The sequence below is a fragment of the Sceloporus occidentalis genome, unplaced genomic scaffold (assembly GCF_023333645.1).
Source record: "Sceloporus occidentalis isolate IW3139 unplaced genomic scaffold, rSceOcc1.0.p SCAF_2, whole genome shotgun sequence".
In the NCBI taxonomy this organism is placed as follows: Eukaryota; Metazoa; Chordata; class Lepidosauria; order Squamata; family Phrynosomatidae; genus Sceloporus; species Sceloporus occidentalis.
This window is the reverse complement of record NW_028316982.1, coordinates 89,898,553-90,042,731: the sequence shown is the minus strand read 5'-3', so window position 1 is coordinate 90,042,731 and position 144,179 is coordinate 89,898,553. Positions and strand designations below refer to the sequence as shown.

Sequence of the window (144,179 nt, the reverse complement as noted above, 5' to 3'; positions counted from 1 at the left end):
AAAATTTCAAGTTGTGGATGCTTGAATCCATGGATAAAAAAATCTGTGGACATGGGTGGCTGACTGTACAAGCCAAATTGTGTAGCATGTCCTAGTGACTGGAGGAAATGCCATCCTAAGAGAGTAAAGCCCCATCTTTAGATGACAGATATTCACAATTAGATTTAGCACTATTACTAAAAGGGAATTTTAAGAATTTTAAAGAATTTTAATATTTTAAGTATTTATTGTATTCCATTTTATGCCACTCTGTTTTATATGACTCATACATCCTATGTATTTTATGGGAAAATCTGTTACCTTTGGCTATGCTGGTCTATGGCCATAATAAATGATTGACTGATTGATTTGTTCAGATGGTTCTACAAAGCATGGAGGATCATCTCACATGTGCAGCGTAATACCTCATGTCCTTCAACATTTTACAGGTAAAAACCTGGACATGTGACCTAGCAACTTCAGAGTGTGGTCTAGTTGACAAAAACTATTAATGGGGAAGACAGATAAGTTAGTAGAGGCTGAAGACATTTGCTTTTTCCTGAGCAAACTGGGAATGGCATGATTCTTCCTCTTCCTCTCCCCATTTCAGTTCATTGAGTCCAACTACTTGAATACAAAAAGAAAGACTGAGGAAAGAGAAACAAGCATTTTGAAAGCATCTAAAAAAGTAGGATGAGACAGATCTAATCAGGACTGTCTCTGCCAAATTGGAGCAGTTGGACGATATGGTGCATTACTTACTGGTCTGCTGAAAAGACCACCTGCCATCTTAGCCAAACCTAAGAAATGATAGTTAGATTAAACTATGGTTTTCTAGCAAACTTGTTTCAAATCTTAGGACAAGCACAGAATTTACTCTCCATCTTACAAATTATAGATTGGACAATTATCTGAATGCAGCCATTCTCATCAACTTCAGGTCTCAAACACTGCTTTGGTTTTTCTATCTTCTTTCCTTGTAAAATACTGGCATGTCCTCCAGTGTTGGCAAATATGCATGCTTTTAAAAAGAAACAATCTTAAAAGGGTTTGGGGACTGGGGAGGCAAAAGAGTGAACACTGAAGACCAATCAAAGAAATTTAAGTCATCAATTGCTTTATTACATACAAAGAGAGCTCTTCAGAACAGGTGTGTCTGTGTGTCTGTGTGAGTATAAGAGAGAGACACACACAAAGAGAATTAATATATTTGAGATGGAAAGCAACAGTAGAATATTGCAGCTGTTGCTGAGGTTTCCTCTTGCTAACAAACAACAATTCTCCCCTTTTCAAGAATTCACAAAGCAGGACTTTTGGGTTGGAATCCACTCTTAGGGAGGCAGAAATAAAATATTCTTGTTACCAGGGACCAAGGAGCACTTCCATGACAGGAGGAAAGGCTAATTTAAAACAAGCAGATTAAAACCAGCCACTCCCAACCTGTTGTGAGTTGATGAATCGAAAGCTAAAAGTATATTTAAACTATAAAATGTTAAATTAAAAAAAAAAAAAAGATCTGGGAAGCCTGAAGCCTGAAATCATGCAAAAAAGAAAAAAAAAGGTGGCATTACAATTAATTTTAAAAACAGTTTTTTTTAAAAAAGTAAACAGCATGTTTATTTTTCACACCTTCCCATCCGCAACAGGAGGGTGCAAAATGCTTTAACCATTAGTTCTGGGTGTGGAGGATTATTTTCCTCACTGATACTCCATTTTTAGAAGGATTCTTCACAAAACAATTATTGATAGGCTCTAAGGAGTCAGAATGAACCCCATTGGCAACTTTGGTACTGTCTGCTTTGGGGATATTTTTGAGCTTTGTGTCCAGGAGCTTCTTCATTCCAGCTCTGAGGACTTTATCACATGGAGAAAATTGAGTAAAAGCAGGGGTTTAAACGGACATTCTCCTGTGAAAATCGCATCATCGCAGTGAAGATTTTCAAACGATGTCGCGATTAAAGAGGACTTATCCTGGCAATAACCAGGTAATCACCAGCAACAAATCATTCATGAGGAAATTGGTGAAGCAATAAAAAGAACAGTGTTTTAAATTATCCTGCCACAAACCCACAAACACAGTACTTTGTTGATGTTTTGGGTGATGTATCCAATGTCTTGGCTTGCAGTTGGATGACTTTAGAGGAGCCCACAAAGAGTGAGCAATCCTTTATGAAAATCTATGTTCAGTAAAATCAGACCCTTAGGAGAGACTGTTCCCCCTTCCAGTTATGCCCTACTTTTTCATTTCTGATTTCAGTGGTCTAGCCAGCAAATCAGATGATTATTTAGAAGTGTTCTTTATGATTCCCAAGTACTTACTAAAAGAGATGACTAGTTGAAACTTATAAAGGTTACTCTTTTAAAAAAAGACCTTAAGAGTTGGGTATGTGTTTAAAAAGAGATACTCATTGAGGCTGCCCAGCATGGTGCCAACATCCCTGGGCTTTGGAGCAGTGATACTCAAAGTGATAGCTAGTGGACAAGTGCGGATCTGCAAGTCACTGCATGCTTCACCATGGCAAGTTTCCAAGAAAGAAAGAGAAAGAAAGAAAGAAAGAAAGAAAGAAAGAAAGAAAGAAAGAAATAGTTGTAGTCAATTGGCACAAAGATGGTGCTGATTCCTGGCACATTGGGAGGAAAATCCTCCTGGTCCACCACAGAATCTATTGATTTGTCACAGTGCCATGTATGAACTTGGTTTTAGGGCCAAAAGCAATGGAATTTGTATGTCACACAATGAATGTTTTTAAAATGGCAAATGAGAGGTCCAGGGGCACCTGACCTGGATCATACGTGTGGCATGGGATAGGGGTGGGTTCTTTCCATTTGCCTCCTCCATATTTCCAGTATGCATTGATTTTCTTGCATTGGAAGGAGAGCTTCCATTGGTGACAGTGTAGTTAGTTGTGCAGAGTCCCCGAACCTATTTAGAGTTAAAAGTCTTTGCATACCTGTACTCACTAATTGTTATTTTGCGTGTTGCTTTGTAGAAGTTTAGACGCAGCATATATTTATGGTAACTTCCTGATTGTTTACACACCCTCTTTGTTCCCGAACTACTCTAACCTGCAGCCATTTTCTCTTCAGTGTCTTATTAGACTATGTATTTCATTATGCACTATTTGCAAGTACATTACTTTGTATGTTTTACAAAGAAGACGAAACTTGCCTCTTTACTCTGCCACAATGTGTGTGTCAGCAAGAGGGAGTGGGGTTAGATATTGTTCAGCTTCTTCCTTGCTGGTTGATTACTCTGCTTGGTAGAGCCAGTACTATCTCTTACATTTCCATACAGATTCAATAGGGACCATGGTGGGTGTGAAACATCAAAACATCCTGTCCTCACACCATAGATCAATGTAATCTGTTTTTTTTTAAATCTGTTACTTTACTTTTTACATTGTCTGCTAGTTTCCTCTAATATATATATTGTACTTTTTATGGCTGAAAAACAATGACTAATTACACAAATACATAAAAACAATTACTAATTATATAAATAACATTATATCTGGTCCTTAGCCACATGCAGAGGAAGCTTCTACTGTGGAGTTATTCGGCTTTGTTGACAGACTATTAAGGTGGATCAAGATGGACATTTTTCTAATCACTGTTGAATCCATGTTTTTCCCAATCACAAAACAAACCCCTTCTTGGAAAGGAAGGAGCAGACAAGAGGCTCAGTTTTTCTGCAGGTGTTGACACAAAAATGCACAACCAGGGCACTGTGGCAGGAATAGATGACTTGTTGGGGTTACCCCTCCATTCTTTATCATTTGTTGTGCTTTTCAGGCTCCAAAGCCATTCCATGTCATGCTGGTACTTCTCCCTCTTCCAAATTGTCTTGTGGTCTCTAAGCCAGAAAGGGATTGTACTGGATACAGCTGTGTTGCTTCTGAATAAATGTGTAGGATCTGGATATATTTTACTAATGCTTTTTAAAAATGTTCTCAAGTGGGCATCATTAGGGCCTTAAATGAAGTGGGCATTCAGGTTGATATGACCTTCATTGGTTTCCTCATGGGTGCACTATACGCCAAGCAGTGGGCAATGGTAAGAGTTTTCCAGTAGAGCATGAGTAAGGCAGTGGAATAGGCTGCCTTGGAGGCTGGGGGTCTCTCTGTCTTTGGAAGCCTTTAAACAGAGGCTGGATGGGCATCTTTCAGGAGTGTTTTAGTTATGTGTTCCTGCATGGCAGAGGGTTGGACTACATGTCTGTTATGATCCCATCCAACTCTAACATTCTATGATTCTAAGAACGAAATCAAAGTTTACCTATTGTGGAATAGGTCCACTCTGCAGCTGTGAAAGATTTAAGGGAAAAAGCAAAATAAAACCAACATACAGCTTGATGTACAGACATACCGCTACAGACATATTGCTGCTTTCCATTTTTCCTTTAAAGACACAACCTTTGGAAAGAATGAACAAAAAGCTGCAAACAGAGATGGAAAGAATGGAAAGTTTATGTTGAAGATGTAACAACACTCTATATTTTTGTACCCTGATTGTGAAACTAACCAGAAAATGAAAGAATAAACAGGGCCGCCATGGGATGAGATTGACTCGAGGGTGGTTAACAACAAAGAAAAAGCAAGCACCAAGTATCCTAGTTGGAGCTCCATCACAAACATGTTTACTCAGAAGTTAAGCTTCAGGCATTTATGAGATAATTTGGAGCTCTCTTGCACAAAACATGGTGCAGAGACATAGCCAGGATTTTAGGAAGGGGGGGGGGGTCCAGACTAAGTGCCACCATTATAATGGGGCTTGGGTGCGGCGGTGCAGCAGCACACACCATTCATTTTTCTAATGGAAGGGGGGGTCCGGACCCCAAGAACCCCCCCCCTTGGCTACGTTCCTGCATGGTGCTGGGAAGTACCCATTTTAGGATATCAGGAAAAGGGTTGTTTGATGAGCAAAGAAGGAAGGTATAACAATGACCATTCAGCCATGTCACATCACTTAAGGACAGCATAACAGGAAGGAGATACACACACAAAAATTCCAAGGCCTTCTGAACTGTAGAAGAACAAGGACTTACAAAGGTGAGGAATGATACACTCTGAAACATCCTGCTAGACCAATACCATGAAGTTTATTTGGGATAATTTAGGACTCTTCCAGATGGGGCAAATGTATAATAAAGTTGTGGTATTTGTTGCTGTTGTTCACAAGTTTTTTTCAAAAATTAAAAAACCCCAAAACATCCAAACCACATTTCTGTTGTCCCAGGCTACTGTCTGATAATTCTTTGCACCAGGTACAACATTGTATTCCAATCTTCAAATGGGTTTCTTCATCATTCCTGCATATGTTGGAACGATATGTTCCTTTCCCTTCTTCTCAGACATGCCTCCTCCTTCTCCTCTTCTTTTTTGTAGCATTATAGTGATGCAGTGCATCAGTGAAATAGTCCTTTTAGACTATAACTTTATGACAAATGTTTTCTAAAGTAGAAGAGAAAGCAAAAATCTCCCTTCATACTATTGACTCCCTATGTTAGGAGAAAGGAGGAATATAAGAAAATAGAATAATACTGACATAATATAATAATAGGAACATTTCAGCAAATAATGCCTATTTAAAAAAAATATTTGGAAGAACCATACTGCAGATGCCAAAAAAATTGCTAGGAACTGGCCTCCAAAAGAATGAGATGATTGGAGGGGAGGTGAAAACTAGTGGCAAAACGCTTTGGTTTTTTAATTATATGTATTGTGAGAACTCACACTTTAAACCAGTCAGGATGAGCCCTTAGAATATTTATATTCTAAAAACCTGGATTCTTTGCCCTGAAATCAATGTGTTTAGGCACAACAAACTCTGTTTAGGATAGAGTTGAAGGGATACCATCTTAAGTACTTATTTGGGAGTAAGCCCCAATTAATAGATTGGAATGTGCTTGCAAATGGACATGTAGAGGATCGGGCTGTCCATAGAGCATGCTGACTATTGACATTTCACATCTATGTAGAAGTCATTCATGATTCCACATGGCTGCCTTTGAACATTAGGACCTAACTAAATGAGACAATGGTTGTCTGTGATGGAATTGCCCATTTCTTTCCAGGTTTGTAAAAGTTCTGGCAAAGGGAGGTTAGCTCTCTTTCTTTGAGGCAATTTTCCTGATTTAAAAATTTGGATGACTTGAAGTCACGCACATGCATATGCACACAATTTTCTTAGGTTTCGCTTTTTCTCTCTGATTCAAAAGCAACTTCAGGTTGTAGCCCTGTGCACATTTATCTTATTGAACTTGATGGGGCTTATTTCTAAGTAGACATGATAAAACATAAACATATCACTACAAATATTAGGTACAAAATGAAGCATATATCCAGCAGGATAGCCATATTGGAGTGTCACAGGAAAAACAACAAAAGAGACATGTATTCTTTTAAAGAATGGAATTTTTTTACCATTTTTATCATGGCTGCAGTTGTATGGAATATAGCCTCAGCGACAGTTATTTGCTGCTAAGCTGGTGCTGTTGCAAAATGTGGGGAGAAATATAAAAGGTACTAGCAAGTGATGTGCAGTACATTGTTATATAACTAGACAAGGTCATCATGTTCGAATGTGGCACTTCTCAGTCAATTGCTATTTCCTCAAATATGGTTCAAAACATTCACATCTAGGATCTTTTGGTGTGAAAAAATATAGATTTTGTGCTGCTTGTTTATGGTTCCAAAAAGAACTGCAAAATAAACCTAATGTTCACTTCAGGATGTATTTTGAATCAGTAAAAATTGGTATTTATCAGCAGTGTGTAGTTCTTTATAAGTAAGAACCTTCTCTCAAGCAGCAGCACTTTCAGACATAAATACGTTTTGAAGACCTCACTTTCAAGTGGAGGATTATATCACAAGCATTTTCAAGTCAATTTCTGTGGATGATCTAATGCAGGGGTAGGCAACCCTTTTGAGCCGGGGGCCGGGTTGCTGTCCCTCAGACAACTGGGGGGCCGAAGCCAAAAAATAAATAATTAAATATTTTTTTTAAAAAATTAAATAAATAAATAAACTGGGACAAATGTAGGACAAAATTTTCAAATGGAGGACACTTTTTTAAAATAAAAAATGGAGGACACGCGAAAAAATTTCCTGATTTTTAAAAAAATGTTAAGATAAATGCATGTTTCTGAGGCTTCTATATACAATTGCCCCACCATGCCCCTCGCGAGAGACGCCAAAGGCCCCAGAGGCAATCGGCGGCAGGACCGGGCTGGGGCCGGTCCCAAGGCCTCGCTGGGCCGCATCCGGCCCGCGGGCCGCAGGTTGCCTACCCCTGATCTAATGGAAGGAAATTTCTGTTCAACAGAAAACAAAATAGCAAATGTCCCTTTAGGTGTCATCTAGAGAAAATAAGATATTTTCAACTGAAATCAATAGGCCTTACACACTTAAATATGGGCTTTATTTTATAGATTTAATATGTAGAGTTATGCAGATTATTGCTTTCTGTGATATAGAAGTTAAACCAGCAGACCTGTAATTCTTGTTATTGTCAATAAGATGTTAATTATACTATCTTCAGTTTGTGTAACTGAGGTATCTTGGTCTTTGTAAAAATAGTTAGATACTGTGACTTTGTCACAAAAAACCTTAAAATATACTTTCACTTGGTTTCCTCCACTGTATTGAATTTAGAGGGGGCAATCCTGTACCTGTCTACTGAAAGTAAATCTAGCTGAGTACAATGGGACTTATCCCAAGGTAAGTATACACACATGTTGCTATATGGACTTACCCTGAGGTAAGCCCCATTGAACCTAATGGGATACATCTGTGTTGAGTGGATTGGATGGATTTTGGCTTGCAAGATGCATTATGTTTTTCTGCAGAATTCTGAAGTCTGAGACAAGTGAAAACTTATGGCTCAAGAAGGCAGACAGAGAATTAGAGAACAAGGTATCTGTAAGCACTAACTCAGTTTAGGAATTTGTTTTCAGTATAAGACCAGAACACAGATACTCATCCTTTTTACAAAGAAACTTCCAGATGTAGCTGCATTGGTCTGTTTTATGACTTCCCAATGACTAACAGATTTAACATGCCATATGTTTTTGTGGATTGGAGCCCACTTCATCAGGTACATGAGATGTTATGCTTCACTACAGATACATGTGCATAGATACACAAATGTTTGTGGGCGGGATGGGTGTGGTGGGAATGAACATCAAGGTCAGAGGGAAATGAAATACAGGAAGCACAGACAGTGCTAATTATCTTACCGTAGTCATTCACAAAATCTGTTCCTGTTTCTGCCCAAGTTTCCTTGATGTTAGCAGCCTAATTTAAGAGGGAGAGGGGGAAAGGCCTTTTGGCTTTGCTAATCATTTGGAATCTGAATCCTTGCTGATCTACTGCAAATCAACCAAACATCTACCAGAGATCTACCCCCCATCTACTTTCTCCCTCTGTCTCTGCTCTAATCCATGTCAGCTTTTCATGCTCCCCTTTACTTTCTGATGCAATGCATGCTTGTGTGTCAGCTGCTTTGCTATCTTACACTGGTTTACCCACACATAGAGCATAATGTTTTCAGTCTACTGTTTGGTTCCATTGATGGATTGCATAGCAAAGATTATTTCTGCCATTGCAGTGCTAGAAATCAGTCAGGTAGTTTGATGCTTTTGTGTGAGATGAGCATCCTTCCGTGAAAAGTGAATAAAGCTTTTCAGCTTTGCAGGGAATTTGTCTGAAAGGTTACCCAGCTCCCCACCCATAAGCAATGAGAAGTCAATGTAATTTAAAATGGTGCTCCATCTGCACCGTCTCTTCTCAGTGCTTTGTTTTAGACTCCACTTTGTTCACTGGCATCTTTGCCAAATATGGGTGTTTATGAAGTAATCATTTATCCTATAGAGTATAAGTCAATAAGAATATTCGATTACATAGATATTTGGTAAAACAATTTATGTTTAAGCAGCACAAAAGAGTTATTTTTTAAAACAAATTAATGTATTAATTTTCAAATGAAAGACAAAACCACCAATATTTGAAAACATAGTAAATCAAATGGAGGATACTGAAGCACTGGACAAAACGGATTCATATGAATGCCAAGATTTCATGAGATCACTTATATGTTCAGTCTAAAAGAATATGGATAAAAGCTTTCTTATTCATTAACATATTCATAACTTATGCTCATAACTTATTCATTAACAGCCAGATGATCACTTAATGTAAATTAGTTTTATACCTTTGCTCCCTGTGTTGGATTCAATGAGAATAAATAAAACATGTGGTAGAAGCCCATCCTCTCACCTACTGAACACCAATTATCAATATAGCAGATATTTTACCTTTAGCACTGATACTTTAAGTGTAGATCTAAAAGAAGAATATGTTTAAATTAATATAGAATACATGGATTCTATGTATGCTTTAAAAAAAACAAATGTGAAAAATGTTACCCAAGTAGATGATGAGAAGTTTGTGAAGGAAGCTTTGATTGTTTTAAAATGTTGAATGAATTTTTCTACTGCTATATTGCTTGTTTTTTTAAGGAAATGATGGACTGCAGATCAGTTTGTGATAAGCTGCATGGGTGTTTGATATACAAAGGAAAATAGGCAGACCTCCATATCCATGGAGTCTCTATCCATGGGTTCAGCCATCTATGGCAGTGGTCCCCAAACTGTGCCCTTTTAGAGATTTTGGACTTCAGCTGCCAGAAGCCTCAGCCATGTTGGTCAACCGTCTGGGATTCTGGAAGTTGAAGTCCAAAATCCCTTGAAAAGCACAGTTTGGGGACCACTGATGTATGGCTTGAAAATATTTTTTAAAATTATAAATTCCAAAAAGCAAACCTTTATTTTGCCATTTTTATGTAAGGAGCACATTTTACTATGCCATTGTTTTTAATGGGACTTAAACACCCATGGATTTTGGTATCCACAGGGGGTGGGTGGATAGGAAAATATCTTTCACTAGAGATGGTTCCCTTTTTTAGTAAGTGTTATAGTACAGTGGGCCCTTCCCTTACACAGGGGATCTGTTCCAGATACCCCCATGTAAGGGAAATTCCGTGTATGCTCGTGCCCCATTGTCTCTCTCTGTGCGTGTGCGCACACATGTGGGGACTAGTTGTTGTTCAGCATCTGCTTTGCCAGTTTGATTAGTCTGCTTGAGAAAACCATTATTATCTCTTGCATTGCTCAACAATGTATTCGGAAAACTTACCACATTTGAAGGCATCCTGGGCACCATGTCAACTATGGTGATAGGGCAATGTTTGCTGTCCACAAACTGTGTAAACTGGATAATGTAATATAGAAATGTCGCCAATATTTAATTTCATTAAATGGTTTCTCAGTGGTTTCAAGATAAATGTTAAAATATTTTATATCCGTTGTATGTATTGTATTTATTGACTATTATCTTTAATATTTCTAAAGCCAAATAAAAAGATACAATATAAATTCTTTAAAATAACAAAAACATTAAATAAAATTACATGTTAATAGTGAAGTAGCTACCAGGAGTTGCTTCTGTTTTGCAAGTTTATCCTGAAGAAACTAAACTAAATAATGGGCAAAGTTAATCTTGCTTGTCCCTCTTCTGTTTCTATAGAGTCTTTCCAGTACAGTCTTTGGTCATTTACTTGTGACCAAGCTAAATAAAATGCATTTTGTTGCTGACAACAAGACATTCCTGTCTCTGTGATACAATATCTGATTGATGGTCTCCCTATGCAAAGACTAGCTAAGAAAAAACCATTAGCCACATACCATATAATGTAGTTGAAGGGGTATTTCATAGACTCATATAATTAAAGAGCAGGAAGGGAGCCCAAGATTAGTCTAATCTAATAACTTGCCAGTGCATGAATTGATAGCTACTTGGGACTTTATCACACGGAAGGAAATAGGGGGTTTAAACAGTGATTATCCCATGAAAATCATGCGGTCGTGATTAAGATTTTCACACACATCGCAATTAAAGTATTATTATCCAGAAAATAACCAGGAATACCCAGCAACAAATCATTCACGGGATTTCCCCATGATTTGTTGCTGGTTATTCCCTGGTTATTACCAGGATGATGATGCTTTAATTGCGATGTGTGTGAAAATCTTAATTGCAATCGCATGGTTTTTATGGGATAATCAGTTTAACCCCCCGATTTTCTCATGTGATTAAAGTCCTTGGCCACACAACCTCTGTTTAAATACCTTCAACCTTTGGAGGCAGTCTCTTCTACTGCTGAACATCTTATTGTGTCAGAAAGGTCCTCCTAATGTTTACCCAGCATCTAATTTGTTATAATTTGAATACATTGTTTTGGATTCTGTTTTCTGGAGCAGAAGGAAATACGCTCACTCCATCTTCCACATGATAGCTTGTACTAAGAGATCCCTAGATACTTTTCACGTATTCTGACAAGCTAGGTGTCAACCACCATATATTTCTGCATCTGATTTTTTTTTTACACGTTGAATTTATCCCTACTGAAATTAGTTTTCTTAGTTTTGGCCCAGTTCTGCAGTCTGTTAAGATAATTTTCAGTAAACTTAATGTACTGTGAAGTATTAGCTACCATTCTCAGTTTGATGTCATCTACAGATATTATGAACACACCCTTTATTCTTTCATCCAAGTCATTTTAAGGACATTGACAGTGGTCCTAAGACAGAACCCAAGGAAACACTACTTGTCATTACTCCTAAGGATGATGAAGAACCACTAGCCAGTATTCTTAAAGTTTAGTTTGTCAACCACCTACAAATCCCTGTAACAAAAGCATCACCTAACTCACATTTTAACAACTTGTGTCCCAAAAACCCATGGAAGACCTTGTCATAATCAAGATGTACTGCATTTACATCAATAGATTTCAAAGATGTAGTCTCTAGCAGCATAAAAAGTAGGAAGAGAGAGGGAGGAGAAAAAGGAATGCAGCAGCCAGTTTAAGACTGTGTTGTTATTTTAGCATGAGCTTTCGTGGATATAAACTCATGAGGACAATGACTGCATCTGATGAAGTCGGTTTACATCCATGAAAGCCCATGCTAAAGTAAAAACTAATTTAAAAAGTTGCTACTGTATTTCTACCCCCTTTTCATACATCTACAGCATGTCTCTGATCTGCCAAGCTTGTAATAAGATTAGTCTGGCATTACTTGTTTTTGAGAAACCCATGCTGGCTCTTAGTAAACACAGCATTATTTTCTGAGCATTCACAGGCTGTTTAATTATCTGATATAGAGCCTTTCTTGATATTAATGACAACCTGATGGGTGGATAATTGCTCAGGTCCTGTTTCTCCTCCTTTTTGAAGATGGGGATAACATTTGCTTGTCTCAGATCTGTAGGGACTTCACTATTCTCCAAGAAGTCCCAAAGCTGATATGACCCCTGAGATTTCATTTTTAATATAACCCTGGAGACCTGAATTAATTTAAAGTAGTTAGGTGTCACTTTATCACCTCTTTAACTATTTTGGGCTTCCGCCCCTTTATTGTATCATTAATTCTGTTTTCAACAGACAGAGCACTATTTTCATTTTGGGAGAAGGCAGAAGCAAAATAGGTGCTAAGTAATTCTGCTTTCTCTCTGTCACCTATTAACATTTTACCATCTAATCCAAGCAGTAGACCTACCACTGTCTTGTTCTTCTTGCTCTGAACATAATTAGAAATTACTATTTTTTATCATTTTAACCTGTGCAAACTTCTCTCTACAAACATGTGCAAGTCATTTGTACTCTTTCTTGATAATATGCTCCTCCTTTTTAAGTTTCAGCTCATTTGAAATCTGCTTCTGAACCATTCTTGGTTTCTTTAGACACCTCACATTTTTCTCTCTCAATTGATTTGCAATTGTGCTTTCATTTCCCTTCCATCATGAACCCCCTTCTTTTTGAGAATGTATGACATGGGATCTCAACAGTATTTATTTATGCTTATTGAAATCAGTCTTCTGGAAATCCAGATTGTGCCTTCAATTACACTTCGTTTTCTCTCTTCCCTTTGGAAGACACATACACTTCCACCTGAGGTTCCCACTATTTCCAGTCAGTAGACTTGTTCTTCCCAAAAGGTGAGAATCAGGTCCAAAATGGTCAGGTTTGTGAGACTCCAAGCAAATACACTCTTAGTTTTTTGTGGGTGTTTCGGGCTATGTGGCCATGTTCTAGAAGAGTTTATTCCTGACGTTTCGCCGTTCTTCTTAACTACTATACAAGTCATCTGTTGACAGATGACCATCAACACACAATGGTAGAACATGGTCCAAGAAACCAGTCTTTCCTGATGACACTGTCTTTACAGCCAATTGTTCATTTCTAAAAGCAGCCGTGTAACTTGATAGGATGTCTCAAGAAATGTTCTGTCTTCATGGTACAAGGATCCAAGATATGACCGTCTGAAAAGACTCATCAAGCCCATCAAACTGTAGGAAGCCCATGTAGGAACAAAGGATACTACTGCCTTTGACATACTGTGTTTTTTCCTATTATCTTCCTTAATTTTTTGTAGTCTCGCTCTAGTTGTAAACATGATACATTACTAGGTTATATTTTTGGATGCAGAACCAATTAAGATCCTAAAACATTTAAGTCCAGGGACCATCTTTTGGCTTGCAAAGATTACCTAAACCTCCTCATTTATATAATGTTTCTGGAATAGTTAAGAAACCAGTGGTACATTCTCTACTGATCCCTCTCGTCAGTATCGCCAAATTCACAATATTGCCATTGACTGCCTCATTATTTTGACAACACTGACTACGTTTTTAAATAATTGATAATTTGGGTAACACTTCCAGGTTGTAACCTAAGGTAATCCCAACCTGTGGTGTTTTATTGCGTTACTAAATAAATAATAATAAAAGAAGAAGCCAGGCTTTAGCTCTCTTTCTCCTCCTGTCCATCCTGGCAAAGAGAGCTGCTTTGTTCCTATGCTAGGTGTTGCCATTTTACTTCCTGTGAGGAGAACGCCATTCTGTGAAGAGACTGAATTTGAGTGCAAATAATAAGAGAGAGAGTTGTGTTTTGGAGAGGAAAACAGGACTCATTTTTCATTTATTTTTGCACACGATAGGACTATTTACTTGCTCTGAAACATGAGCCCTGGTAGAAAGGAAGAGAAAGAGGAGGAATATATTGCAAATGTCAGGGCAGGGCTGCTTTTCAGACAATGGCTGAGGGGAGAAAAAGCAAAGGAAGATGCCATCTTCCTTGACTCAGGGAAGACATGATGGTGGTTCTTTCCTCCTCATGGCTTCTGCTTGTGCCTTTCAATGGCTGAGGGGAGAGAGAGCAAAGGGGGAAGAGAGGGCGATGCCATCTTCTTTGAGTGCAAATCTACAGCGCTATATAAATAATAATAATAATGATAATAATAATAGAGTCAGGGAGGACATGATGGTGGCTCTTTCCTCATGGTTTCTGGTTGTGCCTTTCAGACAATGGCTGAGAGGAGAGAGAGAGAGAGAGAGAGAGAGAGAGAGCAAAGAGGGAAGAGAGGGCGATGCCATCTTCCAGGACTCAGGGAGGACATGATGGTGGCTCTTCACTTTGCCTAGTCCTCATGGCTCTTGCTTGTGCCTTTCAGACAATGGCTGAAGGGAAAAGCAAGGGGGGAGAGAAAGGGATGCCATCTTTCTTGACTCAGGGAGGACATGATGGCGGTGGCTCTTTTTCTATGCCTCCTGACGACTTCTTGTGCCTTTCAGGCAACGGCGGAGGGGAAAGAGAGCAAAGGGGAAGAGAAAGGAGGACATGATGGTGTCTCTTTCCTATGCCTCCCGCTTGTTTAAAGCGTTTTGTGTGTGTGTGTGATTCCTGACACAGAGAGAGCGCACAAGGCCGTTGTCACCAAGGGGCTGGAGGCGGCGGCGGCGTGTTGTTATTGTGTCCCTCCGCCGCCGTTGTGGTGCTTTGTTATTACTATTATTGTGTGTGTTTTTAACTGGAGCCACCCCCCACATAGCCTCTCTCCTTCTCCCTCTTGGAGGCAGCCACACAAGGGGAGGAGGAGAAGGAGAAGGAGAAGGAGGAGGGACTCGGTGCTGGTGGGGAAGAGGGAGAGAAGAAGAAGAAGGAGGCAAACATCGCCACAGCCTTCGTTGCTTCTCCCGCGGAGGGGAAGGAAGGAAGGAGGGCGGGCGGCTCTAGAGAGCGGTGGGTTTGGAGGAGGCGACGGCGGCGGCGGCGGAGGGAATAAAGAGAAAGAGGAGAAGGAAGGGGTGTCCATTAAGGGCGCCCCTAAACTTCGCTAGGCCTCAGTATCCCTCCGCGGCCACTCTGAGCGTATCCCTCCGCCGCCCCGCCCGCCTCCGCCGTCGTCCATTGCTGCTGGCGCCTCCATTCCCTCTGAGTCCCCGGATGCAAAGCCTAATGGCCGCCAAGAGTGACTCGTCGGACTCTGGAGCCTTAAGGCGGCCAGGTAATGGAGGCTGAGGGGCGGCTGGAGGCCGAGGGGGCAGAGAGAGAGAGAGAGAGAGGGGTCTGGGGCGCCTTCCTGGCTGCCTTTGCCAAAGTTAATGCCGCCCCCGACATTTAAGGGGGAAGGAAGGGTGTGTGTGTGTGTGTGTGAAGGGGGGAGTTCGTCCCCAGACCCCCCAAAGCATGTGGCACACACCCCTCCCTCTCCCGAAGTGCAAGGGCGCCTCGTGACAGGCTTTGTAGCCCCCCCCCCCAATACCTACACACCCAGACAGCTCTGCTGCCCCCTCCACACAAGTTTTGTCTTTGGGGTGTTTGGGTTCATTTATTGATTCAGCCCAAGCCCCCCCCCCCCCTTGAGCAGTGGGGACTCAGGCAAGGCTAACAGAGTTGGGGTCTCAGGTTGTATTAGATGCAGTGGCCCCCATCTTTGGTCTTCCACAATGGTCTGTGTCCAGGCTCAGTTTGTAATGCTACAGACTAGGTTGAGGGGGCCTGTGGCATTAGACACAGTGGTTCCCCAAACTCTCTTCCTAGTGCAGTAGAACAGGTTGGGGGCTGTTGTATTAGATGCAACGGTCCACAAACCTTGGCCTACCACAATGGTTCCCAAACTCTCTTTCTAATGCAACAAATCAGATTGAGGCTTGTTGCATTAGACATAGTGGTTCCCCGACTTTGGTCTTCCACAGTGGTTCCCAAACTCTTGCATCTAATGAAACAAACCAGGTTGAGGGTCAGTGGCATTAGGCATAGTGGTTCCACAAAGTTTGGTCTATCACAATGGATACCAAGCTCTGTTTCTAATGAAACAAGCCAGGTTGATGTCTGTTGAATTAAAGACAGTGGTTCCCAAACTCTGTTCCTAATGCGGTAGACCATGTTGGGGTCTGTTGTATTAGATGCAGTGGTTCCCAGACTCAGTTTGTAATGCAACAGACTGGGTTGGGGTCTGTGGCATTAGACACAGTGGTTCCCAAAGTTTGGTCTACCACAATAGATACCAAGCTCTGTTTCTAATGCAACAGTCCAGGTCTAATGAGACACAGTGGTTCCCAAACTCTTCCTAATGCAGTAGACCAGGTTGAGGTCACTTGTATTAGATGCAGTGGTTCCCAAACTCTGTTTCTAATGCAACAGACAAGGTTGGGACCTGTTGCATTAGACACAGTTGTTCCCATACTCTGTTTTTAATGCAATAGGCCAGGTTGGGATCTGTTGTATTACACACAGTGGCTCCCAAACTTTGTTCTACCACAGCAGTCCTCAAATTCTGTTTCTAATGCAATAGATCAGGTTGGGGCCTGTTGCATTAGACACAGTGGTTCCCAAAATTTGATCCTCCAGGTGTTTTGGACTTTCACTCTCAGAAGCCCCAGCCACCTTTGTCAACAGTTAGGAATGCTGGGAGCTGAAGTCCAAAAGAACTGGAAGTCAAAGATTTGGGTCTATTAGGTCTTGTGGACTTCAGCTTCCAGTATTCCTAACAATTGGCCAAACTGGCCGGGGCTTCTGGGAGTTAAAGTCCAGAACACCTGCAGGACCAGAATTTGGGAACCATGGTTAAAGGCCCACTTTCCTCTCTGTGTGTTGTGTGTGGGTTGGTATTGTGGGCAGGGGTAGGAAAACTATTTGGAAAAGGCCTCCCATCTTCACATAGTAGCATTCGATTAGTACAATATAGTCACATGTGATCAAATGTTCCTACAGTCCCATACCTTCTCCAGCAGTTTTGAGTATGCAGAAAGATCTTGTGGCACCTTTGAGATGAACTGAGCAAAAGAGGTTAGTCGCACAAACTTTCATAGACTTGGGCCCACTTCCTCAGATGCATGGAATGGTCTGAGGAAGTAGGCTTGAGTCTACCAAAGCTCATGCTACCAACTTCTTTGGTTCAGTTAGTCTCAAAGGTGCCACATGATCCCTTTACATGCTCAAGATAGGATTCACCTTCCTTCCCTCCATCAGTCTTCCGCATGCACTTGCAACCAGACAGTATGGTGTTGAAGGCATCTGTGTTCCACCTGCTGTATTGATTCAAGCACACTGATTTAACATCTAAGAAGGTTTCTGGTACTAAGTTTTCAGATCATTTTCAGAGGCAGCTCCATGTGCTATGCTGGCTGAAGAAGCAGATACATACTTGTAGTTGAAAAACACAGTTGGTTTAGAGTATAGCATCAGCAGTTCTTTGATAATCCTCCCTAGTTTTTATGGTTATGTACTTTATAGTACCTTAGCGCATGTGCTTACACACCGACTTAAACGTGTACACTACAAGCACGAAGCATCCACTGTTGCTCTTTTGTGTCATGTTTACAAACGCTGGAGAAGAGGCTGAATGCTGAAGAGTACCCTTCCAATTTCTCCCAGGCTTCCACAACTTTTAAAAGTGATCCTTTTTGATGATGTTTTACCCAGATACCTTCTTGTTTTACATCAAGTAAAATAAAATTATCTGTTACAACTTTCCACCATTATTATTATTATTATTATTATTAACCTTTATTTATAAAGCGCTGTAAATTTACGCAGTGCTGTACATACAATCTTTTAGTTAGATGGTTCCCTGCCCTATTCTTTCTCCATCTTTATGGTCAAAGGATCAGGTTGACTCAGTGGATAAGAAAGGGTTTTTGTTTTTTTGCATTTTTACTCAAAAGCGAACTTCAGTTGTATTTAATGTATGCTATTCCCAAGAAATATTATATAGCATGCCATCCTTAAATGTACAGCACAGATTAACATTTAACACTGTTGTGTGTGCAGTAATCAAACACTCTGTTATTAAAAGATACAATTGTAGCAGTGTTCTTTTGTAACGGTATGTTTTGGCATCTAGGATGTTCTAGCAGATGTCATAGACCTAAATGAAGTTGCTAAGTCAAACTAGAAAAGACCTATTGAATCGATGGGGATTCTGTAAATCAACACTTAAGTAAACCTCAGTGATTCAGTTGGTCTTCTGCAGTTGGAAACCAGCAATTGGATTTATGACGTAGTCTTCACTGCTGTATACTGTATTCTGCATACCATCAAAACATGTTCTAGAGGAAAGATTTTAAAATGTTTTTGATATAAAAATGACTTTCCCAAGAGAAGGAGAAAGTTATAGTAGTAGACTACAGTTAAGGAAGAGAAATGACTATATACAGTTAGGAAGAGAAGTGGCTGTATACCTTAGGTCCTGTTTTATTTTTCTGAAAACAGCTGCTTATTATTATACACATGGACAGTAAGACATAAATATACACTCTCTCCACATTCGCTGTTTTGACTCTTGTGGATTTGATTATTCACAGTGTTTATTAGTATGTTCTCTTTAGGAATATCTAAGTCTTCTATGGTCAACTTTAACCAAAGGTCGCACTGAAGGTCCTAGAGAGAACACTCCACTAGGCATTTGTAGCTCCTCCAGCGCAATTTTGTGGTCAATTTCTGGCAGAAGTTGACCTCAGAGTTGCACTGGAGGACCTAGAGGTTCCTAGAGAGGTGTTCTCTCAGGTAAAAACAGTGCTTTTGTTATTTGTGGTTTTTCTACATTTACAGGGGTCCTGTGAATGTGGAGGGACGAATGTATTGTGTTGTCATAAAACAGTTCTGTATTGCTAAACAAGTTAATTTAGTTGTGTTAGTGCTCCACTCCTTTGAACCCTGACAATATTTGCCTCTGGGAGAGAAGGTATAACCAGCCAGTGGCATGGGAAACAGAAGTGTATATTCATGCAGCAAAATATACCTTGCTCCTTTCCCTACACTGTCTCAGTTACTGAAGAGAGGTTTTGTTGACTAAGTCAGGCAGACGCTGGCTGGCTAAGGTGGTAGGAGATGCCTTTGAATGAACTGAGGAATTAGGAAGTAATCCACACAGGAGAGCCCAGGGGAGATGTGTGCAGCAGTTCATCCAATGCTGCTTTTATTGTTATTTGCCCTGTAGAAAACAGCAAGAAAGCAACAGGGGAAGAGAAAGAATAGTCAGCTTAGGGTAAATGTAGTAGAGCTTTGTTCTTGCCTTAATGACTGGAGCAGTGAGGTAGAAAAATGGGGGACAGGCCGTTATTCTCACACAACTACTTCCATCAGTAATTTAATAAGCTCTACAGATAGTGTAATTGGTTACCTTCCCCCCAAAAGCACAGAATGCCATTTTTCCATTTTACAACTTGACCAATATTACTGAAATTAAATTGAAACTAAATGGTGTTGTCCATGTAGTCACTCAGGGTAATCTTGGCTAGGTTGAAGAACCCTTGCATCCCTAAGTCTTACAATGAAGAGGTTAGGTTTTGTTGCCGCTTCCCCTGTTTCCCACTGAAGACAAACCTTTTTATCCAGGGTGTGGTGTGGTAAAGGTGTTAGTTCTGGACTACCCAGCATAAATTGGGTCACTTGTACTCTTGGGTCTCTTGATGAGAATTGAGAGCAAAAGTGTCACTTGATGAGAGTTGAGCACCTGGCAGTATTTTTTACTACAGCAACCAAGTTTTGAAATTACCTAAGAAACAACTCAAAATGCTTTGCTTGAGCTAACTGACAAGGGCCTGTTACAGACTGCCAAAATAAAGCTGCTTCGGGTCTCTTTGGAGGTATGCTGTTTAAATGATGCATGCATCCTAAGAATCCGGAAGCTGCACCAAAGCTGTACTCCGGTGCTTAGGAATGGAGTGTGGCTTTGGCGCGACCTCTGGACTCTTAGGACCCACGCATCATTTAAATAGCATACTTCCAAAGAGACCCGAAGCAGCTTTATTTTGGCAGTCTGTAACAGGCCATGATGTGGTATTTTTTTCATTTGATAGACCCTGTAGTACATTCAGCATCTGGAGCTAAGAAGGCAGGCCAACATATTTGGCTTCAGGCATCAGCTGGACTATTAACTTGACTTTAGGAAATACCTCACACTTTTCAACCAGCTCTCCCTTTTGTGAAGAGAAGACTGAGCGTTTTTATTATTGGATTGTTATGAGGATTAATTTGGAAAGGGCTAGAAATCATGTTGTGGAATGACGGAGGAAGAGCAATTAATATTTTCTGTTGACTACCATTTTGTTCTACTTGAGTTTCACTTTTCACCATGATTATTGACTTTACACAAAGTGGAGCGATGAAGTGTTATCATCATGGCCATAGGATGGAATCTAAGTAGTATTTGGGATGCAGCTTTAAGGACACATTTAAAAAAATGTGAGCAAAGCCACTATTCCTGAAAATCCATTAATGAAAAGCTTTTATAAGAGATGTGTTGATTATTTTTGTACACACTGGACAGCTTATCAAATCATTGTAAGTGATGCATTGAGTTTCCTATGTGAATTATTTGCTAGTTTGAGACTTAATAGTTTGCCTGTGTTACAGCTTAACTCCAAAGAAGTTCTAAATATGCTATTTTGGGGTTGCCTAACATATGCTAGACTCGCATGAAATTATAGTTCATGTGTTGTACTTTAAAATAAGTTTACCACCAGGAAATGGGAACACTGAAGGTAGATACATTGTGTAGCAAATGGCCGTGTTTCAAAGTTGGAAGAATTTTTATTCTTAAATACTTGCAAGATACGTGACATGTAATGGGAGTTGATCAGTAGACTAGAAACCTTTCTTTTTAAAAAGTTTAACAGTAACATGAGATGTAGAATATAAAGCTAAATGAAGGTCTTTACTGTTTGCAACATTAATGGGCTGGGTCTGTTATTCCCCCTGTTAAAATCATTTATTTTGCCTAAATATTCTAATGACACTAGGTCCTGTCTGATCTTGGAAACTAAGCAGGGTCAGCTCTGGTTAGGACTTGGATGGGAGACTGCCAATGAATACCAGATTCTATAGACTATATTTCAGGGGGAGGGATTGGCAAAACCACCTCTGAACATTCCTTGCCTAATAAAACATTACGAAATCCATGGGGTCACTGTTAGTCAATAGTTGAGTTGAAGGTGCATAACAGGGTTGTAGATCTCCTCTATGAGGATATGCCAGGAGTGTTCTAATTTTGAGATGTAGTGTTTTGAAAGATTCTGTGCTTTTGATCCTTGGACAGAATGATCTAACCTGTGCAGGTTCCTATGTCAGGCATTTGATCAAACAAACCTGTCTGTGTGACTGTTCCCCTGCTTCTAGTTAATAATAATAATTTATAATGCCCTTTCCACCAAAGGGTAGAACATGAAACATATATAATCAAAAATGGATGATAAAACACAACAGTATAAAATGCTAAAATACTAAAATAATATACAAATATGCTAAAAACAGACTCTTTATCAGTTACTACTCATCTCGGCCACCTTAGGCACAACTCAACTCGGCGAGTCAAAGATAAAGATTTTCAACCATTTATGAAAGCAGGTAAGATCCTCCCCTAGCTGGAGGTGCAAAGGAAGTTGGTCCCACAAATGCGGAACCAGATCCTGTAAGGCTCACAGCCTTGATAGAGCCATACACATTGCTGTAATAACCACCAATAATCCTTTGCTTGTAGATCTTAAATTCCTAGATGGTACATACCATGTTAGCTGGGCTACCAGCCTTAAATACCAGGACGAAAGAAAAGCTTGTGCTAGGGTTTGGTTCCAGTAACCCCCCCAACTCCCCCCCCCCCGGTGGGTATCAAAATCCCATCAAATACAGTGACATATTAAATGCCCTTACATAAGGTTTGCTTTTCAGAATTTATATTTAAAAAATCTATATCTAAGCCATGGATACTTGAATCTGTGGATAAAAAAAAATAGAGGTATGGAGGGCTGACTGTAACAAGCCCTGGCTCACACTGGTAGCCAGTGGAGGGATCTACGAGGGGATAAGGCATAGGTGTATTGGGAGATTTAAGACAACCCAAACAGCACCATTCTGGATTAAAATGAAAGGAGTAAGAGAATAGGAAGGCAAACCTACCAGTAGGCTATTACGATATCTAGGCATGAATTAACCAAGCCCTGGATGAGCAAGCCACTTCAGGGGTGGGAGTTGGGTAGCCCCCAACTTGTTGAGCTCCTAGCTCTCAACATTCCTAACTATTGGGCATGCTGGGTAGGACAGATGGTAGTAGCAATCCTGCAACATTTTGAGGCCTGCTCCTGTTCTAAAAAAGGTAAAGGTAGTCCCTTGACATGAATGTCTAGTCATAATTGACTGTCAGGTGTGGTGCTCATCTCTGTTACTAAGCCAAAGAGCCAACATTGTCCATAGAAGACTCCATTGGTCATGTGGCCAGTATGAGGGCACTGAATGCTGTTACTTTCCCACTGAGGTGATCCCTATTTATCTACCTGCATTTGCATACTTTTGAACTGCTAGGATGACAGAAACTGGGACTAGTGACAGGAGCTCCCACCATCATGCAGCATTCAGGCCTTGAACTGCCAATTTTCAGATCTTCCAATAATCAGAATTGACATCTTAACCACTAAGCCCCTGCATCCTTCCAACCATTCTGATTATAGTTTAAGTAAAAAGCAAATTTTACTGATAAATAAACTGATATGCAGAAATGGGCAATTAGATGAATTGGTAGTGCTTGCACCAATCTAAAGCTTGCAATATCAAGTTCAGCAGGATACACATGTACTATGCAGTCCTGCACATGTTTACCCAGTAACCGGGCCCACAAATTTCATAGGGACTTTGTATTTTCATATCATGTGAACAAATCAAATAGTTTTCAGAATTAAAGATGACACCATTTCTATGCTGTTTGAGAAGAATTGGCCCACCTATTTCCAGAGTTAAACATGTTATTTTTGGATGCGGAAATAAACTGAGCAAGTGCTGGTCCACTTACCCCAGTTGTTTAGAATTTCTATTTCAGTTCTTGTACTTATTTTGATTGGCACTAACTACTGTAAACCAAGACTGGATAAATAGTGCAAATTCTGAGGTGCCAGACCATTTTTAAAAATGAGGCAGTATTAAAATGTTTCATTTCCATCCATGTGCAAAAACTAGCAGTGTTTCCTGATACTAGCATAACATCATTAGGTTTGTAAACCTGCACGTTCTTTTTCATGGCAGCTTTAAGTTGAATTTAATTTTTTTCTTTTTTATTTCAGGATTTATAATATATTGAATGCAAATGGCCTCAGACCTTGATTTTATGCCACTCATTTTTTGGGAAAGAAAAAATTGTTGAAGAGATACTTAAGAATGGAACTGTAATCTTTCTTTAAAAGGTAAGTTTTATGACTTCTGGGCAAAACTTTAAAATTGTAAAATTTGCTGTGTAAGAGTTTTATTTAAAATGTCATGTATTTTTTGAAGTATTTGTATATGACTTGAAACTTACAAATAATTACTTTTCTGACTATGTGTAATGACTAAAAATCTCCTTTTGGTGATCGAGAAATAAAGCTATAGCATAACACTTTCCTTTTTCTAGGCCACAAATGATTAATGTGGTCATGTAGGAGAGCATTTTTCTTATCTGCTTAGTAAATTTATGGACCTATTTCCAGTTCTAACTATTATTTCTCTGGTGCCATCTCCACATATTGATGTTTACAAACATCAGATTTGGCTAGTTCATATAATAAAGGGGTTGGCTAACAGGAAAGGAAATTATTGCATGCAGGTGTTTAAAGAAAAGTTTGAGGCATAAGTAGTAGCAGTAGAGAAGAAATAATGACAGGAAGCAGTAGTTGTTTGGGTGGCAGAGCGTGGTGAAGCTGAATGAGTAAATTTTGCTGGAAAGGATATGTATATTTTGAATATTTTGAAATAGAAATGCGTAGGAATGGGGTGGCCATGGAGTCTTTTGAAGATAAGCCCATGAAACCTGTGCGGAATCTGGGAGAGGACAGGAAGTCATTGTGATTTATGGAGCATGTTCAGAGAAAAGAGAAAAGTGAATAAATTGGTGGTAGTAAAGGGTGGGATGGATATGAGTGAATGAAGGTGAAATTGTGACGGGATAAAGATGAGATTAGATTGAGGCAGTAAAGTCAAGAGAGAGGGCAGAAGTTCTTTATTACTTTGAGAGGACAGGAAGAAAAGGCTGTCATATGTAAAAGGATAAGTGACATGTTTTGGATGCAAAGGGGAAAAGAGCCACCCCCCAAAAACAAACAAACAAACACAAAACCCCACAAAGACTTGCATCTTGTCATCTTATTTTATTTATTTATTTATTTATATACCGCTATTCCAAAGATCATAGCGGTGAACAGCAAGTAAGCTAATTAGCAAGTAAGCTAATTTGCCCCCAACAATCTGGGTACTCATTTTAGCGACCTCGGAAGGATGCAAGCCTGAGTCAAGCTTGGGCCCTTTTGCTGGTCTTGAACTCGCAACCTTGTGGTTTCGAGTGAATGGCTGCAGTACAGGCATTTAACCACTGCGCCACCAGGGCTCCATTTAGTAGCACAACTTAGTTTGGCAGTATAAATTGGACGATGCACTGTGGCAAGTCTCACTGTGTTTTCAAGTATAGCACAAATTGTCCTACTGAACCCTAAAGAAACCTTATTGGAACCTTTTATGTTGACATTTTAATTATTATTATTATTATTATTATTATTATTATTATTAAGTAATTTATTTATTTATATAGCGCTGTAGATTTGCACAGCGCTGTACATACAAACAATAAATAGATAAGAGTAAACCTGCCTATGGTGTACAATCTAAGAATGAACGTTATTACCGGTACCATAGTGGAGTCTAGGAAATTTAAAAGCCTGCTGCCATGCCTGTCAGGTGATGATTTCTCTATTTAAGAAAATATTTTTACCTTTAATATCACCGAGCCCTTTGTTTTCAAAATTCCCACATCCCATTCCCCATCTGTGCTTACTTTATTATTCTGCCAGATTTCTATTATTTCGGACATTTAAGAGTATTTTTGGTTTGTTTGTTTCATTGTAAAACGCATTGTAAGACAACTTCCATAATCTTTCTAGTTAAGATTTTCTCATGACATATTTGTTAAAAATGTTGAGTTTTGTGTAAGGCTGTTTTCATCTATGTTCTTATAGTAGGCTTCACTTTGGTTATTCAGTTTCCTAACGTACGTTTCAAAGAACTTTCACTTTTATTGAAGCTAATTGTTTTGCTTTTATAAAATGCAGCAATATTGAGCAATCCGTCAAGCCATGAGGGGATATAGAGAAATGGGAAACTAGGTGGAAGATGGACTTACCAATCAGATTATAGATGAGTAGATGTGGTAGTGGCTGGGTAGACATTCTTAAGGAAAGCAACCATTGAGAAGAGCTAATCTGTGCAAGGAACAGTCATATGAAGAAGGACTCTGGGTATCTAGGAGGAGATGCCAGTGGCTAAAAAAGATAATCCGAGTCCCACCAAGGAGCTTTCAGTTATAAAAACTAAACCTGTTGCAAAACCTAAGCTTAAGGGTTTACCTAACATATTATAATAAAAATAAAATAATGAATAAATAATACAAATGATGACAAAAAGTTGATACAGTTTTTAAATAACTATTTTTACTAACTTTTATTACATATTGATTAATGAAACATTCTCTCAGTGTTTGTTTTTAAATGTGAATATGGTTTTTTGCAAAATCACATTGTTTTTTCCCCTCTCCCCAGATCTATTAAGTTGAGGAAATCTCACCTGACAGCGCTTCAACACAAGGATCTTTTAAAGAATACAGTAACAGAAGCTTTAAAAATGCCATCCAAACAAGAACCATCTTTTTGTATTCAAGAAACAAGCTTGCTACGAGAGAATGTGTTGGATAGAATGTGTGTTCCTGCATCAGCTGTTGAAAAGTCTACATCTACATCTCAAACTACAACATCAGATATTGTCTCCTATGGACTAAAAAATGTGAAAATAGAGTTGCCCAGAGTAAATATCCCAAATGAAGTGATACTTAAGCATGAAATTGAAAGGTATATGAATTTATTTCAATGTAAAGAGAAGCCTGTAAGAACATCTTTCACACAAGTGGATGGGAATGGCAGCAGTTTACATTGTTCTGAAATTACTCCACATAGTAAACTAGGACTGCATTATGAGGAAGGACAGAAAACCTCAGCAAAAATACTAAACTTCAGCTGTACGAAATGCCAAAACAACATTAAGTACAGCCCAAATGATCTACAGAAACACTTTCAGCTGTTACACCATGGAGAGTTGCCATCTTACCCATGTGAAATGTGTAATTTTTCAGCAGATAATTTTCAGTCATTTAACCAACACCGCCGAACACATCGTAGCACTTTAGTGAAATGTGAAATCTGTAATGATGACCACAGATATACTTTGTTGGATCTGACAAAACATTTCACATCTAAGCATTGTGTAAATGGCCATTTTCAATGTGAAAGATGTATTTTTTCTACCCGAGATGTGGGCACATTTGTTCAACACATTCATAGACACAATGAAATACAGTATAAATGTGACAAATGTGATCATGTATGTTTTTCAAAAGAGGAATTTCAAAAGCATATTGTTTCACACACTGGCACATTTCCCTTCAGTTGTCAGTATTGTAACTACATGGCATCACGGAAAAATTATCTTTTAAAACATATAATTACCTTACACAGAGACCACCTTTATGCAAAAGATAAAATAGATGCAGATAATGAAAAGAGGATGAAAACATCAACAGGACTAAAACTTATCTTGAAACGGTACAAAACAGGAGCATCAAGGAAGGCATTATGGAGACGCAAAAGAATCACAAGTGGCAGTTGTAGAATTGGAGATGAGGATAGACAGCTTCTCAAAAACACAAAGGAAATTCAGCCTAAATCTGAAGAGCAAGACCAGTCTGCAAAAGAATTTGCCTTAAATGAAGATAACACTCTCGTAAATGAAAAGCATATCTATAAAAGAGCAAAATCATCCCCAGCATTACAGTACAACAGAGCAGGAGATGGAGTGAGTTCTGGAATGGGATTGTTAAAAAAAGCTGTTCATGGCCCTACAGTATTGATGGTTAAAAATAATAAAATAGCTGTTCCTGCAAACTACAGTGCTAAATTTATGGGATTCAAAGTGGTGGATGGAAAGCAACATATTGTAATAAAACTGCTACCTACTGATAAAAAGAATTTGCCTGCAGGAAATAAAGTTGAAGAGGTTAAAGATGGTTCAACGGGATGTCTACCACAATCAGTTGACAACCTAAGTTTTGCCTCAGGTGCTGGACCTCATGACAGTAATCAACAAATGTCTAGGAATAATTCTGTTTGTTCATTGAGATCACCTCCATCGGCATTTTGTAGTCAGTATTCAGGAAAAATAAAGCAAGAAAGTATGAGTTCTTTGAACTGGAATGCATCTCAAAGTGTTGCCCCTCCTGATGCAGTTGTAGGAAAGTGTACAACTTATCTGCCAGTGAAACCAGATTCTTCAGTTCCTTGTGATTTGGTGGCAAAGGCTGATACTAGACATCCTGTTTCATGGAGAAATTGTATACCTCAGGACCATCCTCAGGTTTCAACCTCTGCTGGTACACACATGCTTCATTATGATCCCATGAAAAAATCCTTTCCTCCAGAGTTCAAGGTCATGAATGGTGAGGTGAAGAACAGAAGTAAACATAATAATCTTTATCGTCGATCAACTGATGTGTCTAATCATGCACCATTGCCTTTCCATAATTACTCTAAAATGGGCATTTTGGATAAATCTATGGATCTTGCGTCTAACAGAAGCTTTCCTCTGCAAAGCAGGTCTGCCAGTGAAACCACGGCTTGTGTTTCACGATCAGCAATGAGATTAAATTTAGAAAAAAGATCTTTGCAACCTCTTTATGGCTTTGTAAATACTAATAATGCTACAGTATTCTCAACTAATGAGCCCAGTTATACCACTGATAGACAGCATTGTGTAGAAAATCATGAACACCAACAACATTTAAATGCTAAGGTAAATGAAGTATTGGATCATGTAGGTGAAAAATATAAACAAGAGAATGCTTCAAATTGTGTAAATTCATCAGTTATGCCTAAAATTACATCAGTTTTCTCACTACAAAGTAATCAGGCATCCAGCTATTTGTCGCCTGAAGTAAACTGGTCATTACAAGATGTATTGAAAGAACAGCCTGCTGTACAGCCACACACCTACACAAAACCTGGCTGTAATCAGTCACTTCCAAACAATCAAACTGATGGTCAAACACTTGCACACTTCAAAGATTCAGCAATTATGTGCAGTTTAACCCATTCCCCTCCTAAATTGAAAAGAGAGTTGAATTTGAACTGCAGTACAACAAATGAAGATAAGAACTTGAGGAACGAAGGACGAATCCCAATAACGTCTCTTAGAACAGAAGAAATAAACCCAGCATCAAAGACAGCAGCAGGCATTGGTACACTGCTTAAGACTCAGACAGATTCAATCATAATGCACCAGTTGGCAAAAGAGAGGATACACTACAGTATCCGTGGTAATATCCGTTCATCTCATCCAGAAAAGAAAAAAACAGTGCTATTTCAGAAATCCCCGCCACGATTTTTTGTACCTTTGCGCCTAGCCCACCAACAAGGGCTGCAAGTTATTTCAGGAATGCCTTCTCCAAAAATACGTTCAGATCCACAGGCAACACAAGGTGCAACTACATCTTTGCTTTTAAACAAAGGACCTGGAATGATTTTGACATTTGGTAGTGGGTCACTTGGAACAATTACAAATGCCACTGAAAATAATGCTCAGGTTTTAGAGAATTTTGCATCTAAAGAGTGCAGCAAAGAGGAAATATCTTCAGCAGACATGGGACTGAAAACGGACAGTTGTAAAAGTGTAAGAAATTCTGCTAGTGTTAGTGTGTGCAGCGAGGCAGCTGGTGCTTCATCCATTAGCCAATCCCAAAATGAGCAACTTAACATAAATTCGGACAATAGAATTTCCTCTCTGAAAATCCTTGCTGGATACCAAGGCAGTACGATTGCTTCTTTGGAATCAGTAAAACAACCAGATACTGGACCAGAACAACCTGTTTATGCACTTTTGCCTGATGGCAGACAAGCAGTTTTTCTTAAATGCATGTCATCAAACAAGTCCCTCATACAGAACCACAGTGTTCCTCATGGTATTGCTGATAGTCAAAATACTGAACCAAAGAAAACTGGAGCAATGCAACAAAAGCTTTTTTTGAAAATTAAAACCTTTCCTACTGTTGACAACTGTCCAGCAGTTAGCAACTTTGTGTCCTCTTTACAGTTCAATAATATGCATCCCCCTAATAGTACTGCACTAGATCAGAAACAGACAGCTTTTTCTTCTAGCAATGCCTTACTCTTACAACATAGATTGATGCCAGCAAATGCTAGTTTGGCAAGAGATGAATCAAAAGATCCTTGCACTTCTGTAGAGTCTGCACATTCCTCTAGGCATGCAAAGATATGGTGCAAAAAGACCCCATCTAGTTCAGTGCAAACAATACCTGCTAACGAAGGGAGCAGTTTTGGAAGCCAAATGTCGGGCACTATGGCAAATAAATTTTCAAAAGCTAAACATCTTTCAAAACAAATTGGTGCTAAAGCTTCTGATGCTACAGCATCACAGAGGAACCGGAATCTGAAACGGAGAGCTAGAGAAGACCTCCAAGAACCCCCCAGGAAGAAAACATTGCATCGGAAGTGTAAGGAGAAAAATCAAATGGATGTGAATGAGTTCGAGTCATTGCTTCATGCCCCCTGTAGACCAAGAATGTCAAAAGACACTGAAAGGATTCTAAAGTTGCTTCCTTTTAATTCCAAACAGCTTGTCAAATGCCCCAGAAGAAATCAGCCAGTTGTAGTACTAAACCATCCAGATGCAGATGTTCCAGAAGTTGTAAATGTTATGAAAACTATTGCAAAGTTTAAAGGACATGTGCTAAAAGTCTCTTTGTCAAAGAGAACTATTGATGCTCTTTTGGAGCCAGCATATTATAGTAACAGTTTGTACATAATTACTGATGATCTTTCTAGAAGAAAACGTAAAATGCTGAAACCTGTAAGTCCTGTAAAAGAAAGGTTTGTTTTAAAATTAACACTGAAGAAAACTAGCAAAAACAATTATCAGATTGTGAAAACTACCTCTGATAATACGCTGAAAATGAAATTTAGCTGCTGGTTTTGTGGGAGAATATTTGACAATCAGGACAACTGGGTAGGGCATGGACAGCGTCATCTAATGGAAGCCACTCGTGACTGGAATTCATTAGAGTAATTTATTATGATTAATGAAGAAAGCAAAGCATCTTAATGGCAGATTATTTTGGACAACAGCATCAAAATCATGTTTTTTTTTTTAAAAAAACGAACTTTTGTAGTAGCACCTAAAATTGTACGAATTTAAATAGCTGCAATTGAAGTTTAAATTGAGTTTTGCTACTACTATCATGTCGTATATTTGTATTTAGATAATGAATTTCAGGGCTTTTTTGTTCTGTACATATTTTTAAAAAATCAAAGTATGTAAATATTTTTGTACTTCAGTTATTTGCTATAAAATCTTGCACAGGAATTGTATTTTTCCAGCCCTGTGCATGCACTACTAAAAATGTTTTTCAGCTACACACAGCTACTGCTGTATTTTTTCTTGATCTTTAGAAAAATAAAGACAAAAAACTTTTCTTTTCCAGGGATAAACACTGTTGTTAGCAAGTGCCTAAAAGATGTGAAGCAGTTTACTTTGTGTCAACTGTATAACCATAGGTCTACATGGGGCCAGGTTTCCTAACAGTTTCTTTTAAACAAAGCCATATGTGAATGCTTTAAGCTATATTGCTATGCACATGACACTTGTACTTTTTCTGTGCATTTTGTCTACTTTCTTAGTGAAGTATTTTTTTCATATAAATCAATAAACATGTTACTGTATTTAAGCCTGATAATGAAATCAGTTGGAAGTATAATGTATTTCCTAATGTAGAGTACATTGAAGAAGGTTACAAATGGATGTTCATTATCCCTACTAAAATCAGTATGATATGTGTTAAAAATCTGAGGAATTTTGCTACCTGTGGTTGTGACGCCATGGTCTTGCTAGAAAGCAGATTCTCACTATCCCTGTTCAGTGTTGGGTGTTTGCAGGTATTTTTTTTGCTGAGCAGTATACCTTCTTTGTTAATGGAGTTCTTCAGTTGGATTTTCAAAGTACAAAAAATGATGTTTCGTAATGTCTGGTGAAGAATTTGACATTCCACACACACAGTCTCCCATGTTTTGACATCTAAACAAAAATATTTGCCCCATGTTGAGCATTCTGCTTTTACGTTGTGACATTTAATTTTCTCAAAAAGCATTTGTCCCATGTGGACCATATGTTCTGTCAGAGATTATCAAAGTTTAGTTCTGTCTCTAATGACAGTACTGAATATATTGGCTGTTAGGTTATAGAAATGATGTTGGATATTTGCTCAGACTCCTCAGGCGTTTACTTCTATTGATCCACAATCTAGAAACTGTTGTTCTCTTTAATCCAACAGTTGGACAGATGACTAAACTTTTCTCTGATGGACTAAGGAACTACATCTTTCATTTTGTTGGCCAGTTCAGAAAACTGTGTATTGGGCAGTTATACTCACAGTTTTAATTATTTTTTTGCCTTCCCCTGTCACAGTAGGAAAAAAAAAGTCTTTGAACCCAATAAAAAAGGATTTGCAGGTTTTGGAGTCAGACACATCCAGTGTGTTCATATATATTTCATATATTTAGCAGGTGTTCCTCCGTCTGCAAAGGAAAGAGAGGGGGAGGCATGTGAATATCCCAAGACTGCTACCAGGTTGAGTTTTATCCCTGATAGGAACAGTCTAAACAGTATATGTATATGCCGTGTGTTGATGGGGCAAATGCATTGGAGAAATAATATACAAACAAAAATAATTGGGGGGGCTTAAAGAGAGGGTGAGATTTCATTAGTACTAGTTTAATAGTGTTAAATTACAGATTTTCCTCTGTAGAAAAGTAGGGGTATCTAATGACAAGGATCAATGTTAATGAAGTGAGCAGAAAAAAAAATCAAGAATCAGTTGCAGCAGTCTCAAGTGTGGATCTAACTTCTTCAATGTTTAAACAGTTCTTAGAAAATAAAAAATCTCAGGAAAATGATGTGCTATTATACAAGAAATGCAATTCAGGATTACCTCTTCAGAATTTCTCCTGCACATGTTGTTTTGTTAACAAATTTGTTATATAGATATATTGCTCTATAATTGTATTGAATAATTTAAAACCATGAGTAAAGCACAGATTTTGTATTGTAAGTATACGTAATTAGCTTGCTGATACAGAACCTTGGTTGAGCTGACTTCTTCAGATACATAACAGGTTACATATTCTTTTAAATTGTGACAGAATATGTTTCCTGCGAAGTGTGGAATGATGCATCATTTCCATGTGAAGGGCATTCCAATTTTTATATTCATAATTATATTTTGTATTTATAGAAAGAAAATATTTCATAGTTACACAGGGTTCATCTCGTATTTGAGTAAAAGCTGAGGGGTGCATGGAAGAGCAGAAAGGAAATACTGTAAGACTTGCCAGACTTTGAAAAATTAGTATGCCTTCCACAAATGTTTCAACTACATGAATTGAGCTGTAGAGCAGCCAGGCAGTGTGTTTGTAATGTGGCTTGACTTCTGTTCTCTCTTATACTACAGCTACTCTTAATGCTGCATGAGTGGGCGTATGTAAGGTGACTGTAATTATTTTTGCCACTAATTTTTGTAATATTGCTATTAAATTTTAATCCTTTGTCACAGTTAATGAACAGCTTCATATTTGTTACATGGTATTTTCTTAAGATTCTGGGTAAAATGATAGAATTGGCACAATTCACAAATGTATAAATGCAACTAAATGACATTGTCTTGTGGAATTTAGTTGCACTGTGCTGCAAAAAAAAAGGCCTGAGAACTAGCTGTTGCATCTAGGAAAAGAAGATGCTTTACCTAGTGCTGCATCACTATTAAATCAGTGATGCTGATATTTTATAAATTCTGTAGACATTTACAAATTCTCTGAGATCCTGCATGGACCTAGTGGTGTCTAAAGCTCCACCAGGCATGGTTGTATTCCCTCTTCCTTCTCAGGTACGCCACCTACCTTTGTGGTGCCTGCCCCCTGCCCTTCATCTGGCTGTGTTCCTGTTACTGGATGCGTTACCTCTGGTGGACCCCCAAAAGATCAAGGGAGATGCCTGCTTCTTCATGTGTCTTGACTGTAAGGGCACAGATAAATGGTGCATGGCCAATCCTGCCATCCCCTGGCCTGAATAGGGCTTCTGTATCTATAGAATTTATAACCCATCAACATCACTAATTTAATTCCCTGGCCACAAAATGGTAACAGGAGGGGAAGTTGTGGGTGGAAGTGCTGAATAGCTCCATCAAGAAAGACCAGTAAGGGCCATGATTTGGCATTGTACCTGAATATATTACTAACAGGTTTTTGGCCACAAATTAAAATGTGTGTAGGAGAATGAGCTAGTCTCCACTGATTCTGGTTCTGTTTGGCTTCCCAGTGACATGGAGAATGTCCACATGACAGGAAAGCTCTCCTTTTTGTATTGTTCCATGCGAGGAGGGCGACAGATAGGGAGATGGATGGAAAGGACAAGGCAAATATGCCCCCCCCCCCCCATATGTCGATGCAACATACTTTCTAAGAAACTGGAGAGGATAGATACTGAATTAATAATGCCTTCTTATTATATATTTCCATCACTCATAAATATTAGATTTGTGACTTTGGCTGCAATTCTAGTACTTAATGTCAGTCCTTTCAAAATCACTGGGCCTTTCCTCTGCATAAACACGTATATTACTGTTTGGAGTGGCAGACTAGTTGGAGAGAGTGAAATACCATTCCTTTTGGTACTGTTAAAAGACATAAATTACTTGGGTCTGCTGTTCATCATCTTAGTATGTACAGTATTAATTAAATCTGGATGGAGAACAACATGTACTTCAGTTGATTGAAAATAAAAGCAAGGCCCATTCACACTGCAGAATTATGGTGCTATTATTCCACTTTGCATGGTTCCATCCTATGGAATCCTGGTGTTTGTAGTTTGGTGGAGCACTAGAGATCTCTGGCTCAGAATTCTAGATACCTCTCAGATTTTTTCGGCTTCATTGCAAAGCACATTAAAAATGCATTGTGATAGTCCCAGATCTGCTGCTTGCAGAAAGGACTTGGATCTACTGGAAGCTCTTTGTTGATGTTGGAGAAAGGGGGAGAGGAGAAAATTTTCATGGATCCTCCACTGGGAGACATATATCTCCAGCCCTGTTGGCACAGTGGTCAAATGCCTGTACTGCAGCCACTCACAAACCATAAGGGCTGAAGCTTGACTCAGGCTTGCATCCTTCCGAGGTCACTAAAATGAATACCCAGATTGTTGGGGGCAATTAGCTTACACTTTGTAAACCACTTAGGGTGTGCTTAAGTGCACTGATAAGTAGTATAGAAATGTACTTGCTATTGCTATACAGTGCTACCTTGGGTTACGAAATTAATTCGTTCCGCGGCGCCGTTCGTAACCCGATACATTTCGCAACCCGAAAAGGCGCTGGAAAGCCGCTAGCCGCGGCTTCCGATTTGAATTTCGCGCCGAAATTAATTTCGTAACCCGAAAAATCTTTCATTACCCGGAACAGTTTTTTTAAATCTAACTTTTTCGTACCCCGGAAATTTCGTAACGTGGTCAATTCGTATCCCGGGGTACCACTGTATATCTGTCACAAAGTTCCATAGCTACATCTCCCAATGTTACACCCTCAAAACTCGCCTTGTAATCAGTGCAGCTTGTCCACTGTGACTATTTTTGTTGCCAGAGTGTGTGGGGATGCATCCAGGTATTTCCCTATAGTTAGACATGCTGTGACAGGCACCTGCAGAGATCTTGGGGCTCCTTGGGTCATCCCTGTTGGTGCTGTCCTTGCAGCTTGTTTTGCTACAGGAAGATAGCTGAACAGGTTCCCACTTAACTGCCTCTGTAGCAACAGAATGGCATGTTGGGTAGGCTGTGCTGCTTACAAGAAAGGGATTTTGGTTGGGTTGCTGTGTGTTCACAGTTTTAAGTCTAAAAAGTGACTTGCGATAATGTAATTCCAGCTTAAACATTGTAATGCACACTGAGGGGTACCATTTTTTCTCAGCACTTCACACCTTTCTTGAGCCCAATTGCTGTGCTGCTTCTGGAGAAATTCTGTTCATGGTTTGAATTCAGTTCATTGGATCTGCTATGTGGCAAAATAAATAATAGGAACATTCAGAAATTTAGGCAGCATCTGTGTTTTGATTGATTTGGGAAGTAGCATTAAATAGCTATCTTAATTATTATACCTTGTGGACCCAGAAGACTGCTTTGAAATGAAATGAACGGTACATAAGATTCCTGGCAATTGTTCACTTCTTCCATCTTGCATTTGAGCTTAATTTGGAAAAATGTCATCCAATGGTCTTTATCCAACTTGAGATAAGATAGTTGAAAAATCATTGGCATATACCAATGTATATTATATGTGACTCTGTTTTGACAAAAACCTCCTTGTGACTCTTAAGACAGCTTTAAATACTATTTGAACTCATTAAAAACTCAGGGTTACAGAATTAAGAGTGTAAGTAATATCTCCAATGCTTAAAAATAATGGCTAGTCAACCTGTGTGTTTTACATCCAAAAAAACAACAACTATGGTCACCGTAAAACAAACCACTGAATGAAAAACTTTATTTGAAATAAAAGAAAGGACTGATCAAATACAAGCAATGAGAAGCTACCTGGAAGAATGGGGTTGTAGGGAACAGAACCATGTAAGGAGTGCTAGATTAAAGATAAGAGTTGTCTTTTGGAAGATTAAAACCAGCTGTTATTTCCATGTATATCTTCCCCTTTGAACATCAACTCTACAGCTAAAAACAGAAGACAAGGAATTCATGGAGCTCCCACTGCTAGTTACAGTAAAAGCACCAGAAAAACCTATGACCAATTTACTGGATCTAGATTACAATGCTTAACTTTGGGATGTGTCTTTCACTACTTGATACTTCTGCTTTTTCTGTGGTGGTGGATGAAAACAAAGTACGTACTTCCAATAAATAGTTAACGAAGATCTGTCTATCTGCCAAACAGGATACCAGCTAAAATACCAAAATCCAAACATATTGAGTTCTGATCTTAAAAAATTCTGGTGTTTGTCACACATATTTAAATAGCAGAGGTGCAATATAAATTCTGTTCTTAACAAAATTTGAGAGGTAGACAAAATGTATTAGAAACGTGAAAGCGTTCGAACATGGCATTGTGCATCATAAGTGCACATTCATACAATCTGTGTAATTCTTTTTATATTCTTAGATATATATTTTAATGTAATATTTCCAACAAAAGCAGTTGAATCCGGTAGAAACACATTACATAACCTGAATGGAAGAGTTCTGTCCCAGAAAATAACTTCTTTTAGCTTGATAAAATAATGGCTTATTTGGCAGATGCAGCCTAAGTCTTGCAACTGAATTTTACCAAGACCAAAGCTCTGGCAGGTACAATCTTCTGAATATATTGTATATCATTGGGTCCTTTGGCTTCTTTCCTTAGTCTGGAATATCTTTCATAAAATGTATAGTTCATGTACACAACAATTTAGCAGGAATGGTGAGTTCATGAGTCAGTGCTGCAGTACCTCATTGTAAAATGTGTTAACTATTCAGTATCTCTTTGGTCCCTTACAAATTCCGTGATACATCAGATCATGTACTTTGGTTATAAAAGTACTGGGAAAAACCTGTTTAAAGATTTAGTTGTTTATTGTGCAATACTTGTTTTCAAACTCTTGGAAGTTGAAGTTGGGAAGGTGCTCCATGATAAATCTTCAGTGCGTAATTATGAAACCCTGGTTATATATTTTAGTTTGGTAGAGTCTTTAGTGTTGTTTTGACTGTCAATGAGAACAAGAGAAGTCCGTTGATGATTCTCTATGATTTCTGCCACACTTTCAAAGCGCTACATAGAGAAAAAAGAAGTTCAAGATGATTTACAGTTGCAAACACAAATCTTGCTTATTCAGCCAACAAATATAATTGAAACTGCATTATACATTTCTGAGACAAATTACTTCAGTATTCTGCAGACAGAAAAATACCTATCAATGAACTTCTGAACAATGACATGTGGCATGTTACTGTTCAGTAGTCACTGATACAGATGTTTCAACAAACTTTTTATACAAAAGCAATATGTACATGTGAAATGAAAAACCCAGGTCAGATAAGCATTGCATAAGTAAAAATTTGAAGCTTCAAAAGACCACTTGAAGATAAAGAAAATTTCCCCAACATCCACTTATGATTTGGTGGATAAACATACAAATTCATGCCTCCCCCCCTTTTTTTTAACCATGGTGGGCAAAGCTGGTGAGGTAGTATTCACATAATTTATGAAAATTAGATAAGTAAAAAAATATGTGATAACTTTCTGGGCTTTTGATTTTTTGGGAAAACCATTTTGGTACCTTTTCTAGCCAATTTTACCAAGTTTGGGATTCAAACAGTGATTGAGTAGAATAAAAATAGTGTTCATATATAAACACCAAGACTTGCGTTGAGGGGACAGCAGAAGGGTTCATACTGTGTTACAAAAAGTAATTTCAAAAGTAGTTATTGTGTAAGCCTCTACTAGCGGAAGAATCTCTTTAGATTTCATTTCACTCTTGCACAAAGCTGTGAGTATTAGGTCCCTTTAGATCCAACTGTTTGGATAAAAATTTTGAAGTTGAGATGTGGGAAGCATATGCCTCTTAGTGGGAATTGGAGGTTTCTCTCTTGTATTCAATTAAGTTGTGATTTCCCTCTCAACAAATACTTTCCCCTTTAGATTTGCAGAAGGTCTGTGCACTTGAATAAATGATACAGCTTGGAGTGGATTAAATTTTGCTGTCTTCATATATAATGACAGTTAAGAACTCTCTGTGGGAGTTGTTTAATGAAGACTAGGTTGAGGGCTTGGTTGTTAAGGAGGATACTAAATTACATTCACATTTTAATTAGGTCTCACTTGGTCTGAAATACCTAATTTTGTATTTAGTTCCATGTGCAATGGTTTAAAATCACCTACTTTTTATCAGATGTCTTTATAAATCATCATGCCTGCAGGCAGTGTAACTAAAATTCTTATGTAATAAGGTGTAAAACAAAGAAGAAATCACCCACCTCTTCTCCACTTTTTTCTCTGCCCAGAGCATATTGTCTTGTTGATTCAATAAATCTGATCGGGATGTTATATACTCTCTTATTGTAAAACACAACTAGTGTATATGGTTGCTTTGAATCTTGTCCGGAACTCTTCCTTACTAGGAAAGATCCATCCTAAAAAAATGTATAAAAATGCAAATAGCCATTAGGGTTAAAGATATAGCAAGTTAATTTCTTTTCATTGCTCCCCCCACTGATTTTAATGGGAAAGATCTGAGTCCTGTATCACAATATCCAGTTACAGTACAACCCTCATATCAGTGGGACTGGTACCCATGGTTCCACTTACCCATGTCTGAAAAATATGTTCTCTCTAAGCATTTTCAAGGTGATTCAGCATGATTCTGTGACAACTTTCCAGTGGAATTTGACCATAGAGTCAAGCTGGAGGACCTAGCAATGCCTAGAGAGGTGCTCTTTCTATGAATCTCTATGATCTCTAATACAACTTCCACCAGAAGTAATTCATTTCAATAGTTTGGTATTATCTGCAGTTTTGCATTTCCATGGTAAATCTGCGAATATATCCCCCCAAGGATACATGGGTCATACTGTATAGCTCTCCTGCTTTTAATCCTCTGTTGGTGATTTTTGCCTTTGAAAAGAATAATGGTCTTCTACGACTAACAAATTTTGATCACAAAATTACTCCTCTGATGTAATTAATATATCTGGAGTGTGCACTACAGCCATGCTTTGAAAGACTGACGTTCTATATGGTAGAATATGGCAAGGTGCACCATGAGTCCATTAGCCCTATGATTTTCGTTGTTAGAAAGTTGATTTTTAAACTGGGAGGTGAACCAATATACCAAGATTTTAGACTGCTTGAGATTTTCATTTTCCTTGAACAATGTTATGACTGCTAAAGGGATAATGGATAACTTCAGACAAAGGACTATTTGTCTCTTAAAAGGATATGCAATTCCAAAGTGTTTTCTTGTGTGGGTTACCAAATAAATCATATTTGAGCATCATCTGTTTCTTCTTCGTGGTCTCTGCGAATCATACAAATGGGTTTTACTGCGCCTGCGCAGTGCTGTTCGGAAACTTCTGGAATCACTGGGCAAAGTTTACTTTGCAACATATAGAAACTTTTTGGCGGTAACTCCGCCCACCCGTTATAAGGCCCCTGCCTTCCCGCTCTTTCCCCAGTTCCTTTTTTCCGCCACGCTAGCTGCTTCAGGGAACTTCGCTCGCTTTAGCTTGCATTTGGAATCACTTTCGTTTTTGACCTCGGACCGTCTCTTGACCATTCTTTGTCTCCCTCCCCTGGTAACTTCGAACTCTCGGACTGCTGACCTCGTTTCTGGACTTTCCCTTTCAACTTGTTGACTTCGGAAAATGCCTGCTCCATTTAAGAAGTGTGATGTCTGCGGGGGCAAGGTGCCCATCCAGGACCCTCACTCCTCCTGCCTCCTCTGCTTGGGCAAGGAACATGACACGAAGGCTTGCCCGCTCTGCAAGTCCCTCTCATCCCAGGCTCGCAAGAACCGTGAGTCCAGGCTGACTTCGGCCATCGCTCTGGGCAAGGTTCACGAGGGAGACCCCGTCCATCATCGGCTTCTTCAGCTCCGCCGGCTGCCTCATCTTCCTGGGCGAGTGTCTCCAGCGTGGTGTCTACCCCACCGATGGCAGGTCCGTCCACCACCTCCGATGTGGCCCGTGGTTCACGAAAACCCAGTGCCACCGACAAGCCCTCCAAACACCCCCACAAACAGTCGGGGTCTGAGGGTACCGAGCCCAAGGAAAAGCCCGGGAGGAAGCTGTTCCCGGAGGGCTCGCGTGTGAAGGAGGGTGCGGAGGCCTAGTCGGTCCCGACTCCGTCCTCCAAGACCTCTTCGAAGCCATCTCGACACGCCTCCGAGCGGCCCGAGTCGGGTGCATCCTCGTCAGGAAAGGCTGCACCGGTGGAAAAGGCTAAGACATCTAAGCCTCAATCCACAAGAGCTGCCGTCCTGTTGGACCTGCCGGACAACCCGTTCTTCCCTCCTGAGGATCGGGTCGAGACACCACGGTCGTCCAAGAAGAGGCACCATAAAGACGCCGCCGAGGGCTCTGCACCAAAGAAGCCTAAGTCTTCGAAGGGCCACGCCGGATCGGAGGTCTCTTCCAAAGGGAAGGAGCACGCTTCCCACAAGCAACGCTCCCCGGCGAAGAAGGTTCCAACACCAACCTCTTCGTGCCCCGACGGCTCGTCCACCTCGCATGCAGCCACCGTCCTGGACACCCCGCTACCGTCGACGGTCGACTTTGCCCGCGCTGATGAGTTGCCAACTGAGCTCCCTCGGAGATTGTCACCTTCGCCTTCCATCCACTCGGAGGTCGACGAACCGACGGAGAGGGACACTGACATGTTTTTCGACCCCGATTCTGGGAGATACTACATGTCAGTGCCGAGGGAGACTGCCTTCAGGGAGTTCACCCGGCTCAACCTACGCCCGGTGGCCCCCCAGGATGACGAGCCTGCCCCTTCCCATGCGACGGCCTCAGCCTCTGCACCGCGTCGCTCTCCTACAGAGCTACCGCCCTTGCAGATCCCGGCGCGCTCGGCAACTCGAGTCAGGGTCCCGGACATCCCGCTTACCTCTGACACCGACTCTGAGGGAGAACCCTTGCTGCCGTCGGGAGAGCCTTCCGACGACGATGACACCTCCATCCAGGCGTCTCCACAACGGATGCACCACCCGGAGCCTTCCTCCCCCACGGATGATGTGCGCTCCTTTAACGAGCACATCATTAAGATGGCAAGGGCCCTGGACATTGAGCTCTCCTACCCCGAGGAGGAGGCTCGGGATCCTGTGGAACGTCGGGTGCATGGCCGGGTGCCCACACCCCCCTCCATCCCGTTGCTGCCCTCCATTGAGTCCATCGTCCGGAGGTCGTGGGATGCGCCAGCTTCACTCGTCGGATCCTCGAGGAAGATCGAGTCCCTCTACCGGATCTCCCCTTCGAGCTGTTCTTGGTTGGCCGATCACCCCAAGCAGAACTCGGCAATTGTAGAAGGGGCGCAGCAGGGCTTCGTCCCCAAGCAGGCAACTTCCCCAGTCGACCGGGAAGCAAAAAAGTTAGATGGTCTGGCCAAGAAGGCCTAGTCGGCGGCAGCCCTCGCAGTCAAGGCCATCAACTACAACGCCTGCATGGGGGCATACATCCAGACACTCATGGAAGGGATCTCGCCACTCGTCCCGGACGTTCCAGATGAGACCCAGCGACGCCTGGTAGAGATCCGTGATGAGGCCCACTCGATCGGCAGCTGGCTCATCACTGCCTCCAGGAATGTGGCTGACTGTGCAGGACGGGCGATGTCGGCTTCGTTGGCTCTGCGCCGGCATGCGTGGCTGAGGGGTTCGCACCTCAATGCCAACGTCAAGTCAGCCATAGAGGACATGCCCCTGGATGGTAGCGGCCTCTTCCACGCCGAGACCGACGAGCGTCTGAACCGCAAGTTCAGAATGAAGGCGGCGGCGAAGAAGCACGGGATGTTGTCGGCTCCCATCTCGCCCTTCAGAAAGAGGCAGCGCCCGTGGCAGCCGCAAGGTCAGTCACAGGGGTCCTTTCAACAAGACCGTCAACCCCAGCAGCAGGGCTCCCAGAGACGCCGGTACCCCTCTCAGTCCTCCTCCTCCTCTGGCCGTCGCAACTTTCCTTCCCGGTACTGAAAGTCTCGCCGGCAGGATACCGACCAGGGGAAGAAGAGAGCCTGAAGGATTGCAGCGCGCTTCGTCTCTCCTTCCCTTTTCTTTTTGGACATTTTGAGGCCCTTTGTTAACACCTGGGCCTCTATAACATCGGACTCGTGGGTCCTCAACATCGTCCGTAGGGGTTATGCCCTCGAGTTCCAAGAGCTCCCCCCAACTGGAGCCTTCATGTCCACTCCCCCCCCGGACACTCTTCTCGATGAAGTGCGCACTTTGCTGGACAAGGGAGCAATCTCCCCTTTATCACCTGACCAGTCCTCCAGGGCCTTTTTCTCCAGGTACTTCACGGTACCGAAGGCGGATGGGGGCATCAGACCAATCTTGGATCTGAGGGAACTCAACCTTTTTCTTGAATACCGTCGGTTCCGGATGGTCACCTTGGCTTCTATTCTGCCGCTCCTCCACCAGGGCCTGTGGTTCGCGACGGTCGACTTGAAGGATGCCTACTTCCACATCGGAATTCGGGAGTCCCACCGGAGATTCCTCGCCTTCGCCGTCGGCTCCACCGCGTTCCACTACAACGTGCTCCCCTTTGGCCTTGCCACGGCCCCGAGGGTCTTCACGAAGTGTATGGCCCCGATGGTGGCATACCTTCATCAGAGGGGCTACAGAGTCTTCCCGTACCTGGACGACTGGTTGTTTGCCGCCGATTCACAGCACGAGCTCCGAGAGGTGGTCTCATTTGCCTTGCACCTTTTGGACTCTCTCGGACTGGTCGTCAACAAAGAGAAGTCCCACTTCACTCCGACCAGACAGGCCAAGTTCATCGGAGCCATCCTCGACTCCGACAGATGCTCCGCCTTTCTCCCTCCGGACCGTTTCCAGGCGTTGGTAGCATCGTTGAGGCCTTGCACCTCTCACAGAAGAGTGAGGGCCAGAGACGTCCAGGTGGCACTGGGCCACATGGCGTCGACGACATTCGTGACACCGTGGGCAAGGCTTCGCCTCCGACCACTGCAGTCCAGGTTCCTCTCAGTTTTCTCTCCGATGGAGGATCCTCCTTCCAAGTGGCTCACGGTACCGAGACCGGTGGCCGCCTCGCTGAGATGGTGGCTCGACGGCCACAATGTCTGCATCGGGATGCCCTTCCATCAACCTCAGCCACAAGTGACTTTGACGACCGATGCTTCTCTGGAGGGTTGGGGCGCCCACCTGCTCGACCTGGTTGTCAAGGACAAGTGGTCGGCCCAGGACAAGCTTCTCCATATCAATGCTTTGGAGATGCTCGCAGTCGAGAAGGCCCTGAGGGCATTCGAGCTTACTGTCACAGGCAAGGTGGTCCTCCTCAGGACGGACAACACTACCGTGATGTATTACATCAACAAGCAAGGAGGCACCAAGTCCAAGACTCTGTTCGAGATCACTCTTCGCATCTGGAACTGGTACATCCAGAGACAGGTGCTCCTCCAGGCAATGCACCTCCCAGGAGAAGTCGAGTTGGCAGACCGCCTAAGCAGGTCCTCTTCGGTGTGCCACGAGTGGAGGCTCCATCCGGAGACGGTCAGCGACCTGTTCGAGCGGTGGGGAACCCCCCGGATCGACCTCTTCGCAACCGAGTGGAACAGCCACTGTCCCCAGTTCTGCTCCAGAAGGCAAATGGACGGATCCCTCGGAGACGCGTTTGCCTTCCTTTGGACGGGAGAACTGCTTTACGCCTTTCCTCCCTTTCCTCTCATCATCAGGGTGGTGTCCAAGATGACAACGGACCGTTCACATGCGATCCTGATCACCCCGTGGTGGCCGAGACAGCCTTGGTTCCCATCCCTCCTCCACCTCTCCAGGAGATGCTTCCTCCGCCTCGACTTCCGTCCCGACCTGTTGTCGGTCCAGGACGGCCAGATCCTGCACCCGGACATCGAGAGCCTGCCGCTGGTGGCCTGGAGGATACAGCCTTAGCTGACCTGCCGGAGGCGGTGAGGACGGTGATCCTGGCTGCAAGGAAACCTTCCACCCAGCGGTCCTATGCCCTGAAATGGAAGAGGTTTAGCCTTTTCCTTGACCGAAAGGGCTTGTCTCCTGCTCAAGTGTCCACTCCAGTGGTGCTGGAGTTTTTGATGGCGCTTTTGGACGAGGGGCTGTGCCTCACATCCATCAAGTGCTATCTATCTGCCATTTGTGCCAAGTACCAATTCGGGGGGAGGGCTTCCTTTTTCAGGGATCCCTTGGTGAAGGGGTTCCTTAAGGGATGTGCCAACTTGCATCCTCCTGTGTCGGTACCGACGCCGGCTTGGAGCTTGGAGGCGGTACTGTCCGCGCTCCAGTCCAAGCCCTTCGAGCCAATGGCCACAGCGGACTTGAGACTACTGACTTGGAAAACCGCCTTTCTTGTGGCCATCACCTCTGCCCGCCTTGCGGGCGAACTCTGTGCCTTGCGGAGGGACCAGCCCTTCCTGAGGTTTCACAAGGACAAGGTGGTCCTGCGGACAGACATTACTTTCTTGCCTAAGGTTGTGTCAGCTTTCCACATGTGCCAGGACATTGTGTTGCCTACTCTCGCATCCAACCAGACTTCGGATGCAGAGCGAAGCCTGCACTCTCTTGATGTCAGGAGAGCACTGGCTTTTTACTTGGACAAAACTGCTGCCTCCAGTCGCTCCGAAAGACTTTTCCAATGCTACTCGGAGCCGAAGAAAGGGTTGCCTGTGTCTGCTCAGAGGTTTTCCAAATGGGTGGCCGGTACCATCCACCTCTGTTATGAACTCTTGGGCAAACCTCTCCCTGGCAGGGTTCGGTCCCACTCCACAAGGGCAATGTCAGCATCCTCTGCATTCCTGTCGGGGATTCCCTTGGAGGATGTCTGCAAGGCTGCTGTCTGGTCCCAACCTCTGACTTTTATTAAGCATTATAGGTTGGACACCAGAGCCATCCGAGACGCAGCTTTCGGGAGGGCTGTGTTGATCTCAGGGTTGCATTGATTGCACTACTGATGGTTTGTGTTTCAGCACTTATGTACATATGCCACTGTTTACATTCTGTTGAATGTTGGTTTGCACAATTTCTATGGGACTGGTCTTGCACGACCCCTTGTTCCCTTCTCAGGTTTAGCAATGTTATTGCTATGTTTGGTCTGTGCATCAACAAAAAGGCTGACTCTTTTATGGTTCAAGGTGTTTATTGTTGCAATAAATATACCTTTGGTTTACCATAGCTTTGGTTTCAGGACACTCCCTCCGCCGCTTACCTAAGCTTGTCAGTCTAAACCCATTTGTATGATTCACAGAGACCACGAAGAAGAAGGACAGGTTGCTCACCTGTAACAGTATTTCTTCGAGTGGTCATCTGCGAATACATACAAATCCCACCCGTCCATCCCCTCAGTGTCCTGCTCTTATTGGCTCTTCCATCGCCTGCTTGGCGGAAAAATTGCGGAACTGGGGAAAGAGCGGGAAGGCAGGGGCCTTATAACGGGTGGGCGGAGTTACCGCCAAAAAGTTTCTATATGTTGCAAAGTAAACTTTGCCCAGTGATTCCAGAAGTTTCCGAACAGCACTGCGCAGGCGCAGTAAAACCCATTTGTATGTATTCGCAGATGACTACTCGAAGAAATAGCAACCTGTCCTTATCACATCCCCTATTCTGGACATTGCTTACTTTCATCTCTTCTATAGTGAAATATAAATGCTTGGCTCTGTTGTAAACCAAAGATCAGGAATCTCAGCAATCTTGCACTTCAGGATCACTAAATGTGGCAGTTCTGTTCTATTAGTACCAGCTACAGAAGCACTGTTGACACTATATCTCTGTCATGCTCAGCTTTGATAAGTGCCAAGGAACTATTAAAGTCTTCACACAACGATTGCTCTTTTGCATGTGGGAAAAAAAGAGGCTGAGACTGCTTGTTGTGAAATTATACTATATAAAGTGTCTTTAATCAGAACTATTTATTTGGTTGGTTTGTTTTAAAAAATATTGGGCTCTGATAACTTTGTGTATTTTTAAATGAAGGATTATTACAGGTGATGGGTAGTAAGGATATTTTTTTTTTACCTTGCTTGATTTGTATAATGCATCTTCAGCTATTTTTCGATCGCTGGAAGCCATATACCAAGGTTTCCCATTAACACTACCATCCTGTGAAAAAGAAGGACATTTCCAGCTTCACATTAAAAAAAACACCACATTTGCTATAATGTTTTTGCAAAACCTATTAGTCTAATTTATCAGAAAACACAACTAAAAACAATAATCTATGAAGTAATTTTGTAAAAATGTTAACTCACCACATGTGTGGACTTGATTGGAAAAATCTGTAATGTACACATATGTTTAGCTTTCATATTATGTGGATATTCTGTAGTCTTGGAATTGTTGAAGAACATCATGTATGTAGCAGGTCTTGTTCTACTTCGTATGTACTTTTTAGCGTTCCTGACACATAGCTAATATTCCTTGTTCAATGTGTAATAACCAAATGGGTTTCCTACAAAGTTTCCAGATTTCAAAATGCGCAAGATTTAACTTGACATGCAAGAAAGTATAATTAAAGTTTTTTTCTTCATTTCCTCCCATTCAGTGTTGTTGATTTAGAGTTACCATTGTTATGTGAATAGTTCAAGCATTTTGCCAGTGACTGACATTTTATAATAGCAGGAACAGATTAGATTTTTGATGAAAATTTGTTGTTGTGGTTGTGTGCCTTCAAGTAATTTCTGACTTATTGCAACCCTAAGATTTGTTTTGAAGCGGTTTGCATTCATTAGCCTTCTTCAAAGTGGCATTGGATTATGATTCTAGAGACCAGGGTTCGAATCTCTACTTGGCCATCAAAACCCACTCGGTGACCTTAGGCAAGTCACATTCTCTCAGTTTCAGAGGATGGCAACGGCAAACTCCCACTGATTCAATGTGCCATGAAAACCTCATGATAGCTTCACCTTAGGGTCACCATCAGCCAGGAACAATCTGAAGGCACTCAACAAGAAGAGGTTGAAAGAGTGTGACTTGCCCAAGTTCACCCATAGCAAAGCAGCAATTTGAACCCTGTTCTACAGAGTTGTAGTCTAACAGTTGAACAACTTTACTATGCTGGCTCTCAATCAAAAGTTAATAGGACCTATTTCTTTTATTTAAAAAGACACTGAAATAGTATGATACTGGGTGTAAAGGGAAAGAAGAAATATTGGGGAATAGTTCTATACACTGTAACAGCCGCCAAACTATTAATAGTGAAAAATTGGAAAACAGAAAAAAATACCTACTACTGATGAATGGTTACAGAAAATGTGGGAACTGGGTGAAATGGACAGTTAACAGTATTGCTGCACAACAAAGCCAGGGAAAAAAGAAGAAAGGGAATAGGGCCCAATAAAGGAATATGTGTATAAGATCTGGAATATTAATATTGATCTAAGATAAAAGGAAAATAGAAATAGTAACAATAACACTATAGAATACAAGATTATAATAAAATAACAAAATATGACTAATATATAGTTGGAAGAAACTTAGAAATACGAAGAGTAAATGATATAGGATGAATAGATGTAATAAAAATGAGATACTGTAACAATGATAAAGATATAAAGAGATATATGGGTGTGGCAAATATGTAGATGTAGGTAGATATATATATATATATATATATATATATATATATATATATATTATATTTGTGTTGAAGAAATTGAAGATGATGATGTAAACCAAGAGAAAAGAATGAACATAAGAGTTATGATGTATAAGAGTAATGTACAGTACAGTTCAAGAAAAGGAGTGTACAGTATTGTGTTTTTAAGAAAAATTATGATAAGGATAAAAAAAAAAGAAATAGCATGATACCTGTTCTGTTGTAAAGCCACATTGAATACTGTTTCGTGGTGTATCAAAGGTGTGACTTGCAGGTTCTGGTGATCCTGAAGAAGATATAACATAAATTTCCATTCTGGAGAGGGCTTTTGTTATGTAAAAATCATAGCCATACCTCTTTAATTTATTACCTTTGCAAAAGACTAGCCATTTCCTACCACTTTAGTGGTAAAAGCATGGTGAGGGGAATCTTTGTTTTCAATACAGAGGATACATCAAGGATTATATCCTCAACAGTGTTGCTAATTAGGGTTCTACCCAGATGAAGCCACAGATTTCAAACCAATCCTAGCTCAAGTTAAATGGGAGAGTACTTACTTGGCAAAGCTGGTGGCTTCTGGGGCAGTGGCCTGAAATAAAAGAATTGGAATTTAATTAAAACCTTAATTATATTGTTTGAAATGTATGATATTCATTTTGCCCCATCATAGTGCTGCCAGGTTTTGTTTGTTTAAATCCTGTCTTCCCAAGAATTGCCAGTAACCAGGATAAACAGTGGGGAAAGGATAAAAATTCAAGCATGCAAAAAAGTATGGTAATATTTATTGTAAAGAGCTTGCTCCTGGTTCTCAGAAAACCAATGTGTTTTTATTAGGGAAAAATGCATCTAGTTTATCCTTGGTTTTCTCTGACAATCATTAACCTGAGTCCTTGTTTAGTCTGCTGATTCTCAGGAAGACACATGGTTGGACCCAACACAACCCTAACAAGTTACAGGGATTTCTGCTCCTGCAGCTTTCCCTTCCAGGTGCAGTACCTTTAAGGCATCACATTCCTGAAAGTTTTCTTATTCTCAGCAACTTTGGGGCAAGGGAGGGGAGCTCAGAAAGCTAAAGGAAGGAGGAGAAGAAAGGGAAGTCCATTCCACTAACCTTTGTAGTATCCAGCCAGGAGCTCTGTCACACTGCACAGTTATAGCACAATGATTCAATTTTAAATAGCATAGTTCCATGTGATGGAATCCTAGGATTTGCAGTTTAAAGGGGACATCTAGTGCCTCATCAAACGATAGACCCCAGGATTGCACAGGAAGCAGCCAAGGCACTAACGTGGAATCAATGTGGTATGAAAGGGCCCTGTTACATTTCTTTCTGTCTTGTTATTTATTTAATAAATAAAAGAAATGATCTATCTTTCTATCTGTCTGTCACTTTTAGGAATAATTGCATATTTAAGTACTGTAATATGAAACTTTAGCCCTTAATTACTCTTGGGTGGCAAAATGCAAGCTTTATTGATTCTACTATCACCTTGCAATAAACACTTCTATCCTTTGGGGGGTTTCTTTCCTTTAGAACACACCAGAAAAACAATGGTGAGCAATAAAGATATTTGAAAAGCAAATGAGAAATGTTTACTTTTGGATGCTAGGTGGGATGGGCGGGAGAGGAAGCTCATGGCTGGAACCTCTTCGGCGTTCAGCTGGAACAGGTTTATCTGTGTTTGGAAAAAAGAGGTCAGTTTATGCAGTGGATAATAATGTGAATATGACTCATTGGAGCTGGCTCAGCCCCTATGAAAGCAAGGACTCTATTTTGAGATGTGACCTGCCATTTCCTGCTGTACCAGAACTGAAGCTGTCAAAGGTCTAGCTTCAATTACAGCTGTTGGCCTAAAAATTTCCTCTCTAGAAATAATACAGTTGGTCCTCCATACCTACAGATCCTTTATCCATGGATTCAACTAGCCAAGGCTTGAAAATACTTTTAAAATATGTACATTCCATTTTAAAATATATACATTCCAAAAAGCAAACCTTGATTTTACCATTTTATTTAAGGGACATCATTTTATTATGGCATTGTATATAATGAGACTTGAGCATCCATGGATTTTGGTATCCATGGGGGAATCCTGCAACCAAACCGAATAGATTCCAAGGGCCCACTGTACTTCATAATGTTATTCTATAAATTATACTTCATACACAGAAAATGAATGAAAATATTGACTGGGTCAGTATTGTGATTCAGTCTTCAGTTCTGCAGCCTAAGTGGTGGCTGCTAGGTCTCACATCAGAGGAGTGATGAATCTGCTCTGAGAACCCCAAGATAGCTTCAGCCTCTTGTTTAGACTAAAACCCCGAGCTCCACTGATATGGGACCCACCAGGCATCATTCAATTAACCTCCTTCCCTCTTTTGGTATTGCTTTTCACACTTATAGCCTGGCTGACAAAAGGCATTAAAATATACACCAAGTGTTAAACTAATCTGACACTAATGTTTCCCATCTCTGATTCTACCTGCAAGGCATGTACTCTGTGCCCATGTTAATGATCTCTCTCCATTTGGATATTCATAGCAAACCAACCCTACCTAATAAAGCATATTGAGTTTTGATGTGCTACTTCAGTTCTTCAGAGTATTGTTCATCATGAGTAAACCAATGTAAGATTATGAGTAAATGTTTGAACACAAGAGGCAGTTTACCTTCAATAATACTCAGGTGGTCTCTCTCAGGGAGGCTTGGCTTCTAAAATGACACCAAAAAGAGAGAGAAGTAAATAAGTCCTGGAGAAGCCAACAGTGATATTCCCTTGTTTTTCTATGCTTCTGGTCAGAAGGAACGTGTGGTAAACTCTTCAGCTATTGACTGGACATTCCTGAAGACCAGCTTCTTATAATCCATCTTTGCATGAGCTAATAATACTCCCCATTATGAACTGTTTTATAGAAACAAAAGAACCAAATATTGTACCTAATAATTGTTTCCAACCTTTGGCTACACTAAGGTGAACCTATCATGGGATTTTCTTAGCACAATTTGTTCAGAGGTTTGCCATTGCCTTCCCCTGAGGCTGAGAGTATGTGACCCAATGGCTTTCATAGCTGAGCGGGGAATGGAAGCCTGGTCTCCAGAGTCATAGTCCAACACTCAAACCACTACACTGTGCCCAGAAATTAATTAGCATTAATAGCAATGCTTTGGAGCAGAAAGAGGTAATTTTAACCCTCTTCTACATTCTTCAGAATGAAATTAGAACTATAATAATGTCTACCATGCTATCATTACACTGCCATCTGCCCCTCAAATGTATTGAAGTATGTCTGCCACCATCAACCTTTTAGGAAGGATGGTGGTTGCAACCCGACACATCTGGAGGGCAACAGATGGCTGAAGGCTAGTTTAGGTTACTGGTTGTTTTACGAACTGCTTAATATAATTATGGAATAATAACAGTATTGAAAGTTTCTTTTCATATTTGTTGTGATCTATAGTCTTGACAATAAACACTGAGCTCTAAGTCTATGCTCACCGTAGCAATTTACAATTCGGAAAATGGTTATTTGTTGTTACATGCCTTAAGTCAATTTTGAGATAGGGTCTTTGTGGCACGATTTATTCAGAGGAGGTTTGCCACTGCTTTCCTCTATGGCTGAGAGACTGTGGGTACATCTACACTGTAGAAATAATGCTGTTTGACACCACTTTAACTGCCATGGCTTCATCCTATAGAATTCTGGGATTAATAGTTTTGTGAGGTACCAACACTCTTTGGTAGAGAAGGCTAAAGACCTTTTAAAACTACAAATCCCAAGATTCCATATGATGGAGCTACAGCATTTATAGTGGTGTCAAACTGCATTATTTCTACAGTGTAGATGTACCCACAGTCTCTCAGCCATAGAGGAAAGCACCCTGTGACTTGCCCAAGGCCTCTCAGTGGGTTTTCATGGCTGACCAGGGATTTGCACGCTGGTCTTAGTTGAACTACACTGCTACATTGGCTCTCAATCCACCAAGGCAGCATCATATGAGTTTGCATATATAAAATGACTATTACTCAGCTTTAAAGATTATACTTGGCACGCTTCACATGATCATTCAATTGTACTAGGTTTTCATATTTTTTCTTAAGCTGTTTTGAGAGCTATGCTGAAAATCAAGGGGAAACTCTGGAACAAAAAAACACAAATGTATTATAAATGTGGAAGGAGATGGCATATGTGCTTTAATCACACCATGTCTTACCTAATCTTTCGTTTGGTAAGCAGGAGGAAAAATGCATAACTAGCTTTTTAGCAGCTAATTGGTGAAAAGTGATCAATAAGTTTCTATAAGGCAGTCCAAGAAATCTTTTCTTAGTGGAATCACAGGCTGTTTTAAAGGGAATAGCTAATTTTATTGTGTGAATTCCTTCTGTGAGGGAAATTCAGAGAATATGGAGAAATGGACTTTATATATTTTCGTTGCTTGCCATCCTTGTTCCACAGTTGCTAATCCTTGTAGTGCTGATGCACAAGGAGATAAAGATGTTTTGTTTTATTGTTCTTGACCTTTATGAGAACATGTAGGAGTAGGAAAGGAAACTGTCTGCTTACTAAAAAGGAGTTCTTCATAAAGTAGTTAAAAGTGTTTTCTCTCACTCTTCCGCTGGATAAACATAGGTCAAACTATACTGCATTGTACTAGCTTTTCATACTCTTTCTTAAGCTGTTTTGAGAGTTATGCTGAAAATGAAGGGGAAACTCTGGAACAAAAAAAACACAAATGTATTATAAATGTGGAAGGAGATGGCCTATGTGCTTTAATCACACCAAGGCTTATTCAGTCTTTGGTTTGGTAAGCAGGAGGAAAAATGCATAACTAGCCTTTTAAAAGCTAGTTGGTCACACACTGCAGAAATAATCCAGTTTGAGACCACCTTAAGTGCCCTGGCTCAGTGCTAGGGGATCCTGGGAATTGTAGTTTGTTGTGTCACCAGAGCTTTCTGATAGAGAAGGCTAAACATCTCCCAAAAATACAGTTTCCAGAATTCCTTAGTTAAGACAGTTAAAGTGGTCTCAAACTGGATTATTTCTGCAGTGCATTTTGCAATATAGTCACCCTTGCCATGTGTATTTACTTGAGTATGTGTGTACTTTAAACTTTTAGAGATTCAGACTATCCTGAAGTCCCTCAATGAATCTTCGGCACGTTACAGACGGGCCCTTCCGGAGCCCCTGTCACGTGCTAGGGGTTGGCTGAGGACCTAGCGTCCACACCGGCCTCACCCCTAGCACGTGACGGGGGCGTAATAATGGCGGTGCCCTATATACACGGGTGCCGCCATTATTACGTGCCGGACGCATAGCATCCGCATGTCGCGCCCCAGATATGACGCTGCCATTTCGGCACTTCTTTTTAGCTGCGTCGGGGAAGCCTTGCGGTCTGGCCGCTGGGGCTTCTTGGCGCAGCTAATGACGGCGCAGGGAGAGCGCCGCTTTTCGGCGCTCTGTAATGCGCCATCCTGAGTCTTAAGATCATTGGGGGATGGTTATCTTGGTTTCACCATTGGCACAGGCCCATCCAGTAGAACATGTTGGGGTGGTCTTTTCAGTGACTGCACCCAGGCTAGGGAATTCTCTTCCAAAGGAGGCTACTGGCAGCTAAAGAAAGACCTTACTTGCATTTGGCAAATAGCTGGTTGTGCAGAAGGGTCTTTTAACCAAGTGTGTATGCTGTACTTTCACTCATATTGTTAATTTTTTTCAATATTTTCATACTATGTTAAATAGGAGTTCCTTAATAGGGTAGCTTATTTAATTATTTTTAAAAACCATCTTTTATTCTAAGATTTTTACCTGTACTTTATTTTAATCTATATTTTAAGATGTCTGGGGTCCCGTGCCAGGAGAAAGGTAGGATATAAATTAAATAAATAAATTTAATTAGTCAATATTTCAGGAAAGAAGCTTGGTAAATTCACCAATGGCTGACAGTTATTTTTTTTCCATGTCTCAGTAATAATTTAATGAGTTTACTTTAGTTGGAACTAGCAAGTGAACGGAGGCTAGAATGTTAAACATCTTCATAAGCAGGTGTAAGTGAACGGACCAATTGACTGTATAATACATGAGAAATGTCAGACTTGAATTCAGAATTAATGTTTAACATACGTTAATTTTATAAATACAAAATCAACTTACTGATGGTGTTGTTGGATTTTGAATTTTTTTCCTGTAATGAAATACAAAGAAGAAAATAAAAAAGAAGCAGCTTTCTTAAATAAGTTTGTATGCAAAGATGAATGCACAGAAGGCACAAGTCCTTCCTTTCCCCCCTTTATGCTGTTCCAGAAACTCCTCCAAAACATCTTTTAGGGAACTGCAAGGAGAATGGAGAAGCCAGGAAAGCAACTGAAGTCAGATAATAATAATAATAATAATAATAATAATAATAATAATTATTTATTTATTTATACCCGCCTCTCCAATTAGATCGAGGCGGCTGACAACATTAAAAGAATATTAAAATACAATAAAACACAATATCCCACAAACCCACCCACCTACAATAAAAACAATATAATTAAATTATTAAAATAAATCATTAAAACACAGGCAGTCGATGGGAGGCGACCAAGATGCTAAGATGTCCAAGCTATAGACAGAACAATCACTTGTGAAAGGGGATGGAAAATGTTGACCCTCCAGATGTCTTAGTCATGCTAGTGGGAGTGATGGGAATTGCAGGCTCAAACATCCAGAGTATCAAAGAATTCCCACCTCTATTTCAAATGAATGCATAAGTGTGCATACAGTGGACCCTTTCATACTAGCTGTTAATAGTTTTATGGCAACATCCCATGGAATCCTACAAAATCTAGTTTTGTGATGTACTTGAGCTCCCTGGCTAAGAATTATAAATGCCCACCCCTAAACTGCAAATCCCAGGATTCCATGCGATGTTACCATGGCAGTTAGAGTGGAATCACAGTGCTGTAAATGTCTAGTGTGAAAGAGACCTGTGTCTAAACTGAGGAGACAGGAAATTTCAATTCAAGTTGCCCTGGTCAGGGTTGGTACAGGGTACTGCATAAGGAATTATGACTGTTTCAGAATAAAGATATGGAAATCATTTGTGGCTTATAAAACAAAGTGATGCATAATATTATTATTGCAGGCATAGTTTGTAAGGAAAATTTTAGGGCCAATATCCAAAGATGTATTGAGAAAGAACTTGAGTCTGCGTTTGTTGAACAGGAGTCTACTGTAGCACTTAGCAATTGGCTTTAGTGAGAAAGAATATACAGTGGACCCTTGCTATACGCTGGGGTTTGGTTCCAAGATCCCCCGCGTATAACAAAATCTGTGTATGCTCAAGTCTCATTAAATATAAAGACATAGCAAAATGGTGTCCCATATAAAAAATGGAAAATCAAGGTTTGATGTTTGAAATGTATACTTTTTTTGAACATTTTCAAACCATGTATGCTTGAATCCATGTATGAAAAATCCGTGTATAAGAAGGGCCAACTGTATAGTAAGTTCTGCTATAGCGCAACAGCTGCACTCATGAAAAAGTATGTTTTTATAGAAAACTGTGCTCTAAAAATAACAGGACTTATGGAAAAAACAGGATTAGGAGCAGATCTCAAGCACTCTGACAGACGTTTGGCTGAAGAGCAGGGTATAAATAAATATTATTATTATTATTATTATTATTATTATTATTATTATATTAAATTTAAGTGATTAAAGTTTCATTATAAGCATAAATGGTGACTCTTACCATTAAAAAACAGGAGAATAAGTATTCATGGCAGGAATGGACAAAGCCCCCCCTGAAAAGTTCTGGAACCCCCCTACCAAAAAAATTGAGAGACCCCCCAATACTTTAAACAGCTAATAATGCTTATCCCGCCTTGGCACAGACAAGCTTCAGTCAAGCAAACAAATGCTGTGCAAATGCTCTCTCCTCTTTCCCCCTCACTCCCAATTTAAAATCTCATTCCTCACAAATGCCTCCCCTCCTTCTATTCACCTCACTCCCTCCTGCCCCAGCTCAAAATCTTATCCTTGCCAATGCTCTATCCCCTCTTTCCATCCACCTCACTCACTCCTGGCTTAAAATCTCATCCATGGCTTGCAAATGTCCCCTTCTTCCCTTTCCATCCACCTCACTTCAGTCCTTCATTTCTCAAACCCACATTCCTGCAAACTGAACAGCTAAGAGGAGGGGAATCATCATTGTCGCTTAACAGCTGAGATGCGGAGAGGCACCAATTTTGAATGCTCAAGATGGAATCGTGCTAAAGCCAATTCAGAGTTAGTGTTCTGCAAATAGTATTCATCCATTAATGAAATGTGTTCTTGCCAATTCCCACTGTAAAAACACGTTATAGCAGAACTTACTGTAACTATAATATTCAAGTAAGAGTAGAGGAAGAAGGCAAATACTGCTGGGCACCTCTAAACCCCTGGGCTAGAGCTAAGGAGTCTACTAGATGCAAGCTTTACCACTAACAGAGGATGCTTGAAAATGTGTTTAACATTTTAACCTTAAAGTGTTCATGGATGTTTCACATGGTATTTCCTCTGGTCAAATGCAGTGAAACACAAAAAAGAGGGTCTGTTTAACCCCATCAAATGAGTTCTAGGGAGTTTGCTTAGCCTATCATAAACTTTGAAACAGAGGGAAGTTGCCTGGGAGTGGGCTGCAGGGAAATGGCTATAAATTTAAATAAAATTGACATGTGGTAGCTATCTCAGACGCAGAGGCCAGCAAGTTCAGGGGGGTGGCTGCAGCTGAGTTTCTCAATTACTGCATGATTGGGCAACCTATGACCAACCAGATGTTGGACTGAAACTTCTATCAGCTTTGCCAGCTCAGCTGGTGATGAGAGGTCATATGAGTTGTGATTAACACCTAACATCTGGATAACACGTTCCCCATCCCTGCCTCACTGATGTCTGTTTAATGAAATGGCTCAATGTGGGTGCAGTGTATTTAAAATGTCCCCACCATCTCTGTCACTACAAGGGACACACATACTGAGTGCATGGTATTTCCAAAGGGCTCCATAAAATATGAGCCTTCTATCTACAAAGGGTGGTTGGTGGTTCCATTGCTGGAAGGGTGGTGAATCTGCTCTCTCTTTTGCAGTTCCAGGTTCTACAGAAGTCACCCAAGTGCTATAGTCTATTCCTGGCAGAGGTTTGACAATGAGAGAATTCCATATAACCTGGAGCAATGTGGGAGGAGCAGTTGCAATGAGTGGATTTGCCTTTCCTGCTTCTATATATACATCCACAGGCCATCCCCACCTCAACATATACTCTTCTCATCACAGTGGAGAGACCTTTGTTTAAAAGTTGTGTATAGAATATAGGATTTTATAGTGTGTTTTACTTGTTTTAGAGTTATTTTGTGTTATTTTGAAATGGCCTAAGGGCTAATCAATAAACATTTCTTATGTATAGAATAAATTAATGTACAAGGTTATCTATAGTCAGTACTGGAGATGAAGACTGAAATACATTTCTTAAGTCGGAAAAAACAAAGGTCTGTTTGTCACATACGCAATCCTTGGCAATGGAGACGGGACTGTAATGGATGGAAACTTGAACTCTGGAGCACTTTTGCTGTTATGACCTGAAATTAAAATGAAATACTTAGCGCAATGCACTTTAATTTTCCCCCCAGAAAAGAACCTACACATTTGGCCCCTTGAATCTATGGTGTTCAGTTCCAAGATCCCCTGCACATGTGAAAAAATATAAAATAATTATGCCCCATATTATTAAATGACTGCACTGTGAATGTGCATGCCTCAGTATGTCAGTGTTCATGTTGTTGCATTTAATAACATGGGGCATGGCAATCTGCAAATGATCAAATTCATGGATCTGAGGTCTGCGGATCAGAAGGGCCAACTGTACAGTAGAAATCTTACAAAAGATTGGAGAGTATCATGTTGTTTTCTGCTGCAATTTAAATCTCTCAAAATTATAAGTATTTTGAGAATCCTTAACACTTGTTCAACTTACATGTAGGAACGCTTGTGTTAATTTTTATTATTACTACTACTCAACTGCAATAATGGAAAGTAATGTAGTAATATACATTACAGGGCCATGTAAAACCATTAAGTGACCTTAGGCAAGTCACACTTTCTCAGGATCAAAGGATGGCACTGACAAACTCCTCTAAAGAAACTTTCCAAGAAAACCCCATGATAGGTTCACCTTAGGGTTGCCATAAGTCAGAAACGACTTGAAGGGACACAACAATGACAACTTTCTGAGTGTCTCAAGTGTTTCATACTGTTTCACAATTTACAACAACCCTAAACAACAGATAGGAAAGTAGTATCATCATATTGTTGAATGGAACTGGCTGAGAGTGAATGGCTTGCTTAAGGCTACCTACTGCATGCATTAAAGTGGTCAGATTCAAAGCAGAGATATTCTGATTTGTATCCCAGTGCATTAGCTACTATGTTCAACCAGCACTCTAAGTAGTACAGAGTAAGAAATGCTAAAAATCAGCCATTAGGAAAAGTGAAATAAATATTAATTCACATTGCAATCCAAAGTATTTTTTTCTGAAATAGTGCCACCATTCAGAGGAGCGTTCTCCCTTCTAAGTATGCACGAGATTGCAACTAAAATGGAACTGGGACAGTATAACATTTTTTTCAGGGGTAGATGCAGGTGGTGGAGTGTTGTCACTCAAAAAGGTTTCTAGTGGCCTCCAGTCATCACCACTCTGATAGCCTTTAGGGCTGAAGGGCAGGATATAAATACTGTAAATAAATAAATACATACATAAGAAGTCCTTCAATTGGGACTTCCATGCAGAATGTACGTACCTTCATCGTTTTGCATTGCAAGGCCATCTGGTTCCTAAAATCAAAATACACTTGTTCAATTATAGTTACCGTACTCATTGGAACAGATGGACAAATAAATGTATTTTGGATAAAGTTAAATCCAATGCAACTACATTAGATGCATTGTTCAGCCCAGTACCATCATGTTGGATCAAGGCCAACATCACTATGAAGTCCCTTTGAATTCTAATGTAACAGAATAAGAAATGTGTGTAGTAAATGTGTTCTTAAAAATTGGCAACATCTGTATATGGCTTAACAAGTATTAACAATGTTCTCTGAGAAGTTTAGAAACCATAAAACCAACTAATAGGAATCCTAGAAATATATATAAAAAAGTAACTTGTTCATGTAATGTATACCCAGTAAGTAGCCATGCTGTGCATCAGGAAGAATCCACATAAAAACCACTCCACATGGGAATATAATGTATGGTCTGTGTGCTGTCCATTTCCACTATCTTATTGTGGAAATCGTGCTAATTGATTGTATAGCCACTCCAGCCAGAGACATTTTTGCCTTACTATAATTATTTCTTTCATTTAAAATAGTGTGATATCACTGGCAGTTTCTGTTGGCTCAGCACAGTACACACTAGCTCATGTCACAGAATCACAGACTCCTAGAATTAAAAAGGGACTCATGGGCCAACTCCCAGTTCATTGCAGGATGCTAAAGCATCCCCAACAGGTAGATGCCCTGCCTCTTTTTTGAAGACATCCAAGGGAGTGCTCACCACCTCTCTCGGGAATGGGTTCCATTGCTGAACTACCCTTGCTGTCAAGAAGATCCTTCTAATGTTCAATCAGAGTCTACTCTTCTGTAACTTCAAACCATTAGACAGGGTCTTATCCTCTGGGGCAGCAGAGAACAGGCCTGACAGCTCATCTTTTGACAGCCCTGGAATTATTTACAAAGTGCAATCATGTCACTCCACAGTCTTCTCTTCACCAAGCTCCTTCAACCTTTCCTCATATGTTTTGTTCTCCATACCGCTCATCATCCTTGCTGTCCTTCTCTGAGCCTGCTCCAACTTGTCGCTATCCTTAAAATGAGGCACCCAGAACTGAACACAGAACTCCAGATGAGGTCTGACCAGCACAGAATGTAGTGGGACCATTACTTCCCTTGAGTTAGAAACTATGCTTTTATTAATGCAGACTAAGGGGCTATGCAGGCCGCCCCTTTTACAGCCAGATCAGGGCCGCAGCAACTGCACACCACAGTCCCAATCTGGCCTTTGCAGGGTGCAAAAAGGAGCCACAAAAAGTGGCTCTTTTTTGCATCATGCAAAGGGCACAATAGTTGCTGCTTTACAGTGCTCCTTCGGTGCTGCATCATGCAGACTCAGCGGCAGAGGAGTACCATGACACTGTGTGGTGTGGCATGCTGTGTCATGCCACCTTGGGGGACAGAGCTGGGGCGTGCATCATATGGATGCTATGACCCAACGCCACCCCCAACCTGGCCTTTCCCGCTGGTGTGCACAGCCCCTAAAACAGCACTCATTGCCTTTGCTGTAGCATCACACTGCTGGCCCATGTTCAATTTATAATCAAAAATAATCCCAGATGTAGTACTGCTGAACCATGTATTCCCATCTTATATCCGTGCATTTGGTTTTTGTGCCTTACGTTCTTTAATATTTATTGAATTGTTACTAAGATGAGATGAAGTTCAACTATTAGAGGTGGAATAAAAAGATTAGATGACAAAGAGAAAAATAGATATAATGGAGTGACAAAAGGATAATATCTATAATCGTAGACTGAGATATCTATAATTAATGATAAACTAGGAGGAAGTAGAATTGATAATAGACATTCAATAGTGGAATTACTAGTGTTGTTGCTGTTCTTTTTAAAAAGGAAATTATGCTATAATGTGATCTTATGTAGACTTTTTAAAAATAAAGAATGAAAAAATTAACTTTAACTGCTTTTTATCCCTTTAAAAAGAATGTATATTTTAGTTGTGTTTATACTTTCATTCTTTTTTATCCTGCCTAGGACTGATGGGAGTCGCATTGGATATTCTAGATAGGGCTGAAAGGAACTGCAGTGTAATAACATATAAAAGGCTACAAATTGCCTATCCCCATTCTAAAGTTTGTTGCAGTTTGGTCAACAACAGTATTATAATGGGAATAATTTAAAATGGCTCTGAATCACTTTAGTCTGAATTAGAGGTGTATTTTCATGTGAACCACCTTAGATACCATTCTTTGGATCAGTATATAAATGAACAACTTGTGAATGGCTTTGAGTGCCATTGTTTAGAAGACAGGTGGGATAGAAATCCAATCTATCAATCAAATCTAGGAGATATCTATCTTCAGTTTTCTGTCCCACTGGCAAAAGCAACAAATGGCTTTTCAAGAGAATAAACTTACTTTTGGTGGAGGACGTTGCCTTGGAAGTGGCAAAACATTTCTGGAAAGAATACAAGAAAATATGCTTCAGTAAAGCTTCTCCCCTATTTAAAACTGTAACACTATATATTTTGTTATTCCACAGTACTACTCTGGATGCTCAGCATGGGCCTTGCTTGATGACACACATTAGTTAATAACACAAATTTTCAATAATTATTAATAACTAACCTGTCTGGTTTGATGGATTCCTTAGTTCCATTGCGTTCATGAGCAGGCCCTCCTGTTTGTCTCTGGATAGGTTTTGGAGGAAGTGGCTTTGAAATTCTGAGCGGAAAAAACAATATAAGTATGGTTCCCCTTTCAGAAGGATCCAAGTGATTGTGTTTTGTGTTCTGCCAGGACTTGGAAAATGTACTTTTCTGGATTACAAGACCCAGAATACATGGATATTGTGGTTAGAGGATTCTGAAAGCTGTAACTTAGGAAATAACTTTTCCAAAGCTCTGTTACACACACACACACACACACACACACACACACACACACGCATGCACAATAGATCCTTGCTCCAATGGCCAGTGTAGCCGTATGTGCTCTTCTAAAAGTGGCTATGAATGGTTTGAAAGCATTTTACTTCTCCCTTCACAAGCACATCCCAGCTACCTTTGGAAGACATTCACTAAACAACAGTAACAATTCCTCCTTGCAAATTTAAAAGAACAACAATGATAGCAACGTATGCTACATTTGTAGTTACATAAGCTGGGAAAGAAATCCACATATTATGTTATGTAATGAAATGAAATTCATAGCATAGTACAGTATGCAGCACATTTAGGTGGCAATCCTGTACCCAGTTTTCTAAACTCAGTGGACTGACTTCTGAATAGGCATGTATGGGCTGGTATTGTGAAAGAAACACAAACAATATCACTGGAATGTAAGTGATCTACATTCACTTTACTGACAGTGACTGCTTCCATTGTACTCTAGAAGATTTTTTAAAAGCACAAAAGTGACCACTAACTGCCTAATTCTCCAAACTGCAGGCATCCCTGTTTGCCAGTCATCATCTCATGTGTGACCAGAAGGCATGTTCAAGAGATAAACATCAACTCTGTATGTTTTTTTAACCTCCCTTCCAATTTAACACAGGAAAGGCAACAGTGACAGGCCATATTTGTGGGATTCCTCTTCTCCTGCAGGTAGAGAACTAATAGGTTTGGTGATTCCCAGAGATGAGTGGGAAAAATTCCGATTTTTACTAGTCTGACATGCTTTACCACAAATCCTACAAACTTGGATTACTGAATAGATGTCTTACTCAGAGACTCTCATATCAGGAAGTCCTTACCTGGTTAATGGAGGTGATGACTTTTCCTGTTGGAGAAAATGAACTGCTGATTAACATTCACAATGATATGTTGGGTACTTTCTTATGGAATAGGACAGAATTAAAATGTAGTCTTAGTCCATGTCTACATAGGATTTTTATCCTGAGTTCAACGCCCCTCAGCTCATTGCTTTTTGCTTATATCACATAAGGTCAAAATCCTGAATCGGATCAGACTGCATTCCCATGAGATCCATGTTCACTACTTGGAGATTTGGACTGTCTTCATGATGCCCACATCTGATTCAGGACTCCCTTTCCCTAACCCATATTTTAAAAACTCAACCTTTGCAGTGGTTTTTCAGAAATGGAGGTGGCTGCCTTGTCACTCAAGGTCCCTGTTTGTCACTTGGTGCCTCCACTGTGGGCATGAGTCCTTCTGAGGTCAGAACGAGGTGTTCAGGATCAATAGTGTGGATGGGTTCCTAATTCTGACCTCAGCAGCATCAGTGGGTGAAGAACAGGTACCATGTGATAAGGCAGCCATCTGTCATTGCTGAGGGAAGAGACCAAAGTAAGGAGCAAATTCAGGGGGAATTCAGGGCCAGAATTAGTCTTAGAAGGGGTATGGGCATAATGCCTGCTACCTGGTTCTCAGTCAGAGTGCCTGACATAATGCTAGATCCAATTAATTGTCGATCTGTTCCCACAGGAGCCAATAATTTGATTGGGAAGCCCAGACATAGGAAATGAGTTTAAAAGACACCTATTGCTTATGTCCCTCAACAATTTCTGATCAGGGACCTACTGCTATTGATTCCAGATAGCAATTATGACTACTAGCCACTTGTACCAATGTCCCCCACAAATCTGTCTAACCCTCTTCCAACCAAGTTGGTTGCGATCATTACATCTTGTGGTTCTGAATCCCACAGTTGATTCTCATTGTTGTACTTACTAGGGTGATGAGTGGCTACTGAGTGAGTGAGAGAATCTTAGCAACCTTCAAAGAAGAACAAGGAAGGAGAAGGGTGCTTCTACACTGTAGAAATAATGCAGTTTGACAACACTTTAACTGCCATGGCTCCATCCTACACACTCCTGTCATTTGTAGTTTTGTGAAGCACCAGCACTCTTTGGCAGAGAAGGCTAAAAACCTTGTAAAACTACAAGGATTCTATAGGATGGAGCTACAGCACTTAAAATAGTGTCAAACTGCAGGGAAGAAGGAATGGCATGTTCCCAGAGACAACTTTACACAATGGTGAGCTAAATATACTCAACAAAAAGCAACATCTTCAAATATTTTCTGGGAATGAGGAAAACTTAAATTGGATAAGAATTAAAAACATCTGGAGTCCTATCCCCAAGGCATTATCACAGAGATATACCAGGCAGACTAGTGGCACAGTTTAAGAAGCAAATCTCAACTATAGCTATAGTGTATTCCACTTGAGCCTGCAAATACATGAAATGTAATTCTGTCTACATGGGTTTCCTTTTGCATATGATTGCAACGTATTTCATATATATGAATGCAACAACACTATTCACATGATGATTGATATTTCCCTCTGTGTAAACAGAAGTGCTTTTTTCATAACTGCAAAATAGGGTTTCTCCTTTGTAGGTGGAACTTTATGTATCAGCGTTTTATTTTTTTTAAATGTGTATATAGGAGTCTTGAGTAGGGAGCCAGTGTGGCATAGTAAATAAATAAATAATAAATGTTTTATTTGTATACAGCCCTTCCGTAGGATCAGGGCGGTTCACAACATTAAAATACATAAGAAAATTCCAATAAAACAATTTTAAAATTACAAAACAATACAAGAATAAAACAACAACAAATTTGTAATTTGAGTGTTGGACAATGACTCCAGAAACAAGGGTTCAATTCCCAGCTCAGCCATGAAAGCCACTGGGTGGCCTTGGGAAGTCACATGCTCTCAGCCTCAAGGAAAGGCAATGGCAAACCTCCCCTGAACAAATCTTGCCAAGAAACCCCCATGATAGGTTTGCCTTAGGGTTACCATAAGTCGGAAACAACTTGAAAGCACACAACAACAACAACAACAACAACATCATAAGGGGGGGTCTTACCTCTTCTTCAGGAATTTCATAGACATCTGGGGGAAAAAGCAGGATTGAAAAATAAGTACAGGAATGATACAAAGAATACTTTATTATATCTTGAAATGATGCAATGCACTTTACATGGGTCTGCCACTGGAAACTTCAGTAGATCTGAAATCCTGCAGCCAAACTGCTGACTGGGGATTGTTGCAGGGAAACACAAAACCTTTTTATAATAAATAATAAAATAAATAAAATTTTTATTTCTATCCTGCTTTTTACCAGGCAATCAAAGCGGTGTACAACAGGTTACAATACATCCATATATACATAATGTCCCCCCCTTAAAACTAGATTAAACAATGTAAGATTAAAAACTACATATTAAAACCGACTAAGCTAAATAAAAATCATCATGGGCAGAGTTCACTGGATGGGAAGTCTTATTTGTGGCTGAGCATTTTATTCCGGAAGGCTTGCCGGCTATTGGTCCAGTTCTAGAGTCCATACTGCTTGCCTATAAAGCCCTACATGTTTGGGTCCATGCTATCTAATAGCTCTTTCTGTCTAGTTTATATACCAACTTTCTCCCAGTACTGGCCCCAAGGCAGAGCCTCCTTGAATTGATCTTTTGGGGAGGATTTTCTTGGTCCTACCAACATCATAGGCTTGTTTGGTGAGCACACTAGAAAGGGCCTTCTCAGTGGCTGCTCTCACTATTATATTCTCTTTTCACTGGAAGACAAAAACTTTTTAATTTAGATAGGCCTTTGGCTGTTAGCTGGTTGTGACAGAAGAGTCTTTTAATGGGATTTAATTTTTTTGAAGTTTTTAATATGCTTTTAGCTTGACTTTGCTTTAGGTTTTGTTGTAAGCCATATTGGCTTACAAGGTTGAGAGAAAGACAAAATATAAAATGAAGGGGGAAAAATAAGACTTATAATTCCAAAATTCATAATATGATAATAATCATATGTCTTTAAAAAAATACATAGTGCAATCCTATACATGATTATACAGAGGCAAGTGCCATTTTTAATGGGATTTATCCCCAGGTAAATAGGTACAGGATTGCAACCTAAGGCTGCTTCCACACTGCAGACATAATCCAGTTTGACATCACTTTAGGTGCCATGGCTCAATGCTATGGAATCTTGGTATCTGTAATTTTGTGAGACATTTGGCCTTTCTCTGTCAGAGAGCTCTGGTGCCACAACAAACTAAAAATCCCCTTATTCCATAGCATTGAGCCATAGCAATTATGGCTCAATTATATGTTCATATGTTATTATTTCTGCAGTGCAGATGCAGCCTGAGAGACAGTCTTGATGCAATAGTAATCATTTGTAGATCTTTTAAAAAGTTCAGGGGATTCTAAACTCACTTAATGGAAGGAGGTATACAGAAAGCAGAAATCAAAAAAATGTCAATGGAATTTTGAACCATCCCGATCAATATCAATTTTGGATCAATATGCTGCAGATAAAAACAAATAAACCAGAGGACAGGGTGCAAGAAAATCAATAGTCTACTCAATGGGTGGCTGGAAAGGCCTGTTGGAAGAGATCCATCCTGACAACTTTCTTAAAGCTGTCCAGGCTTGTACTATGATGGATCTCATCCAACAGACCGTTCCATAGTCTAACATTGGCCCAGTACAGATGGGCCCTTTGCGGTGTGCCCATGATGTGCTAGGATTGCTCGGGGGTGGGGCGTGCACATGCCCCGCAACCCTAGTACATCATTGGTGCGCCGCAGCTGCGCGGCACAATCCAGATGGTGCGCGCAGCAATGACCTAGCCACCTAGAGAATCCATTTATACACATAGGCACAGTACAGAGTGCCAAAAAGAGGTGCTGGGGAGGCACCCCTCCTTGCTGCACAGCAGCGCCATGCAATTTGGTTGGTACAATGCTTCTGCAGAGCAAGGAAAGGCACCTCCCCGGTGCTCTGTACCGCGCCTATGTGTATATATGGATTCTCTAGGTGGCTTACATCAAAATTTAAGATACAACACAAACATAATAAGAATGAAAATAATTAAAAACACTTGGTTGTGCAGGGAAAACGAATAAAACCAGTACAGAACTGTCATAGCATAAGGAGATCATTAAATAGCCAAAATTCTGGACTCTTTAAAAAATGCTTTAAAATGTCATAAAAGTTTTGGAAGCCTCTTAAATGTCCACAAAAAGCCTGGGAGATTTTATTAAAAAGATCTTTCTCTAGAAAAAAAAATGTAAGGACAGGCAAGCCTCACCAAGGAAGGTACTCCACAACTGGGATGCTACCCTGAAAAAGGCTCTTTCCCAGTAATCACCCTCTGAATTTCATTAGGTTTTTCCCCCCAATAGTGGTTTCTGATGATCACAGAATCATAGAATTGGAAGAGATCTTGCTGCCATGCAGATATGCACAATAAAATGATGACCATAACATCCATGTTAGGCACAAGTGGAACTGGGCAATGCTTATGTTCTCAGGGCCTAAACCATTTATGGCTTTAAAAATTATGGTCAGAACTTTAACTTGGGCCTAAAAATGGGCTGAAATGTAAAATAAGTTCAATTTTCAACTGTGGAAATGCAATATATATATATATAGTATTTTACCACTAGAGGGCAATGTTTTATTTGACAGAAATCCTGGACTAACCCAAAATTATTAACTTCCTAGACATCTGATGGATTACATGAACATATACTGCTGTGTACATAATAAAAAAAGCTCCTCTTTCTGGTGCTAATTTAATGAACCCTGTTGATTGTATCAGACAAGGCAGCTACCTACAGTTTGACTTAAAGCCAGCAAATCCAATGCTCCATAAAGCTTGCTGTGATTCAAAGTGGTCATATGAATGCTCCATCAAGAATTCTTAAAAAGCAGATGTTGCATTTGAAGATGCAATATCACTGCTTTTCAAAGAGTACAAAATAAAAGGAGGAAAGTTCAGTGGTGTGCCAGAAGGACAAATAAATGGGCCCAAGAGCAAATTGAGCTTGGATTTCCCCTAGAAGCCAAAATGACTAAACTGAAGCCATCATGCTTTGGGCACACCATGAGGTGACATGAATCATCAGAAAAGATTATGCCTGGTAAGATGGAAGGCAGTAGGAAAAAGAGAATACCTGGAGGATAGACTCAAACAGGGGATCCACAGACCTGGGTCTGTAAGACCTGAGCATGGCTGTTGATTACATGGTACCTAGCAGGGGTGATTATGCACTGCAGAAATAATCCACTTTGACACTACTTTAACTGCTATGGCCGAATGCTATGGGATTCTGGGAACTGTAGTTTTGTGAGACATTTAGGGTTCTCTGTCAGAGAGCTTTGGTGCCACAACAAACTACAAAACCCATAATTTCATAGCACAGAGCCATGGCAGTCAAAGTGGTGTCAAACTGGATTATTTCTGCAGTGTGGATACAGCCGAGGTCTCTTATTCATAACTATAGTTATAGAAACTGACTTGATGCTAGTTAACAACAAGGAAACCCAAACGTTGCTAATACAGTCGGCCCTTCTTATACACTGATTTTTTATACACGGATTCAAGCATACACGGTTTGAAAATGTCCCAAAAAAGTATACATTTACCTTGATTTTTCATTTTTTATAAGGGACACCATTTTGCTATGTCATTATATTTAATGAGACTTGAGCATACACGGATTTTGTTATACACGGGGGATCTTGGAATGAAACCCCAGCGTATAACAAGGGTCCACTGTACGTAATTATTTAAGCAAATGCCTGTAGACCAGGTTTTTAAAGAGCAATGAGAAATTACCAAATATAGTGAATGCTGTTCTGAACATCCTGAATATTTGGATAGACGCACTCTATGATCCTATGGATACAATCTGTTACCCTAATACAACGGTAAGCAACTGTGGGAGGCTAATCGGCTACGTTCGAGACCTTAGAGGGCTGAATATCCCCCACAATTTTTTTGTTCCCAAATGCCCTGTTGGGGGTATGGGGAGCATTTCCATCAATTTTCAGCCCCCTTGGACCATTTTAGGCATAGGAGAGGACTTTTTTTAAACAACAGGAAGTGAGTGAATTCATTCCTGTTCATTTTTTGTCTTTTTAGCTTTTGCCTGAGCCTAAAATGACTGGGGGGGGGGGGGGATGTGGCAAATTGCCCTCCCACAATTCCAGAAGGCATTTGTGACACATGGCTCGCACTTTGCCCATCCCAGTCTCAAAATCTTTTCTCTATAAGCAAAAATGTTGAGTTACTGTATTCTGAATGAAGGTTTAAGATATTGATGAATTCTGTGCATTTCTACAGTACTTTCATGATACTAATGCATTTTTTTCATACCTAATGTAGATGGTGGCAGAGGCACAGGAGGCAGTGTGGATGAACGGGGAGGATCGGGTTTTGATGTGGGCTTGATAGATCTGTTCACCATTGGGGCTTAACAGGAAAAAGAAAAACAAAAGAAGCAAACATAGTTTTGTCATGCTGAAGTCACAAATACAGTAATACAGAAAACCTGATTTTTTTGGGTGGGAAAAAGACAACCTGTTTCTCTCCTATTTGCCTTTGCTCTAAGAAACTCAAAATTGCTCTTTTTATGAACAGTGTGAACAATGTACAATGTGCAATTTACTCTCCTTTGGAACTTTTAAGTACAGTGTGCCCGTGTTATACGCAGGCGTGCTATACGCAGCTTTGAGCATATGCTCAAAGCCGCACGGGAGCGCACGGGAGCGCACGGGGCACAAGGGGCGGCACGTCCCATTAGGATGAATGGCGTGCGTGCCCATGGTGCTCGCGTGCCACCATGCTGCCGCATGCATGAGCCCCATTCACTTGAATGGGGGTTGAGCATACGCGGTATTTGGCTTACGCAGGGGTGGGTGGGGTCTGGAATGGATCCCCGCATAAGCCAAGGGCGCACTGTATGTCTTAAAATACTCCTACATATGCATTCTGTAAAAAATGGGTATGTCAAAAGTATGACAACCAAAGTCCTTTTGAATTGCACAGTTATAGTACTATGATTCCACTTTAACTGCCATGGTTCTATCCTTTCGAATCCTGGGATTTGCAATTTAGGGAATAATATTTAGAATTCTCAGCCAGAGCTCTCTAGTGACTCCCCAAACTACAAATCCCAGGATTCTATAGGATGTTGCCATAGCAATTAAAGTAGAATGATAGTGCTATAACTGTCAGGCAATGAAAGCGCTGTGGTTTAGAAAAATGCATGCCTGTGGAATATGGCATGCTTTCTAGAGCAGAATTTAGTGGTATGCAGAGAACACCAAAATATTATTTGAAAAGAACCTGCAAGAATATAGGTCATACAGTTTTTTTGTTTTGGGGGGTAGATTTTTGAAAATGTACCAAAGATCTATTTTACAAAGTCTGCGTGCCTTCAAGTCACCTGTTTACTTACGGTGTCCTCATGAATTTCAGAGGGTTTTCTTACTTGACTTCATTTCTTTCACCATGTAAATTGTCATTTTTTCACCTGCACCATCCTAGTGTTTTCATTTTTTGTGGGCTGGAGGAAAGTCTGGTTCTCATCAAAAGGAATGGCCATGAAAACTTAATTTGCATGCATAGGTTTGATAATAGCATCTTTGAAGTCTCTCTCTGTAGGACAGAAATCCATTCTGACACATATCAAAACAACTGCTGCTTAGCCAGCTTCATGAAATTGTGTGTAAAATAATCCCAATAGTTACGTTTTACAGGTGGTGGTGTGCTTTCTTCTGTGGGTTCAATATAATTATCTTCTTCATCATCAACAGGTACAACATAATCTGCCTGAGGGAAAATAAAGAGATGAAATAATATATTGTAGGTATAATATAAAGCACAATCCAGCCAAAATAAAGCTTTTCCCTCTTCAATGTACAGCTTTAAGCGTGAGTTTAAATTCTTCCCTTGAACTGGATGGGACTTACATTTGCTTATTCTGCAGTTTGATTGCACCTCACAGGTGACAAAGCCATATTTGGTGTCATTGCTATCTCTTTCTAGCCCAGCAAAGCCACTAAAAATCAGTCTCTTGTGCACAACATTTTTTCCTGGATAATTCTCTGCCTTTGCTTTAACAACCCGTAAAGAACAGATTTTCTGCTGAGTTTCCCCCTTCTGCTCTATGTTCTTTTTCCATTTATGTATATCTGTTACATTTGTCTTTTTTATCCAGATAATGTTTATAAAAGTTCCATGAAAATGTTTCATTCAACCATTTAACCAATGGTTAAACAGACTTTAGAAACAATACAGTATTTTATTACATCATCTGGACATTAAAACATGTCCCCGAGAGACATGGTGGATGACAACTATAGTCTGATACATATAGAGGCTGTTTTGCAATGTGTCCGAGTAGGGAATCTATAGGGCTATCTATGTTGTAAGCCTTTTAAAATCTCCCTGTGGAAGGGGAAACTATTGACAGAAGGTGGCACTTAACATTTTACACAAGTAGCTATTAGGTGCCAGATGTTTACTTACAAATAAAAGATAGCAGCACAAAGAAATGTTCAAATGATTTAAATCACTTTAAAATGCCAATGCATTGTCCCTATATTGTACCTTAGCCCTGTGGCTGAATGCTTGCAGTCTCACAATGCCTGTACAAGCTTTTAACACCGGAGGTTAGATGTGAGGTTGAAGCTGGTTTGGATTTCTAGATAAAAATGATCACCACCTATCTATGGACACTCTTCAGATTAACTTAGATAGAAAGTAAGCCTTGTTGATTTTTAATTATATTACACTGCAGGGCTAGGGAGTTGTGGGTGGAAGAAGCCAAACACAACACACATCCATTTTGGAGGCTGAAGGGCACAGCTCCGTATTCCTAACAGAAGTATAGTGTTGACCTGAAGCCTGGATTCAGTAATCAGATAATCTACTCTTCACCTGATGGCCCTGTCCCCACAATCCCTCATGTTCTGGGGCCAACATGCAATGACAACCATGGATTTTATGTAGGTGTACAGACACTCCTTAGTTTCCTGCCACCTGAGAGTGAGGCAAATCCAACAGTCTCCAATCAGGGCCTGAACCTATTTGCCTAACCCCAGGATCCCTTGTGAGAAATCCCTAACCTTGTAGGAAATTCCCATAAAAGAGGGACAAAACAGGCACACAGCCTAGCATCCATCAAGAGTGAATCTGACCCATGCCACATTGACGAACTTGTGACATTAAAATACAGATAACACAAATCATTTCTGACTTATGGCCACCCTATCATCGAGTTTTCTTGGCAAAATTTGTTCAGAGGAGGTTTACCATTACCAATACCATATTATGAAGTGTGGGTTGTACAATTTGCATTATGTACTATGTAATAAAAAATTAATTTAAAAAATACAAAAAATAACCAATTGCCGATATTATAATAATTTATGCATTAATTTTTGGGGCAATTATGGCATAATGAAGTTGTGAGAGGGAATGCATGGGAACAGCATTATAGTTGGGGTTTGTTGTACTTAACAAGTAACACTTTCAGTGATTTTCAGCAATTCCTTCTAAGAGCATTTCTGGATGCATTTTGAGCCATGCTCCTATGTAGAGACTGCAGTAACTTATCTGGTTTGAGTCTGTTCCACAGGTTCTGCATTTAGATGTTTTTGTAGCAACTTACTGAAGCCTAAACATCACTGAAGTGCTTGTGAACACTGGTAGAGTATTACAATCAATGCTGCTTCCAATATAATAAAATATAGGCATTACAATAAACATGACAAGTAACAAATTCCAGATTTCAGCACTGTATACATTTGTAAGGTTTCAGAAGGCCAATGTAGTGTAGTGGTTTGAGTGCTCGGCTAGTACAGTGGGAGACCAGACTACAAATTCAACCGTAGAAACCCACACTGTGTCGGCCTTAAAGTAACACAATGGCAAACCTGTAAATAGATCTGGCCAAGGAAACTCTATGATAGGATCATCATAAGTCAAAGTTGACTTAAAGGTGCATACATTTATGATGAGATCTTTAATGATAAAAACAGTGATTATGTTTTGTATAGTCATAATAGTAATCATGAAAAGAAAAAAATATAGGAGGGAGAGGCTGTAGTATTCATCTTCTACTATGATTCTGAGACTAACAGTAGCTTTTATTATCTGTGTGACCTCTACTCCTGATACTACAAATATGTGAAGCTCTCTGTTATAGAGAAGCAATATAATTCTTAGAAATAGGCAAGTACTGTTCTGCACTTCTCTCTTCCATTCTTGAATCCTGTGTGACTGGAGAAAGAGAAATGTGACTGATTTATACAATAGGTGAATGAACCTAAGGAAATAAGAGCAGCTTCTCATTTCTTATCTGCAATACATTTCATCATGTGTGCCAGATAATTTATTTTTAAAGTTGATATAACTAGCCTTGGATCCAATGAATAACCTGATTTATTTCTTAACTGTTACCTCATCATCCATTGGCTTAGGTGGAAGTTTTGGTTTCAGAGCAGCAGATGGTGGTGGCAAAGTGGCTGGTTTCTTCAATTTTGATGATGACTGGCTTGGCAGTGAAGGCAGTGGTTTAGTGAGAGGCCAAGACATCTGTTGACTAGATCGTTTGTTATCTATACATGAGAGAGAGAGAAAGAAAGGGGGGGGGGGGGGAGGGAAGAAAACAAATCTAAGAACGATCCTTAACTTTCAAAATGTACTTCTTTCTATTATTTTTGGGAGCAGAGTATTTTACTGTTATGTATCAATAGTAGGAACCACAGATTTCAATGGGGTGCATTCTTGCTTTCTTGCATATTGCAGTCTCACAGCATAACCCTATACATGCCTATGCAGCTATAAATCCCACTGAATTCAATGAGGCCTAATCTCAGCTAAATGGCTACAAGGATTACAGCTTTAATCTTTTTATAGAAGGAGATTGGTTTTCAATGTGAGTCTGCTGTAGCGGAATGGGAAGTGTAAGTATGTTGTGTTTCCTGTTCCTTTACATCTCCACTTGATTTACACCAGACAATACAAGACTAGATACTGTATTATTTGCAGGTACCACACAAAAAGTTACATTTCAGTTTGACATTCAGTACTGTACTTTTCTTGACTAGACAGTGATTAACACATTTAGCTGAAGTCATTTCATCTTGAAACCTCCCCTAGGATCCCAGCTAAAATACTAGCCTTAGACTTTTCAAGTACAGTTTGTAATGTTCTACACATACAGAGGTATTAACCAAAAGGAGCCTCCTATTTAAAGGCTGCTGCCATTATCTGATAACTGAGTGCTGTAATGGCCCTTATAAGAAATTATAAAAATCTGGCTTTGGCAAACAATCAATTGGGGCCATACACACGGGCGCTTTGTGATGCCCTGACACCAAAATTAGGGCTCGCTATGGCGTAGCATCTATATGCTCCAAGCCCTAATATCGGCGCCATTACATCACAGCGCAGTGGCCCCGTCCACACAGGGCGCAGCTTCGTGACGTAAGGGCGCCAGAGTGCCCACACACCTCTGAGCAGAAGTGGCACCATAAGGGCTGTGATGCAGTCCTTATTGCGCTGCTGTAGATGGCTCCTTTTTTGCTGTGCACCGTTGCCACCCTATTTGGTTGCTGCGGCAACATGGCGCAGCAAAGAGGGGCAGCGTTTTGTGGCCCGTGTGTACAGCCCCTATTGGAACAAAACAACATAACTGAATGAATAATGTATCCTGAATATATTCCATCTCCTGTTATGCATGATCCATCCTCCCACCCCTGCGAAGCTGTTTGTCATTTAAATTACTTCTGCTTCTTTTGGATTCTATACTTGATGATGTTCAACAGAGAAACAAGTGCGAGGAATGAGACATCATGATTACCTGCATATTCTCCCCCAGAACACGAGAAGGATGCTGACATTTGTTTATTTTCACGCTCACTTGGAGGGGGCTCATAGCTGTCATCACAGTTTTCCTCAGAGGGGACCACATACGTCTCGGAATCAGAGGGGTTATCAGGATTCTCATAATCACTATCCTGGAAAAAGGATACAACCCATTTTGTTAGCAGGCTGAGACTTTTTAATGATACAACACACTTTGGGCTCAGAGATTCAACATCCCTTTCTCTTAATAATGCCACAGTATGTGAGCAGTTACTCTCTCAAATCCATTAAATCTGTGTTCACATTTTTATTTACTCGAAGCAAATATTTTTGGACATAAGCTCAGTTTAATTTAATGTCTATACTAAACCCACAATTATATTCTATATATTTCTTCCCCCCATCTTTCCTTTCCTTTCCCCATCTTCTTTTTTGCATTTATATTAAAACTATATTAAAGTATATTAAAAATTCTATATTCATACATGCATATTCAACACTCCTGACTCTACAGATCAACTGCAGATAGGAATGGGCCACCACTGATTAGTTCCAACACAGAGAAATGTAGTTGCTTTACAAACAACTCAAACAGAACTCTTCACTCATTTCAATACCTCCACACTGGAGAGTCAATTTGTAAAGCAGCTTATGATGGAGAGGCAGGAAAAATATGTGTACATCTGTTTATGGACAACAAACCCAAAAAAAAAGAGTTCTAACCACAAAACACTGATATTATTGCTGGTAGGACTTTAATGGATTTCAATGATTTCTTTCTCCACCCCTCCCTCTCAAACTCTCTTTGATTGTGTATTAGTTTTATAGTATTTTAAAATACTTTCAAGCCATGGATATTTGATTCCATGAATAAGAAGGGTTATAACCTGTGTTTCCTCCAATGAGCTCAAAGCAGTGCATATGTGTTTTCTTGTCTCCATTTTTTCCTCCCAGCAACCCTGTGAGGTAGGGAAGAATAAGAGAATAACTGGCCCAAGGTCATATGATTAGTTCATGGTACTATGAGGATTTCACCTGGACATCCCACATCTCATTATCACATTGGCTCTATATGCAGTAGAGAACTGAAATAGCAGCCAGAAAGGGGTGGTAATAAATAGTCCCTATCATCATTGGTATGCATCACAGTCAAGTCTTGCTAAAATCAGAACTATGTACCCATATTTTAGTTGACTGAACAGCAGCACTGCATACAACTTGTCTGTGATTCACTTAAAATGGTCAAGCATACTTGGCCATTAATTTTTTCTTAGATGAATCAAGGCAAAAATGTCATGACTCAGATTTATGGTCATTTTTTGTGTGATTTTGGATGTATGATTATTATACTTACAAAATCATCTGACCACTGTTCCTCTTCATCTGCAAACATTAAAGTTAATTTGTTAGCCAAAATCTTTTTTTTTTTTGATGCACACATATTAGCACATTGCCAAATAAACTCTCTCTTAAAACAATTAAACTACAAAAAGCACTGATTTGCTTATTACATCTTTTACTACAGTGTTTACTAATCCTATAGATCTTGGATTACCTATATCCTAGTTCTTAAACTACTCTTACAAAAACTGAGTATAATCTATGCCCAATAGGACATATCCGGTCTTAGTCATACTTGGTAGAGATCGAAATCAATGCGACTTAAGTTAGGCGGGAATGGCATAGTCCCCCAGATACTGTTAAACTGCAGTTCCCAGCAGCTCTAGGGAGCATAGCCAATGGTGAGAAATGCCAATGGTTTCAATTCAATAACATTGGTAGGGTCACAAAGCCATACCTCTGAATTAAAGTAACTTAAGTTCCACTGATGTGAGCAGAGGTTAAATCTATCTATGTTACACCTTAAGTACGACAAATCTGAATCCAAAATTTTGAAATCTGTAGAAGCAATTTACATAGCTGAATGTACAATGTTGTACTCTCTAAGCATACTTGAGGAGGAAAATTCTATCAATGCAATTTTAGTATTATCTTCTGGATCTTATTCATTTCTGAAAATATGAAACTCTCAAGTAGTATACAGAGTGAGTCTCCCTTATCCAAAATGCTTGGGATTAGAAGTGTTTTGTTGTTGCTGTTGCTTTATTTTGGAATATTTGCATATATATAATGAGATGGGACCGAAATCCAAACAGGAAATTTATTTATCTCTCATATACACAGAGCCTGAAGGTAATTCAATACATAATTTTTTAAAGTTTGTGTACATTGAACCATCACAGTCAGCAAAGGTGTCATTATCTCAGCCACTCATGTGGACAATTTTAGATTTTGGAGTATTTAGGATTTCGGAATTATGGATAAGGGATACTCAACCTGTGTTTTATTATTAAAATCCAAATTATTTTATTACTTTAATGAATTTATTTTATTTATGGCATTTATACCCCACCCTTCAACACTAAAGGCTCCCAGAGCAGCTTACAATTGTTATTATTTTTAATTAGATGGTTCCCTGCCCTGGTACTTGTGCTTATGGGTAAGATTTCATAGCCATATGATCATCACAGGTTTTATGGGAAACAATTTTCTGCACTAGCTCTTGCTTCTGATGTTTGTCAGTTCTCATAGGTTGTCAGGTCTCATACAAGCACAGATAGGGCACTGGGTCCCAGCCTCTCGGGTTTTAAGTGGAGGCAATTCCATCTGAGATATTAGCTTAAAATATTCCCACAGCCTGATCTTACGTATGTTTATTCAGAAGCAACATTGCTTTTTATTGTAGCTGTAGGCCATCTTCTAAGTGGAAACATGTCCTTTAGTGCATCCAACCAGTAATCACAGGGCCATCTCTACTATTACACATAGGCTGTGTCCGTACCGCAGAATTAATGCACTTTGACAGATGACAACACTTGAACTGCCATGGCTCAGTATTATGGATTTCTGGGAATTGCAGTTTTGTAAGACATTTAGCATTCTCTGTCAGAGAACTGTGGTGTCACAACAAACTACAATTCCCAGAATTCCAGAGCACTGAGCCATGCCAGTTAAAGTGATGTGAAACTGGATTATTTCTGTAGTGCAGATGGATGCAACCAGAGTAAGATGCTGCCTCAGAGAACAGATGGTAGAGGTTGTAGCAGAAGGGAGCAGTGGCAGCATCCAGATTCTCCTCTGTTAGGGACAGATGCTCTGCCCTAAGCCTCTTAAGGTAGTTCACTGTCCTCTGGTGTGGTAGAGAAGCTGTACTATCATAATTGTTGATGTCAAATTCTACTGCCAGTTCAGCTGGCTTCTCTTATGGAGGAGGGAGTCATGTGGTCTTTTGCTTCAGACAAGCAATTGTCTTGGGCCACTTCTGAGCACAATTGCAGTGTGTGCTGCTACTACTAACTTACTGCTTTTTTGCTTCTCAGTCACACAAGGAACATCCCTTGTGTGCACAGAAAATCAAAACAGTTTTCTCATGAGCATGGGTCAATTACAAACTGGACAATAATCTTAACATGTATTTCAAAGTGGTGAACTCTAAAGGTCTGTTTCTACTACCACAAGCTTTTCTCACCTCCTCATTTCTAAATTTGCTTGTTTCCTTTTGTAACTGGCCATCAGGAGATAAATATAGGCTTACGTACAAGTCTGATTGCAGAGGTATAGGTCTTCCATATAAGCCCATTGTTGGAGTTAAAATGTCAATGTGCAGGCTACCTCTTGAGAGTCATATTGGTCCAAAAGACACTGCAGAAATAATCCAGTTTGAGAGTGCTTTAACTGCCCTGGCTCAGTGCTAGGGAAGCTTAGGAATTATAGTTTATTGTGGCACCGGAGCTCTCTGACAGAGGAAGGCTAAGTATCTAAAAAAACTAAAGTTACCAGAATTCCCCAGCATTGAGCAAGGGCAGTTAAAGCAGTCTTAAACTGGATTATTTCTGCAATGTGTTTTGGACCACTGTAGAAAAAAAATCCAAAATTTATGCAACAAAAGGAAAATAAGGCATTTTTTATAATCTGAGTCTGAGCTTTTGAGAATAAATGGTATCTAAAATGGCTCTTCTTACAATGCAGCCTCCAAATGCTCAGAGATATTAGCACTTTTCACTGAGGGCTTGATAGATACAACTTTTTGAAGCCAAAGGATCGTTACAGTTTGATCTGCAGAGAAGGAAGTTTTCCATAGCTTGTTCGTTCCTTTCTTATAATAAGTTTCCAATGTTTTTGTTGTGTTGTACAGTATTAATATTTTGCATGTGACCATTAGAGTCAGTTATGTAATTGAGGCCCTCTTATAGTACATTCAATATTCACTAATGGACTCTTGAAATATTACTCTAGTAATGTGGGGACCACTTTTTCTTAGGCAGCTTTCATAACCATTAAGTATCCGATCCAAGTGAATGGTAATCGATTGTATGAGCCTGCACTATGAAACTGGCACCCATCCTACAAAGGAAAGAAACACATAAATATCTCCCACCTTAACTGAGATATATGCCTGCAACCTTGCTCCTTAAGCCACACTTAGCAGTATGTCTGCATTAGCCCTGATATTTAGTAAATACATTTCAAAAAAATTCATATCCATACCGTAATCTACTGGTGGTACACTGGGTGGTGCTTTGCTTGTCAACCTGTGAACAGTACAAGTAGACTATTTAATTTCTAAAGCATTCAGAAAGAGTGCTATAGCAACAAATGGCTGGCAAAAAGCAAAATAAAATTAAGCTGATGTCAATAGATGCTCACGGTTAATGAAAAGTATGCAGCCACTTAATAAGAGGAACATAACAATGCACACATCTATGGTTTCTGACAGTTCAGTCAAAAGTATGTCTCTACACACATGCACGGACATTTCTGCAGGAAAAGACAATGCACAGACAATTGTAGCTGAAGTGTTAGTTGGTTAGAACATAATATTAAGAATGCCAAGTACCATGTGGGTTCTACAATTTTAAGGCAAATCTTTTTGCTGGCAAGCAACCAGTATTTCTTGTGTATTCTGGGCCAGACCTCTCATCCTGAGACTGATGTCCAACTTTATGGGTTTAAAAGTGGAAGCCGTCCTCTTTTTCTAATCTGACTTTCTGTTGAACTTCCAATTCTGACCAGCGTAAAAGTTGATACTGATGCAAGTCTGCTCAAAGATGAGTTCACCTCATGAAACTTCAACTCTTTCAGCAAGCAGATGTAAGGGAATCCCAGCTGTCTAAGGAGGCCTCACTCTATGTATCAAAAGCTTATGCTTAGAAGTATCTTTTTCTCAGGTAGTCTGAAAGGTGGCACAGGAACCCTTTATATTTTTTTATGCTGAAACAGACTGGGGCCGCATCTACATTGCAGAATTAATGCAGTTTGACACCACTTTTAGTGGCTATGGTTCAAGGCTATGGAATTCTGCAATTTGAAGTTTTGTGAGATACTGAACCAGTACCTATTGTCAGTGATGGACTGGATGAGGGAAACCTGGTGGCGCAGTGGTTAAATGCCTGTACTGCAGCCGTTCACTCAAAACCACAAGGTTGCGAGTTCAAGACCAGCAAAAGGGCCCAAGCTCGACTCAGGCTTGCATCCTTCCGAGGTCGCTAAAATGAGTACCCAGACTGTTGGGGGCAAATTAGCTTACTTGCTAATTAGCTTACTTGCTGTTCACCGCTATGATCTTTGGAATAGCGGTATATAAATAAAACAAATTATTATTATTATTATTAATCCAGGCAAGACAGAGGTGTTCCTGGTCATTTATAAGGCACATCAAGGAATAAAGACTCTGCTTGTGCTGGATAGGGTTGCAGGTTCACAGCTTGGTGTTCTCCTGGACTCAACTTTGAGCCTGGATGCCAAGGTTTCACCAGTGACCAGGAGTGCATTTTTTGCAGAGTTAAAACTAGTATGCTAGCTGCACCCATTTCTTGAGATGTCAGATTTGGCTATGGTGACACATGCGTTGATTACATCCTGTTTGGACTTCTGTAATAACTTTACAGGGGACTGCCTTTGAAACAGTTGGAAAACTGTTCAAAATGCAGCAGCCAGAATGCTAACTGGGGCCTGTTGTAGGGAGCATATAACTTCCTTGCTGAAACAGCTTCACTGGCTACCAGTTTGTTTCTGGGCACAATTCAAAGTGCTGGTTATGAAGCCCTACACAGCTTAGGCCCAGACTATTTGAAAGATAGCCTCTCCATATGAACCTGCCAGAGCTTTAAGATCATCAGAGCATGGCTTTCTTTCAGTCCTGCCACCATCCCAGGCTCACTTTGTGAGGACACGAGACAGAGCCTTCTTGGTGGCTGCCCCCACCCTCTGGAACACCCGTCCACAGAAGGCTAGGCTGGCCCCCTTCCTGCTTGCCTTTCGCCGGCAGGCAAAGACATTTTTATTTAAGCACATTTTTAATGGTTGAGAAAGAAGATTTATCTTTAATTTGTTTTCAACTTTTGTATGATTTTTAAATGGTTTTATAGTGTTTTAATGTGTGGATTTAAAATTGGTTTTAAAGCATTTTGTAAACATTTTAAATTTGTTCTGGAAGCCGCCTTGGATCCCATCCCAGTAGAAAGGTGGCATAAATAAATAAATAAATAAATAAATAAATAAATAAATAAATTGAATACTTTTAGCCGTGCCTGTCAGAGAGCTCTGGGGCCACAACAACCTACTAATCTCAGGATTCCATAGGATGGAGCAATGACAATTAAAGTAGAGTGACACTGCATTAATTCTGCACTGTGGCAGCAGCCTAACACTAATATGTCTTTGAATTTTTCAGCTAGAGTAATCCACTATTTTAATGCTGTATCAATGATTTGATAAGTTTTGAACTCTCAAGGCTATGCTCAACAGAGCACAATGAAGTAATGTTTTCTGCAACACAACTCCCAGAATTCCTCATACAGCATAGTCAACCACTTGCTTCATTAGGGACTAGCATTCTCAAGATGTTTTGCAGCCAGCTACTTTACTGCCAGAAATCTCAAATGAACTACAAGTAAAGCTACATTGTGTTGCAGCTTGTGTGGGATTCTCTCCCCCCTTTTAACTGTAATGGTGCTAATATACTTTTTTTTCTTTTTAGATAAACGTTTCATATTTAAAGAAGAAATCTGCCCCCAAAGACTGTGCTGTTGCTGCTGGGGCTGCTGCTGCGCTGCCGGGCGGCCCTCCGTGTTTGGAGGACACTGCGCAGCTGCGCACCAACACGGAGGACAAGCCGTCAGAGGACTTGACACCTACAGCTCCTCAGCAAGCTAGCGTTCGTCCGGGGGGCCAGGTACACCTGGAGGAAGGCGGGGAGAGGGGGTGTGTCGGTGGGAGCGACACACTCAAAACCAGCGCGTCTGGCCCTCCTCCTCCGTCCCGCCTCCGTTCTGCCCCCAAGGACTGTGCTGTTGCTGCTGGGGCTGCTGCTGCACTGCCGGGCGGCCCTCCGTGTTTGGAGGACACTGCGCAGCTGCGCACCAACATGGAGGATAAGCCGTCAGAGGACTTGACATCTATAATAGCGCAGCTGCGCAATTGCGGCGACAGCGGGTAGGGGAGACGTATCTTGCCAGCTCTAGACGAAGAATGTTCATTGTGATTTCTCTTCGTCTTCATCGCTGTACTGTGGGGGGAGGGGGAGGATATGGAAGTGGGGGATGGTTTGGCTGGGGAGGTGGGGGATAGTCCATCTTGTATGAGCGGAGCCCCTATTGAGGTAGTGTGGGGCAGGGGGAGGTATGGCGGTAGGAGAAAGGACTTGCGTTACAGGGGAAGGAGAGATCGATGCTTAATACCTATCTCTCCTTCCTGTCCCTCTCCTAACCAAAGGGACCTGAGGGTCACTCCATCCATACCACAAACCCTGACTCTGCTCCTGTGCAACGCCAGGTCCATCAAGAACAAGTCCCACATCATTTATGATCTAATCGAGGATAACAACTGTGACTTGGCGTGCATTACTGAGACCTGGCTTGGGCCTGGAGGGGAAGCTGTGTGGGCCCAGGCCCTACCTGCCGAGTACTCAGTGAAGGACCAGACCAGGTTAGGTGGGCGGGGTCGGGTGGGGGTGGTGTCGCCTTGATCCACAAGAACACCTTGTTTCTTTCCAGGAACCATGTTCGTCAAACTTCTTATATCGAGTGTATTTACCTGACCCTGAAGGCCAGAGACAGTCTAGGGATTTTGTTGGTGTACCGGCCACCTCGTGCGCTAACAGACTCCCTTAACGAGCTGACACAGCTGGTCTCGAAGGTACTGTTGGAATCACCCAGGCTTCTAGTCCTGGGTGACTTCAACATTCCCCTCGCGGCCAGCTATGTTCCATCCGGTGCGGTTCGTGAATTCATGGATACCATGACTTCCATGGGCCTGTCTCAACTGGTCTCGGGTCCAACGCATTCTGTGGGTAATACGCTCGATATGGTCTTTTGTATGAGCATGGAAAATCCGTGGGCGGAAATAACTAATATTTCCCCCCTGTCATGGACGGATCAGTTCCTGGTAGAGGCAGTGATTAAGGCTTCTACCCAGATCCCTCCCGGAGGCGGCGGACCTATTAGAATGGTCCACCCTCGAAGGCTGATGGAACCCAAAAGGTTCCAGGAAGCCCTAGAGGGGCTTATGGATGGAAATGACGGCGACTCTGTTGATGCCCTGACCAGTATCTGGGATACCGGTCTTTCTAAGGCTATACACAGTATCGCTCCCAAGTGCCCTCTCAGGCCTGCTTCCAAACGAAAGCCCTGGTATACAGAAGACCTCCGGGCGAGGAAGCGGGTTCTGCGACGGCTAGAGCATCGCTGGCGGAAACACCAGCGCTTATCTGACAAGACTCTCCTAGACCACCTTTTGGAGGACTACGGAGAGGCGATACGTGCAGCTAAGAATTCGTTCTATGGTGCACGTGTCGCGTCCGCGGAGTCGCGTCCAGCAGAGTTGTTCAGGGTAGTCAGGGAGCTAACTCAGCTCCCTCCTGCCCCGAACCAGATCCTTGAACCTTCTAAGGCCTGCTGCGACCATTTTAACAACTTCTTCGCGGATAAAATCTCTCGGATAAGCGAAGGTCTTGAGGCCAGCCTTAGAGCAGAACCTAGAGTAGAGGCATCCAGGGCTTCCGTGAACTTGGTTAGTCTGGATCAGTTTGAGTCTGTCAGTACCGAGGATGTGGACAAGATCCTTGGAAGTGTTAGGAAGACAACATGCTCTCTCGATCCCTGTCCCTCATGGCTAGCGGCACAGGGGGGCCCGGTTGTAACTTCGTTGTTACACCGGATTATTAATACATCACTGAGGGATGGGCAATTTCCAACAAATTTGAAATTGGCCATAGTAAAACCTTTACTAAAAAAGCCCTCCCTCGACCCCCTGTTGCATAATAATTATCGGCCAATCTCGCTATTGCCATTTTTGGGGAAGGTGATCGAGCGGGCGGTTGCAATCCAACTTCAATCGATCTTGGATGAAATGGAGTATCTAGACCCATTTCAAACCGGCTTTCGGGCGGGTTACGGGGTTGAGACTGCTATGGTCGCCTTGGTCGATGATCTCCGTCTGGGCATGGACAGGGGTAGCGTGTCCTTGTTAGTGCTCTTGGACATCTCAGCGGCTTTCGATACCATAGACCATGGTATCCTTCTGGAGTGCCTGGCGGAGGTGGGAATTGGGGGAACTGCGCTCCAGTGGTTCCGTTCCTACCTCTCCGGGAGGTTCCAGATGGTGCAGCTGGGAGACGTGTGCTCCGATAAGAGGGCCCTTACATCTGGTGTCCCTCAAGGAGCCATTCTGTCTCCCATGCTCTTCAACATTTACATGAAACCGCTGGGAGAGATCATCCGGAGACATGGGGCGCAGTGTTATCAGTACGCTGATGACACCCAAATAGTCTTCTCTATGTCTCCGACTGATGCAGTGACCGGGGTTGGCGTCTCTCCTCTCGTGACCTGTCTGGAGTCGGTAATGGGATGGATGAGGGACAACAGACTCAGCCTGAATCCAGAGAAGACGGAAGTACTCGTGATAGGTTGTCCCGGTCCAGGGTTGGCGGTGGTTCCACCTGTCCTGAACGGAATCACGCTTTCTGTGAAGGACTCTGTACGCAGTCTGGGGGTGCTCTTGGACTCGTCGCTCCACCTTACATCTCAGGTGGATGTGACGGTCAGGAGCACCTGTTATCAGCTTCGGCTGATACGCCAGCTGCGTCCCTACCTTGACCGGAGGGACCTTGAAACTGTAGTACATGCCCTGGTAACCTCTCGTTTGGATTTCTGCAACGCGCTCTACATGGGGCAACCCTTGTACCATACCCGGAAGCTGCAACTTGTGCAGAACATGGCAGCCCGTCTGGTCACTGGCACTGCCAGGGCCAGTCATATAACACCAGTCCTTAAAGACCTACATTGGCTGCCTATTCGCTTCCGGGAGCAATACAAGGTGTTGGTTATCACCTATAAAGCCCTAAATGGCTTGGGCCCAGGGTATCTGGAGGACCGCCTCTCTCCGTACAATCCGCCCCGCACACTCAGATCATCAGGGCAGCTATTGTTAAGAGTTCCAGAGGGGAAATATAACTCCACCTCTAGGAGGGCCTTTTCCATCTCGGCCCCCAACCTCTGGAACTCACTGCCCTTCGAGCTCCGCTCAGCCGCCTCCCTAGCCCAATTTAAGAAGGGGCTAAAAACCTACTTATTCGAACAGGCTTACCCCTGACCAGAATACTTCCTCCCCTCCCCCCCCCCCCCCTTCGTCAGCATTGTTTCGCTGGCATGAAATTTTATTATTTTTATTGAATTGTTTTTAATTAACTCTGTATGGCTTATTGTTGTATTGTTGTATAGTTGCTGTTCACCGCCCTGATTTTAAGAAGGGCGGTATACAAATAAAATTTTTATTATTATTTATTTATAATTCCACCAGCACTGCTTTGCACTGCTCCATCTTCTTTAAGGTACCCCCAAGCACATCAGAAGCCCCTTTATTTATATACTTTCTTTCTTTCTTTATATGCCACTTTTCTCCCAGGCTGGGACCCAAGGCCATAGCATGCCTGCCATCTTCTTCTTTCCTAAATGAGAAGATTAGGGGTTCCTCTTGAACAGTGTGGATTGTGGAATATTGTGGGCTAAGGGAATTTCCAGGAGAAGGAGGATTACCCCAAGCAAGGTAGAATTCAAGGGATCCCATCTAAACATTTGGAAGAACTTCTTGACAGTAAGAGCTGTTTGAGAGTGGAATACATTCCATCAGAGTGTGGTGGTGTCTCCTTCTTTGGAGATTGTTAAACAGGCTGGACGCCCATCTGTCAGGAGAGCTTTGATTGTGTCTTCCACCATGGCAGAATCTCTTCCAACTCTATGATTCTATGAAGTCTCTTCCAACTCTATGATACTATGATCGTTTTGGACAACTTTCCCATCATACCACAGCACATAGTTTGCACCCCATTTGGAGGACTTTGGGAATGGAGTGAGTCATGTGGCTTCAGAACTGAAGAAGGGATGTCAAACACCTATTTTGTGAACTTCCTTAAATTAACTTATTTTAAGGTATAGGTGCTTGAGCTGCTTTGATTACCAAACAGAGAGATTAATAGAACTTTACATTATATCAGGTTGGCAAGTGTCCTTTTTGATATGCAGTTTGCCTTTTCATCTCCCTTGTATTATTCCACTATATTCTGTCATAGAATTATTGAACTGCTACAGTATGGACCGGTGAGTGAGCTGTCTTCTAGGATTGCCAGACTGAAAACTGAAGGGGGCTATCATGCCTTTTAATGGCTGTATAGAAGAACACACATTTGTATTTTCCATCACTACGTATGGATGTGAGAGCTAGACAGTAAAGAAAGCTGATAGGAGGAAAATCAACTTATTTGAGATGTGGTGCTGCAGAAGAGTTTTGTGGATGTCGTGGACTGCCAAAAGGACAAATAAGATGAAGATGACTAGACTGGAAGTTGTTATACTTTGGACACATCATGAGAAGACTATAATGCTAGGTAAGGTAGAAGCTAGCAGGGAAAGAGGAGAACCACATTACAAGTGGATAAACTCAATAAAGGAAGCCACGGTCCTGAGTTTGCAAGACCTAAACAGGGCAATTGATGATTATGGCAGCTTGGAGGTGTCTCAATGATTCAGTCACCAGACGTCAAGGTCAACTTTAAGGCAGTTAACACACACATAGAAGAAGTTACCTGGTTGCATGACAAGCAACACCTGTTGAAATTCCCTCTTCTACTTATTAAAGGCACATGAGCCTTCTGCAGTTTTCAATCTGGCCATCCTAGTTGTCTGTGAGTTTAACACATACACAGACACAAACATCAAAGTACAAATCTTTTTCATAGAGAGAGCTGTGGCCACCTCTCACCTGCTTTTCCTGCAGCATATACCCATATCAAATATGCTTGAAAAGGCTTTTAAGTCCAAAGTGCTCTGAGCACAGACCATGCAGCAAAGTGCTAGTAAAACAATCTGCAAGATAGACATTTGATGGGAGAAGCATTTAGAGTTTCTATTTCTGGAACTGCAGAATTACAAACACAGCCCAAAGCTTGAAAAAGTTACTTTTGGCATCATGCTGGGAGTTGTAGGCCTCCCACAACTTTCAAAGCTCAGTGATTGCTTAGCTCAGCCTCCTTCCAACCAGATCCCTAACATAGCTGGAGGGCTCTAGGTTGGGAAAGTCTGGGTTAGGCAAAGCTTGGAAAAGTGGCCATGCTGGTTGGGTGATTCTAGAAGCTGGGGGTATAACACTTTCAAGCTCTGAGGTTAGACACAATTAAGGAACTGGATGTTAGAGAGATAAATGAATATGAATGTTGCTCTATAAATTCTGGTGAGAGACCTTGGAGAAAAGACAAACAAAGTTACACTGAAAGCAGGCAATTGAATATTCTGAACAACCAGAACAGGTGCAATTCTAAAATCATCATACCGGTCCCATGTATTTTTTCCAGTTTTGCATATTAAGGCCACTTGTTCATTTTGGAACCTAAACATCAATAGGAGAAAAGGAAAAACAGTGTTTCTCAAGCTGGTTTGTCAGCTTACAAAGGTTATTCCTATAATGGTCTAGCTTATAAATGGGATCAAACCATGAACGTAGCCTAGGAGCTTATTGCATGAACTTTAAAACCAGCTCAAGTGTCCTGGGATGCAGCTGGGATGTGGGATGGAGGCGGGGATTATCGCATGCTGAATCGCCGCCTAATCGCCAGTCACCATTAGCCCAGGTCCAAGCTGGGTCCCGGCCACGCTCTGTCAGCACTTTTTTAAAAATTGGAAGATTTCCAGCATCTAAAAAGTGCTGGTACAGTGTGGCTTGGACCTGAGCTGATGGCAATTAGGCAGCGATTTAGCATGCAATAATCCCTGCCTCCATCCTGTGTCCCGCCTGCAGACTGGGACGCTTGAGCTGGTTTTAAAGTTCATGTGATAAGCTCCCTAATCTTTTCTGGGAAGTACAGGCTGCGTCTCCCTTATCCGAAATGCTTGGGACCAGAAGTGCTTTGGATTTTTTTTCGGATTTTGAAATATTTGCATATAAAGTCAAAGGCTTTCATGGCCGGCATTCCATAGTTTTTTGTGGGGTTTTCGGGCTATGTGGCCATGTTCTAGCAGAGTTTCTTTCTGACATTTTGCCAGCATCTGTGGCTGGCATCTTCAGAGAATGCTTTGCCTGGAAAAATTGGGTGTATATATACTGTGTGAGCCTGGGAATGCAGGAGTGATTTGCATGTGTATTGTTCTGTGTTGATCATCAACACAGAACAATACACATGCAAATCACTCCTGCATTCCCAGGCTCACACAGTATATATACACCCAATTTTTCCAGGCAAAGCATTCTCTGAAGATGCCAGCCACAGATGCTGGCAAAATGTCAGAAAGAAACTCTGCTAGAACATGGCCACATAGCCCAAAAAACCCACAAAAAACTATTTGCATATACATAATGAGGTATCTTGGAGATGGAACCCAAGTCTAAACATGAAATTTATTTATGTTGTGAATATAACTACCATGCATAGCCTGAAAGTAATTTTATACACAGTATTTTTAAAATAATTTTGTAGAAGAAATAAAGTTTGTGTACATTGAACCACCAGAAAGCAAAGATGTCACTATCTCAGTTACCAATGTGGAATATTTTGGAATATTTCAGAAAACCAGTAAGAGAGACTCAATCTATATCATTGAGTATTTACACATGGGAAGGTGTTTTAGTTTCTTCCCCTTGGGAAGTGCTAAGGATATCATGCAGGCATCCTTTTAACAGTGCACTTCTCAGTTGAAGTCAATGGGATGACACCCTTAATATGTCATGCAACCTGAACTGGTTTGAGGATCAAAGCTATAAAACTTTACAAGCTTGTTCATAAAGAGGAACACTGTTGGCTAATTAAAGTGAGGACTGGTGAGGCTTGCTGTTGTGACTTTATGAGATGCTTGAGCTGCAGAAATCAGCAGGTGATGCTTCAAACTGCATCAATAAAGACTTTATCATTTGGTAACATCTACTGATGCAGCTGAAGTTAAATGTGCAGCAGGGCCCTACAAAAAGAATTCCCTTGAAGGAAAACTTCACAGTTGTTAACAGACAACACATCTGGTGAAGAATAACAACAAAAAGCTGTTTTTCTTTACAACAAGGCTTTCTGTTAGCATGAGAGAATATACCTTGCTGTTCATCTTCCACTACCACCACCACCATTTATTATCATCATCATTATTATTACCACAAGATACAGCTATTCCATCATGAACCACCAGTTCCTCTTTTGTTTTCAAGACTGTTCAAATTTATTACCACCACCCACTCTTTTCACGGCTGCTTCCTCTTTCTTTATATGCTTCAATTCATTTCCCTGACTTGCTCAGCATGGTAAAGCATCAGTGTGCAGTCAGCTTGCAAACTGTCATTGGGATGTTTCTGGCAATTGTGCAAGGGTCACAAAATGGTGACCTAGTTCTAGGACTCAGAAGCAGCTTTGTTGCAGCAGTCAAAACTTCCTCTTTTCTCCCTTTTCTATTGAAAGCAATGGTGTGTATTTGGACATGTTTGATCCTGCTTGTCTCCTGCTCACTTTACATCCTAACTTACAGATTGCTTAAGCCACCTGTGATAGCTGTTACAATGTCATCTTCCTCACACAAGGCTATTCAGTCATTGTTTCTCAAGGGCTTATTCAATAGAAGTCCCACTAAAACAGACTGTTGCCAGCTCCAGACCAACCCTTTCAGTAGAACTCTAAGAACTTTTAAAGCTTTGTTTGGAAAGGAAGATCACACTGAGTGAAGCCTGTCTTGTGATTTTCAACAGCTTTATGAGAGATGCTGGGCCTTCATGACATTATCCTTTTCATGAATACCTACAATTGCCTCACACTCTACTTATGAATAACCAGTTGTTTGGCTGTAACACTAGATTAATCTTTGGTCTCTCTTGCCCACTTCTATCCTTTTATGGTGGAGTGAGCAAGTGTGCTCCTCCAGATGGACTGTAGGTTCCATCCACTCAAGCTGGCATAGCCAATGGAGCTGCAGTCTCATATCCTCCAACACTGCAAAGATGAAAACTGGGAAAACTGTGGCCAAGCAACATCTACACATGGTCACAATAGCAAAAAATATTATTGAGGAAGACCCCACAGGTTAGGAGCAGTTTGCTTTTGCCTGGGGAAGAACAAGATTCTGCTTCCTTCTCCCCTGCTTAGTTAACTGAGTGCAAACTACTTTTGCACTTTGAACTCTGTTTGCAGCAACTGAAGTAAGCTGAGGACAAAGGGGGAATTATTAAGGAGGAGGAGAGAAAACCTAGAACATTTTACAAGCAACTGAAAAAGTGGCATGACAGGTATAATTGAGACTGTCTGTTCCAAACTAAGACAATTGGAGACTATTCAATCCAACAACATCTGGAGTTGTAGTGCAACAATATCTGTCCATATCTGGTTTACAGAATACAATTGCATTCTCTTTGGGGAAGGCATGTTGTAGATGGGACAAAAACTACCCCATTCCTTCTGTCTCCTTCTTCCCCATTCCCAGTGCAAATGTGACTCTGGACATTTTTTGAAGTGAGTTCCCTCTTTTAAATACTGTATGGCAATCTGTTTTTTTTAAAAAGAAAGCTTTACTGACACCAGTGGTGCTCCCCCACAAGCCCCACTGTCACATTAGGTATGGAGCTAAGGAGGAAAGGCTTAGCGGACTTCAGCCAGGTTACAAGCCTGAGGTTCCTCACCCTCCATTTTAGAGCTAAGAAGTGTAAGAATTCACAGACCCAGAGGGCAGGCTATGGCTTGAAAAAGGAAGATAATAATCGCAAGAGTGATGTGTGAGCTAATAGGAAAGGATTCCATTTCCAGGGTGTCTTTTTGCAAGTATTTAGACCACTGTTTCAAGGATAAATACAGAGTTACATGCACACACAGTAGTTGTGGCACAGGACAATGTTTATTCCTGCATGCTTTCTAAAGGATAGAGAACAACACATTTTTTGTTTTTATTTTTATCATGTCTGTTGAAACAGTCATTCAGAAAAATTATTATCTTGCCATTGTCAGGGGGAGACAAGAGTTCAAATGCTGATCTTGAAATGTTTTCTGTTAAGAGGGTAACATACGATAGTTAGCCTCACAAATTCAGAGATTAGCTTTCTTAGCTATGGGTGTTGTAAAATTGCTCTGTCACAGCTTTAGTGGAATTCCTTTGAAGCTAGACCGGATGCTGTTGCTGTTATTGCTATGAGGATAATGACCTGCTATTACTGTGATTCCTTCTGTGGAAAATGGCAATGTTAACAAGGCTGGAGTGACATGGAGAGTCAGTTGGTAGACTTGTGGGGGACCACATGACACAGAGTCTCTGTGCATGGCAGCCAGGCCACCCACTACTGTAAGGGCTACTGCGTAGGTATGCCATGCCTCTCCAAAATGTAGCCTCTATATAAAGTGTGTTCTTACCATGACTGGGCCAACTATTCGGTAGAGGGAGGCAACTACTTCAGATAGCAGGTACTGAAAACAATGGCAACTCTAGAAGCATTCATCATGAGATCCCTAGCCATACCCCTCTCTTAGTGAGCAGATTTATGTGTGCCACCCCATCTTCCTATCACCCCTTAAACTAGTCTGATGTTCTCAGAAACAGTGGAAGACCATGGGTTAGAAGTTAGATTGAACTGCAACTCCACTTTGTTTCCATATGTGCAATAGGAGGTGGGCTGGAATTCTGGCCCTTTGCCTTTTTTTTGATACAGTGAACATTTTCCATGAGCTCTTGAAATGGTGTTGTTTTTAACCCTCAATAATGTTTTCTTCTCCCTTTCACACTACACAATTATAGCACCATGATTCCACTTGAACTGCTATGGCAACATTTTACGGAATCCTGGGATTTGTAACTTAGGCCCAGGACAGACCACCCCAAAAGTTTCCCTCCGAAGGGGCGCCGCAGGAGCCAAACTGCCTGGCATCCCTCTGCCCCAAAAAGAACCTGGAAAAAAGTGTTCTTTTTGGGTCGCTGGGCGCACATCACGAGTGCACACAATGGCATAATGTAAGCGACATGCAGCAATGTATATATACTGTGCATTGCTTATGTCAAGATGGTGGCGCCCATGTGGATGAGCTGCCACCATTAGGCTACCACCGTGCTGTGCCATGCTAGGATTAGGTGCGCGGTCCCTAACCCTAGAATTAGCGGTGGCATGCTGCTTTGGAACCGTCTGTCCTGGGCTTTAGGGAGGGATGGACCCAGCATGGCATAAGGAGTTATCATGGCATACTGGTTTGAGCACTGGACTATGATTCTGGAGACCAGGGTTCGAATCCCTGGCCAGCCATGGAAAACCACTGGGTGACCTTGGGCAAGTCACACACTCTCAGTCTCAGAAACCCTTATGATAGGTTCACTTTAGATTGGGACCCCCATAAGTCTGAAATGACTTGAAGGTACACCAAAGGAGCACCAACAATTTAGAATGTTCAGTTAGAGAACTTGAGGGCCTCAAATTGTAGGATTTCATAGGATGCAGCCACTGCAGTTAAAGATGAATTTATAGTGCTGTAATTGTGCAGTCTGAAAGGGCCCCTGTTGGGCAGTGGGGAAGATGAAAAAAGGGAAGGAAATGTGGGTGGCGGAAAGAGATAAAGGATAGCTCTGCCCAATTTTGGTTTTGCCTCAGCCTCAGCACACCACTGGGATGTAGCCTGTTCTCCTAAATTATCCCTAATGGAATTCACCCCTCCTTGTAACGTAAGACAAAATGTTACCTTTCCCTTCCTGAGTTTTACTTGGCAGTAAGCCCACTGAATGTACTGCCACTTACGGTACTACTTAGCAAACAAGTTTAGACTTATGCTGAACCTGTATTAATTCAAAAACACGTATGATAAATGAATACAAAAGGATAAGACATTAGGTCATGTAAATGATTGACATGCACAACTTACTTCTTGAACTTGCTCATTATTCCACTGTCATTTTTCTTGATATCATGTACTATCTTTTGAAGTTGCCTGTAGGAAAGAAAACAGTAACATATATAATTAGACTGTCTGTGTTTTAATTGAATTACAGTGTTATGCTCCAACATGTGTAAGCAGGCACTCCAAGTCTTCTGTTTGCCATTGTATGTTACCTTTATCAAACTACTTCTCTTGTTTTCACTCTCTGGTTTGCAGATGCATTTAATTTTCTTCTTATATCAATGTTATTTGTAGCTGTGTCATTTTAAAAGAAAGCTTCCAAAGTGATCAGGTGACAATGATTCAATCCATTTACTGAGCAATTACTTAAAAATATATTTTGTTGAATAACTGCCTGAACATAGTTGACTAATGTCTGCAGGGCCATAATAATATAGCACACATTCATTTTTGAAGCTATTTCCCCTTTGTTTTTCTTATGTGCCTTCAAGTTGACTTTGACTTCTGGCAATCCTATTCTGGGGTTTTCTTGGCAAGACTAATTTGGATAAGGTTTGCCATTGCCTCCCTCTGAGGCCGAGAGAGTGTGACTTGCTAAAGGTCACCCAATGGGTTTCCATGGCTGACCTGGGATTTGAACCCTGGCCTCCCAGAATCCTCATATAACATCCAAACCATGAATCACACTGGCTCATTCCCTGCCCCTTACTACAATAAAGAAAGCTGAAATTATAGGGAATTGTTTTTCCTTCTAAATGTGGGTGGCAGCTACTATTTGTGAGCTTAACATTTCTTTCAATAACTGAAAACAGCATTAGGTTTATGTGTGACAGATCAACCCATTAGCTGAAAGCTAGATTTTCAATCATTTATTGGTTTATTTGCTAAAGTAACAGCCTCCCTTTCTGCTAACAAAAGATATTCAAAATGGCAAAAAGGTACTTTTTAAAGAATCTGGGCTACCCTGTAAGAGAGACTTTAGCAATAGTCAATCCTCTTCCATTTTATAAACTTCAGTCTTGAGCTCCAAAGATCTATGAACTAAGCACTAGTTACAGACTGGTAAGTGGAGGCTGCATCTGTGAATGTTATTCCCAGTACAGGTTCCCTTATCCACAATTCCAAGATCTAAAATATTTCAACATCCAAAATTGTCCACATGGACAGCTGACATAGTGACACCTTTGCTTTCTGATTGTTCAGTGTAGACAAACTTTGTTTCATGCATAAAATTATTTAAAAAATATGTATAAAATCAGAGATCACATTTTCCAACTTAATATTGGTAAGGATTTAATAAAAAATATCTAATATAAATATATGTGATAATTTATCATACACTTAATTAGTTTCCCCCCTTACAATGTAAATATACTTAAATTAATTTTGTATATTAATTTCTCCACTTCCAATGCAAATGTATATGACTTATATTCTTTCTGTATTTTAATTATTAACTAAATGCATCTGCCGCTTTCAACTAATGGACACAGTACACCATAACCCACTCTGTGCCATACAAAATATTCAATCGAGAATTTAACCACTGCAAAGCTATTCACGGTTCCTTTAAAACTGTAAGCAGACAAAAAACACCACCCTCTGATGACAATCCAGTACCTTGTATGTTGCCTCACTGTGGGGAATGACAACTGGAGATAATTGAAAATCTGGCTTACTCTTTTTGAAACATCAAACAAGGAAAGACCAGGAGCCAAGTGCTAGGAAGGCCAGTCAGCTGAGGATTATTCTTAGAAGAACTGCCAATTTTAGGCTCTGTAGTTAGATCTTTTACCATTTAATATGTACACATCAGCAATGGTAGGGAACCCTTTTTAGCCCAAGGGCCAAAATTTAAATTCAGACAGGTTCTCAGAAGTCAAATTCCAATAGTGGGCAGATTCAAAGACAAAAGGGTGTAACCAAATATATCAATGTTACTGGCTCTGACTGCCACTAATAAAGACATGGGAGAGGCATATCAGCCATTTTGGACAGGAAAAACTTGGACAAACTTTCCAGAATCTGAGAAATCACCATCTGGGGCTGGATTGGAAATCCAGGAGGGCATGATCCAATACATCCATGTGATAAAGTTTTCATTTATGCCATGCAGATTATGCCCTGAATCAAGGCTGGCTGTGTGGCCTTTTACATTTTCTTGGTTTGAAATCCTAGTATTTCTTGTCATTTGCTATTCTAGCTAGGGCTGTTAGTCCTAACATTATTGTGTAACAACATCTGGAGGCTTTCATGATTCCTGCTACAACCTAAACCCATTTGCTGATCCCAGTTAAAGTAAACCAAATGAATCAAATAGGATGCACCATTCAGAATTTGAGTCAACTCTACTTTAGCTGTAACCATCCACTGGATTTAGGCTTATAATTGCTTCACATTAAGCTAGTGTTAAAAGTGTGAGATGACCCTGCCCCACTAAATGGGGTCAATCCTAGTTCCTAAACACTACATGGACTTCTCTAACCTGCCATCCTCCAGATTTGTCATATCACAGTGCCCATTATCCTGGCCACCACAGCCACATTGGCTGGGGATGATGAGTGTGCAATCTAACACATCTGAAGGGTGCTCAGCTGGGGAAAGTTTAAGCTAAGGACTAAGAAACCAGTGGTTAACCCCATGTATCCTAATATACCAGGTAGACATTATTCAGCTTTCACCTCTGACTCATCATAAAGAAAACGTACAGGATGGATGCTCACATTTAATTTGTTAATATTTTAAAGGATATGGATTGTATCAGGCAATGATAGAGTAATTGCTATGCAGTTGGCATACAGTTTTCTTGGCTTATATTTTAGTTTCCTGTTAACAGGTGTGCAGGTGAAACACAGAGGTTGTTGTTTTTGTAAATAAAAACATTATCCCTCCAGAACAATGGAAAGAACTTGAAAGCTGCAGATTCTACAAATACACAGGGAGTTAGGCATGTCCAAAACAATCCTTCCTTGTGCCGTTACCCTTTATTTCAAGGAGAAAGCTAAGATAAACAGTACCTATTTAGCAGAACCTGTGCAGAACCAATGAGAAATCACATGAATTTTTTTGGCATTGGCTCAAGTGGTTAAGACACTGACTCTCTTGACTGCAAGATCGGCAGGTTGGCAGGTCGAGGCCTGGGTTCCACATGGTGGGGTGAGCTCCCCTCACTAGTCCCAGCTTCTGCCAACCTAGCAGTTTGTAAGCATGCAACTTGATAAATAGGTACCACTCTGGTGGGAAGGTAAACAATGTTCTGTGCAATCATGCTGGCCACATGATCACAGAGTAGTCTCTGACAACACTGGCTCTTTGGCTGAGTAACAGAGATGAGCACCACCCCCTGTGGTCCATCACAACTTGACAACCTTGTCAATGGGAATACCTTTACCTTTACCTTTAAAAAATAAAAATCCCACGACCCCTTATTAGTCATTTTTGTTGATTCTAAATAATCTAATCAGACAAAGACACTCCAGTTTTGTAAAATAGGTAACACTATTCGTATGTAATGCTTGGTTGTGTGAGCAGTATTGTGATCTTTGACAGTGTCACTGAACTGTTTGATGGGTTTGATGGGCCTTTGGTATTGAATTCACCCCGCCTTTCCCTTCTAGCAGGTGACTGAAAATGCTCAAGATGGCAGCCATAAATATATGATCAGTATGGTAGGCAAACACAGAGATTAACATGCAGACAACTGCCATTTGCAGTAGCTTTGGATCTAGGCCAGAAGCTATTGCTTTTTTCCCCTTCTCCATTATAAATTTGGTCCCAAGAGTAGTGCACATCATCCAATATCTTGTATGAGAAAGTGCTTATTTTATGTTAAGTGAATGAGTGGTTAGTGGTGAAAAATTATGTTCTAATATATTGATGTCTAAATCAGTGGTTCTCAACCTTAGGCTGCACAGGTGTTTTGGACTTCAGTTCCCAGGAACTTAAGCCAGCCAGATTCTGGGAGATGATATCCAAAATATCCGGAGGACCAAAGGACAAGAAGCTCTGATATTTTGATAAATTAGTAATTAGGACCAGAATCCTAACGCATTTGTTTCCCTGTCAATTGGGAAACAGCTAACAGATGTTCTTCCTCCATCTTGAGTGATCTCTGGGGCAACAGGCAGAAGCAGGACCCCTGTTGAAATTCCTCCTCATACTATAGATTGCTCACACAAGGAGGTGTGGGATCACCTACAAGCTGCTTCCTGATCGGCAAGAGAACAGGCTCCCATTGATAGCAGCAGTTGGTGCCCACTAAGTGGAGACTGGGAGACCTTAACAATCCCTATGTATTCTCCAAACTAGAGGCTATGTAGGGATGTGAATACAAATCAGTCACATGCACAACTCTAGTAGCCTTATCACATGAGAAAAGAAAGCTGAAATGGAGTCGGAGAGAAGTGGTTTTCTCCTTGCCTCTCCACATGCTGTAGCATTTCCATTCCACTTCTCGAGGGAGAGAGTAATAAAAGCGTGCCTTTTGCCAAACAGATTTTTCAAGAGTGACAAAAGACACGCTTTTATGACAATCTCCCTCAGGAAGAGAATGGAAGTGCTCTCATGGCAAACGGAGATGCCTGGAGAAAGTTGCTATTCTTCTTCGTGGTCTCTGCGAATCATACAAATGGGTTGTACTGCGCCTGCGCAGTGCCTTCGGAAACTTCTAGAATCACTGGGCAAAGTACTCTTTGCAACATATAGAAACTTTTTGGCGGTAGCTCCACCCATCCCTTATAAAGCCCCTGCTTTCCCGCTCTTTCCCCAGTTCCTTTTTTCCGCCGCGTTTGCTGCCTTTGGGAACTTCGGTCTTCTTATCTTCGTCAGAATCACTGGTAGTTGACCACGGACCGTTTTTTTGACCACTCTTTGCTTGACCCTTGACTGTATTTGTTCTCCGGATTGACTCCCGTTACTGACCTCGGCTTGTTGACCACGACCCGTAAGCGGATCATGCCATCGGTGCCCTTCAAAAAATGCACCGTTTGCGGAGGTAAAATCCCCGGCCAAGACCCCCATTCGGCTTGTCTCCTGTGCTTGGGAGAGGCGCACATCCCATCATCCTGTGCCTTGTGTAAATCCCTCACTCCCCAAGCAAGAAAAAACCGAGAGACCAGACTAAAGGCAGCCATCTATTCCAAGGTCTTCACCGCGGGTGCCATGTCTTCTCTGGGGACCCACTCTTCCACCGGGTCGGCGTAGTTACCAGCTCTTCCCAAGGCCCCGACCCAGCTCATGGCTGAACCTCCAACTCTCTCGGAGGTGGCTCCCCGCGAGGGACCGGACGCCGACACCCCTTCGGTGGACATTTCTCGGCCGTCCAAGAAAGATAAGCACTCGAAGAGCTCTAAGGAGAGCCGCGCTTCTGGAAAGGACTCGAGCGCCCAGAAGGGGTCAGCCTCGAGATCCTCGGCCCCTAAGGCCTCGACCTCAGTGAGCTCAACTAAGGGCTCGGGATCCACACCTTCGGTCCCGAAGCCTTCAGCTTCAGCGGACTTGGCTTCGAGGTCTTCGACCACCAAGGTGACGACTCCGGCCCTGACTACCGCGTCGCCCTCGGCCTCCAAGAGGACACATACGCCTCCCTTGGGAGACCAGCACCCATTGGCCAAACGGCACCGCTCTGACAAGTGGGATTCAGACGGCTCCCGACACAGGGAGACCTCTCGGGACCGGCCGGCCTCCGAGCGCAGACCCCGGGAATCTCGCCCTGTTCACAAGGCCTCCAGGGTTGGGAGCTCCAAGACTGCAGAGGCTCCTTCTTCTCATCCGGACCGCCTTCGCAGACCCGCCTCTCCAGCGAGCTCCACACATAGTCGATGCTCGGTCACCCCGATGCCCAGATCGGTTGTCCATACCGCCATGGTCCACCGGGCCGCCTCCCCTTCCCCTCCAAAGGAGCCGAAGAAACCGTACTACCTCTATGACAGCGAGACGGACACCTACTACATGGCTGTCCCACGTGGCTCCGTTGCATCCCGCTTTGGGTCCCCATCTCGGAAGTCCAGACCAGAGCCACTCACTAAGCCTACTCGTGACGCCTCGGCTTCTTCCCGCCGGGCAGACGTTGCCCCAGACCTCCAAATAGTGGACCCGGACCCCGATGAGGAGGCCCTCTCTCACACCCGGTATCGTCCCCAGAGTGTCTCTGGCTCCTCGGATGCCGAGGACTACCAGCCTTCCGTCCAGGAGTTTGCCCAGCCTGGTGCCGTCTCGCCCACTGATGATGTCCGCACCTTTGCTGAACACGTCATCAAGATGTCAAACGCACTTGACATCCAAACATCCCAGGTAGAAGATGAGGCCTCGGATCCCATCGAAAGGAGGATCCACAGAAAGCTGCCCACTCCACCGGCAATCCCTTTGCTACCGTCGCTGGAAAAGCTGGCGAGACGCTCGTGGGAAGCTCCCGCTTCGACGGCTTCTAGCAACCGCAGGATAGAGTCCCTCTACAGGATTGCTCCTTCCACTCCCTCATGGCTCTTTGGACACCCGAGGCAAAATTCAGCCATCGTGGAGGGCGCCCAACGGACATCGACCCCGAAATCGTCCGTGATGCCAGCGGACAAGGAGGTGAAGAAGGTGGACGCTTTGGCCAAGAAGGCCTATTTCTCATCAGCCCTGGGGATTAGAGTGGCCAACTACAACGCCTGCATGGGGGCTTATATCCAGTGGCTGATGGAGAAGATCTCCCCGCTTATTCCCGACCTTCCTGATGAGTCCCAGGCCACTCTTTCCGAGGTCCGGGATGAGGCACACTCCATTGGGAGTTGGTTAATCACGTCAGCCAGGCACTCCACTGACTGCTCGGCAAGATCCATGGCCGCGGCGATTGCCCTGCGCAGACATGCTTGGCTGAGATCTTCGGACCTCAACCAAAATGCCCGTACCACCACTGAGGACATGCCATTTGATGAGGACGGCCTCTTCCACCGGGAGACGGATGAGAAACTCAATTTCAAATACCGCATGCGGACCGCCGCGAAGAAGCACGGTATGTCATCCTCTCCTCAGGCTTCCCGTAAACGCTTCACCGGCGTCCGTCCATGGTACGGACAAAGCCAGAGATCCTACCAACAGGATCGCCCCTACCAGCGCCAGGATCAGCCCAGGCAAAGGTACCCCTCGCAGTCCTCCTCCTCTTCAGGTCACCGTTCCGCTCCCAAGTATAAGAAAAATTACCGGAGGCAGGATCCTGACCAAAATAAGAAGAGGACCTGAAGTGGTGCTGCGTACTCCGTCGCCTCCTCACCCCTCTGTTTTTTGGATAGACTGAGGCCCTTTTCCAACACCTGGGCCTCGATCTCTACCGATTCTTGGGCCCTCACCATCGTCTGTAGGGGTTATGCCCTCGAATTCGAAGAGCTCCCGCCAACCGGAGCTTTCCTATCCACTCCCCCCTCAGACACCCTTCTCGACGAAGTACGCACCTTATTGTCCAAGGGCGCCATCTCGCCCGTTGATACCGCCGACGTCCCTAGATGTTTTTTCTCCCGCTATTTCACTGTTCCTAAGACTGATGGGGGCATCAGACCCATTTTGGACCTGAGAGCCCTGAATACTTACCTCTCCTATCACCGGTTCCGGATGGTAACACTTGCCTCTATTTTGCCTTTGTTACACCAGGGCCTGTGGTTCGCGACCATCAACTTGAAGGACGCCTACTTTCACGCCAGCATCCGGGAGAGCCACCGCCGGTTCCTAGCCTTTGCCGTCGGGACGGACGTCTACAGCTACAATGTTCTGCCCTTCGGCCTTGCCCATGGCCCCACAGGTCTTCACCAAGTGCATGGCACCGGTTGTGTCCCATCTCCATCGCCGGGGCATCAAGATCTTCCCGTACCTAGACGACTGGTTGATAGTGGCCCCTTCAAGCGAAGAGCTCCACCGACACACCTCGGAGACCATAACGCTTCTAAAGGACTTGGGGCTAGTGGTCAACCTCGAAAAGTCACAGCTCCTTCCCACCAAACAAATAAGATTCATTGGATCCATCCTAGACTCCAACAACTGCATGGCCTCCCTACCCCTCGACCGATTTGGCGCCCTTTGCGTGGCCATCCGACGGTGCACAGACCGAAGACAAGTTATCGCCAGAGACGTCCAGGTGGCCCTCGGGCACATGGCCTCGACAACTTTCGTCACACCGTGGGCAAGGCTTCGATCCCGAACCCTCCAATCTTGGTTCCTGTCAGTCTTCGACCCGGAGGCTGACGCTCCATCCCATCGCCTCACCATCCCGAGACCAGTCGCCCGTTCCCTCCATTGGTGGCTCGACTCCCAGAACGTTTGCGCAGGCATGCCTTTTTCACAGCCTCAGCCAGAGGTGGTGCTAACCACGGATGCGTCGGAGGACGGATGGGGAGCCCGCGCTCTAGATCTCTGGGCGAAAGGCTTGTGGTCGCCCGACGAAAGGACCCTACATATCAATGCCCTGGAACTAACGGCAGTGGAAAAGGCCCTAAGAGCATTCGAATCCTCCCTCTCCCACAAGGTTGTACAACTCCGGATGGACAACACCACGGTGATGTACTACCTGAACAAACAGGGAGGCACCAGGTCACGCACCCTCCTCGACATCACGCTCCGAGTGTGGGAGTGGTGCATCGCCCGAGGCATCCTGCTTCAAGCGGTACACCTGCCAGGGACACAGAACGACTTCGCGGACCTCCTCAGCAGGTCCCCGTCTTCATGCCACGAGTGGAGGCTCCATCCGGACACTGTGAGGGACCTCTTCTGTCGGTGGGGGACCCCTCAAATAGATCTGTTTGCGACTGTCCACAACACCCATTGTCCCCAGTTCTGCTCCCGGACACGAGGCGAGGACTCCCTCGGGGATGCGTTCGGATTCGACTGGTCGGGGGTGCTGCTATACGCCTTCCCCCCGTTCCCGTTGATCACCAGGACAGTGTCCAAGATGACATCAGAGGCCGCCGATGCCATTCTGATCACTCCGTGGTGGCCAGGACAGCCTTGGTTCCCCAGCCTCCTTCATCTCTCCCGGGACACCTTTTTCCGGCTCGAACCCAGGCCGGATCTTCTCACGGTTCAGGGAGGTCGAGTCCGCCACCCCGACATCAACACCCTTCCCCTGGTAGCATGGAGAATCCATCCTTAGCTTGCCTACCAGAACTGGTACGCAGAGTCATCCTAGCTGCCCAGAAGCCGGCCACCCGCAAATCTTACTCCCAAAAGTGGACCAAATTTCTCAAGTTTCTGGCGGACAGGCACCTCTCCCCTGCCCAGGTATCGACGCCGGTGGTGTTGGACTTTTTAATGTCCCTGGTCGACTCGGGCCTCTGCCTCACTTCGATTAAATGCTACCTGTCGGCCATTTGCTCCTTTTTCCAGTTTCGAGATAGACCTTCCTTTTTTAAAGATCCCTTAATTAAGGGTTTTCTCAAGGGCTATAATAATCTGAACCCGCAAGTGTCCTTGCCACCCCCAGCGTGGAGCCTGGAGGGGGTGTTGGGAGCCTTACAGTCCAAGCCGTTCGAGCCTCTGGCCACGACGGACATAAGGCTCCTGACTTGGAAGACGGCATTTTTGGTGGCAATTACCTGCGCTCGTCGGGCTGGTGAACTTTGTGCTCTGAGACGAGACCAGCCATTCCTCAGATTTCATTTGGACAAGGTAGTCCTTAGAACTGACATTTCATTCTTGCCCAAGGTTGTGTCACTGTTTCACACGTGTCAGGACATTGTGCTTCCTACTCTGGCCCCGAACCCGACCACGGATGCGGAGAGGGCCCTCCACATGCTAGATGTCCGAAGGGCACTAGCCTTTTATTTGGACAGGACTAAAGACTCAAGCCGTTCCGAGAAGGGGTTACCGGTATCGGCCCAGAGACTCTCTAAATGGGTGTCAAACACCATCTACTTGTCTTATGAACTCTTGGGTAAGCCTTTACTGGTCAGGGTCCGCTCCCATACCACAAGGGCGGTAGCAGCATCTTCTGCCTTCTTGTCAGGGGTTTCATTGGAGGACATTTGTAAGGCTGCTGTGTGGGCACAGCCCCTGACATTTATTAAACATTACAGGTTGGACACCAGGGCCAAGAGAGATGCAGCCTTTGGCAGGGCTATCCTGGTTTCTGGATTGCACTGATTCTAGCCTCCTTTAGGCTTACCAAGTTAATGGTTTAACACTCACTCTCCCCTTATGGGTCAAGGGTTTACAGACCTATAACTCAGTTTTCAACAAACGGGTCTTTGAGACAATGTTTGAGTTTTTTATTATTGTTGTCAAATAAACAATTGTTGGTTATTTATGGTGTCAGGATACTCCCTCCGCCTTTAACCTTAGCTTGTTAGTCTCAACCCATTTGTATGATTCGCAGAGACCACGAAGAAGAAGGACAGGTTGCTTACCTGTAACAGTATTTCTTCGAGTGGTCATCTGCGAATACATACAAATCCCGCCCATCCTCCCCTCGGTGTCCTGCTCTAGATTGGCTCACTCCTTGTCGCCTACTTGGCGGAAAAATTGCGGAACTGGGGAAAGAGCGGGAAAGCAGGGGCTTTATAAGGGATGGGCGGAGCTACCGCCAAAAAGTTTCTATATGTTGCAAAGAGTACTTTGCCCAGTGATTCTAGAAGTTTCCGAAGGCACTGCGCAGGCGCAGTACAACCCATTTGTATGTATTCACAGATGACCACTCGAAGAAATACTGTTACAAGTAAGCAACCTGTCCTTCTCTCTGCTTTATCACACTAGGGACAAACAGGATTTAAACAAGAGTTAGAGAAAACCAGGAAATGCCTGATGTTTATCACACAACATTTCCTGGTTTTCTCTAGTATAACTCTAATTTAAATCCCATTTGCCCCCTAGTGTGATAAAGCAGTTAGGCTCCATGTTGGCTTTCTTTTCTCATGTGACAAGGCTCTAGGTTTCACATTTGTAACTGCCCAACAGGATTCTGGCTATATTTTAATACTATCTTACATGTCAGACAGTGCATCTGCATGGGTGGGGAATATGTTGTTGTGCAGATGCTGTTGGACTGCCCTCAACATTGGCCATGGTGGCTAGGGCTATTGGGAGTTGCAGTCCAACATCTTCAGGGCCACATGCTTTTTTTTAGTAGTGGTGTGTTGCAACTGGTGACACCTCATCAGGTTAAAGGCCTGTCACATCATCATCTTAGCACCATTTCCTTTCAGAGCTTGTAATTAGCTTGCTAATTAACTCAATAAGCTATTAATTCATTAGGTTTGTCTAGCTATTACCTTTATTCCCCTAGATTCCCTAATTGACACTCAAATTAAAAATATGATATAGAGAACTGGGTTGCTAGAATTCATTAGAATTTATTGGGTGTGTGTTTGTCTGCCACACTGAGTAAAACAGAAAAGCCTTAGGAGAAGAAATAGTAGAATTGGAGGAAATTCATTACATTAGTCTGTTGTTAGATAGGTTAATTTGTATTATTTCTTTGGGAAGACAGTAGGATGGGGAGAAAGAGCCCAGCTCAGAATTCAAGAGCTGGATTTGTGGAGCAAAGGAAGAGCTGAATTTGGAAAACTCAAGAGAAATTGAATGGTAAAGAAAAGAAAAAAGAACAGATGGGTCGGATGCCCACCATTCCCAGGTGTCATATTAAGGGCTTTCCCTCCCATAAAGAGCAATATTTTAGATTGAAGGAGAATAACTTTGAAAGGTCCCAAAAAGTCTCTTTGAAGGAGCCGATAGCAATATGAGCTCCCCCAAGGTCAACAGGGACAACTGCCATGCCATTCTTTGCAACTTCAATGGTTTGGCCAACACTAATGTTATAAATTGTGAGTTAATTAATAATGACACTGGGAGACAGTGTGGTGTAGTGGTCTGAGCACTGGACTATGACTCTGGAGACCAGGGTATAAATCTCAGATTGGCCATGGATACCTATTGAGTGATCTTAGGTAAATCACACTTTCTCAGCCTCAGAGGAAAGCAATGGCAAAGCCTCTCTGAAGAATCTTGCCAAGAAAACCCTATGATAAGGTAACCTAACGGTCGCCATAAAATAGCAATGAATTGAACGCACATAACAACAACAACCACATTAATCAAACAATCCCAGTTGTTATTCATGGTAGTGATTTAATCCCCCAATTTGGAACATTTAACATTATTGAATTAACTTTCAAACCAAGTGTTCCTTGTTCTGCATCCTTTAAACTGTATTTAAAGGGCATTTTACATGTGCAGCAGGTTGTATATAATTGTGCTATGGTCCTTCCCATACATCTTCCCAATTCAGAGAAAGTCAGTTTTCAATCCAATCAAAATAAATAGGGGAAAATTAACTGAAACTACCTTGCCCCATTGATTGTAATGAACAAATGCAATAATTCTACATACGCTTAGTTGCCAGTATGTCTCTGAAATGCAGGAGCACTTAAAACACAAACATCTTTCATAGGATTAGCCTGTTTAGATATGATCATCTCCTTCTAGATTTGGGCCATTGTATCTTTAATTCTCACAAAGGATCTATTTTTAGTACCAAGAAATGTCACATTTGGAAAAAAATCTCCACTGAGAGGAAACAAAATGTTTGTTCCATGTGTGTAGGAGAGTGTGATACAGAAAGAAATTCAGTTACTTTAAAAGCTGCCCAATTTGGAGAAATTAGAAAACGCTGCAGTTTACAGACTGGCGATGCAGTAACGGAAGAAGTTGTACAACTTGTCTTCTACCTCTCAGGCAGTGATGAGATAAAAAAAACATCTGGCCATGTATAAATGTAGGTCTAGATCAGAGTGCTTGACCCAATTACATTAGACCCATTAGAATGAATGGAACTTACACTGACATACTAAAATCCTATGCATGTGGCTCTGCTCTACTGGGGCATAGCTACTGGATTCAGGGCCAAGTTAGAAAACATGAATTACAGGTATTAACTAGACACATTTTTGGGAGTGCGATTAGGAGAGAAACAAGAATATCCTACTTTTGTGCTTAAACATTTACAAGAGCAATTACTTCAGTTTTCATGATGGTTCATCAAATTGCAAGCGCTTTTTTCTTATTTACTCATTTCAGTGGAAATTCACACTGACTGGCAAAAGCTAAGTATGATGCCACATTTATTTCATATAAAGGGCCCCAATAATTGTATTGGTGAAGAATGTTAGACTAGGATGGAGGAGAGAACCAGGTTCAGGATCAAATCCTCCACTGAAGAATGAAGCTGGATGACCTTGGAGAAGTCACTATCTCTTAACCTAACCTCCAGGTCCTCCAGAATTGGTCCTCCAGGTGTTTTGGATTTCAGCAATCAGAATTCCTGAGTGTTGGTCAAGCTGCCTGGAGCTTCTGGGAGTTTAAAATACCTGAGGGACCAAGGTTTGGGAACTAATGCTACTTAATCTATTTCACATGGTTGTTCTGACAATAAAACTGGTGTCTGTGCAGCAGAGGAAGACATGCCCCATGCTTTGACTTTCTTGAAGAACAGGGAGGATGTAAACCCAATCATGAATGAATTACGTTCCACCCATATAATCTCCATTTATTTTATCTTATTTCTGTGGGTGGAGATGAACAAACAAACAATAGACGTATAATGTTCTGCAAAATATAGTGCAAATGCTTCTAGAATGATATCTCTTAATCTTATCGGTCAAAACTTGTTGTCCAACTATACTCTGTCTTTTCCTCCTCCTTTTGTGTGGAAAAAATATATCAGATGATAGTTGTTATATAGGAAATGCAGAAGGATTACAAGAAGAAGACAAGGTTGTTTGACCTCTCCATAAAATTCTGTGAACGATGCAAGGAGATGGCACAATAAAAGCCTCATCTGGACACACTGTGTAGGAAATTATTGCCCTTGTATACTACTATATTACTGTTTGGCGAGTGGAGAGAGAAGGTTGCCAGTTTTTCAAAAGTTTCTGTTGCTGGGACTAGTGATGGGAAGCAGATGATCTATAAAAAGCACCATGCTAATGTGAGAGCTTCGTGTACCTTTCCATTTAAAATTTCTTTTAGAGCCGGTTTACATATTACAGCTACTATAGAGTGGCTACTTAATTGTTCTTTCTGATAGATACTACCACACAGGGAAGCCAAATATGTTTTGATGCCTGAAATAAGGGATAACATGATATTGTGTTTCCCTCAGTTCTATGTAGAAAAAACTGGCACTTCAGTCCAGTTCAAAACTGGCAATAGGTCTCCTCCATGCACGAGGATAGCAGCGTAGTTTAGGTGGTGCAAAACACAATGCATTTGAGGGTAGGGTTGCCATAAGTGAGGACCTCCAAACCGGGACAAATGTAGGACAAATGTAGGGCAACATTTTCAAATGTAGGACACATTTTAAAAAAATGGAGGACGTGCAAAAAAATTGAGGGTTTTTTAAAAATGTTAATATAAATGCATGTTTTTTAGGCATGATCAAAATGGAGGACATTTTGGCATTATTCTTAGGCAGAAATGTATTTGCCCTCGGGTTCAACTGTACTTCTCAGAAGTGTGTACTTGGGCAAGGGACTGTGGTTTTTCTTCACTGCGCATGAGTTAGTAAAAATCACAGCAAGTTACATTGACCGTGCCTCAGAGGCTTGTTGATATCAATATCATCATCATCATCATCATCACCACCACCACCACCACCACTATAATTGTCCAGGAAAGGCAGACTTGTTAGCATTCAAAGCGCCATAAATACACAGAAAATGCACTTGCATATATTTAATAATAAAAAATAATGAAAAAATAAAATAAAAAACAAGGCAGGGGTGTATATATTTAATAATAAAAATTAATGTAATAAAATAAAACAAGCAATAATAAAAATTAATAAAATAAAGACAAGCAATAATAAAAATTAATAAAATAAAATAAAACAAGCAATAATAAAAATTAATGTAATAAAATAAAACAAGCAATAATAAAATTAATAAAATAAAAAAAATAAAAAGCAATAATAAAAATTAATAAAATAAAATAAAACAAGTATTTTATATTTTTAAAAATAATTTAAAAACCCCAAAAAACCAAGGCAGACCTAATGGCCACTGACTCAGCTTTCCTCCAACTCCTCCTCCTCCTCCTCCTCTGCCCCAATTCTGCCCTTCAAGGCACCCTTCCTCCTCCTCCTCCTCCTCCTCCTCCTCCTCCTCCTCCTCCTCAAGGCTATGGAATCCTGGGAACTGTAGCTCTGTGGTCCATTCAGCCTCCTTTTGTCAAGAGAGCTCTGGTGCCACAAGAAACTACAATTCCCAGAATCCTATAGCACTGAGCCATGGATGTTTAAGGGGGGCTCAAACTATTTCTGCAGCCTTTTGCTACCCCAAAGCCCTTCTTATTTACAAGCAAGGCAAAATCTCTTCCTTCCAAGCCATTGAAAACCAACCCAAATGGAGGGCTGATTGCTTCTTTCCCATTGGTCAGCTTCGGGAGAAATTTGCATATTACAAGGAAAGGTGTTTAGGGCCTCAAAAACGATCCTGTGATAAAGAATTACAAGAATACTGACGCGGTTTACATTTAAAAGATGAGGCATTTAGACTCCCAGTGAAACATGAACCATTTATGGCCTTTTCTTTTTCTCACTGTAACCTGGAAAGTAATGCCTCTTGCAAGACATATATACCAAGTGGGCTGGCCAATAGCTCTGAGTGGCAGGTCTCCTGAAGACCTGCTGTCTAGGCTATCCCAGGCAGGGAGGTGGGGAGGGTGGTACACAGCCATGGGGAGGGGTGGAGCTGCCTCCAGGGCCTCGCTGGTGGTGGGGAGTCCTGGGGGTGGGGCCAAACCGGGGTGGGACCGTGTGGCCCTGCCCCAAACCAGGAAAGTCCTGCCCCCAGGCGAGATATGGCAACCCTATTTGAGGGGTGCTCTGGAGCAGTGATTCTCAAAATTTGGTCACCCAAATGTTTTGGATTTCGGCTCCAAGAATTCCCGACAGTTGGCCCAACTGGCTGGGGCTTCTGGGAGTTGAAGTCCAAAACATCTGGAGCACCAAAGTCTGGAAACTACTGTTCTGGGGAAGCTTCACTGTCCCTCCCACTCCTTCGGAGAGAGTTCTGCCTATTCTGTCTAATAATAACAGAGAGACATTTATCTGCTTTGGCCCATTCGTGCAATGAAGACTTTAATTACACCAGCCTGCTGTCCCTCCATAATTGTGCTAGCATAAGAATGGAAGCATACTGGTTTGGCATCATTTCTTTTATTACACTTTTCCCCATGACAGCAGTTTGACAATCTATGATCACATGATCTGTTTTTTGCACTGCCAAACACCATGTTCTGGGAGGAAGGGGGGGAAAGAGAGATTGAGGTTGCCAACTGCCTCCCAAAGTTGGCAGCTGTGTGCATGTGCACACAGTAGCTGGCTTTGGGAAGCTATTGGATACCATGACTGGTTTGAGGGGGAGGAGGAGGAGAATTATGCCTATGCACACCACATGACTGCCTGAGAAGCAAAACTGCAACAGGAGGGACATATTGCACAATGGCAGTAATGGAACAGCAGTGAGACTGAAAGCCCACTGAGCGGTTTTGCCTGTCAATGAAAATGTGCACTACAGTAACAAATGGAATGCAATGCAGCAGCAGGATGGACACGACGTCATGTAATAAGTACAAGCCAAAGATGCTCTTATCCTGTTAAAATTCTGCTTTTATAACCACATAAAAAAAATCCTGCATCATGTTCTTCACGCTAGTGTAAACCTTTTGCAGCCATTTTCAGTGATGTGATAAAAATAGCTCAATTCACATAGCAAGCTTCTGTGTGCAGTTAGCATTTCCCGTGGAGTAATGTGCAAGAATGCTTCATGCCCATACTGAAAGGTTATTGTGCAGTTATTCTATTCTTTCCCCTCATTATTTTTGTAAGAAAAAGCAGCAGGAAAACATTGGAGGGCTGCAAATGGAGGGCATCATAGTCTCAACTTTTCATGTAATTCCATGAATTCTGTAGTGTGATAACAAAGTACAAGACTGAAGTGAAAGTACTAAATGTGCTTTACAAACAGAAGTTATAATGCATGTGTTGGCTTTATTGTGTAAAAGATGCTAGGAGTGATCAGGGAGTTGAGTATAATGTGTCCTTGCCTACCCACACTCTTACACATAAGCAATTCAGACAAGTGGAGATATGCTGTTTAATCTGCCACTCAGACATCCCACCCCAAATGTCTATTTTGCTGGGCACAGCAGTGTCAGTCAGGAGCATGAATGACAGCTGTAATGATGCCCTTTAAATGTAGGATGTACATTCTTTATGGAGGTATGTGATTCACTTCTTATAACCTTTGGAGGTTTGGAACCTTCACTTTCAACATTGCGCTATTGCATCTTTAACGAAGGAGTTGTTAAGTTTTATAGATTTATTATTTCTACCTTCTTACTGTGATTTCATTTTATTTTACTCATCCAATAGCTTTTCCCTCTCTTTCCTTTCAACAGGTTTCACACCCTTTCAAGTTTCTATGTACTGTATTAAAATAAGCCCGAATTTTTACTGTATAAAATGGGAAACAGCTACACAGAGCAACAAATTGAAATGAACACTATAATAAAAACCAGTTCAATAAAAGAAATTTAAAAAGTTTATTCTTAGTTTAATAAAAGAAGAAAGGAAGAAAAGGTGAAGCAGCAGGGGCACTGGTATTTAAAAGCACCTGGCTGTTCAAGGTTAAATGTTTTATTGAATATACATCTGGATAATATTGGTAAAACTCAGGACAATGGAAATCCTTTCAAATAAGCATTGTGAAAGCAAATGAGCCATTATTTTAATCAAGCTGGTAGATCATATACTTCTGAGAAAGTGGGAACAAAAGCCAAAATAAATATAATGGAATGAATAATTTAAAAAAGATCAGGCTGCCAGCTTAAACCATGGATCATTTAGTTAGTACTTCAGTTGAATAATAGGTGGAGGTGAACTTTTGTCTTTTTGGAGGCAAACCTGGATCAATAACTATGTTATAACAGAAAAATATCAGAAATAAAAAAAAATCTATTCAATGAGTGGTTCCTTGTAATTATGATGCCTCTATAACAAATCCCCCTATAAGATGCTTATCTTACACATATGTATGATTTGGTGGATTATAAAATATGGTATCAATGAGGTGCACATGCAAATATGGATGTCAGCAATCTAGCAAAGTATTAGGATGTTCATTCTCATCTACATTATGTTGCAACTGGTCATACATAACTATATGTACCTAGAACTGGATTGGGACATGAGCGTTTATTTTGTTGTTGTCATGTGCCTTCAGGTTGACTCTGATATGTGGTGATGGTATCAACAGGGATTTTATTAGCAAGATTTATTCAAATGAGGTTTGCCACTGCTTTCCTCTGAGGTTGAGAAAGTGTGACTTGCCCAAGGACACAGGTGCGTATTCTGGAATCTTAGTCCAACTCTCAAACACCGCACTAGTTGTCATGTATTTTGTTATGGGGATTTTTTCCACGTTTCCTTCAATACCTCAAAAACATGCTATACTATTTTTTGCATACTTATGTAACATTAATTAATTAGTAAACAGGCAACTCATTAATTGGCAGGTCTTTTTTTAAATAAAACATAGTACCAAAGAAGCATAAATGAATTCATTTAATTACTGTCAACTGATAATTTGATTTATGCAAAATACAAATAAATATATATATATAAATGAAAGGATCAAAAATTTACAAGCATACACAACACCTCCAAATATAACATAGGAATTAACAACTAATCTATGCGATACAGTAATATTTAGAAATTTTGCAGATTTTTCATTAATAACATTTGTTTCTTCCAAAAGAAAAATAGATAACAAACTCTTCTTGAACCACCCTGTAAAGAACCTTGAAAAAGGATACAATATATATTCCCTAATGTAATCATCAAAATTATAATTTAAAAAGAGAGAAACAACCTCTAAAGAGTTACAAGGACAACTTCTAGTTCATATAGAATTTTTAAAAATCTACCATCCAAGATTTTTGAAAGTAATGTAATGAAACAGCCAGTGAATTAAGCTGTATCTGGTAATTGAGAAAGTTGAAAGAAGGCATACAACTGTGGAGAACAGACTGGATCAAACCTAATTGCCAAGAAATTCAGTGTCCATGGATGGAAGCTTTAGCTAGATATACATGTAGGCAAAGTAAATAGGAAGGGGAGGAAAGCAATCACAGATTTTAACAATCCCCCCCCCTTCTACCAACAGACAAAAAGGTCCCAATTACTTGATAAATCAAGTTTTGGAACTGTCTTGTAAAAAATAACATAGAACCAAATTGTTAGGTAACATGAAGCCCACTTCCAAAACTGAAGCAGCACCTGCATTTAGGAACTCCAAATATGATTCTCAGAGTTAAAAGTCAAAACACTTCCCAGAGATGATCAAAAACCTTTCCAGCTAAGAAACTCATGAAACCAGATTGCAAAAAATTTAGAAAGGCCCACTTGCTCCTAAATATTACCCTTGAGATTCTACACTTATCTCAGCTCTGTTTTTGAAAATACCATAATATTAGATTCTGTATTATTTATTGGCGGGGTACATACCGCCACTTTGCGCCGCTCTGCCGCCGCCGCCAGTAGGTCCGCGGGGGAGCCGGAGCCTTCACACGGCCCGACTCCCGCGCGGACCGAAAAAGAAGCTCCAAAATGGAGCTTCTTTTTTCGTCGCGTTTGCGACGTAGCGAGGCGCCAGGGGCGCACTCGCTACGTCACAAGCGGCGCGACACGTCTGGACGCTGTGCGTCCAGTACGTCAAGATGGCGGCGCCCATGTGGAAGGGGCGCCGCCATCTTGTACGTATTCTATACGTACTAGGGTTAGGGGGGTGCGGAAGCACCGCCCCTTCCTAACCCTAGTACGTATAGAAGACGTACTATATGGCGGTATGTATCCCGCCTATGTTAAAAGCAATAAATGTATTGTAAAAGTTTTACAAAAGTGGGCTGTAAAAATTCCCCCAAGAGTGGCCCTGTGTGATTCTCTTACTTACTACGGCTGAATCCACACTGCAGAAATAATCCAGTCTGACACCGCTTTAATTGCCATGGCTCAATGCTATGGAATTCTGGGAATTTTAGTTTTGTGAGATATTTAACCTTCTTTGTCAGAGGGCTCTAGTGGTACAACAAACTACAAATCCCAGAATTCCATCACATTGAGCCATGACAGTTAAAGTGGTATCAAACTGGATTACTTCTGCAGTGTGGATACAGCCTACGCCAACACTTTCATTACTCCCTCCCATTAGAATGAAGGACAAGAACAACAATACACCACACCAAAGTGAAAAGGATCTGGTCAGTGTGAGCCTTTATGGTTTTAGATGGGGTAAAAGATCCTTTTCATCACTCCAATCTCACCACAAGAAACCTAGAATTCCTCTTCCCAACAAAGACTATCAACACTATAGCAACTACAATCACAATTTCAAAAAGTCTCCACATTATCTAGGCGACCCAGTTGTGGTTTAGTGGTTTGAGCATTGGACTATGACTCTGGAGAACAAGGTTTGATTCCTGATCAGCCATGAAACCGCTTGGGTGACCTTGGGCAAGTCACACTCTCTCAGCCTCAGTGGAAGGCAATGGCAAACCTCCTCTGAACAAATCTTGCCAAGAAAACCGCATGATAGGTTGGTCTGAGGGTCACCATAAGTCAGAAACAACTTGAAGGCACACAACAATAATCATATTATCCAGAAAAAGAACAAGGAAGAAAAAACCAACCAACCATCATGGTGCAACAGTGGATGATTGAGCCCAACATGTCCTCTTTTCCTTTTTTCTGAAAAAAGTAGTAATGTCAGGATTTGAGTAGTATGTGTCAAGGCTTGTAATTATCTATAAAGCTGTAGAAGCTGTTTTCCTTAGTTATATAATTATATGGCTATTAGAGAAACCATTTTCAGTGGGTAAAGAGCACTTGGCTGCACACAAACCTAGATGTTCCTGTGCCCTCAGAATTAATGTGTCTCAATGGATTCCATTCAGTTCAGTCACAGACCCAGAGAATCAATGGACTTTAAACATAGGACTGCAGTCTAACACAATGTTTTGAGGTGCTGTTGGGGGCTGCATCTGGAGCTCTGGTGCCACAACAAATTACCATTCCCAGAATTCCATAGCAGTGAGCCATGGCAATTAAATTGGTGTCAAACTGGATTATTGCTGCAGTGCGGATGCAGCCCCAGAAATTGGGTTTTTTCATTATTGTAAAAGAAAAAACAGCTCCTAAGAATTTTTAAAAACTCTTTCACACTTTTCCAATTTTTACACTAGAGAACTCTCCCATCTTTCTGTTTCTTTCTTCCACTTTCAGTCAGAACTTTCTCTACAGGACATTTTTATATATACTGTACATGCTATGTATGGAGACCATGCCTCTTTCTTCAAAAGCAGGCTACATGCATGTGGAACAAAGAAGTTTTAAAATAGTAGTTGCCAAGCAACCCAGTCCCATTGGTTTTGTTGGGATTTTCTTCTATAAAACTAGGCTTAGTACCATCCCTTGAAAGGTCACCAAAATACAGGATAGTGGTGGATGGTAGAGGGTTCTGCATGAGTAATTTTATTAAAATAAAAGGGCTAAGCTTGTTATTAAGGGGCGCAAGTGCTTGTTTATGTAATGAACTAGCTAGAAAGAAGGCAGAAGATTGTGGACTGTGCTACTGATTTTCCTTGTACTGCCTATAGGCTATCATTAGGCCTGCTCACAAAGAAAAGGGCAGGTTATCTATTATGTCAGTGAGATTTGGTTAGGTTTCTTTTAGCTGAAATCTGTACACATACAGAAGGCATACTCTCACAAGGACTGTCATTTTATGTTGAACCAAGGAGTATAGCCAGTTTTCCAATACATAGTCTGACAGTAGTAATGGAGCCAGATGTAAATCACAGATGGCCCATGTGTGGCCCAAAGGCTGTTGTTGTGGCTCTGAATTCCGTCACATTTTTTTTTAAAATTGGTCCTTTCCCTGTAAAGAGTGAATTGCCGAGTTTTTTGTGGGGTTTTCGGCTATGTGGCCATATGCTGGAAGAGTTTATTCCTGATGCTTTGCCAGCATCTGTGGCTGGCATCTGCAGAGAATGCTGGCATGGGAGTGAGTGGGGTGTACACACACACACACACACACACACACACACTGTATGACCCTTGTTTGAGGGGAAGTAATTTACATATAAATATCTGTGTTTTGCAGTTTGTGAGATATTTAACTTTCTTTGTCAGAGTTCTGGTGCCACAACAAACAACAGGTCCCAGAATTCTATAGCACTGAGCCATGGCAGCTGAAGCAGTGTCAAATGGCATTATTTCTGTAGCGCAGATTAAACCTTAGTCTTCTGAATCTCACAGCCCAAACTTAACAACCCCCAGTGTTGTCACTTTTCTCTCAAGGGGGAGGGGGAAGGGAGATTTGCTCTAGCACTTTACTCATATTCTATCTATACCCTTTCAGTTCCCCATGTTACTTTTTGAGAAGTGGTGATCAGAACTGTACAGCACATTCCAAGTATTGTTCTCCGTAGTTTGGCATAATAGCTTTCTGAAGTTGGCAGTTTAATTTTTTTATTCATTTCATAATTATGCCCAACATGGAAATTGCCTTAAAAACACATAGAGAAGTACCATAGCATTTTCACTGCATCATCTCCTACACAGCCCCAAGACATCTTTCCTGGTTTGCCATCAACAGCTCAGATTCTATCAGTATATACATGAAGACTGAACCCCTTTTATATCACTTTTATATCTTTTGACACTGAAGGTGAACTATGCTGGGTATTTTAATGTCCATCACCTCAATTTGAAACCCTTTTCCTTTTTTAAAAAAGTAACACTGAATTGTTGTCAGCAGATTTGGCCATTTCACTGTTCATCCCTAACTCCACACTGTTTATTAAGCAGTTAAAAGGTATAATATAGATACTTGTGGGCTCCTATTTTTACATTAATCCACTGGCTGCATCTGCATGGCAAAAATAATCCAGGTTGAATCCACTTCATTTGCCATGGCAGAATGCTATGGAATTCTAGGAATTGTAGCTGAGTGAAACATTTAGCCTTCTGTGTCAGAGAGCTCTGGTGCCACAACAAAGTACAGTTCCCAAAATTCCATAGCACTGAGTTATGACAGTTAAAATGGTGTCAACCTGGATTATTTCTGCAGTGCAGATACAGCCTGTGAGAATTGACCATGTGGTTTCTGTTCCCCATGCAAAAGGCCCCTCTTCTCCTATGTAATGTCAGCTAGGCTTTCTCAGGAGTCTGGTGCTATGCATGCCCCCTTGGCCCTAATTCCCACTTTCTCACACACATCCAGTATAAAATTAATAGGAAGCCAGCTATACTTCCTTAGGCTCATCCCTGTAACAGAAAGCCCTGAGTAGCCAACATGTGGCATCTATCTGTACATTTCCAACTCCTCCTTGGCCACAGAAGTCAAGAGAGGCTGAGCCAAACAGGCTCAGAGATGGAGAAATGTAACTGCAGGGGACCAAAGCACAAATTCAGCTTCTTTCTTCCCATAGTGTCAAATTCTCACTCTCTTCTTCAGTGAGGTTTGTCCTTTGCTTGATCACCACAGCATCCTCTTCTGTGCTGTCTGCAGCCATTTTTATGTGTCTCTACTTGACATTCAGATTCAGCTCTTAACAAACTTTGCCAGCTCCCCTAATTCTTGTCTTGTCTCACTTACCTTTTAAGTGACCTGACGTGGATACCATCTGCCACTCGTACGTCTAGAAAGTATTTCTAATTCTGGGCTAATGTGTGAATGGGGAATTCACGAAGCTCACAGTAAAGTTACAAGGAATGTATATCTGTAGCATGTTATTTCTCTTGGTAATAAGGGAATGACACACAAGTGGGTATCATTTTGTTGTTCTTGTTCATTTGTTTGTTTGTTGTATATCCTGTCTTTCTCCCAATATGGAACCTAAGGCAGCTCATACCATGGTTTTAAATAAATTCAGCTTAAAAACAATCCTTGCCTTCCTCTTCTACCAAACACTTAGGACCAATAAATAAACCACAGCACTCTGCTTAAGACTTATGTCTTTGTAAATGGCCTTACATGTTCACAACACAGAATTGAGTATTTTCACAATGTCCATATTCTCCTAGGGGCTGCCATGACATTACAGTGTTTGGGTATCTGTTGGCACTGGTAGCTAGAGGAGTGAGTTGTATGTCATGGCCTGATGTGCAATGGCCACCGACCTCAGGACACTGGCTAGGAAGTGATGGAGAACAACAGGAGTCCCTTACGTGCATCAGATGTGCCCAATGTGCACTGGAGCACACTTGCCTGGATGTGCACCTTCACAGTTCACTAACAGGTTTTCTTGCATTTCTGCAATGCAGCTACAGTTTTGTGACATTGTGAAACATAGACTGTGATGTATAATCTTGGTCCATATTATTAAAATAGCTCTGAGTTAAAACTGGTTAATAATATTAAAATATATCAGTGAGAATAAAAGTACAACATCCTGCATCTAAAAATATCAAATACCTTCCACAGCAACCAGCTAATGGCCAAATGCTTGTTGAAATGAAAAGGTCTTTTACCTGCCAGTGAAAGGAGAGCAAAGAGAAGGCCACCTGAGCCTCCTATGGAAGGGCGTTCCGCAGCCTGGAATTGACCATCAAGAGAACCCTTTCCTATATCCTCACAAAACATGCCCCTGACAGTGGTGGGAGTGAGAGAAACCTTCCCTCTGAGGATAGCAAAACTTAAGCAGGCTGTTTCAGATAGTCTTCTCTGAAGTCATACAGGACTTTATACCTTTAAGGATATTTTAAAAGACATTTTAAGGGCACTTCAAGCCATTATTAGAGGTATTTGAGAGATGTTTAAACAGAATTCTAAATATAGGATTTTATATCACAAAACCATAATATGTAATGCCATGAGCTAACAAGTGGGTTTCTGTAATGGTGACACATTATAGTGATACACTAGCAGCCTTTGTAATGTGTTACATAATCAATTGTCCTTAAGAAAAGGAAAGTAACTTTGCAAGCTCCGGAAACCGATACAAGGTCTTCTTCCCATAGGAAGAATGTAGTAATTAAGCTTTAGCACGTTACCCAGAAAGTACAAAAATCAGAAGTGAACTGTAGTTATTTGCAACTCTGCTTTTCAACACAAGCTATCCCATCTACCTCAGCAGGAACACAGGCAAACTGCCTTAATCTGAATCAGACGGTGGATCTGTCTATCCCAGTGTTGTCAACACTGGCTGGCGGTGACACCTTTAGAGATTCAGCCAGTGGGCTTCTAGACATCCCATGAGATGGCAGTGATCAAAACCTGGCACCTTATACATCACAAACTCTACCTGTGAGTTACATCATTTCCCCAAAATGAATGTGCAGAGAATTACAACCTGGGCTTTTTTATATTTTGTAGTGAACTTAGCTACTTCTGCATGTTATTACATGTAGAATTATCATAATCCAAAGGAACATTTATCCAGGTTTCTCCTTTAACAGTGTATGGATTAAGGCTTCAACGACTGTGCTAAGTTCAGGCAGAGATCCTTAATTCAATTTTCTATATTTATTTAAGTACTGTACATATAATTGATTTATCCTGTCTTACCAAATTCCTACTGGTGATTTACTGTAACTGACTAAAAAAACCTTCTGAACATGAAAAAGCACAAGCAAGGAACCAACAATCCTCAGAAATCAGAAAAAAACTTTTATCCGGACTTAACTATTCAGCCACAGAGGGATCCCTCCTGCCTTCTACTTGCTTGCAAAAGCTGCTTTATATAATACAATTCTGGAAGGGAATTTACAAGTTTTCAGCATGTTATGCCCATGTTTTAAGTATCGTGATGAACGTTTTGCCAATGCTGTATACTTTCCCATTCTTACTTACTTCCAGCATTACAACAGCACACTGAATTCTAAGCAATACACAACCTTCTCTTTAAATGATCCAGAATAGTATTATTACAAAAGTAAGATTTTTAATTTATTCATATAACATCTATGTCTTTCCTTTTTCAAAGAGACATCAGCAACAATAAACCCATAAAAATAATTATGTAAGACAACAGTTACAACCACACATTAAAACACCAAGATACTTAAAAAGCAGCAGGAAATGATCACAACAACACCACAATAAAAACATTAAAAATCCTGAGCTATTTGCCACTATTCTGAACTCTAACCTTCTTCTCAAGGCTTAGCCATTTTACAAACAAAGGCCATTAAACAGAGCTTTTAAGGTGCGAAGCTTGGTGTGGTTATACTGTCTGGGAGATTCTGGGAGATGCAGTCCAAGAAAGTAACTTCCCCAAACTATGGTGAATGTAAGTGAGGAGTTACAAAGCCATGAAAAAATGAGACTTCAGGTAAATGGTGAGACTTGAGGTAAAGCTATATAAGGCCTTTTCTGTCACTGCTTGGCCTCAAATGGAAATAGCATGCAGGACAATGCATACGTCTAACTTCAGTAATATATGCTCACCATCAGTCTGGAGTTAGCTGCTCTTTGGGGAACTTGAAAAGAATATTTTCATGACATCAAGCATATGTTTCCTTTCCCTTGTGAGCACTCTTCTGTAGGCTAGAATATGGGTACATTAAAAATCCAGTTCAATTTTCAGCAGTAATTGGAACAAGTAAGGCACATCAAGGAGTAGCCCAAGATGTTTTGGTTCTATAGGTAGTAGATACCCTTCACTCAAGGTCAGAGCCTAGAATAGTTAGATTACAATTCCCAGTCTGTCTAGTACCCAAGGCTGTCCCAAGTTTTCTGGCCAATGGTTCCTAGTTATATGCACCTGTCCCTGGCTGAAGAAAAATACAATAATAGATTAGACAACAAATCTCTTATTGTCCTTTCATCACAGGATGAAAGGCAATCAACCTATCCTTCCTATCTGAAGTGGTACAAATCCATGCTCAAGGTACAGAACATGTAGAAGGGACCTTCCTAGGTTTAGAGCAATGCTATCCAACATGGTGTTCCCTGGGCTGTTGCTGGTCCCTGAGCCATTAGCTGCTGGTCCCTAAATGTTTCCAGAAAAGAAAGGAACAGCTGTCATCAAGAGGCACAAATATGGTGCTGGCCACTAGAGAAATGGGAAGAAACACTTTCAGTCCCCTTGACAGTAATTGCTGTTTGACAATGGAACATACCCTCCAAGAATGTGGTGGAGTCTCCTTCTTTGGAAGTTTTTAAACAGAGGCTGGATGGCCATCTGTCAGTGGTGCTTTGATTCTGTGTTCTTGCATGGCAGAGGGTTGGACTGGATGGCCCTAGTGGTCTCTTCCAACTCTATGATTCTAAGATCAGATAGTTTAAGAAGTAATGGTCTATCTAGAGCATTTTTAAAAATAAGGTAAGCACTGCCCAATAAGGTTGAATGGCTGTCGAGTCATGCCACAGCCTCCAACTGGCCTAGAATAATAGAATCATAGAGTTGGAATAGACCTAAGGGCCATCCAGTCCAGCCCCCCTGACATGCAGGAAATCACAATCAAAGCACCCCTGACAGATGGCCATCCAGCCTCCGTTTAAAGACCTCCAAGGAGGGAGACTCCACCACTCTCTGAGAGAGAGTGTCCCACTGTTGAACAGCCCTTACTGTCAGGAAGTTCCTCCAAATGTCAAGGGCAGTTAAAAACAACGAAAGGTGTGGCAGATCTAGAAGTGGCAGTCATGATTATTCCTCTGTCCTCTCACTATTTCAGTTGCTTTTAAAATGTACCAGTTTCTCTATCTTCCTCCCATTTTTTTCTCATAATTGTCCTCAGTTTACTTCAGTCGCTGTAAACTGAGTCTGAAGTGAAAAAAATAGTTGGCACTCAATAAATTCAGCAGGGGGCAGAACTGTTCCCTTCCCAGGAGTCTCAGACAAAGGCAAACTGATGCAGCCTCTCCTAGCTTGTGTTGTACGTTCTTTATTATGAATAACTTTTGTCATTTTGACCACCCCATGATGTTGCTTGGCCACATGCGTTCCAGTTTTCATCTGTGAAATGTTGGAGGGTATAGAGAATATGGCATAATTTCTCCCTGACTACAAGGCTATGCATAAGGTTTTGGTCATTATCAGAAGGTTTGAGCATGGCCCCCATAAAAATCTGCACTTGGAAAGATGGCCTAGTTTGTTGGGAATCACTGAAGAAAGAGGTGGTCTCCACACTGAATTTGTTAACTTTAATGCATCAATCCTTGGGCAGCTACAAAGCAGAAATCTCCCTGGAAGCCAAGATGATCAAACTGAGGCTGTCATACTTTGGCCACATCATGAGAAGGCATGACCCATTAGAAAAGACAATAATGCTAAGAAAGGTAAAGGGCAGAGGAAAGAGAGGAAGACCAAATGGACTCAACCAGGGAGGATTAAGACCTGAAATTATAGGACCTAAGCAAAGCAGTGGAGGATAGAGAGTCTTGGCGATGTCTCATCCACAGGGTCACCATGAGTCAGGGTCGACTCGAGGGCAGTTAACAACAACAAAAGGTGTGGAAAGACTTCTGTCTACTTATAACCTGTCTCTTTCTTGCCAAGGCCTTTTCTCTAGTTCCAGCCTAGCATATTTCAGGTGATGTTGGAACACACATATGCTACTCATGCTTCCTCATAAAACTAATTCTGCTAAATCATGCTTTAAAATGGAAAACCCTCAAATCATTGAAAACAAAACTAAAAAAAAGATGTGCAAAGGGGGAGGAACTATCAAACAGTAATAAATGTATTGTATGGCTTTTCTACACTGTTGGGAAACCCGGTATTTACTCCATAGCCACAGTGTACTTTCCCATTCTGCAGTGGAGCCAATAACACCACAGTCACCATGGCGAGGTTGGAGTAATTCAGAAGAAAAGGGTGGCCCTAAGATAATTAAATGCCCTACAGTTTGGCGCATTTCCAATCACACAGTGATATCGTCACCACCAATCCAGATTTTCCAGGTGAATGTGGGGTAAAAGGCAGTTCTTTTTCCTCTGGATTTTCAGAGAAAACCCCCACATTGCCTGTGAATCCTATAGCTACCCCATTTTAGTTAATGGGAACTTGAATATACAGTATATTTCAACATCATATGAACAACCTAACTTCCTCCTAGATTATATCCACAGCCCAACAACTGCATGATCTCTCCCTACAACGCAGATTCATACAAATTTCTAAAGTTTTACTTTTCATTTTAATCAGCTTTTCCCCTTTCTTTCTCACCACATGTATCCCTTGCGGATTCATGTTAACATTCTGGTGGGCTGACTGTATCTGTGGCTTCAATTTCATTTTCAGACCATACATTTCCAGAATGGCTCTTCACCAAACAAACAGTGCAAAGTTCCCAGAAATACATATGTGGGGGGTTTTGTACTGAAATATTATTTAATTGTTCTTCTATAGTATTTTGTTTTAAATTTTGCTCCCCTTTCATGTGAACTGCTTTGGCTTCTCACACATCAAGTGTTATACAAACATTGAAAATGAGATGATGATGATGATGATACATGCATGACCTCAACACTTTTGGAAACACCAGTCGAACACAGTGGTGTATGTGCAGTAGTTCTGCTCGCCATGTCCCAGACTTCTGTGATTTATTCTATTCTTTTGGCTACCAAAAACCAATAAGAAACTACAGTTGGCCCTCCATACCCACTGATTCTTTATTTGTGGATTCAACCATCCACAGCTTGAAAATATTTTTTAAAAATTCCAAAAAGCAAACCTTGATTTTGCCATTTTATATAAGAGACACCACTTTATTATGCCATTGTATTTAATGGGACTTGAGCATCCATGGATTCTGGTATCCACAGGAGTCCTGGAACCAAACCCCTGCAAATACTAAGAGCCCATGAGACTAGTTTTGATTGTAGTCTAATCTGCTACAGAAAAGCTGATTGACGAGTCCAGTGCACAAATTCTGCAAATCAGGTGACTGCAAGCTGTACAGCACCTGGGCATAGCTGGACAGATGCCTCCGTAAATCCCCAAGGAAACATAGGAACAGGTGGAAAGAGGCAGCACTGCCTAACCACACAAAGGATGTCTGCCCATTGCTCTGTGCTACGCTTTCTCCCCTTGCAGCCCAGTGAAAATCAGAAATTTTGGGGCAGCATCCCTGAGAATCCTGTAAATCAAACATTGATCAGAACAGAGACTGCAGTCAAGAAATAGGAAGGCTAGGAATGAGAAGAGCAGCCTTGAAAGAACTGGACAAGATCCTAAAATGCAAAAGTATACAACTAAGCACTCAATTTAGAATCATCCATGCTCCATCACCATGTATGGATGGGAGAACTGGACAGTGAAGAAAACTGACAGAAAGAAAATCAACTCATTTGAGATGTGGTGATGGAGAAGAGTACTGAGGAGGATACCGCGGATAGCCAAAAAGACAAACAAATGGGTTCTGGAATAGATCAAGCCTGAAATCTCCCTGGAAGTTAAGATGATCAAACTGAGGCTGGTGTATTTTGGTCACAATATGAGAAGGCATGACTCACTTCAAAAGACAATAATGCTAGGAAAGGCTGAAGACAGTAGAAGGAGAGGATGACCACATGCTAGATGGATAGACTCAATTAGAGGATACAGCCATGAATGTGCAGGACCTGAGCAGAGCAGTGGAGTACAGGGGGTCTTGAAGGTATCTCATCCACAGGATCGCCATGAGTCGGAGCTGACTTGAAGGCAGTTAACAACAACAACAATTGCAGGGAAACTAACATGTGGTTCCAAACAGTTCCAAACATGTACCAGCACACGGAGTAACTATTTTCCTTGCATGGGTAGCTTTTAGTGACAGGCAGACATCCAACTGATGAAGCTTCCTGCAACATGGGAAGGCTGGAAAAAGATTCACCTGGTTAAATATTTACCTGTGTCACACCATGACACGGGAACCCAGCCAGGAAAAGAAAACCACAGTCTTTATTTACACCTGGATTGATTGGAACAGATTCCTGTGGGACCCATAAACTTGCTTCCCTGAAGACCACCCCCTCTCTCTTTTGGGAATGATTTCTCAATAGCAGCAGCAGCAAAATAATAATAATAATAATCTGAGGAAGTAGGCAAGTCTGTGAAAGCTCATGCTGCCAGTTTCTTTCTTTCAATTACCATAGTCTCAAAGGTGTTACAAGATCTCACTACATACTGCTTCTACAGACTAACACAGCTATATCTTCAAATAATAATAATTATAATAATTATAATTTTTTTTATTTCTTTCCCACTTCTCCTCAAGGGTTGAGGTGGGGTACAACATATTAAAATACACAACACAATTAAAAAACATAACCCTACCATTAAAAGACAAAACTATAAAATTATTAAAACACACTCACAGAGTACCTATACCATTACCCTACGCTCATTTATTCTCTTCTCCTACAGACTAGTTTCCAGTGCCAAACTGGACTTGCCACTTCATTTCCATAGGCAAAGGATTTGGAATCTGAATGGACATTCTCACATACCAATTTAGGTCTGTCCCTGGCTTCCCACTCCACCAAATGCACCTGAGGAAGTAAGACTGAAGTCTAGGAAAGCTCCTGCTGCCAACTTCTTTCTTTCAGTGAGTCTCAAAGGTGCCACAAGATCTCTTTCTACTTATTATTATTATTATTATTATTATCATCATTATATCCAAAAGCATCTGTGGAAGTAAGACTTAGGTCTAGGAAAGCTCCTGGTGCCACCTTCTTTCTTCCAGTGAGTCTCAAAGGTGCCACAAGGTTTCTCTATTATTATTATTATTATTATTATTATTATTATATCCAAATGTATCTGAGGAAGGAGACTTAGGTCTAGGAAAGCTCCTGTTGCCAATTTCTTTCTTTCTGTGAGTTTCTAAGATGCCACAAGGTCTCTCTCTAATAATATTATTAATAATAATAATAATAATATCCAAAAGCATCTGAGGAAGTAAGACTGAAGTTTAGGAAAGCTCCTGCTTCCAACTTCTTTCTTCCAGTGAGTATCAAAGGTGTCACAAGATATACCACTCAAAAGTCATGATTTAAAACTGGCTGGCTTGTGTGTCAAGGGCTGCATCCACACTGGAGAGATAACCCGGTTTGGCACCGCTTTAACAAGCTGATCTTGGCTGCCCAGGTTGGCCATCAGGATCCTCCCTGACTCGCCTTCTGTAGGTTAAAGCCGGGAGGAAGTCAAAACCCAAAGCCAGGTTAAAAGTGAGGATGGAGAGCAAAGGAGCCCCCGCTGAAGCCTACCTGAGTTTCTGTCCGGCTGGCACAGTGATTTTGTTGAATTTCTCCATTCCCTCCAGGCTCCAGCTTTCCCTGGGAGGAAAGGCTGGCAAAGGGTTGGCACCTGAGCAGGCAGAGCCAGAAAGAGGAGGGTGTGTGTGTCTTCTCTGTGTGTTGTTTTTCCCCCTGGCTGGTTTCCACACACACACACACACACACACACACACACACACCCAACAACTCCAAGGAGGCGAGTCTGGCTGCGTCTGAAGAGCTGCACAACTTGCCAGGTTTCGTCTTTCCACTCCGTCATGTGACTCCCTCAGGCGGCTGGGCGTTTGGACAAACTTGTCTGGTTGGGAGCTGCTGCGCAGGATTCGCACCCAGAGCCCGAGGAGGAATCTTTTTTTCCTTTCTCCCGCCCTAAGCCTTTTTTTGGTGGGTTGCCTTGGTTCTTAGCGTGACCTCTGGGGCCTTTTTCTGTCCTTCTTTGGATAAAGGAGTGGGAAGACTCTTCCTTGCCTCTCCACAGTTTGACCCTTGGAAGGGATGAAGGGTGGCTTTAGATGTCCCAACTGCACTACAGAATGGAGGACAGGGCCCACAAAGTGGAGGACGAGGCACTACAAATTCCAACTCCTTCCAGAAAAATGGAGGACGTGCCCAAACCAAAGCTCAAAGTCCTTGCTCTTGTTGTTGTTGTTGTCATGTGCCTTCAGGTTGTTTCCCATTTACGGTGACCCTTTTTTGACATATTGTTTTTAATAATGATAATAATAAAATTTATTTATATCCCGCCCTTCTACGAAACGCTTACATTAAAATGTACATACTCAAACCATTGTTTCCCCCCTTAAAATATAATTCAACAGATTAAAATTAAAACATACTTAAAATTCACAAATAACGCTAAACTGGCTATAGCGGGGTCAAATCAAAAGCTGGATTTCCTTTTAAATGTTAAATGTGTTTAATTGATATTTTAGAGGAGGGAGGAATAATTGGGATAATGGGGTATTGTATATTTTCTTTATAATTGAAAGCCGGCTCAATGTCTCCCTGACAGAGAGGCAGGGTAAAAAAAACCTATTATTATTGTTATTATTATTATTATTATTAAGGTGAACGTGAGGCTGAGAGAGTGTGACTTGCCCCAGCTCACCCAGTGGGGTGCCATGGCTGAGTTGGGATTCGAACCCTCAAAACACTATAGTTTCTGTGGGGTTTTTTGGGCAATGTGGCCACGTTCTAGAAGAGTTTCTTCCTGACGTTTCGCCCGCCACAGATGCTGGCGAAACGTCAGGGACAAACTCTTCTAGAACATGGCCACTTAGCCCAAAAAACCCACAAAAAACTATGGTTGCCGGCCATGAAAGCCTTCGACTTCATCTCAGAACACGGATCTAAATATAAATCCCTGCTTCATAGTCCTGCTCCAAATGGAGGACACTTTGGAATTCTTCCGAAATGGAGGCCATGGCCTAGAAAAGAAGGACCTCTGGGAGAAAACACCCACTTCACTTGGGCCATTGCATTGGCAACACAGCGCACAGCCTTGCTCTGAGGCAAGTTTCTTTTCCAGACACTCACCCAGTGTCAACCTGTGAAGCCACTGCCGGCAAGCAAGGGCTGGGGATAGTCCTGATTGATCCTCCCTCTTCACATACTTTTCACACATGTCACTTCTTGTTCTTGTTGTGTGCCTTCAAGCCATTTCTGACTTATGGCAACCCTAAGGCCACCCCATTGTGGGGTTTTCTTGGCAAGATTTGTTCAAAGGAGGTTGGTCATGGCCTTCCCTGAGGCTGAGAGTACTGTATGTGATGTGCCCAAGGTGACCCAGTGGGTTTCCATGGCCAAGCAGGAATCGAAGCCTGGTCTGCAGAATCATGTTCCAACGCTCAAATCACTACGTCATACTGGCTTGCACCTTCTGGGGAAAGCCAGCATGACATACTGGTTTGAGGGTTGGACTATGACTCTGGAGACCAGGCTTTGATTCTAACTCAGCCATGGAAACCCACTGGATCACCTTGGGCAAGTCACACTCTCTCAGCCTCAGAGAATGGTAATGGCAAACCTCCTCTGAACAAATCTTGCCAAGAAAGCCCCATGATAGTTTCACCTTAGGGTCGCCATATGCTGGAAACAATATGAAGGCACTCAGCAACAAACAACAACAAAGTCCCAATTAATTTTCTCTCTGCACACTTTTCCACACATACCAAACTATCTGGTTGTGCCCCTTCAAGTTGTTTCCAAAGCTGCAACTCTGTCATTGGGTTTTCTTGGCAAGATTTGAGGCTGCACTGCAGAAATAATGCAGTTTGACACTGCTTTAATGGCCATGGTTCAATGCTCTGAACTTCTGGGATTGGTAGTTTTGTGAGATATTTAGCCTTCTCAGAGAGCTCTGGGGCTACAACAAACTACATAACCCAGGATTCCATAGCATGGAGCCATGGCAGTTAAAGCCACATCTGCATTACTTCTGCAGTGCAGATGCAGCCTTCAGCGAGGATTTGACTTTGCTTTCCACTGAGGCTGAGACAGTGTGACTTGCCAAGGTGACTCAGTGGGTTTCCATGCCTGAACATGAATTCAAACCCTAGAGATTATCGCATGAGAAAAGAAAACCAAAATGGAGTGGGAGAATACCAACTTTTTCTATACTTCTCTGCATGCTGTAGTAGCACTTCCATTCTCTTCTCAAGGGAGACGATTGTAAAAATGTCAGAAACAAACTCTTCTAGAACATGGCCACATAGCCCGAAAAACCCACCCAAAAAACTATGGATGCCAACCATGAAAGCCTTCAATTTAAGATTGCAAAATGTTTTTGTCACGCTGGAAAAATCAGTTCAACAAAAAGACAAGCTTTTACAACCACTTTCCTCAGGAAGGAGAATAGAAATGCTCTGAGGGCATGTGGAGAGGAATGGAGAAAGCCAGTACTCTCCCACGCCATTTTGTCTTTCTTTTCTCATGTGATAAGGCTCTTCCTCTTTAATAACCTTTGCCATCTTAACAACTCTTTCGTGTTGCTTGACCATATGTGTCCCATTTTCTATCTGTGAAATATTGGTGTGTAAACCTGGCAAGACAAATCTATGCCAATGGGGCCGTCCAGGTTCTGCATGAATTGTAACCCACCACCCCATGTGGGAATGCCACTAATCCTGAACATCCTTCTTTTTTACTCTTAAACTGTGCTTGGAGTGTCTCCAATCTGTTTAAAAATCTACTCACCAGTCTTGGAGGCTTCCAGAACTTGCAATTTATCCCCATCTCTTTTTCTAGAAAAGGGGCAAAGGCTGCATACAGTACCAGGGCTACATTTGGCCCCCACCCCCTCCACGTATTGAATGTAGTAGACAGGCAACTTGGCCACTAACTACAGCTGGGAGAAGAACATTGGTCTTGATAGATTTTTGGTTTGTGCCAACCAGGCTCTCGTGTTCCTTCTAAAACACGGGCTAGTTCCAGACAAGAATCAATGGGACTTTGAAATCCCATTGATTTCTGTTTGGAATAGATGATGGGTGTGCATCTGTCCTGCCATCCTCAATAGGGACATCTAGTGGGAATGCTGGAAAAGACCTTCTTGGTGGTTGCTTCTAAGTTCTGGAACTTCCTTTCTAGAGAAGACAGGACAGGCTGGCATCCTTCTTATTCTTCTGTAGGCCTGGGAAGACTTTTTGTGTTTTGTTTTGGCAGGCCTTTGACAACCAATTACTTTGGATGAATGGGTCTTGCATAATGCATTGTATTGTTTATTTGTTGTTTTCTTTTTAAAGACAATGTTTTGAACTGGTTTTAATCTTATTGCTAGTTTAATTACATTTTAAACTTTTGAATTATATGGATTTTTAGCTGTATTTGTTTAAATTTGTGTTAATCACTGAGTTGTTGTTATAAGTAAATTGTGTTTCTATTTTTCTTTCAGTTCCACAGGCCTCTATTATCTCACAGTGTCCATTCATTCACACCATGGTGAACTGCTTTTTGCTTTACCTCCTGCAAAGGCACCGCTGTACCTTCCTAAAGTGCTGTTCCTGACAGAATGAAACTTTTACCTCCATGATATTGCTGAAAAGATATTTTAAAAAAATAAAAGAAGGTTAGTGTCCTGCCCACACCCACTCCAGCACAACAACGCTAGCAAGATCCAGTGCATTGTTTAGGTGAGATAGGGCTTATAGAGTCATTCATCAAATGCTTGTCTAAACAGAAAAGTCTTTTCTTGTCTGCAAAAAGAAACAGGTAGGCTGCTAGTCTAACTTTTCTGGTAAAGGCATTCCAGAACCTGGGATCAGCCACTAAGAAGGCCTTCTCCTGTTTTCCTACCAGATGTAAGTGGCTATAGCCTGGTCCTACCATTTGAAAGAAAGAGGAAGTAAACTCAGGTAGAGTCAGGGATGGAAGGTGGTGTCTGTGAAATTTTCTGCCACATCAGCCAAAACAACTTGGCTGCTTTGGGCACTATGCAACTTGCCTTGGATGAGTAGAGTGGCATCATTTGTTGCTCTCCCTCAGGTAGCAAAATGTCTTTAGATGGTCCTGCCCTTGCCATTCCTTCTTGTATTTGTCTGGGAAGATGCCATTGGCAGAAAACGGAAATATCAGATTACAAAATCTTTGATATAACTTGTTGTTAACTGCCCTCAAATTAACTTTGACTCATGGCATCTCTGTGGATGAGACAGCTCCATGCCCCCCTATCCTCAGCCTCTCTGCTCGGGTCCTGCAGGCCCAGGCCTGTGTGATCCCTGATTGAGTCTAGCCATCTGGCATGTGGTCTTCCTCTCTTTCTACTGCCCTTCTACATTTCCTAGTACCATTGTCTTTTCAATGATACATTTTTCATCATGACGTGGCCCTAGTATGACAGCTTCAATTTAGTCATCTTGGCTTCCAGCAAGAGTTGTTGCTTGATCTGTTCTAGAACCATTTGTTTGCCTCTTGGCTGTCCGTTGTGTTCTCAGTACTTTTCTCCAGCACCAGACACCTCAAATGAGTTGATTTTCTTCCTTTCAATTTTTTTTACTATCCAGCTCTCCACATCTGTAATTTATGTCCTTACATTTTATGATCTTGTCCAGTTCTTTCATAGCTGCACTTCCCAATCCCAGTCTTCTTCTGATTTCTTGACTATAGTCACTGTTCCTATCAACATTTGAACCAAGATATGGGAACTCTTTAACAGTTTCAATTTTCTTGTTGTCTATGATGAATTCTTGTTGATCTTCCATGGTCATTATTGTTATTATTTTTAATGTTCACCATTAAGCCTACCTTGGCACTTTCCTCCCTGACCTTCTTCAGTAATTGCTCCAGATATTTCTTTCTGCTGGTGTCATTCATTAGAACTTTCTGCAGGCTGTTTTCTTTGATTACTTGAATAAGGCTTCAGAATATTAGTACACTGAAATTGCCAGGGTTTATCAATAATAAACATTATTTCATAGCGTCTTAAGCCATGTCTCTTTCAAATGTGTTTGTAAACATGAAGGAATGTTCAGAACTAGGAATCTGCCACCTCCTGTCTGAAGTGAGGCAGCCCAGCTTATGCTACACTACAGATGGGTTATTGTCCAAAGGGTTGGGAGATGTTTGTCCCAACACTTCAAGGTGAGGCACACCCTGGTTGGGTTGCCTCTGTGACCCTCATCTTTGAGAGATATTTCTTTTATTATACCAGAGTTTCTAATCCACTTTCCAGTCTACTTTACTGAATTTAGGAGCTGGTTTAAGTGTAAGATAAGCTACTTTTTACCATCCTGGTATTGTAAGCTTCTCTCTGGATGTGTAGGAGAAAGCCATTCTTTTGACAAAAAGTTCAGTTCCCTGTCACTTCAAAATTCTTGTGACATATATGAGAATTCTCCTCCACCAGTCCCATACATACATCATGCCAAATAAATTTACTTCAGATATATGCAAGGATACGGAAACCCCATGGAAGCGAAGTGTAATAGCTCTGTCAACCTGTACATAGCCATCTTGTCCATTTGTCTCAACACCGTGGCTAACATGTTGACTTCATAATTATGACTGAACCACCTATTCTTATTACTCTAGGACTTCGGAGATTTTACAGTTACTTCAGTCCCTTTCAGCCTGTCTTCAGTCACAAGAGTTAAAAACCTAATTCTAAAACTGTGCTGCCCAATCCCCTTTTAAAAACCTGTGCTACCTGCTGATGAACAAACATCTCATTTCCTCCTTTAAACTTGCCTCCCTCCATAATTTTTGCTGAAATATAAAACATTCCAATCCAAGCACTGATGAATTCAGTGGGGGGATGGGGGAAGTTTAATTTTAAGTGCCAGATTTGGTGGAGGGAGTTTAAACGTGATGCCTAGTGATACTAGTCATACATATAACACGCTGTATGGCACTAGGTATACTACTACATGGTCATAGGATGATTCAATAAGCTACACAGTAAAAGAGCAATAGGTGTAATAACATTTGGCTCATTTTCCAGATAAAATATTATAAATGAACTTAAAAAAAAAGAACACACTGTTCAACTGAAATCCTGAAACACCTGCATGTTGGGGAGCCTACACCACTGGTTAAGAATAATTCTTAAAGAATGAGATCATTATAATTAATTCTCTTCTTGAAAGGCTTTAGATCTATAAAGATCTACTGAGATCTTCATGTGTATGTTGTTCTTATCCATGCTTTTTTCATTCTTATTCTTCATAGTTTGGAATTAATAGATGAAGAGAGTGGACAACAGATTTTCTTCATATGTGCTCTTTCCGTACACTTGAACTCTGGAAATGAAAATCCTCTGAAAAGGATAAAGGGGATCTAGAAACAGCTGGTGTGTGTGTGTTTGTTATTTTTAGTAGCAGTCCTGCAACTTGAGTAATAAATCATTTTAGCTTCTGTTCAGTGATGCAGCTTGGGTTGGAACTCATGGCTGGAAAATAACCATCCTGAGAGCAGCAGGTGAGAAGGACAGTCCCAAACAGGCTCAGTGTCAGCACCTGGGCTGATGTGGGCATACCAGGGCTGAATGCTGGCGTTGTACTTTGAAATATTTTTAATGTCTGTGTTTTGAAACTGTAGCTGAGTTGTGCTTGAATATTACATCTACTGAATACTATTTTAATATTGCAACTTACTGTGTTTTAATTGTCCCCGTTTCTTTATTTTTTTATTAAAAACAATAAAAATTAAAATATATAAATGTAAATGCTTATAAAAACAAATACATTTATCAAATAATAAATAAATAAAATATTAGTTTTTTGTTAGTTTTTTGGGCTATGTGGCCAAGTTCTAGAAGAGTTTATTCCTGATGTTTTGCCAGCATGTGTGGCTGGCATCTTCAGAGAATGCTGGCATAGAAGGGAGTTGAGTGTACACACACACACACACACACACACACACACACACTGTGTGACCCTAGATTGGGAGGAGTGGTTTGCATGTTAATCTGTGTATGTTCTGTTGTTGAATGGCAAGGCCTCAGGGTGGGAGGATATGCAAAAAGGGATTCTGTCTATTTAATTAGTGGTCCATTGTCTGCTGGGAAACACTTGACCCTGGCTGGTTTTCATTAGCATTTTGCTGGGTCCTGATTTTGTAGTTTTTCAGGACTGGTAGCCAAACTTTGTTCATGTTAAGGGTTTATTTTTTTCGTGTTGAAGTTGCTTGTGGATTTCAATGGCTTCCCTGTGCACTCTGACCTGAGCACACATGACATGACCTAAATAAAGGCACACTTGACCTAAATAAAATATTTCTACCTCTTTCTAATCAAATTGTGGGACATTTCAGTCCCATTCTGGGAGAAGAGCAAGATGAATATAAACAAAAATATAAACAAAAACAAAGATAAAAAATATAGATAATGATGATGATCATCATCATCATCATTTTTATTTTCAATATATGCTATCCTTTCCCCACAACCAAACAGTGCTTTTTCCCAACTTAGGAGAACTGAAGCAAATTCTGTTTTTATTCTTTTTGCAATGATCGAGGCATGATTCAAGTGGATTTAAAATGTGAAATGGGACATGCTCAGAGTCTTTATTTTTATTTTTTTAAAAAAATCATGACAGTTTCCAACATGTTTTTTTTAATTATGTTAGCAGTTAGAAGGCACTCAGGAGTTATTCCATCTTGTCCTCCTTAATGAATTTTCCAAAGTAAGAAATAAGATAAAAAAGTGGTGGTGGGGGAAAAAAAGGATAATGTCTCGTAAAGACCACATAAAATTGAACAAATGAGGCAGAATGAGGCTGTGAAGCCTTGCCTGAAGGTGTATGGTTTTTTTCTGCCTCTTTTCTGCCTGTTCTCTCTCCCCACCCCTTGCCCCCCACATCAAGAATATAGAGGCAATTGTAAAGCCTATAATTGGAGAAGAGAAATGTTAGAGTACATGCTTCACAGCAGAGGAAGTATACTTGGCTATCTAAAGCTCCACTTGTATAGGACTATAAATTCCTGGGTCTAAAATTAAACTCTAACATCACCATTGTTTTCAGTGGAGGTCCATTCATGCTATACAGTTATAGCACTATTATTCCTTTATAACTGCCATAGCAACATCCCATAGCATCTTGTGACTAGTAGCCTGGTGAAGTCCTAGAGCTTGCTGGCTGAGAATTCTAAGTGCCCCTTCCTAAACTGCAGATCCCAGGATTCCTTGGGATGTCATCATGGCATGAGGGTGGAATTTAGCACTGTAGTTGTGTAGTGTGAATGGGCCATTAATTATAGCAGGCAACTGGGTACAAAAACTTTGCAGTTCTCAAGCCACTCAGCCTGATGTGGTACAGAAATATTTTGTGGGACTGCATCCCTACATGAAATCAACATTAAATAGACCATGCCAGTATAGACCCATGGTGCCTTATGGTGCTTTACATGGAATAATTCAACTTTTGCTATAAGGTAGCCAAAGGCAAGCACATTCGCATCTATCTTTATGATTCAGTTAGTAACTGTTCAAGCAACAACTAATTTCCCTTGAGAACAGAAACCCCCATAGGATGGTACAGTTAGCACTTCTGCTTTTAAACCTGTCCCACAATTATTATCTGCTCTTCATAGTCAAGATGGGACTTTTGCTTCTTCATCTCAGGAGTACGGTGATTGTGTCTTTGCTGTTTAACATGGAGAGTCATCACATGGTGTCATTGTGGGCCCATCCAGATCTTTCAACATGTCTCTAAATCAGGGGTGGGAATCCTGTGGTCCATACAGCACACATGACCCCAGGTTTTTTTTCTTTTCAGCATCCCCTCCAAAAGCCTCCAGACCCCGCCCCCCATTTTAGAAAAACTGGCCTCTTGCCCCAGAATGCCCTCATTTATTCCTTCAAAATATGGTGAATGTTGTTTGGCACACTCAAACTGTCCAAAGGTCCTCCAATCCTCTGAAGAAGTTGCACTGAACCTGAGAGTTGCAACAGAAAGTTACTTCTGCTGCAACTTCTTCTTCGGCTATTTTTTGTGTGGTGTGGCATGGGGGCATAGGGGTACAAATTGGTCTCTCCCTTGTTCATGGCTAGGGCTGGATTATAAATGGTTCACTTCAGTGAACTAGGTTTAGAATACTCCAGGCTGGCCTTGGAACTGCCCTGGATTCCCTGCTACCTCTGTATTCCATTTTGATGCTAGGTGGCTGTATATATACACTTTGCATTGTGCCACCTGCTGCTGCTGGCTTGAGTCACTCCCTCCGAGTCAAAAATGAGCTGCCCAGTGTTGATCACATAGCTGGGCACCTTGTTCTCAACTCAGAGGAAGTGACTTGAACTGGGCAGAACAGCAGGATGTGTGTGAACAGCCACCCGAAATCACCATGGAGTTTGCGAACAGCTGGTTGGCATAACTGACTCACTTCATGCAAACAGTCCACACTTGAATCAAGGATTTGGTCCTGCACTGTGTAGACAGATTGTGGTGTGTGTGTGTGTTGGGTGGGTGGGTGGGGGGGGGAAACCACTTTAATTGACCAGTGTAGACATGCCCTGAATTAAAAAAAAATGCAAGAGATCAGGTTGTTAGTTTCACTGAGGTTCCGAGCTAAAATTGGTTAACACATGGAAAATTTTTGTGCTGTAGTCTTTTGGACTTTTATTTTATTTAAATTCTAAAATTGCTCACACATGTGCACAAAGGGGGACATATTTTTGGAATTCATCCAGGGCCTCAACTATCTGCCCTTGTCCTTGGTTGCCCACTTTTGGTCTAGACCCAAAGGTTGGCCATTGTCTGAGTCATAAGTGATCCTTGAGACCTGAGACTTCAGCTTAGTACTACTGTTCTTATTTTACTTCATTGTTCTGGTCAAACAGGACCGAGTGCTCTTCCTCATTGTCCCTTTAGTGCAGTGGTTCTCAACCTTCTTAATGCCGTGGCGCTTTGATACAGTTCCTCAATGTTGTGGTCACCCACAACCATAAAATTATTTTCGTTCCTACTTCATAACTAATTAAAAATATGTGTTTTCCGATGGTCTTAGGCGACCCCTGTGAAAGATTTGTTCGATCCCCAAAGGAATTGCGACCCACAGGTTGAGAACCGCTGCTTTAGCATTTTCATATCTTATGTACCTTGATTATCTTTGGTTGTTACAGCAAGACAAAATAAACTAATTCTTCCAAAAAACATTCCAACCCCCCCCCCCCCCCCAGCACTATAGGTAAAGAAAAATATGCAAATCTATGCATGTTAATTCAGCAACTCCTGGTAAGGGGATACAGACCTACACTGAAAAAAAATGTCTTCATATTTCTACGTTAGAAAAAAATACTAAGTTGAAAAATTGTGCTTATAAAACGGCTTACCACAGCTCACCCCTCCTCCATGTATTGTTGCAGTTATGAGCATATGGAATATGAGTGGCAAAGGAATCAAATTTACCTCGTTGCATAATGTTACAACACATCAGCATTTTGTTTTTCTATTTCTGTACGTACTTCTGCCAGTATTCTTTTTAAAGATGATGAGAATATAATATGGGGCAGGAGAGTTTTAAATATGCATCTTTTAAAAACTGAAATGAAAAAGAAGAATCTCTCTCTGTTAGGTATAAATAAGTAAAATAGCCTTTATCTTATGCCTGTAGTCCTTTATATACCCACCAGGACATTGGTCTATAGAACATGATAAGATTTGCAGTGCAAATTTATTAGGAATAAGAAGTCAACCTCAGTCTAGTGGGCCTTCCTCCCTGATACACAGTTATGGGACTGCAGCTTTATTTATGATTAACTATACATGGAACCTCATTCTGAGTTTGCCAATTCATTAATAACTGAACCAAGCAAAGAATAGTACAGTATAGTATTTTACAAAGAAACTGAATTAATTAGAAAATAGGATAAGACAGGTGAGAAAATATGCCCTGTGGAATCATATTTTCCACTTTGCCTAACAAAACTAAACATGAACAATAATATTTTAGTATGTAATGGGATTTCTGGTTTAAAAATTGCTATTAAAACAGTAATACAGTCAGCCCTCCTTATCCACAGACTTTTTATCCATGGATTCAAGCATCCATGGCTTGAAAATATGTTAAAAATATAAAACTTTCTATAGGCAAACCTTGATTTTTCCCTTTTATATAAGGGGCACCATTTTACTATGCCATTATAATGAATGGGACTTGAGCATCCACGGATTTTGGTACATTGGGGGGGGTGGGTGCTGGAGTGGATACCAAGGGCCCACTGTAGTATGCTGAATAGGTCTCTCTCTCTCTCTCTGGAAATTGAAGACTTCCCTTTTGTGCTGGGATAACTCATTAAGTATTTTGTTTGTACTATATACTCCTCCATATTAAAAATTAAAAAAAATAGATTTATAACTTTTAATCAGTATCTGTGTTCTCCATAGAGCTAAACTCTAAATGCAATTCATCATTTATGGTCACACAGAGAGGGAAAACCAGTATGGTGTTGTGGTTAAATTGCTGGATTCAGATCCCAATTCAATCATAAATTTCATTGTATTATCATACCCTATACCCTTCTGACTGGATATAGGGTTTCATAATTCATATCTAGTGTCGAGTACGTTTTCAGAAGTCACAATGACCTAAGGTTGCATTGGTTTTGTATGTGTGCACCTTTGCACATTTCTAAATAAAACATTTTTATTTAGTGAAACTGGAATCTCTCTGCAGTTAGTACTGGTATACAGAGATGGAAAGATCCCCAAAGTTACCCTCCTCTCTCAGGCCTCCTTTTGAGCTATTATTTCTCCAGAATCTCAAAGAGATGCTGACATTGCTGGTAGCGACCCCCAATGTTTCCCCCCACCTTTTAGGGTAACAATTGGAATACCTAAGGCACTATTCGTCAGCATAAGCTAATCTGGGCTGCATCTACATTGAAGAATTAATGCACTTTGACAGTGATTTAATTGCCATGGTTCAATGCTATGGAATTCTGGAATTTGTAATTTTGTGAACTATTTGGCTTTCTCTGTCAGAGAGCTCTGGTGCCACAACAGACTACAAATCCCAAGATTCCATAGGATGGAGCCATGACAGGTGACGCAATGCCAAATTGCATTAATTCTGCAATGTGGCAGCAGCCCAGCAGAAGGGCTGTATGAATAAAAATGGAGAGTAGGACCAGTCCACCTGAACCATCTTGGAATAAACAGAGGGTATCAGTGTAACAAAGGAATAAATAAATTTGTGCCACTTTTGTTGGCTCATCCTGGTCCACTTTGCTAACCAGAATAACCAGAACTCTCTTAAGCTGAAATAAATAACAGGGACGGGCTCTCTGATTTCCTGGTCAAGCATACTTTGACCTGCTTGTTTCTTTGTCATAGAAAAACAGAAGAATGAGAAGGAGGCAGCGAGTTAGTTGCTTCTTTTGGCACTTCCTGTGGAAATGTGCAATATATCTTGTGACATGGGCCAAACATAGGAAAAAACATTCATATTCAGGTCCCAGGATAAGACTGGTATATGATGAGATAACATAATATGCATAAATAACTTTAGTTTTGAATGTGAAAGCAACACAGCTTTAGACTAGTTTAGGCATCTGTTTGATGTTTCCTGTTAGAGTGCTCATGCAACCACATTTAGAGGATATAAGGATATAAATGTACAGTTTTTCATGCTTGAGTGAGGGATGAGTTTCATCTCACTTTTGAGATCCAGGTGCAGCACTTTCTAGTTTACAAAGCAGACAATTTCAAAAAGTGGCACTGATTTGCAAGGACGATAGCAGTTTGTCTTTGTTTTTCTGTTAAACATAATCATGTGGTTCCAAAGAGCATCATTATTATTATTATTATTATTATTATTATTTCTTATCTGCCTCTTCCTATAGATTGAGACAGGGAACAACAAATTAAAATACATATAGCACAGTTAAAAACACAAATACCAGTTAAAGATACTTAACTGTTTAAGAGTGCATAACATCAGTTTAAAAAGCATGCATATTAAAAACAATCAGTCCATAATCTAAAAACCCTCAATTTTAAAACAATTTGGATAGACCTGCCAGAAGAGATTGGCCTTTAATGCTGTTTTAAATGTGAACAGTGTATCCAGCTGTCAGATATCTTCTGGTAGCAGTTGCATCACTAGGGGGGTGCGGGCCAAACCTGGTGACACCTGTGAAGGAGGGTGACTCCCAGTGAACACCTCCTGTCCTTGCCATACCCATGGCGTCCCCCGTCCCTGCCCTTGGAAGCTTGAAAATCAAGACTTGCCGAGCAGGGAGGCAGAGGACTCGACGTCCCAAGTCCTAACCCTGGGAGGCTTGACTTTCAAGCCTTGCAGGGCAGGGAGGGAGAGGGCCTGGCATCCCCAGACCCTGCCTTGGGAGGCTTGAAATGAGGAAGAACAAATAAACTTGGACAGGCTGCAACAACTGGCTTTTCCCTGAGCCTAATGGGAAAGGCAAGATTCTACTTCTTTCACTCCTCTTTCTGAGTTCTTTGACTGCAATCAGTTTGAAGTAAGCTGAGGAGAGAGGGGGAAAGTGGGAGGATGAGAGAGAAACTGGGATATTTTAAAAGCCGCTGAACAAGTGGGGCATCTTGGGACTATGTCATCCTGGGATGATGCAGGATTAATCGGGACTAGTTTTTTGTGGGTTTTTCGGGCTATGTGGCCATGTTCTAGAAAAGTTTCTTCCTGATGTTTTGCCAGCACCTGTGGCTGGCATCTTCAGAGAATGCTTGCCTTGAAAACGTTGGGTATATATATATACTGTGTGAGCTTGGGAATGCAGCAGTGATTTGCATGTGTATTGTTTTGTTGCTAATGGCAGGCTTCAGCAAAAGAGGATTAGTGTTTGCTAATTGGTGATCATTATCTGCTGGGAAAGCCCCTGACTCTGAGTGGTTTCCCATTTGCATTTGCTGAGTCCTCATGGAAATGGGAAACCACTCAGAATCAGGGGCTTTCCCAGCAGATAATGATCACCAATTAGCAGACACTAATCCTCTTTTGCAATAGCCTCCCAGCATGAGGCTTGCCATCAGCAACAGAACAATAAACATGCAAATCACTCCTGCATTCCCAGGCTCACACAGTGTGTGTGAATACACACACACACACACAACTTTTTCCAGGCAAGCATTCTCTGAAGATGCCAGCCATAGATGCTGGCAAAATGTCAGGAAGAAACTCTTCTAGAACATGGCCACATGGCCCGAAAAACCCACAAAAAACTATGGATGCCGGCCATGTAAGCCTTCAACTTCACATTAATCAGGACTGTCTGCTAAAGTGGGACAGGTGGAGGATATGTATTTCCAGAGACACCATGGAGCATTTGCAAGAATAAACAGCATAAGCAGAAGGGCCAGCCAAGACATTTTGTTGACTGATATGAAGGGCATGATGGAACCCACTGCATTCCATATACAGAAACCAACTGTAGTGGCAGATGAATTTTACTTCAGACACTCTATTGTATTAAAGGCAGCAGAATAATTGAGTGAAGGGTGGAGCAAACCTGGGAAAAAGTTTATGCACCTGTGACTATTTTGTGGTCATGATACTTATGTCGCGGCTATGTAGGGATTATGGAAGTCCCCCAATCCCCACTTACCAGGAAGCAGCCACTGTGATTCAGGGGGTATCTTCCCCTGTAGATTGGAAAGCAGCTGGCTGATGGTCCTACTCTCTTTTGTGTGAAGGCTCTCTCGATTGAGGGGAAATTGCAACAGGGGTCCTGATTCTGCTTGTTGCATTTGAGGGCACTCAGAGGTTACTTTCCTTGAAAACATATCTAAATTGCTAGACCTCCAACTTTGCTGCATCCAATGTGAGTCCCATGAATATTGGGCAAGAAGCAAAATTCTCAGATATCTGAAATTTTTCCATTATTCAACAGGTTGATTGTTCACTTTTCACGTATTAGGTTTCTTTAAACTTTGGTCTTGGAGTGTCTGTCGACCAAAACGTTCTCTGTTGCAAAGTTTATCCCTTTTACACAGCAACCTCAGCAGCTCAGTCCATGCAGTTAAGATTACTAATATGTTGTCAACATCCAAAGCCCAAAAGACAACACTGAAACAGGAAAATACTGTGGTGCACTCCATTCTTAAATGATATTTTGGGAGAAAGGAGGCAGCATATTAATAGATTAATTAATTAATTAAAATTATTGGAAACAAGTCTCCCCCATGACAACCCATTTCTATAACATATCTCTGCAGTTGGGTGTATTTTTTAGATAATAATTATTTCATTCTATTCTAATTCATGCTGCTTGACAATTCTAAGTAAGGGGTTGGAATGGAGTATTTGTATTAACAACAACAACCTTCTGTCAATATTAGTAGCTGCATGCTTTCCCCTAAACAATGGCTTGGTTCCAGACTTAGTCATGTTTGCAGCACAACTACAGTTGTGAGTCCAGGACAGATGCAAGGCCCACTGATGTCAATGGGTCTACTCTAAGTATAAAGAATCCTTGGTCCAACCAGTTATTTTATCAGTCAGATCAAAAACTTACTTTTTTCTTCCAAGGAAAGAAGAACAGCTACTTCATGTATATTAAATAGCCCGTCTATCCAGTCTAAGTAATAAGTACCTTGGCAATATTTTGGAAACAACACCAAAAAGACAAATTGGCCTAAAATTATTAGTATAAGCTTCGGGACATTTATAGCCCAACCCTTTTGGTGCTTCCTCATGTTAATTTGATATGGCTAAAAAACCAAAACAAGACGACAGCACCAGGCAGGATTAGATCTAAGCTGCTCCTTTGGAAGCAAATCCTTCCAGAAGCTTTTCTACAAGGCACAAAATTAATGAGAACATGAAACCAAAGATTTACAATGGATATTTTTTGGGGGGACTACAGTTATGTATACACCTCAAATTATGATGGGCCTTTAAATAGTAATAACAATAAAAACAACAAAACACAACCCCAAGCTCCCATCCCAATTAAAGGGGTGTAGATCTGTTAGTCTATTGCAGCAAACACGGCAGATATTTTCTACCTTTTTACAGAGTAATCAATATTATTTCGTGTAAGCTTTTGTGGACTGCACACCACATGTCTCATGAAGTGGGCTGGAATCCACAAAAATTTATGTCAAAGCTTGTTCATCTGTAAGATGCTAGAATACATCTTTAAGATGCCAGAATACTTGCTGTTCTTGTTTTTATTTTTAGTTAAATGCATGTTAGATTACTGCACTTGGGTGGGTATGGGATTCCTGCTGTGGGACCTCTTCAGTCTGACATTGCTAAGCAGCCTTGGTATGTTATATATTATTTATATGTTTTAGAGTTGGCCTGGATTGCATTATTACTCTTACATTTTTACAATTGATTTTTCATATCATAATCAGGCCAGGCAAGTCAGAGTTAGATACAAATAACAAGATAAAATTACACCTATTCAGTCCAGAATGACATAAATTTCAGTGTACATCCATGGGCAAAGTTGAATTGTGAAGCAAATATGACAAAGGGATGTTATACAGCTCCAGAATGATCCTTTATATGCTCAAATCCATCTGCAGATTCTTCCTGGCTTTCCCAATTTAACTTTTCGCTGCACTGAGGGGTATCAAAAGTACATCTTTATGCATTTAGTTTCTATTTGTTATCCCAAAATGGATAATGCTAATTAAGGTGAAAAGGTGAGTTAAGGTGAAATAGGTATTATCTGATTTTTTATTTTCTTTAAGCATTTGTGAATTTCTTTTCAGTATTCATTTACTTTAGGTCTTAGGACAATATATTCACATGTGATCAAATGTCCCCACAGCCCCATACCGACTCCAACATTTTTCAGTATGCAAAGAGATCTTAAAGGACCTTTGAGACTAACTGAAAGATAGAAATTAGTAGCATAAGGTTTTGTAGACTTCAGTCTACTTCCTCTGATCCATGCACTAATATAGGAAAAATTCCCTGGTATGTTTTCTGGATCTCTGTTGTTGTTGTTGCTGTGTGCCTTCAAGTTAATTAGAGATATACAAATGATATTTAAAATCAAGGGCTATTAATATTGGTGTCACAAGGATCCTAAGGGGGTGTGGAAAGAGCTAAAATCTATTGAAGAAATTCATAACATCTCTGCTATTATACAATCACTTTGCCCTGTCCTGGCATTTATCTCTGCAATTATTAAAATGAGAGGTTGTCATAAGATTCCAAACTGTTAGTAAAAGTCTGAGCCAAATTGGTCCATAATAAATTGTCCCCACTGTCCTTTGAAATAGATATTAAATATTTTTTTTCAAAAAACGAAAGGCCTAAAGGCCAAATGACATACAATATGAATATATAACTATTGCCATCAATCCACACAATATATGCATTCTAGTCTGCTGAAATAATAATTGCTAAATGACCATTTGGCAGACACTGGCATGCTGACATAATGGCTGGCAGTTAATATATTGCATATTACACCAAGGAAGTACAGAGAAGTCAGCTCCAGTAACCTAATTTTATTGTAAAATAAGAAAGGTACCCAATGCAGAAAAATTTTACATTAAAGTATTAGACCAAACAACAACCTCCTGGGAAAAAATCTGGATGGAAGAATTAGTTGGAATTTGGACTGTAAAACAGGTTAGATTTGCCTTAGGGGGGAAATATAAAAAATATCATGAAGTTTTAGGGTGGAACTAGTGCATAGTATGCACATTTTAAAATATGTATATGAGATATGAAGCACTAATGTTCATCCTAATCTTTCCCGACATATCTCTTACAAGGAGACTGGAATGTAGTACTTTGTGTGCTGCAAAGAACCACTGTCCCTCTTATAGATAATTGAGTGGTATCTGTCTGTAATTTGGAATATAATTATGGTGCAGTGGGTGTGTAGAAGATATAGACAGTTCTGGGCTTGTGAACTAGATGTTTTCAAAGACATTATTTTTTCCAACATTCTTCACTTAGCTAAGAGCAATGTTGTTATGGTTCTAGAGAACTAAGTGGGCCTGTGAGCAAGTAATTTCTTGACCAGCAAGCTATCATTGGCTACTTGGCATGATGGCTACATGGCATTCAGCTTGTTATTTACAAGTAGTGATCTGGTGCATACTTTCTAAAACTACAGGACTTTTGGTTTTAGCTTATTTATTGTGACATCTAAACATAGTTTTCTCATTTATAAACTGTCCCTCCACAACAACTCAGAGAAATAACCCATACTGTAGTCTTGTGCTGGTTTATTTCTTTTCTTTGAGGTAGGAGAGACAAGCCAGAATATTGGATTGGGAATCATGATAAGCCAAACATGAATAGTCTGTCAAGCCACTCCTACTCACAGTGGGAGTTATTCAGCAGCACTAGAATACATATCACATACAATAAATGAGAATTCTGGCTGAACACACTCAGTGTGTGAGGGAGTGAACTGATGTAACTATTTCAATGGTTGCTTCCTTACTCCTTCCCAGTATTGAGATTTTTAGGATGTGTTTGTGGAGAAGGAAATCATGGTGGCAGTTATACATTCTCCCTTTAGATTAGTGATGGAAAAATGTCTGAGGACTAATTTCCCCCTTTAGGGAACCTCTGAAGAACATATCACCTCCTCTAAAGCATTTTAAAGGTTTTTTTTTTTTATATTGAAGATTTTTCTATATTCTAGGAAAACTGCTGGTCCTCAAGGTTTGGAGGAGTGGCAATCTTCCTTTGTTTTGCTCTCACCAAAACTTTTGGCAGCAAGAAAACAGGTCTGTTGCACCCAAAGGAGCACCTTAGGGCTACAAAAACAGTCCTGGGAACTTTATTTTGGCCACTGGATCTATAATTTGGACCCCTGCCTTACATTCTCAAAGCCTTCCTTTTAATGAAAGTGATAATGCTGCTATTTTATGTATGTACATGTTTTTGAGCAA

The 144,179-nt window shown here is 41.3% G+C and overlaps 2 protein-coding genes across 3 annotated transcripts; one reads left to right on the top strand and one right to left on the bottom strand.

The window, feature by feature from the left end:
- Positions 1-15,178: 15,178 nt before the first annotated feature.
- ZNF518A (zinc finger protein 518A) lies at positions 15,179-31,166 on the top strand. 2 transcript variants are annotated; one of them, XM_089510226.1, is made up of 3 exons: positions 15,179-15,379; positions 23,427-23,546; positions 25,926-31,166. In XM_089510226.1, exon 3 carries the CDS (start codon positions 26,008-26,010, stop codon positions 30,511-30,513), a length of 4,506 nt encoding a protein of 1,501 aa, XP_089366352.1. In that variant the 5' UTR covers positions 15,179-15,379; positions 23,427-23,546; positions 25,926-26,007; the 3' UTR covers positions 30,514-31,166. The 2 variants fall into 2 exon arrangements, with proteins under 2 accessions (XP_089366352.1, XP_089366354.1); XM_089510228.1 differs by lacking the exon at positions 15,179-15,379 and adding an exon at positions 21,598-21,723.
- Positions 31,167-35,992: 4,826 nt separating this feature from the next.
- On the bottom strand, positions 35,993-125,079 carry BLNK (B cell linker). Its single transcript, XM_089510225.1, has 25 exons — positions 124,864-125,079; positions 92,675-92,740; positions 87,151-87,207; positions 78,817-78,860; positions 75,623-75,651; positions 75,156-75,227; positions 74,264-74,420; positions 72,859-73,016; positions 70,143-70,224; positions 68,767-68,862; positions 64,460-64,485; positions 62,378-62,403; positions 61,252-61,347; positions 61,042-61,081; positions 58,629-58,662; positions 57,337-57,409; positions 53,962-53,992; positions 50,482-50,524; positions 49,409-49,487; positions 48,369-48,400; positions 48,024-48,097; positions 46,466-46,492; positions 46,233-46,316; positions 38,503-38,658; positions 35,993-37,297 (listed from the first exon to the last, which is right to left on the bottom strand). Exons 1-25 carry the CDS (start codon positions 124,908-124,910, stop codon positions 37,178-37,180), a joined length of 1,749 nt encoding a protein of 582 aa, XP_089366351.1. The 5' UTR covers positions 124,911-125,079; the 3' UTR covers positions 35,993-37,177.
- Between the last annotated feature and the right edge of the window lie 19,100 nt (positions 125,080-144,179).

Coding starts and splice junctions, on each gene's coding strand:
- ZNF518A (XM_089510226.1), top strand. CDS start 26,008: ATGCCATCCAAACAAGAACCATCTTTTTGTATTCAAGAAACAAGCTTG.
- BLNK (XM_089510225.1), bottom strand. CDS start 124,910: ATGGAGAAATTCAACAAAATCACTGTGCCAGCCGGACAGAAACTCAG. Junction 75,228..75,622: donor AACAGTGGTCAGATGATTTT/GTAAGTATAATA, acceptor CCTACCTCACAG/GGTTGCTGGGAGGAAAAAAT. Junction 46,317..46,465: donor CAATCAAGTCCACACATGTG/GTGAGTTAACAT, acceptor TCTTTTTCACAG/GATGGTAGTGTTAATGGGAA.